Source organism: Scyliorhinus canicula, chromosome 4 (genome assembly GCF_902713615.1).
Source record: "Scyliorhinus canicula chromosome 4, sScyCan1.1, whole genome shotgun sequence".
NCBI classification, from domain to species: domain Eukaryota; kingdom Metazoa; phylum Chordata; class Chondrichthyes; order Carcharhiniformes; family Scyliorhinidae; genus Scyliorhinus; species Scyliorhinus canicula.
Window position 1 is genome coordinate 182,969,683 of NC_052149.1, and position 144,179 is coordinate 183,113,861.

The following is a 144,179-nucleotide window of genomic DNA, read 5'->3' on the forward strand; positions in this document are numbered from 1 at the left end:
TGACCTGGCTACCCCCTCTCTCCCCCACCTACCACCTAACCATCTGTCATTCTGCCACCTGTCCCTGCCACCCTACCCACCTTACCCACCGGCCATCCTACCCACCTGCAACCACATCACCCTACTCAACTGCTACTCTGCCATCCAACCTACATACCACCTTATCCACCAACCACCGCACCCACCCACCACTTTACCTCCTTACACATTTACCAAACCCATCATACCCCTTTATCCCCTTACCTCACCCAGCCTTCCCTCTTACCCACTTACCTTCTCTCCATCGCTTTTCAAAGAAGCCTTGTAATACTTTAACTATTCACTTACCAGAATATAGCAGCTAATGCCATATAAAGGAGTCATGACCCCTGCACAGATTCCCTTTGCTGATGTCTCAGATGTTCCTTGCGCTGAATGAATTTGGATCGATCCTCCATAGCAGGATTTCCCAAAATATTAGAGGAAAAAGCGGGTATTGTTTGATCATGGTCAGAAATGCAGTTCCCACCCTGAACTGAAGATTTGGGCTGTAATAGAAAAATCGAATCTGGAGTTTGAGTCAAATGCCAATATAAATTTTAGATCTATTTGAGAAGTCTGATTTATGTCATTTATTCTAATTTATAATGAAGATCAACTGGGGAAAGTTTATTTCCTGACCCGTAGATCAAACAGCAAAGAATTGCTTCCAAGCATGAAAAGCGCGCTTGAGATACAGAGGTAAAATGCCTCAAGGCAGGAGCCACTTGATCGATACTGACCTAGAAAGATGACCTTTCAGACCTGATGTAGGCAAGAAAAGTTGCAGAGGAATAAAAAAAATCACAGTACTCCGAAGTTATAGGGCTAAAACATCGTCTGCTGCCTTCCATTACCTGACTTACAGCTATTTTTGGAATGTTACTTGTGTCATCCATACTGAAGACCCTTGCAAAATATCTGTTTAATTCATCCGCCTTCTCCTACTTTCCAAAATCCATTCTCCAGACACACATTCAATTGGACCAACAGTCATTTTGTTAACCCTTTCTTATTTAAGTGTGTATAGAAACTCTCTTACTATCCATCCTTGTATTTCTAACTATCTGTCTTGTGCTCCAATTGTTTTGCTCCATATCATTGTTTGCTGTTAGATTATCGATCATTAATTAACATATCTACTCCTCCACCTTTTGTTAACTTTCTGTCCTTCCTAATTGTCACATATCCTTCAATTGCAGGTCCCAATTTCTGTCATCCTCGAGCAATGTCTCTGAAATGGCTACCCAATCGTACTCTTAGTTTTCATTCGTGCTTTCAGTTAATCTCTTTTGTTTTGAATGCTATGTGCATTTAGATATGGAGTCTTTAGTTTATTCATCTTATTATTTTTGTAACATCTTGTCTTATCAATTCAATTACTCTGAGATTTATGCTCTCTGTCCCTTGTCTCTACTTATTGGTTTACTATATCTTCCCAAATTTGATCCCTTGCCCCCACTATTTAGGTTAAAACCCTCTCTACTTTCCGAGCTATGCTGTTCACTATCCCCAGCATGGTTCAGATGTAGACATTCCCAACAGTAGAGATCCCACTTACCCCAGTACTAGTGCAGGTGGTCCCACAACTTGGGTGTCAATTCTCTAATACCTGTCTTTAAGTCACATATTAATTTCTCTAATCTTATTGGTCATATGCCAATTTGCACATGGCTCAGGTAATAATTATTACCTTTGAGGTTCTGCTTCTTAATTTCTGACTGTGCAGAACCACTTGTCGCTGGTACTTCCATGGACTGCGACCACTGAATATCCAAACACCCCCCCTCACCAGTCCGGAGCAGCTGTCGCGAACCCTGGCACCAGACAGTTAGCATAGCCTTCTGGACTCTTGCTCATGCTGCAGAGGACGGTGTCAATTCCTCTGAATATGCTGTGGCTACTATCATTACAGTCCTTTGCGCTTCCTCCAGTTGAATGCCTTCCTGTGTCACAGTGCCATGATCAGCAAGCTCGTTCACCCTGAAGCCCCCGCTTTTACCCAAACAAGCTGAAAGAACCTTAAACCTATTGGACAATTGCAGAGGCTGTCACTCCTGCTCTCTGGGCATTCTACCTGATTTAGCTGCAGTGACACCCTCCTGTCCCTGTTCAACTTTCAGATCAGGAGATCTGATCCTAAGGGCTATGACCACCTTCTGGTATTGCATGTCCAGGGAATTCTCACCCTCCTTGATGTGGAGCATTGTCCGCAGCTCAGCCTCCAGCTCAAGCGAGATAGTGTCATGAATCTTTCAACTTTAATTCCTTGTGAGCGGGTACTAACAGGAGTCAGGCCTGAAGAAAGAATTCAGAGGCAGCCACCAGGGCTGCCAGGCGTCGAGCTGGCTGTTTAAAAGTCCTGCCTCAGTGCTCTAGGACATTGTCCCACTTAGAATTAAAGCAACAAAACAAAAAACAGACCGTTAGCCCTTAGCCCTCACACTGCCCAATCCACCAGGTACTCTCCTCCATTCATGCCAACTCATGTGCCTCACCCACCCCGATCATCTTTCATACTCTCCATGCCCACATATGCCCCTCTATAACATTGGTTCTCATATCCTTTAGTTCAACCCATGCCCCATTCATTCCTTTATAGCTCTTATGTCATGGTATTACTAATTCATACCAACCCATGCCTCCACTCACCACATTTAACCTTATATTCCTCATGCCAACTCACCCAGTATCCACTTTGGGGAGCCATGGTGAAATGAAATAAGATGAAGTTTTAAGTGTCTATTGCAAACTTCAGTATATTTAAAAAGAAACACTCTCATTTAATATTTAAATCCGTTTAGATAATTAATCCATTATAAAATAAACACTTCCACCAAGTATTTATCCCTTTAAAAACTTACATTTGTGTTCATAGCCCCACATCAAATCTCTTAATAACCATTTGAAGCTATCAATAAAACTCTGAACCTACTTTCCCCCACTGTGATAATGATAGGTTGTAGATAGAGTTAAGCAGTATGAATCCTTATGTCAACAAACAGTGAAATAGCAAACACTGTTTCTTTCAATTGCAGGTGAGAAAAGGCCTGGGGGTTTACGTGATTTTACTGCATATCAGTTCCTTGGAGTTCATCAATTTGTTATGCACATTCATGTCTAATCTTAATAATTCCAAAATGATACTTCACCTTACCCTGAGGGTGCCATACCTCTCCAAAAGAGTGTGTAACCTTTCCAAATAACTTCAGCAGCTTTAGACATTTTCCTCAGATGTCTGGAACCCATGAGTGATGTGTTGGAAATCCCAATAATGAAAGTTGGACCAGTTTGGATGTAGCTGCACTTTTACATATGCAGCCGTCACCGTGAACCCCCCCTGTCCCTACATGAAATAGTTTGTTCCACAGTCAGGGGCGGAATTTCCGGAATTGGGGCTATGCCGCTATTTTGTCTGAGGTGTTCTGGCTTTATGAAAATTCAGGCCACGTGTTCCCAAGTCAAAGACAGGGGAAGGATCAAGTGAGTTGGTGGTGAGGTAGACCTTAGTGATAATTGCACACCCAAAAATGTGCACAAGAAAATGACTGAGATTTTCCGGCCCCGTTCTCTGCAAGCATCAGACAGGAGCGTAAAATATCGGGAGATCGCAAAAATCGGTTTGATGTCTTTGTAAAGCTAGCTTGTGATCCTCTGCTCCATCCATCAGTGACAGGCCATGTTTCCCTTCACCACACACAGGAAGCTTATTTTAATTGTTTAAAATCTCATTATAAGCACTGTTTGCCGAAATCATCCTGGTACGCTGGATCATGATCTCATAGCGGTACATAAGTGACGTCTACCGAGCGGCTTGCACTTTGCTCGGGACTTCAAGGTTTGTTTGTTTACTTCACTTTGGCCTGCACTCGAAGTCTTCGGGCTGTGCAGGCCGTACCACATCACTTTTAGGGGTCTTGTGGTAGTCACCACTGTTGTATTATATACTGCATACGAGGGTATTACGAGGGTAAGGCCCCTATACTACAGGTACGGGGGTAGATCTCTACCTGCTGGTTCCACCCGGTAGGCGGATTATAAATGTGTGGGCTCTCTGAGCTGCAGCCATTTCAGCAGCAGCTGCGGGAGGCTCTACATCTCTGCGTAATAAAGCCTCGATTACTCTCTACTCTCGTCATAATTGATAGTGCATCAGGCCTCAGGGACAGGTCTCTACCTGCCAGACCAATGGTAAGGTGGGAGTTGCTTTTCAACAGCTGCAGGGCTCGGGCTTGCTTGAGAAAAGGGGGTTTCCCAGGGTATGTGGGTGGGGGAACATGTTGATCTCTGCAAGTGGGCTCAAGATGGTAAGGGCTGAGGAGGCAATCTCTGCAGGAGATGAGGTCAGATGGAGGTGTAAGGGTGTGCCTGAGAGAGTAAGTGGTGATGTCCCTTGAGCTGCCAGTGAGTGCGATGCCAGTAAACATGCAATGGCATTGTGAGTGTCCTACCCTGGTGGCACGGATGAAATCATTCATCCTCTTTCTGGATTGTTGACCTTTTTTGCAAAGCATTGGCATTTACCACCGCTGACATTGTCTTCCAAGCTGGAATGGTAAGATTGTTGGAACTCCTGTGGCCAGAGCGTTGGGCCTCCAAAAGGCATTCCCGAGTCAGATCACTAAACCCTTCTTGCCTTTTGGGATCACGTCTTCACTGGAGCTGTCCTAGGCTACAAACATTGGGAACTGTGTACATGGCTACAGTTTAGATATGGCACCTGGAATAAGAAAACAGTGAGATAACAGCGTGATGGGTGATTCAGAGGCCATCCGCCAGTGATATAGTGAGTTTCCCGAACCTGCATAATTAATTAGGCAGGAAGCGGACAATACAGCACAAAAATTCATCCTTTAAGTCAATGGGGAAAATGCACAAAATGCAATTCAGGGAATATTCAATTCAACGTGGGTAAACATTAATATGTTCTGTCGTACACTGATATTGCTGTCAATGTTTCTAATTTTGGTTTGTGATGTTTATTGTTGGTGAAGTTATGGCCTTGATGGGGCTGAGCACCTAAATGAGGCAGCTGCTTCTTTTATATTTTGTCAAATTGCAGTTGAACTGTTTGAGGTACTTGAAAATGATTTATTGCACTTCCTTATGGTGTTGCCACACTATTCCCTGGCCATTACAATCAGAATCAATACTAAAGAATATATTAGATAATAAACAGTTATGACAGCATAGTCTTTCTTTTATCTTATATCTATAATATGCTCGCATTGTTACTTTTTAAAATCTCTACTTTTAAAAACTTAGGAATCAGAATTGCTCGGCATTAGAGCTGCAGTTATGATTATATTACACACTGTCTGCACAAGTACATTTAAAATATATTTTTACTTCGCTCTATCAATTCATAAGACACTATCCAACTGAAATTTGAATGTGAGACTCTATTTTAAAAAAAAATAATTTTTGGATTGTGGATAATCCTTGAACCTTACAGAACTGTAGCTTTCTCAAAATCATTTTAATACTCCAGAGTGTCATGATAATTTTGAGTGTTTAATAGCCAATTGGATACATAAGCAGTCATAATTGCAGCAATTAAATAATCATTTTAATTTACTTTAATTTCTTCAGCCTCCTTCTTTCTTTCACTGATTTCTACAATGGTAAAGCTATAAAGCATTATGTTGTGGTAATGATCTTTCAGCAAACCAACTTCTCCTCAGAGAGCAAGTGTGATATTTCCCATGGGATTCAATTTGTTGCAATACTTAATTCCGTCAAGATACAAGGCCATGTAGTATAAGACATTTCTGAACACACAGGGCACAATGTGTATCAGATGAAGATAGCCTCTGTCTTTATTCATATTTTCATTTGGATTTGTTTCAAAAACTGTTAATGAAATATTAAGCACAAAATCCAGGGCAATTTGTAGTGTCTAATGATAGTTGATCAAGTTGTCAACTGCACTATGATCCTAATAATATGATATAATTTACAAAGATAGCTCAGGCGGACTAACCATATCCAAACGCCATCACTCTTTCCTGAGGTTCTACCCAAGACTATACACGAGAATAATTCAGCATTGGTGTACCTATTTTACTATAGTAAGGTTAGTGCACCAGTGATGGATACAGCATTGTGTGCCCAATCAACAACAGCTTTTGAAGCATTGCTAAATTCCTCGGGCGGGATTCTCCGGTCCGCCAGCCGTGTTTTCCTGAGCAGTGTGCCCCCACCGGCAGCAGAATTCTCTGTTCCCGCAGCCGAGTATTGGGGTTTCCCATTGTGGCCACCCAAAAGTGTCGGCAATCCCGCAGGCGTGGGTGCTCTGCTGGGGAACTGGAGGGTCCTGCCATTATTGTGGCCACCTGAAATAAGTACCAGCATCATTTCATTATTGAAGTGATGGGACGGGATTCTCCGCAGCCCCGCGCCGAAATCGCGTTTGGCGCGGGAGCAGAGAATCCAATTTCACGCTGAAATTGGACTTGGCGCCGGTCCGGCGATTCTCCAGGACCTGAGAACCAGCGTGTTCGCAGGAGTACTCTGAGAGGCTGGGGGTCCATTGCCAGAGGCCCGCCCAGCGATCCTCCGCTCCAGACCGGCCGTGTTCCCGACGGAGTGGTTCTAACCATTTAACGCCATTCGGGAACCTTGCTTGGCGGCTGCGGACTCAGTTGGGGTGGGGGATCAGACACCGGGGGAGGTGGGAGGCATTATTGGCAGCCGGGGGACAGATCGAGGTGGTCTGATCTTCGGACGCACAGCCTATCTGGGGGGGCCTACATTCTTCATCTGCCTCCACAGTCCGTGTCCGCCACTGGAGGCCGCCGCAGTGCTCATGCGTGGACTCAAAACCGGAAGTGCGGGGGCTTGTATCCGCAGCTAAAGCTGCGTGAATCACTCTGGGTCCCTGCTATCCCCCGGAAGGTCATTGAATCAGCTCATCTTTTCTGCAGGAATCTTCAGAGTGAAATGCCAGCGTTTTTACGCCAGCGTGGGGACATAGTCCCATTTTGGGAGAATCCAGCCCATGGTCTTGCACACATTTCAGAGCCAAATTGCTACATTTGTCAAGACTGGTTGGAACTTGTGCTGGCAAGAACTGACTTATTTACTGAAAAATAAAGTAACTTGGGCCACCTGAGAGACTGCCTAGGCCGTCTCGGCCCGGTCATGCCAATGTGGAACCAGGTTACAGGGCGGGAATCGCAATAGGCCACCTGCACTCCTGATGTACCCCATGGGGAACCACCTAGACGGAGAGTTAAGTTGGCATGGGTGCAGCATACAGCATAGCATTAGGGGTTAGAGTCCAGACCTGTAGAACATATCCGTCTTTATACAATAAACACCTGATCACAAATGTTTCGAACGGCCTCAGTGTTCTGCCAGAAGGGGTGAGTGATTGACTGGGCTGGCTGCAGAGGGGGTGCTGTGGGAGCAGATGCACACACACTCACCCCCACACCACTGTCACCCCAGGAATTCAATGGCACTGTGTGATGGAATTGCCAACTCGCATGCAAGGATCACCCAGTTAGATGGCCAAATTTGCTACCATGGGCAGGAGCCAGACATTGTCGAATGATACAGAGCACCAGAGCTCATTGCAGAGCGGGTTGTCATCATCCTCCATCCCATGGACCAGACTCGCTGATGTTGCCAAATGGGAAGGTAGGTGGTGCAGGTAGGGTGGACATGGGAAAGGGTGGTCAGTCCGAGGGCGGGGGGTGGGACTGGTGTTCGTACTGCCATCAGCGAGACCCTCTAGTTGGTGAACCTGGAGGTGATTAGAGCACCCGTGCACGCCAGCCCTGGCACACACGCTGTGTGACTTCCTGTGTCTGCCCAGGCTCCTAGCCCTCCTCCACATCTGCCTCGTTGGAAGAAGCCTCTCCTCCAACACATTACCTCTCTACTGTGAGATGCTGTGGTGGACACAGCAGGCCACCACGATGTAGAAGACTCTCCTAGCACCTGAACAGTATCTGCAGGATGCCGATGCACCCCTCGATCATGCCCCTGGTCATAGCATGGGCGTTGTTGAAACGGGTCTCCGCATTGGTCTGTGGCCTCCGGATTGACGTCATCAGTCATGACCACAACGGATAAACCCTGTTGTTAAGAGCCAGCCTCTTACCTGGGAGTGTGCCTCAAATGTGTTGGGAACCACCGAGGTTGCTAGGATCAAGGCAGGATCACGGTGCCTGGGTATCAGGCGCAAAAGTGCATTTTGTGCTCACACACCAGCTGCACATTCATGGAGTGGGACCCCTTTTAACATAGAACATACAGTGCAGAAAGAGGCCATTTGGCCCATTGAGCCTGCACAGACCCACTTAAGCCCTCACTTTCACCCTATCCCCGTAACCCAATAACCCCATCTAACCTTTTGGTCACTATGGGCAATTTATCATGGCCAAGCCACCTAACCTGCACGCCTTTGGACTTTGGGAGGAAACCGGAGTACCCAGAGGAAACCCATGCAGGAATCGGGCGAACATGCAAACTCCACACAATCAGTCACCCAAGGACAGAATTGAGTCCTGGTCCCTGGAGCTGTGAGGCAGCAGTGCTAACCACTGTGCAGCCCGATAATTGAAGGGATGAAGGGAATTAGCTCTGATGAGATATTGGGAAAACTGCGATGCATTCCATGAATATAAGGTGAAAGGGTGATCTGATTTAGGTATTTAAAAAATGAAAGAATTTCACAAAGTAGATCGGGAAAGGCACACCCATGTATAAAGAGAATTGAGAGCAAAAAAAATAAATGGGTACAATTTACATTTATGTGATATCTTATCCTTTCCTCAGGACATCCAAAAATGCTTCATATACAATAAATTATTTAAAAATCATATTTGCCAAATTTGGCAGAAAGTAGTAAGATTTGCTTTTGTTGATGCTGATAAAGGATGTAATTCTGGCTAGGCTCTCAACAAAATTTGCTGGTCTTCAAATAATTTCACGGGAACCTTTACATCCATCTAAACAGACAAACATAATTATAGTTGAATGTTTCACCCAAAAGACAATGAAGCTGCAGTATGATGGCACAGATCATCCATCTCATGATTTTAAAGGAATAGGTGAGAATGTCACAAAGGTCCTAACTATAATCTTCCAAATTCCCCTTGTGTCAGGAATAATTCCTTTAGATTGGAAATGTTACATATAACGCTTCTACTTAAGAAAAGTTAGAGAGAAATGTGGGAATTATAAAACAGTTAGCCTAACATCTGTTGTCAGGAAATTGCTAGAGCTAGTGTCTATAATTAAGGAAAGTGACTGATCACTTTGAAAATTGCAGCTGATCAGAGAGACACAGCGTGAATATGTGAAGCATATGTCAAGCCTGATGAAAATGGTTGAAGTGACTAAAATAATGGACAAGGGATGTCTGTGGATGTTATTTATATTGTCAAGAAACAGCTAGTTTTAAATAATCCATATTTGTATTTGTGGGGATGCGAGAGGGAATGACTTTAACCAGGTTTAATTTTCTGTTTCTGTATAAGAGTTAAATCATAGAATTTTTTTTTCATAGATAATAGAATTTACAGTGCAGAAGGAGGCCATTCGGCCCATCGAGTCTGCACCGGCTCCTGGAAAGAGCACCCTACCCAAGGTTAACACCTCCATCTTATTCCCATAACCCAGTAACCCCACCCAACACTAAGGGCAATTTTGGACACTAAGGGCAATTTATCATGTCCAATCCACCTAACTTGCACATCTTTGGACTGTGGGAGGAAACCGGAGCACCCGGAGGAAACCCATGCACACTCGGGGAGGATGTGCAGACTCCGTCCAGACAGTGACCCAAGCCGGAATCGAACCTGGGACCCTGGAGCTGTGAAGCGATTTTGCTATCCACAATGCTACCATGCTTTCCAAAGCATCTTTAAGCATCTTTAGTAAGCTTCATGTTCAACAAAGAATCCTGCATGTCTGTGGGTTTTGATCACTTTAAACTGTACCTGCATTATAATTAAAGGGTTAATGACATGCAAGTAAACAGGGTTTAAATGGAAATTGTGTTATTGCTTAGCATCCAGGGGCCAGCTGGACCGAGCAGAAGTTGGGCAGGACAGGACAAGGGAGCTGCAGGGAGCTGCAGGGAGCAGACTTCCAAAAAGAACAAAAGAATGTTCAGAAGCTAGAGGTAAAAAAAAGTATGTCCAGGATGACATTTAATTTAAAGGAGCAAAGAACAAGAAATTGAATAAGGGCCTGTTGGGTAAAGTTAAGGCGAAAAGCAGAGAATGTGGTTGCTCTGAGTTAAAGTTACAGCTTTACAGAACCATGGGCCAAGACAACTGGCGTCAGAAGGCCTCAGGTTCACCATCTTGCAGAGGGCTAGCAGGCACCTGTCTTTGGGTCGCAGCTCTAGCCGATACGGCCCCCGCACTTAGAACATAGAACAGTACAGCACAGAACAGGCCCTTCGGCCCTCGATGTTGTGCCGAGCAATGATCACCCTACTCAACCCCACGAATCCACCCTACACCCGTAACCCAACAACACCCCCCCCAACCTTACTTTTAAGGACACTACGGGCAATTTAGCATGGCCAATCCATCTAACCCGCACATCTTTGGACTGTGGGAGGAAACTGGAGCACCCGGAGGAAACCCACGCACACACGGGGAGGACGTGCAGACTCCGCACAGACAGGACGTGCAGCACACGGGGAGGACTTCTGGGTCAAAGATAGTGCATGCAAGGGCAGCACGGTGGCCTAACGGTTAGCACAGCTGCCTCACGGCACTAAGGTCCCAGGTTCGATCCCAGCTCTGGGTCACCGTCCGTGTGGAGTTTACACATTCTCCTCGTGTCTGCATGGGTTTCGCCCCCACAACCCAAAAATGTGCAGAGTAGGTGGATTGGCCACACTAAATTGCCCCCTAATTGGAAAAAATAATTGGGTAATCTAAATTTTAAAAAGATAGTGCATGCGTACGGCGGCGGCCTCCTGCGGCCGTGCTGTTCTCCATGGCAAACTTAACCCGCGGACTTCGACCCCAGAAATAGTGCTCCGCATTGGCCGCTCACCTGCCCCGGACCGCCCGTACACATAGTCCCCAGTTGCGAATTAAGTTCCCCCAGCCCTCCAATTGGCCCTCCCGGACTGTGGCTGGCCCCGGACTGAGTCTGCAACCACCATGCAAGGTTCCCAAATGGTAGGTTCATTTTAGAACCACGTCATCGGGAATTCGGCCGGTCGGGTCGGAGATGAGCAGGGCGGGCCTCAGGCCATTATACTCGGCAGGTGTACTCCATTGGTACGGCACTTTTCAAGGGCAGAGAATTGAGGAATCGCCGCCGCTCCCGATTTCGTGTGCGAACACGGGTTCTCCGCCCCGTTGCCGAATGTGATTTTACCGTTGGGGTGCGGAGAATCCAGCCCCAGATTTATGAGAAGCCAGACATATGAGGTGAATCAACAGTTTGATTAGAAGTTAATCGGCAGTCCTGTGCCCTGTTCATGCACATCTCTAAACAAAAACAAAGTCACAATCTATTGAGCCAGGATTCCACATGGAGATCTGTCTCTCCAGTAATACCATCAGCTGTGATTGTTACAATATGAATTTTGCAGAAAACAGTTGATAAAGTTCCTCAGAAGAGACTTGTATTTAAACTGAAGCACATATGGAAATGAAGAAACCTGCTAGGAAGTAGACTGAGTGGCAGGAGGGAGAAACTAAGGATAAGGCTGGTACTCTACCTGGCAGAATGTAACCAGTGATGACCCACAAGAATCTATGTTAGATCCTCATCTAATAATGACATAGATGATGGGTCACAAATCTGTCACGGACAGGAGGGGAGTCAATTTAAATTGCCCCGATTTTCCCAGCCTCTACCCATCCATAAACAGAAAGGTGTTTTCTTAATTCAGATTTCTCCCTTTACAAATGGGGGCATATTTTCTCCAATCCTTTATGAATAACTTGCACAGTAACCCTGTGTGAGCCAAAAATAAAAGGGTTGGTTTATTTTTACACACACACAAACACGAGGGGTTTCGCAAGATCCTCCTCTTTTTACACTCACAATAAATGGGGGAGAAGGAAAAGGAAGAGAATGCAGGACACGACCACAGTAAAATTAAAGGCATCGATTTTACACGTGTCCAGAATCCAGAATCATGAGTCATCGGAATGTTCCTTCTGACGGGAGGTTGGCTGATTGTAGAAGGCTTCATCTTTCAGGAGTGAGACTAGCATGACAGGAGAAGGTACGGACAATCAGTCAGTCAGGAGACATGAGTTCAGAAGTTTTGGCAGTTGGCAGTTTTGATTAAATTCAAAGTTTTATCTGCTGCCGCCTTCTTGAGGGCCGACAGCGCAGGCTCTTGCTTGGAGTTCCATTCCCTTTGTTTGTCGAAGAAGAACTGTTGTAGTTTCAACAGACATTATCACAATGCAGCTTGGGGGGAGGAAGGTCATGTGACACCTCCCTGGTATTGGACCTAGGATATATATTTCCACAGCTATAATCTAGAGGCCAGATTCTCTTGCTTCCCCACAGTGCGTTTCTCGACGGTGGGGGTGGCAGCCTGCTGGTGGCCGGCGGCGGAATTGTCTGGTTCCACCACTGTCAATTTTCACACCGATGGGATTTCCAGATTAATCCACCTCACGCCACCGGGAAACCCGAGGCGGAGTGTGTCATCGGCAGGATAGGAAGATCCCGTCGGTGTGGACAGCCAAATGATCTCATTTAATTGGAGTCGGGATTCCTTTTTGTTTTGGAGACACTGGTGTCAGGTTAACTAACCATCTCTCCTTTCGTTGAACCCATGATCTTAGGTCTGATAATGTGTTTGCCAATAGCACCATTGTAGAGAGATTATGTCTTGCAAAGGTTTTCCTTTGTGCAGAGGTAGCTGGTCTACACTCATCCCCCTGGCCATTGTTATATTCAAATTGCTGCAAAAGCAGAAGGTGACTGACTGAATCATGTATTAGTTCAGCAAGTCTCAATTTCTAACAGCACAGAAAAGAAAAATTACTTTATAAAATATTCCAGTCATGCCTCGATCGTGACAACTGTGGGACACAAATTTGTTCTCAACCTGCGAATTTGAGGTCAGGAAAACTCTCAACTCCTCAAACCTGCTTCCGGTGAAAAAGCCCCAGATATTCTGGTTGGGGAGGGGTGTTAATGGGAGTCAGGCCTCCTGCCACCAAAAACAGTGCCGAGGCAGCCAAAGGGGCTGTTGAGTATGGAGGTTACCTGTTTAAAAGGCACACCTGAGTGATGTGGGACATTATCCTACCTGTTTAAAAAAACAATAAAACCTAAAAACAGCCCTCGGCTTCAGCCCTCATACCCCCCTCACTCCCCCACTTCGTTATGCCCCGCACATTCCCCATGCCCTACCTATGCTCCTCGGCTGAGGCCGAGGGCTGTTTTTAGGTTTTATTGCTTTTTTAAACAGGTAGGATAATGTCCCACATCACTCAGGTGTGCCTTTTAAACAGGCAACCTCCATCCAATCCCTATGGCAGTCTGGGTTGGCTGGTTGAGAGATGGTAGCAAGAGCATTTGATAGTAATCAACTATTTCCTGATAGATCGGATAGGTAAAAAGGCTATTTTAATATAAATATTAAAGCCCAGTTTTAATACCCATTTTAAAATGAGGATTTCAGCACTCATAACCTCAGGTCATGACAAAACACATAACTTCAGCAGAAGCACAAAAGCCTGACACATACATAAACTAATTGGAGTGCATAAACTAATTGGAATGCAGAAACAACATTTTCACTAAGCAAGATGAAAAAGCTATTGTCCTGATGAACATATTTTCAAAGTCAGTTTGATATTAAGAAATAAGCTGTACCTGTAATCTAGATCAAGGTCGAAGCAAGCACCATAGCAACATGAAGGCACAATTGTTCATAATGTGGATAAAGCAAAGTCAACAGAAAACCAGTAGAAACCAGTCTTGATAAAAGCACAGAATACATTCCATAACATACACAAATATTCAAACATGAAATATTAAGGATCACCATCGAATCACATGTATTTGATTCTCACCCAAACCAATTAGGACAACATTAAGGTGTAGACAGATGGCTTCAGACTGATAAAATTCTCTTTAAACATGATGGTCCGCACAGCCATCTTTATCCAGGATCATCCTATACTTTGATCTAACTACTCGCTATCCGTATTTTCATATTTTCACTTTTCCACTCGAACTCTTGAAGTAAATGCAAGCTGTTTTGCCGGAAGCAAGAAACCATTTCTGTATGATTTTGAAAGTTAAATTGTTTATAAGTTACTTCTTTTTAAGTCCTTTGCTCGCTGGACTTTATTTAAGTTTCTCCTAATTGTGATCAAATAGAGGCAATAAAAGATTCTTGTTTGCATCCGAGAAGTTTAACTCAAATTTCTACTGAGTTTTAGTGTCGCAAGACTTCACTAATTCCGCATGGTAGATCTCATTAGCACTGGTTTTGTTAAAATATGAAGTGACATCTCACAGGCTCGGGTTATATTCCTTGGGATTTAGGAAATTAAGGGGTGATTTGATTGACATTTTCAAAACGTGAAGAGGAACAGAGAGGGTAGATGGAGTAAAACATATTTCTACTGAATGGAGAATCTAGGATTGAGGGGTGGGGGGTGGGGGGGGGCATAGTCTATATAAATTCGAACCATTCAGGAGTGAAATTAGGAAAAATATCTACCTACAGAGGGTGGTCGAAATTTGGAACACTTTCTCCAGCAACAAATCGTGCCAGCTCATTTGTTATTTTTAAATCTGAGATTGGTGGATTTTTGTTTAGCAAAGGAATATGAGGCAAGTGTGGGGATGTTGAGTTAGGATGGAGATGTGTGCAGTTTGCAGGCCTGTAAGTTTGGAGAATTTAGTTTGGAGTTCCATTTCCCTCTTCACAGCTGGCCTAATTTCTAAACCTCAGACACTTTCTCACATCTTTTCATCTCGGAGTAGTACAGTTGATACATGTTTCCATGAAGAGATGTCAGTGCGATTGGAGCCAGGGGAAAGACTGGGCGATATGGTGGCACTGTGGTTAACATTGCTGCCTCACAGCGCCAGGGTCCTGGGGTCGATTGCAGCTTTGGGTGACTGTATGTGTGGAGTTTGCGCATTCTCCCCGTGTCTGCGTGGGTTTCCTCCAGGTGCTCCAGTTTCCTACCACAGTACAAAGATGTGTAGGCTAAATGAATTGGCCATGCTAAAGTTGCCCCTCAGTGACCAATGTTTGGTAGGGTTTTGTGGATAGGGCAGGGGAGTGGGTCTGGATGGGGTGCTCTTTCGGTGCAGACTCCATGGTCCAACTGGCCTGCTACTGCACTGTAGGGATTCTATGTAATCAACACATAGATTCAGCAAGGGCTCACCAAGAGCCCTCCCATGTGTAGTCTCCGATCAGTGTGAACAGCTGATGCTAACACCAGACAACAGGGGGAAGCCAAGCCAGAAACAAGCAGCAAGCGAGAACCTTTCTGAATGGTTAACAGTATTGGTTTGGTCAGAGGAATTGTTCCCTATGCCAAAAAAGGCTCTAATAAGGTCGGCCAGGATGGGTATGGCCTTAGCATGACCAATCTTGGGCCAGTGTGCTACAGGGTGCTCGAGAATGCAGGAGGAAATTGAATATGGCTACTCGTCAAAGTCAGCTTACATCAACAAGGATATAGTTATCTTTTACATTGTCATTGTGGATTCCAAGCAATGGTCTAGTTATAGGGCTGGAGATTTGCAGGAAGAGCATTTGATGCACAAGGATGGCATCCAGGCTGGATGAGCTGAGGCATAACATAAACTTAGTCAAAATTGTTAAAGAACATGCTCTGATGGCAAAACGCTCAACCAGACGGAAAAGAGGACAGAGTTAGCGGAAGCTTAATGCAGGTTAGGCATTTATCAAATAGGCTGGTGAATACTGTTCCTGCATTGGTAAGCTTCATCATATGGAGCTTCAGGTGATTGTTCAAGTATATTTTGTGTCTGGACAGTCATCAGTCATGTTGCACAGCAGAAAGGCTGATGAGAGTCCTGTAATAACATTAATCTGATAAGGTCTGGGATGCATACTAATCCCTGATTCCTGTCTCTCTGTTACAAGAGAAGCCTCATCCACTGCCTTCCTGCCAGAAGCCATGCCACAATTCCTCTCTGAGGAAGAGGAAGTAGACATGGAGGATGCACGGTCACATCACGTCTCAACATCCACCTGAAAAGGGCCAAGTGCGTCTTCCAGGTGAAAGTGGTCACATATTTAGGATACTGCATCGATAAGGACAGGCTGCACCCGGTTGAGGAAAAAGTCTGGGCCATCAAGGAAGACCTGACACCTGAAAGCGTAACAGAGCGTAACAGAGCTAAGGTCATTCTTAGGGCTCGTCAACTATTCCAGAAAGTTCATTCCAAACCTGGCTACCTTGTTGGTGCTTCCATTTGCTTCTAAAAAAGAAACAGAACCTCCCTAAGCCAGGAGAAATTTCTATTATTTATGGGTGGTATGATGGCGCAGTGGTTAGCATTGCTGCCTCACGGCGCTGCTGATCTGGTTTGATCCCGGCCCTAGGTCACTGTCCATGTGGAGTTTGCACATTCTACCTGTGTTGGCATGGGTCTCACCCCCAGTACCCAAAGATGTTAGGTAGATTGGACATGCTAAATTGCCCTTTAATCGAGGTAAAAAGAATCGGGTACTAGAAAAGTATTTTAAAAAAGCACTTCTGTTTCAAAGTGCCAGGGACCAGGGTTTGATTCCCAGCTTGGGTCACCGTCTGTGCGGAGTCTGCACGTTGTCTGCGTGAGTTTCCTCCAGGTGCTCCAATTTCCTCCCGCATGTCCCAGAAGACGTGCTTATTTGGTGAACTGCATGTTCTGAATTTTCCCTCGGTGTACCCGAACAGACGCCGGAGTGTGGCAACTAGAGGGTTTTCTGCAGTGGTAATGTAAGTCTATTTGTGGCACTAAAAGGATTGTTATTATTCTTTTGAATACCGCGTGGACTGCCACAGCCTGCACTCTGTTGAGGACAAGATACATGCCATCTGACGGGCACCCATGCCAGAAGGGCCGATGAAGCTTCATTCCTTCCTGGGGCTGGTAAACTACTACGGGAAGTTCTTCCCCAATCTTGCAACATTGCTGGCCCTCCTCCATCGATTATTTAAAAAGGGCCAGGTGTTGGAATGGGCTCAGCCACAGCAAGCGGCTTTTCTCCAAAGTAGAAAGGCAGCTCTCATCATCTCTACTGTTGACCCATTTCAACCCAGCCAAGCCAAGCGCAATGTATTTCCTTACAGGGTAGAGGCCGTCCTCGCCCACTGCATAGACGATGGGTCGGAGAATCGCATTGCATTCATAGATTTAATCGAAGTTACAGTTCAAAAGGAGGCCATTCGGCCCATCGAGTCTGCACCGGCTCTTGGAAAGAGCACCCTACCCAAGCCCACACCTCCACCCTATCCTCATACCCCACAACTCAGTAACCCCACCCAACACTAAGGGCAATTTTGGACACAAAGGGCAATTTAGCATGGGCAATCCACCTAACCTGCACATCATTGGACTGTGGGAGGAAACCGAAGCACCTGAAAGAAACCCACGCACACATGGGGAGAACGTGCAGACTCCGCACAGACAGTGACCCAAGCCGGGAATCGAAGCTGGGACCCTGGAGCTGTGAAGCAATCGTGCTAACCACTATGCTACCCTCCAGGTCACTTGCTGATGCAGAATGGAACTATGCACAGTTCAAGAATGAGGGGCTGGCCGTCGTTTTCGGGTGTCACAATTTCACCAGTATGTTTATGGACAAGCATTCATGATGTTCACAGACCAAAAGCCTTTGTTGGGTATGTTTAAGGAGGACCAGGAGATTCCCCTCATAGCATTGCTGGCCGCATATGAGTAAGTACTGGAGTACCGTTCAGGAAGGAAGTTTCCCCACGCAGATGCATTAAGTCCCCACCACACTGCTGACACCTGTTTCTGCCGGCGAAGTCATCACCACCTTGCATTTTATGGACTCCTTGCCCATAACAGCATCTCGCATTCAGGTTTGGACCCAGGTGGACGCAAAGCTGTCCCGTGTCAGGCACATTATCTGATATAGGGCCCAACATCGCGCCAGATGACCTGAGGGCTTTTATGGACTAAAGTCCCAGAGATAAGCGTCGAGGATGGTATTATCTGCATGGGAACACGAATTGTGGTTCCAGAACATGGGTGCGGCCTACTCTTACAGGACCTCCTCAACGGGCACCTGGGAGTTTCCAAAATGAAGGTTTTGGCCCGCAGTTACGTCTTGTGCCCGGAATAGACGCCAACATTGAGAAATTTGCACAGCGTTGTGTACCCTTCATGAGCACCAGATGTTGTCACCAGCGGCGTCCTTCGATCCATGAAGATGGCCAGGTGGATCTGGATCTGCCTCCACAGAGACTTTGTGGGACCGTTCCAAGGCTCAATGTTCCTCGCCATAGTTGATGTCCACTCCAAGTGAATGGAAGTCCACAGAATGCAAGAAGCTACCGTGAAAGCCATGGTTGAATGGTTGCGCCAGACATTCAGAACTCATGGCATACCCGGGGTGTTCGTTTTGTTTAATGGGACGGCTTTCACCGGTGCGGAGTTTGGCTCATTTATGCGCGCAAACTGGATTTGTTATGTGCATACCGCTCCGTACCACACGGCCTCAAATGGGTTAGCCAAGCCGATGGTCCAAACATTCAAACAAGGAATGAGGAAGCAGACCTCGGGATCTTTGGGGACACAGTTGACCCGTTTCCATTTCTGATATCAGGGGTCGTGCCATCCAAATTGCTAATGGGACGCCACCTCAGCATTCGGCTGAGTCTGTTACTCCGGGTCATTGGCGGGAAGGTCCGCCGCGGCCAGGATAGGGCTAAAGCAGACGTAATGCATTTGCCCGTGTGAAGTTTCTCCCCAGGGCGACTCGGTGCATGTCTGGAATTCCGGCCGTTGTATTGTCACAGACCGGACCAGTCCTATACGAGGTACATGAACAATGTCGCAAATCTAACAGGCGCGTGGACCATCTCCGCAGCCACATCCATGATCTGGCAGACCTGCTCCCAGATAACCTGGTTCCATATATTCCACCTTCCCCGCTGCTGCCACTGCCCCGGCCCCATCAATGTAGAGCCCACAGAGTATAAAAACCCCAGCCTGAGTTTAGGTCAGCATAGCAGACTCTTCGGGGAGTGGAGTAGTTAATATACATATCAACAAACCTTTTTTTTGCATGCCACCTTTCATTCCATGTTGTCAGTCTATACGGGTTCTACAATTTACTTCATGAGTCCATGTGTTCAATTGTGGTAGTGCTTTGGATGCTTCCCAGTTTAACTGTTGAAAGAAAACTGTTGATAGATCTCTTGGATGATGCCAAGCTGATGATAGAACTGATCTCAAAAAGCAGGCCTACAAAGAGCAGAAAGCAGGTGTTGCTATAGAGTTCATTCTATAAACATTCACAGATACCTAACAGAATTTATTTGAGGTCTTAGTACATTAAAGATCATCTCACTGACATCTGTACACTCTAAATTACATTCTTACCCCTTATATAAATCCATCACAAATAATTACCCATCCCTCATTGCCCTTCTGAAGGGCAACTAGGGATGGGCAATAAATTCTGGCCTAACCAGTGATGCCCCTATCCCATAAATTAATTTTTAAAATATCTTTTGAACCTCAACATCATCATAATACCTGCTCCCTATTGTCGTTTGAGATAAGTAATCAGTAATTTCATCTGCAAATCCGGTGATTTACCAGAGACCCCTATGTACTGTGTACACCCCTGGTGATCATGCAATATTTTTCTCAATCCTGTTTTAACACTTGTTCTAAGTTCCACTAGAGATGCAACCATCTGCTTTACATCATGGGAGAGGCTGCATTGAGCATCAATAATTTTTCTTTTCTTAGTTATTATTCTTAATTTTATGGCAGAACTCTTGAAATCATTATCTGTGTTCATACATCAGATACACCAGACTTCACTTCTACAGCACCTTAACTATCTGTAACCCTTTGAATGCTGGGGGAAAAGATGAATGACAGAGTTGGTACCCGATTGCCAAATAAATATTGTGAGAGAGTGAAAATGCAGATGGTTTTGAATCTTTAAGCTACAGTTTGCATGATACATATAGGTTTTGTAATATAGTGTTTATATAATGTATCTGTCATTAAATTTCTTGAAATAAAGTCAGCTGAGATCATATTTCTAGGAACATGAGTCGGCCATTTGTCTATCAACCTCATTTTGCCATCTTGTTAGCATTGGAAGTGCTTCACCTTTTTAATCTCCTTTACCAAATTACTGTCTACCCTCCTGTTTAATTTCTCAATTGATTCTGCACATTCTGGAGCCACTTTTAGGTTTATTTGTAATTTTAAGATGAGGGGCCATCAAATTCCTGACTCCTGCATACACTGGCAGAATAGTGATGGGGCAAGATTTCTGTCCAATCATGTCCAAGTAAGCTGACTAGCAGACATTCTGGGGTCTGCTACTTTGCATTATGCTACCCAAGGCCTCCCTGTAGCAGCTCAGCCATGCTAAAGGTAGCGAGGAGAGTGTGATAACATTAGTAATGGTTGAAAACAACTCTGACCTGGTGGCTCGGGTGGAAGCCGGGTGGAGCTTCTTTATTTAAAGAGTTTTATCCCTTACAGGGCTGAGTAGGTTGTGGTAAGAGGGAATGCAATGGCAGCCGAGGAAGGAAGTACAACAGTGGGCATCACATTTTTGTAAAACTGCTGTCAGAAATAAAAGAGAAAAAGATGTTCTTGTTGGATAGTAGGGCAGCGGAAGAAAGCGACTGTGACAGTGAATAGCATTTCCCGAACTTCAATTACCACTCTATCACGTCTCTAACAGTAAAATAAACTCACAAAGTCAACAAAGATAAATGAGTTGTCAGCTGAATAGGAAGAGATTTTACTGAAAGACAGAAAGGCAAGTGTGATTTCGCTGCATCAAAATTCAAGCTGCGCCACTTGAGGCATCAAATGGTACCTGGTTCCTTGCAGCAGATGAACTATAATCTGACATCATCCTACAACCATTGTTTCACATCCTGTAATGCCAGCACATTACAGCCTAACAAGTTATATTCTTGTGCACTTCCACCTATAGTTTCTGCCATCCTGAAACTTGACAGTTTGCGAATGAAGACTGCTGTATCCACTTAATCTTCTACAGCAGACCGAATATTCAACAGCAATGAGTGCCAGGCCACCAGATCAGAAATTGTACATCTCTACATATTAACCCAGCATAGCAAGAAGCAATGGAAATTGCAGTAACCATTTTGGCATGGGTTTTGGGGTTGAAGATATGGGACTCAGCATACCTTCAGTGTGTTTGTGTGTAATTATACATCGTTTTTATGCATTGCTTCTTTATTTTCTTCAATTCCCTTTCTAGTTATCAGCTATAAGAAATCCATAAAATTGTTGTTTAAACTAGGATGCTGTTCATGCAGATTGGTTTTAACAGAACCAATTTATTTCTAGAGGTTGCAAGCCAGAAAACAAAAAGGATAGTACTGACCAAGGTGGACATGCTTTGTGGAAATCCCAGCCTCTGATAAGTTCCTGTAGCCACGCATTTATGTGGCTCATTCAGTTAAATTGCTGTACCATAGTGATCCCACCTGCTCCATCAGCATTTAAAGATGAGGGTGTTATGACAATTCCTTTAATGTCAAGGAAAGGAGTCTAGGTTCTGTCTTGTTGGGCATGATCTTTGCCAGGCACTAGCATGGCACAAATTTTCCTTCCCAATTACTAGCTAAGCCTGAATGTGACCCAGATCTTGCTGCATGTAGGTGTGTACTCTTCATTACCTAAAAAGTTGCAAATGGCTGTGGAATCATCAAGAAAAATACCCACTTTTGGCCTTATAATCTAGAGAAACAGAAGTAAACGACATGATGTTTTAAACTAGACTTTTATGCCTTTATTTTGGAACAATTCTGTGCAATTTGTCGCATGTGATTTTATTTATTTAATACTGTCCACAGTATGGGGTAGAGAATCAAGCATGGCACGTTAGGGTGGTGTGCATCCCTGTGCCTTAATAGTGAGGCACTTCAATATCAGTCCTTGGGCCTCCTTTCATGTGAATAATCTGTCAGAGAAAGTTAAGACTGAGCTGCTAAACTGCGAGCAGCGGCCTTCAGGTTCACAAAGGCAGAGGGTCAGGAGGTGAAGGGCTGAATAATATGTTTTGGAAAACAGGACCGTTGCACTCCCACAGCGACATAATATCCGGTGCAATGACAATGGGTCACGTTCCCAATGTCATCATCAGACCCAAAAGCAATAGAACGGTGGTCGAGTGGCCTTAGGAATCGGGAGCCCATCCACCATATTTGAATTCTCAAGTAATGGGGAGTTGAGCTCATTAGCAGTCCAATCAATGGCAATAATGTGTGCTGAATCTCACAATATGTTCTGAATGTGGGAAAAACAGCAGATGAGAAACCTGTTTTTTTTCCATGGTTGCTTGGCAGGGTGGGTTTAAAAGCTGCAGTTGAGTTCAGTGTTTGACTTCAGCAGTCTAACCTGTTGTGAGCTGCGTTTAGAGTTGTTGGAAGGTGTGTATTCAGTATCATCCATTGGTGTTTCAATCCAGAAGAGTGCAGAGCTTTGTTCTCAGTGCCTCACCTGCACTGCAGCCTTTGTGCTGTGAACAACATTGGGATAATGGCTTCTGTGGGAGACACATCCTCCAGTGAGAGGGAAGAGAAGAAGAGGACATAGAGAAAGAGAGGAAGAAAGCAGATGGTCAGGCACTGGGGGCATTGGAGATGAATGAGGGTGCCCAACCTGCTCAAAGGACTGCTGAAGGCTGCAACTACAGAGGCAGATAACAAGACCTTATGCTCCCATTCGCGTACAGAGGGTCAAAATGAGTTACCCTCAAATATCTGAGATAAAGTGCTGGTGGAGACTCAGGCTGTCAAGAACCATAGTAACCTCTCTGTGTGGGATATTGGCCAGGGACATCACTTCCAGCTGTGTGGAAGGGGCAAGGTGGATCATCTAATGCCAATTGATGTGAATGTCAGTGTGACAGTAAATGTTTTTGCAACTGCATCCTTTTGAACTGAATGTGGAGACCTTAATGGAATAATGCAGCCTGTTGTTCAGCACTGCATACAAGTCCTCACTGATGTAATGTTTCAAAGGGCAGGTCAATATACAGTATTCACCATGGACCACCACAGTCAATTTGAACTAGCCAGAGGGTTCAGTGATGGTGGCTTTCCCCAGAACTCAGGGAGTGATATATTGCACACATGTCACCACGGGCGGCATGGGTGCACAGTGGTTAGCACTGTTGCTTTACAGTACTAGGGTCCCAGGTTCAATTCTCGGTTTGGGTCACAGCACGTGCGGAGTCTGCACATTCTCGCTGTGTCTGCGTGGGTTTCCTCCGAGAGCTCCAGTTTTCTCCCACAAGTCCCGAAAGACGTGCTTGTCAGGTGAATTGGACATTTTGAATTCTCCCTCAGTGTACCCGAACATGCGCCAAAATGTGGTGACGAGGGGCTTTTCACAGTAACTTCATTGCAGTGTTAATGTAATCCTACTTGTGACAATAAAGATTATTTAAAAAAATAAAGGCTCCAGCAGGCCGGCCCTTCACTCTTATAAACAAGAAGGGCTATCATTCTCTAAATGTACCATTCGTAAGTGACCACCATCAGAGAACTACGTAGGTCTAAAATACCCAGACAGCAGCTATGACTCCTATATTCTCAGGAACTCATGGGTGTCAGACATGTAGATTGAACCTGATGCCCTGGTGGATGGTTGCTGAGTGATGAGGGCTATCTTTTGACGAAATGGCTCTTGATGCCAGTGAGAGTTCCCAGGACAGACTCAGAGAGGACGTGCAATGACAGCCGCAGCACAACTATCGCCATTGTAAAGCGAACACTAGAGCTGCTAAAGATGGGGGACCAGATTCTCCAGCCTCCCAGCTGCGTATTTCTCAGCGGCGGGAGTGGGCATGTCATTTGCCAATGGCGGGATTCTTTGTTCCCGCCACTGTCATTGGGAATTCCCATCGATCCAGTCCATGGGCAGCGGTGCACTGCAGATGGGACCAGAGGATCCTGCCACCAGCGGACGGATGGAGATTCTGATGCTTGGATTGATCAGGAGGAGCATTGGTGCCACTGATGGTCATGATTTGTTGAGCTCTGAACAACCTAGCACTTCAGGGAGAGGATGTCATGGAGGAAGAGGAGTAACGAGAAACCAGCCAATCCTCTGATGATGAAATTGATAAGGATGTGGGAAAACTACAAGACAGGGAAGTGCAATGTCCTGCATGGGAACGCATAGATGGCCATGATACATGTGTGGCCTTAATAATGTAGATGTTCCAATGGTCACACAGTCAAGGCCTCTGAAATACCTGTACTGTGGGAAGATTTCATTCACCCCCACCTCCACAGAAAACTAATTCCAAACGTTGCCTCAGCTCATTTACCATTGCCATCCATTAATCATTGTTTAAACTTAACACACCTTCACAAAATATTCTGCATGGACTCCTGTCATTTTCTCAAGCCAAAATAACCCATTGTATCTCTGCACGATGGATATCAAACACAGTGATTTTTTTACATATGGCTGTTGTGCTCTTGTCAAGGTAACAAAATCTAAACACGCCCATGTGAACCGATATGTGCCCACTATGTGGAGTCTTTCTCAATTTCTTCTGTGTACTGCTGTGTAACTCTGCCCCCTCACATTCTAACCCACGACCACTGCCATTTAGAAAGACAAGGGCAGCACATACCACCATCTGGTAATTCCTCCCCCAAGCCAACCACCATCCTGACTTGGAAATATATCGCCGTTCCTTCACTGTTGTTGGGTCAAAATCCTGGACCTTTCTCCTTCACGGCACAGTGTACTTACACCACGTGGACTGCAGTGATTCAAGAAGACAACTCACCACCACTTTTCTAAGGGCAATTAGGAATAAGTAATAAATACTGGTCTAACCAGCAATGATAATATTTTATTTAAAAAAGCATTGACTGTCTTGTTTCCTGCATTACAATAGCGACACTTCAAAAATGCTTACTTAGCTCGTTCAAAAGTCTATGAATAATTTCAAGATTTTTTCCCCCCTTCATATTTCCACCCTTCTATTATTTCTTGCACTTCTAAACAAGCATCTGTCTATCTGCTAGCCTGCTACTCATTTCAGAAACAGTACCATTTCACTGAAAATGTTATCTCTAATAAACCTGAACATTTTATTTAGCCATTTGGGTGAGAGATCACTGAAGTTTGACCTGATTGCATCAAAAGTATAACAGGTTGCACATTAATTCAGTTTTGACTGGCACTGGGAAGTGGAAAGTTTGAGACACAATTGCTTGTTGGCTTCCACATTATGGCAAAACAAGTATTTTTTTTCCAGCCTTTGATGGCAGTGGAGTTCAAAAGCTTTTTTTTCAATGTTATCTTGGATATTCAAAGCTGCCATTGAACAGCAGTGGCAAATGGAACTATGCTATGTTTTTGTTCCGATATTGTGATAATTTCCAAATGTTGGAAGTTATTTCAAACAATTTTAGTTTTTCTGCTTGCAAAAACTGTTAAGGTTGTTGTATCAGTGGAACATGTTTGGTATTTATCATTCTGAAGTGTTTAAATCCCACCAATTTCCCTTTCAGCTCCACACTTACGAAACAACCACCTTCTTTATTCCTGAAATTGGTTGCCATGCCAAGGACCTTTCCACTTGCTGTCTCAGAATTGTCTTTGAACTGTGACAGTAGCCAGAATGCTTTCATGCTTTCAACTGGATGTATTGACTGGAAAAAAATATATTTTTAATTATTATCTTTTGTTATAAATTGGACAGCCTAAACTAAAAAAAAGACCCAATAGATTATTTTCAGGCTGTCTCGGAGTTTTATGTCAATTTCTAACTTGCCATGAGGTTACTTTAGGCCATAATAGTTCTAAACAACATACTCTGAAACAATAATAAACAGTATTTGCAATGGGAAAACACCAGTTAAGCTGTTTATATACAGATGTGGATGCTGGAGGACAGCTTGGCCGAAGAGGAGAGATATCCTACATACAGAGCGTCTAAACCAAGGTTTTTCAAAGCGCAGATTTGTGACCCGCGGGTGGGTTGAGGGCTGGTGTCGGGACGGTCGAGGTGCGATTGGCCGCCCTCAGAGCCAAATGGCCATTACTGGCCTTTACACTGAAAATAGCGGTTGCTGTCACCTTTTAAATGAAAATAAATGAGACTCAGTGGAATTTTCTGGCCAGAAGCAGCAGCAGAGAGTAGGTCACAAGCCCTGCATGTATAGGCGCCCTCTGTGTACATGTGTTTAGCTCCCAATCATGGAGCACAGCTGCTCCCATTTTCAAGCTGCTGGCAAGAGGATTGTGCAGATGAATAATTTTTTTCAAGATAAGAGATGGCCAGAGACTCAAATAGGCAGTGTACCTACTGGACAGGATCTCACAACAGAATCTGCTGGAGAGAGCTGGACAGGAGAGTCCATGGCAGGCCAGAGCAGTGCTAGTGTTAGCTCTGTGCAGAGATCCAGGGCCTCTGTTTAACAGTCTACAATGAAGAATATTAACTCGGAACAAAGCAGTATAAAGATGATTTCTTGAGGTCTGTGCCAATGCAAATAAGGATGTAAAGCCCATGTCTTATGATTAGGGAAGTGCTGATAAATGGGAGGAGAAATTATGAAAGAGAAGTTGTGGGTGAAAAATTCCTTCTGAGGTTGAGACCCAAGAGTCAGTTATTAACTTACAGCTGACTCCAAATTAAAGGACTATGCTTCAGTAGCTGACCTCAGCTACCACATTAAAAACACGCCAAAAGCTCATGAGGCTGTCAGCATTCTAACATCTTCCAGGAGTATCCCGTCCTGAGTAAAATAAACATTTTGTTGCTATTGCCTTTCACAACGATCTACATGTGTGTGGTTGGATTTTCTATTCTTATAAAGATGAAGACCGCACAAAGGAACTGGCTGAAGTCTGCACCTGAGATGCACATTGTCCTTTTACTCCTTTGAACCTGATCAAAGTGAAATTGTGAGAACCAAGCATTAAAGGTCAGCGAACATGGGGTGTGTCATGAAGGTCGGCCGGTGTGTGTCCTGAATGTTGCCTAGTTGGCAAAAGTGGGTCCCGGGAAAAGAAGTTTGAAAAACACTGTTCTAAACAAGTACTTTAAATGTATTAGGAGTAACTAGGCACAAAAGTCAAAGTGAACAGTGTTGTCCTGAGAACTTAGATGCAGTGTCACAAGAATTTAATGGAATCACTCAAGTGGTCAAGCTCAGTAAATTCACCTTCCAATTAAAATCGTACAACCAAACAACTAGACACAATGCAGCATGTACATACCAACAATCTCTAAAGAATTACTCATACCTCACATTGATAGCTTCACGTCACTCATCACAATAAGGAATTCTGCAAGCATAATACCGATATATCTCAGCTTGTACACATTGGGTGGTATTCTCCCCCCCCCCATGCCGGGTGGGAGAATCGCAGGGGCGCCGAGCGAGTCCCGCCATGGCGCCATCCACACCTGGTCGCTGCCGGCGGGAACAGCGCAGGAATGCTGGGGGTCGGCCTGTGGGGATCACTGGGGGGGCCTCAAAAGGGGTCTGGCCCGCGATCGGTGCCCACTGATCAGCGGGCCGGCGTCTCTGAAGGAGGACCTCCTTTCCTCCGCTGCCCCGCAAGATCCATCCGACATTTCTTGCGGAGAGGCCGCGGGGAGGACGGCAACCGGGCATGCGCGGGTTGGCGCCGGCCAACCTGCGCATGCGCAGGTGACATCATTTAATTTACGTAATTTATGGCTTTTACACGGTGCCAAGGCCCGGCGCACGTAAATGCTGTGGCGCCGCTCCTAGCCCCCCAGGGGTGGGAGAATAGGGGGCGGGGAGTGGCCTCCGACGTCGGAGTGAAACACTCCGGTTTTCATTCTGGTGTCGGGACTTAGGGTGCAATTCTCCGCAAATGCGGAGAGTCGTAAAGGCTGCCGTGAAACTGGCCGTGTTTCATGGCAGCCTCCGCGCCCCCTCCTGGGGCCCGATTCTCCCCCCCGATCGGGGCTAGCAGCGCGGCCCCGTGAAGAACGGCTTAGCGACGGTCGCTAAGCCCGCGCGCCAAGCGTCATGGCGGCTGACGCGTACGATGACGTCAGCCACGCATGCGCGGGCTGTCATGCCCCTCAGCCGCCCCGCGACTGATCCTGCAGGATGGCGGAGGAACAAAGAGTGCGCGGGTATCGGACCCGCTGCCATCGGACCCGATGAACAAACCATGCCACCCTTGGTACGGCCGTGGTGCGGCCAGGCCAATCGGTGCCATGGTTGTCCGGGACGGCACTTTGCGGCCGTTTTCATGAACGGTGAGAGCAGGTGTGTTTGCGTTCGTGAAAACGGCCGTAAAGGCCTGGGAACTGGGAGAATCGCTGTTCGGCGTAAGAAACGGCGAGCAGCGATTTGTGTCGTGGGGCGGCCGTGGGGAGGGGGGAGAATAGCGGGAGGTCGGGAAAAATGTCGGGAAGGCCCTCCCGCTATTCTCCGACCCGTCGTGGGCAGCGGAGAATCGCGCCCTTAGTCTCCCAATGGGAGAATTTCGCCCATTGTCTGCTATTTAACCATTCCGGCCACATCACCCAAAACAATTACGCCAAACTCACTAACATACTTTACTCTCTTTTGTAGGACAAGGTAACACATAACTGCAGTTAGAATAATCGCAAGCAACAGGCAAAGCTTCAGGTCCTCATTTACACAGAGATGGTGATGTTCTGTATTATTGGTGTGACCATCTCTGAGGTCATAAGGTAATGGTAAAGTCGCCATTGTCCCAGATGACCATAAGCTTTTTTCTTTCCCTTTTGAAGAAGAGAGCTGACTGGTGGTGATTTAACCTGAGGATCATGACACCTCAGGCGAGGGACAAGTTTGAGAAGGCGGGATCATAGCCAGATCATAGAAAACCATCCTTATACCTAATCTTCCTTCCTCACATTCACCTACCCATCATCCCACAATATCTTCTGATTTACAATCGGCGGACAGTGTAAAGATGCACCACTTGTTTTACTTCCATATCTGCATCAAGCCCTAACCTTGTGTCCTTCTCCTATCAGATAGCCAAGAGCTCCAAGCTGAACAGGCAGTACTGAACAGGAAACTAATGATGAACAAACACTGTCACTCAATCTCACACTTGTGGCCACCAGCTCAGATCCTGGCACTATGTGTACTTTAGAGGCAGGATCTGGGTATGAGAGTCACTGGCATTAGTGACCTGCAGTTAGGACTGAGGAAAGGGTCGTGTGGATGCCTGTTCACCAGAGGGCGGTATAGCATACATGTTCCGATGCTGAGGACTCCAGAAAACCTTTAGGTGGCAACATACAGACAAAGATTGATGGACATGCAGACATAAATGCTCAATCCATTGACAGGTGCATCAGAAGGTTTGCTGACACTGTCAATAGCACCCTGCCCCCTCCATCATTGTATTATTCAACCCAACCTCTGAATGCTGAAGTCTTGAAATATGAGCTTGTTGCCATGCAAGCCTGTCATGAAGGCTCAAACAGATGCCAGCATGGTTTTGAAAGTAGTGCTGAAAGAGGTTTTCGAGCAGATTACTAGGACTGTTGAGGTATCCTCAGGATCATAGCCCAGGAGAGATGGGGTGCAGATAGTGCCAAACACTTGGACCTAGGGTCTGGAGGAGCCTAGGCCTGGGCTCTATGTTTCAAATAATTTCTCACCATTTGCGCTGAGCTGCAGACCTGAAAGGCCGAATTTAAAATAAAATGGATCTTCAGGCTGAGAGTTTTGATATTTTTTTAATCCGGTCTATCAGCTTCCAATCAATTTCAATAGTTGCTGCTACTGCTTCCAAACTTCGGGCAGCTTCATAATTTTTTTAAAAAGCCCGCCAGAAAACCATGAACCTCCCCAAAAGTAAGAAGCAGCAGTAACTGAAAGTGTTCCTGCTTGAAAAATGGTTAGTCAAATCCCTGTCATTGTACAACCAATTTGCTGCAGTGTGGGGGGAATAGGAAGGGAGGGGGTACAGGGAGGTGGGGGAAAGTTAGAAGTGGAGATTGGAGGTTTTTTTTTTAATGGAGATTACAGGGGGAAATGGGGAAGGTGGGAATGGAAGGCTGAAATTGGTTGGGACGAGACGGGATTGGAGGGAGGTTTGAGGGAAGGTGGGGGATTGAAGGGGGAGACTCGAAGGAGTGTTTTTGGGGGTTTGGGAGGAAGGTTGGAACAGTATTTGGGGAAGATTGGAGGGGGATCAGTGGGGGGTGCTGAGGACAATGGGGAAAGATCAGTGGTGAGGTTAGAAAGGGAAATTGGGGGAGGCAAGCTGCAGATTTGTTTATGTTGTGATTTCATTGTAGCCATTTTTCTAACATCATTAGTTGCTCTGTGATTATTAATCCTGAGAGAATCAGCATTGGATTCCAATTTCATGATTGCTAGTCATTACTACATGCAGGTGCACTGAAAAAAAGACAAAACCTACATTTATATAATACTTTTTACAATGTTCCAAATCACTTTACAGCCAATTAAATACTTTTGAGTTGTCGTCACTGGTATAATGTAGACAATGTTGTACACTTTGCGAATATTCAAGACTTAGTAGCTGCATTTTGTCTGGAATTGGCTGCAAGGTAAGAAGAAGTAGAATGGTCCCCCTCTCTTTGTACAACACAGTTGACCCCAACAGGTATTGTTTGAAACAATTACTTGTCAATTTAATGAGTATATAACTTCAGTACTGGAACTGTAAAAGAGACACACAGACATTCTTGTAAGTTTCAAAAGAAAAGGAAACAGTATTTACTATTCTTAATATTTTTGGGTGCGTGATTTGCCGGGACCGTGATTGACACTCGGGAAGCTGACAAGCTGCAGCTGCATATACACACTTCATTCCCCAAACGCACCATCCCAGTCAACACGATGGCACTGGTTGTGCTGGAGCGTGCCCATACAGCTAAAAGGGGGTTGCCTGGGAGGACAACCATATGATCTGTGGCCCTCGGTTTGTGGATTCCTGGTTAATTTGCTGTCAGTCTAGATTCAATAAAATCTGAGATGGATTTGCAGGTATCATATCATTTAATAATAACTAACTTGCAAGGCTGACTTAATCCATAGGACCTCAGGACACACACACTGTCTTCTGAGAGCCCAGAATAAAGAGAGACAGAATACAAAGAAGCTTCTGCTGATATATTCAAAATCACAGTAAGATTCACATATAAGCTTCCCATTGGTCATTCTATACACCTCCTGACCTGGCCCTATATCCTAATTGGTCACTTTGCATTGTAACCCCAGCATCTTTGATTCCTTCTGACCACGAGGTTACTATCCCCCGCGAGCCATGAAACTTCTGCTTTCCTTTGTTCTGTCTGTGACCACAGTGCCCTCAGGGTCCTAGTGCCTAATTTTATCACATTCATTTATTCATTTCCTCATTCCCTCCTTTTATCATTTCATGATAAACTATCGGTCCAAGCCGCAGTCACGGCCCCTCATCTAGGAAAACTTGTTGCTGCATTTCTAAATCCTACTGCAGCACCTCATCGGCCGCTGCATGCTCGTGGATCCTAACAGTCAAGACTCTGGCGGCGGCTATTTGTTCCACGGCATCCTGCATTTTACCCATCACGCATTTAAGGATGATCGTGCCCACAAAGATGCAGGCAAGATAGTCAAGAGCATAACGGTTCTGCATGGCAAACAACCTGAGTTGAGATAATTCCCTGGTTAGTGCCCCAAGGGCCCCTAAGGTCTCGTTTCCCAGGATGGTAAGGCCGCAAATAAAATACTTCCTATCGTTGACCGCCAAGGAACCCCCCATACCCCCCCAGTGTCTAGGCGCTCAGAATTCCCCATCCGGCTGAGTGGCCCCGGTTGGGTGCTGGAACCTGAGGTTTCTTCCAACCTTCGAAAAATTCGTCTGAGACTGACCGACGCGCCTGTTTATGGTGCAGTATCCACTCAGTGGGGCAGGGGACTGTGGTGGGGACTAGAGTCCCGATAGCAATTTGGCGGGGAAATGGGAGTGACTAAACATTGGCCGCTGTACCATTAAAGAAAAAGTAGTATCCTTGCTCCGTGTACCGGCTGGCATCACAATCAGTATATTGATTGAGCAGGGAACCCCCAGTAGCCCATTTCATCCAGCTTTGGAACGCCCATTCGGGCCTCATAGCAATGCGGAACGCCCTAGACTCAACAGTGATATGAGAGACATTCGCCCAGCTACAAAGGAGCTGGATGCCTAGCGTCAACGGGACACAAGTGGCATTGTAACAGGCACATTGACCTGATGTCAGGGTTATGCAACACTTTGGATCAGTACAAGTGGAGGACAGACATGTTATATTCATTTTCATCTCTACCAGCAAACAGCCGTACCTCTCACTGCTGAAACAATTCTCATATGACCGGGAATCTCTATTGGGAGTGAAGGGGCTAGATATATATGCCCTCCACCGTTGAAGCTTATCCTAGTGAGAGTGGGAATTATCCCCAGGAAGGGGAAGGCGAATAGCCGGTGGGCCGAACCTGGATCGTAAGGAAGAGTAACTTGCGCGGGCGGTGGCTCGGAACTCTGACAATGAACCACAGTTGGGGGAGTGCCCCAAAGCGGTGAAACAGAACATAACCTAGACACCGATGTGGGGTTTGGGTAGCAGACAACCCTCCCCTGGCCATACAAGCGGTGGTAAATCTAGAAGAGATTCATACCGTCCAGGTTTCCCTCATTCCGGATCCTAAATAAATTAAGTACATCTCCTGATAATCTACGTCTGGTTGTACCTCCCCTCTTACACAGCCCTTCCTCTGTCTAGTCCCTCTTTCTCTCTCACAACCTCTTCCTACCCCCTCCTCATAGTCTGATTTTACCTGTAAGGCATCAAGGTTAACACATCCAAAATCAAATTTACATATGCTCCAAAAACAAGGCAATGTCCATGCAGTCTTCCCTTCCCATCGTTGGGACCGGTGCAATTGCGTCATAAGTCCTGCATGGTCCGTTAACCAGATGACCTTCCATGAGTCGACACCACGTCCTCGTATATGGGGGCAGCGAAGAACGTCATCTTTGCAGAGGTGGAATGTCCGGGTACTTCGGTTGGGGTTACAGATGTAGATGATATTCCCCTGTTCCATTACCGCCGCCGATGTCACTCTAAGCGAGGCGATGCCGAAGATCACACAGGCGGCGTGTAGCCACCCCATCATGCTTCACACCTGTAAAATAGCGCTGGGGAAGGGAGGCAGGTTAGTGACCGACCTTTTACAGTTGTGGAGGTAGACCCAAACACTCCACCCCTCCACTTTAACTGCAGTGGGGGTGGTAAGGAGAACTTGGAAAGGCCCCTCCCATCGTGGCTCTGACCCTTTCCGAGTCCAATGTTTTTGACCATGACATAACGACCAGGCTGCACTGAGAGCGAGCTATGTGATAGGGACGGTGACGAGTGAGCTGCACGGTACTGGCCATGGAGCTCCTTGAGGGCGTTAGTGAGGGCTAGAACATAGTTAGTCCTTTCTTTAGTCAGATGGTGAAACTGGACCAATCTGGGAACAGGCAGGTTCCCGGGAGTTCTAATGGGCCTGCCGGAAAAGACTCGGCAGGAGAGAGCCAGGCCGATCCTGCAGGTGTGACCTACAGCTGAAAGAGGACACCGGAGAGCAACTTAAGCCATGTCGGCCCCGTGTCCGCTCTTAATTTAGCCAATTTAGTTTTGAGGGTCTGATTATGTCTCTCAACCAACCCGGCTGACTGCGGTCTGTCCACACAGTCTAACTGCTAACATATCCCCAACTGGGAGCAGAACTCCTTGTTAATCTGTCCAATCAAATGAGGCCCGTTAACAGAACTTAACTGAGCCGGTATTCCGTACATAAACACCTCATCACATTTTTACAGCCTTTGGCTCTCCGTCCTCTTCCGTCTGGTGTCATGGTCACCAGTGACGAGATGTCATCTTTGGTGAATAATGATGGGCCAAACCTATCGGCAGCATCCGAGCCCTAGCCAGCGCACAACACATATTAAAGCATCCAATGATTGTGCAGTCTACAATTATAATAACAAGTATTATCAATCCATGCAGCAGGTAAATCCCCATGACCAAGCTATGAGAGATAACCCCGAACTGAATCTGACTAGATAGATAGCCATCCTCAATACTACTGTGTTTCCCTTAGGATTTATATCCTTCTTATAGTTATACTGACTAGCAACTATCCCTCAGCCTTGTCATTCGTGTTTACATGTCAGGATTTGTAAACTGTGCAGGAAAATCAATGGTAAATGCATCCATCTCGCAGACCAGTGTCAATAGACCCTTTGTGAGGTGCTTTCCTCAAGTCCAATCACCGTGAACCATAGCTGGCGCCACTCAGGAAGGTAACACAATAGCCATTCCGGTTGTTCCACTACCTCCAAGGCATCTGACTACCTCGGGGCAGTAGCACCATAAAAGCGTCCTCATGTCCCTTAGAAGCAGCCCACAACTCAGTCCATCAGCGACCAAAAGGTCCGTATCCCTCACTGGGATTTTTTGTAGGAAGTGCTTTCCGTTTCCCATAGGAATGGTAATTGCTGATATTTTGTATCATGCACTGATTATCTTGCTTTATTAATTGCAGGAGCGTCAACCAATCCTGTTTCTATTTCTGACTTCCTGACTCTGACGTCGAACATTGTACTGAATCATGTAGCCTGCCCGCCCTGGCTTACTTGAGACAATAGCTCCGTTTTCTTCAACCACCTGTTGTCTGTTATCATTTTCCTTACCGCATGGATTGTATACTTGCCATTATTTGGTTTTTCTTAAACACCACGCACGCACTTAGTACAGGTAACTTCTTGTGGTTACAACCCAATTGAATTTATACATAACAGCCCCTAACAACTTACAGGACATTTAGTCTGTAACAACTGTTATACTCTCCAATGCTATATTGGTTACAAATTTCCCCTCGCGGCAGCAAGCTGCTAATATTCTAGACCAGTGCCTCTCAAAGTGTGGTACGTGTACGCACCGGTACGTGGAGTGTTTCCAGAAAAGAAAGAGACAGTAATCCTGGATTGGCTTGTTTCGCTCACCGGTCCCTGGCACATTGGGAAAAAACTGCCGGTACGCCACATCAGATAGTTTGAGATGCACTGTTCCAGACTACTGTCATTTAAAATATGGGGGTTCCTCGTCAGTCACTGCTGTCTGCCGAGACCCTTAATAACTCCTCCGCGTAATACGTCCCTCCTGGAGACCACAGATCACCCATCAGCTAACGTCCCGTTAGAGATGTCTGACCGGAGGTTTCAGTATTCAGTAATAATTTGATATTTTGATTTGTTGCTAACCCGTAAGGTTTTTCTTCCGGGCTCTATCATTCAATTCCCTCAAACATGTAGCCAATTGTATCATTAGTTTTTTCCCATACTGTCTGAAACATTCTTCTGCAGAGTGTTGTTCAGGTTCTTCATCGGTATGATCGTTGCTTCATCTGAAACTAAAACGAACAGGTCAAAGGCGGAGAGGGTCCTATTTCTTAATTTGTATCTTCCTATCCGTGCTTGGATATTCCAGAAGTACCATCTAGCATAGCCCACGTACTGCCTCACAAATCGATACCATAAGTCTGTCACTTGTCTACAAGATTGCACAGCCTTTTAAAGTCACATTGTTGTCGGCCAAATTATCCTTGCAGTAATTGCACATTGTCATTAATCTATCCCACTTACACTGACACTTATGTAGCATGGTGGTTAGCACAAATGCTTCACAGCTCCAGGATCCCAGGCTCGACTCCCGGCTGGGTCACTGTCTGTGCGGAGTCCGCACGTCCCCCCCCCGGTGTGCGTGGGTTTCCTCCCACAGTCCAAAGATGTGCGGGGTTACGTGGATTGGCCATGCTAAATTGCCCGTAGTGTCCCAACAGCAAGGCCAAGGGGGAGGGGAAGCCGTTGGGCCACGGGTATAGGGTGGATACGTGGGTCCGAGCGGGGCGATCATTGCTCGGCACAACATCGAGGGCCGAAGGGCCTGCCCTGTGCTGCACTGCTCCATGCTCTTGGATTCAAAATCCCCTCTGTGGTCACAAACCTCAATCATTAAAGTTGCCTGATATTCCACAAAACAATCAGGACAAACCTGAATGCCCCAAATCTCCCTGGGGGCTGCAGCATCCCATCGCTGTCTTTGCAAATGCATTATCCATTCTCCTGAATACTCAGTATCTGACCGTCTCCTGGGTTTCATATGACTACTACCAGTCCAAACAATCGGGCTACAGAATGCCCCACAATCCAGACTTGTGGTTTCCTGATACTCACTGTGAACCATTTTAAACTGAGGGCCATTAATCACCGCCCTTGTGGCCTGTTAAGCCTCCTCCTTCTGTTATTGCACCCCTGAGTGAGATGCGAAGAATCTCAAACTCCTCCCCTTTTGCTCACCCAGTGATCCAATCTGGTCAAAACCTTCCCTTGATACATTCCTGATAGTGCTACTGCATTTACTTTAATTACTTTATTTTGATGACGACCGGATTTGTATGAAAGTAAGATCCAAACATGACATTTGAACTTTATCAGCTGTCCAATCAATGCTGCTAACAGGTTTTAATTCACTGTCTCCTCCCCCATTGGGTCATTTGTTTTAAATGTGATACAATTTCATTTGCTCCAGACACCATGCTGCCCTAATTCAACTGTATGTGTACCCAGAATCTGAACAATCTTGTCTTTACATTTTACAGCTTCACGGATGATGTTCCCCGCAGTCTTAGTTGGTAGCTTCACCCAAACTTCCTCTAAATTAGCAATTGGTTTTAATATCTTAATTTTTCTGCATCAATTTTTTCATTAAATATTTCCCTGCAATCAGATTCTCATTTCCTGATACTGCAATTCATTCTCTGAATCTAACTTCTGGTCCAATATCTTTATTCTCCAAATCTCCTTCTTCAATGTCTATAACATGGTAAACATCATTATTTCTGCAAGTGACTTTTCGTGCTCGTCGGGCACTAGGACCCTGCGGAGCCATGCAGTACAGCTTACACAAAGCTGTCTGCTTGAACATCTCTTTGTGTGAATTTCGTGCAGAGCACATTGCTCTGCCGGCCATTTATAACTTCGAATTGATTTGAAACTATTGTATTTATTTCCCCCATTTATTTATTTATTTTTCAGCCAAGACTATGCCGAGTTGCAACTAATCATTTACGAATCCCAATTTATACAGTTTGATTTCAATTTTTGTTTTCTTCCTGAGAATTATGTTTAATTAACATCATTATTACTAAGGTTCTGAAGAACTTTCAAATACTTACTCCGTTTTAACTCTCACTTTAATACCTCCTAAAACACAACATTTCACAAAACTAGGAACAGAGGTTATCACATTCTTATCAAACAGACTCATTCATTCATTGGAGATCTCCATTCAGACAAAGGAATTCACATCCGTATACGTGCATTCATCAACACACAAGTCATTTATAACCCAATTCTGTTTCATTCAAACAACCCATATCTTCGCGAAGCTATAGTTGAACGGCATTGAACTGTCCGCAAACATTCCATCAGCGATCCTTCCTTCACTGAACTGTTTCGCGACATCACATCAACCCGGTACGGACCTTAACCAATTTTTCATCAAATTTAAAATTGAACGGAATTGAAGTGTGCGCCAACATTCCATCAGCGGTCTTTTACTGAACTGTTGCGCGATATCACATCAATCCGTTAAAGACCTTAACCGAATTAAAGTATAATTTAATAGAGCCAATTTTTAATTTGCTACTCACATGCAACCGAGTAACCAGGCAACATCCCATCAGACACCAACTGAACTGTTCGCCTCATGCAACTGAGTAACCAGGCAACATCCCATCAGACACCAACTGAACTGTTCGCCTCATTCCAAAACTTAACCAAACCTGCAATGACTGAAATAAAATCTTTGAATCCATCAGACTGACCTTTGATTTCGTCGAGGCAATCGGGCCTAATCAAATGCGAGTGATTAGACTGTTAGCAGAATACGAGACAGAGGAAAATCGATATAAAAATACCGTAGGGCCCATAATTCCCCTCTCCCCGTCTGCAAGCATTCCAATTCTGATTTCGCAGATGAAAGGCAAAATTGTCGAGAAATCCGGATTTCGGCACCAAATGTGGATTCCTGGTTAATTTGCTGTCAGTCTAGATTCAATAAAATCTGAGATGGATTTGCAGGTATCATATCATTTAATAATAACTAACTTGCAAGGCTGACTTAATCCATAGGACCTCAGGACACACACACTGTCTTCTGAGAGCCCAGAATAAAGAGAGACAGAATACAAAGAAGCTTCTGCTGATATATTCAAAATCACAGTAAGATTCACATATAAGCTTCCCATTGGTCATTCTATACACCTCCTGACCTGGCCCTATATCCTAATTGGTCACTTTGCATTGTAACCCCAGCATCTTTGATTCCTTCTGACCACGAGGTTACTATCCCCCGCGAGCCATGAAACTTCTGCTTTCCTTTGTTCTGTCTGTGACCACAGTGCCCTCAGGGTCCTAGTGCCTAATTTTATCACATTCATTTATTCATTTCCTCAGGTTCACAGTCGGTTGTTAGCGGTGTGCACAGCAGCACGACTGCCTTTCCGGCTGCGGCAATGGTGTTCTGTGCCCGTCCATCATGACCCCACAGCCCGCCTCCTGGCCACTCCCGCTACTCCCACCAGCCCTGGCAGAAGCTCATCAGCCAGCAGCACAACTGTCGGAAAACCTTAGCGACGTTGGACACCTTCCGTACCCCCTCTCTCTCCTTCAGCAGCCATTTTTAAAAGCACAAGTGAACCGCACCGCCAGGAACTCGGACCATCGGAGGCAGAGAATCATGGAGGCCCCGGAGAATATGGAGTCAGGCCCGCTAATGATATGCAAATGTTATTTACTGTATGTGTTACGGACCGCATTGACATCGCTGTCGAAGTGACGGAGAATTGCGATTTGGCGTCAAATCGGCGCCTGCCACGATTTTGGCATCGGAACCAACTCTCCACCAACTTGCGTTTCCCAATTGTGGCTTTAGCCAATGGAGAATCCCACCCCAGAAGTTGTTCACTTTGACAGAGAGAATAAAAAGCAGAGTATTACTTAAATAGAGAATTTGAGCCGGAGAGGGAACGAGATGTTCTTGTTCATGAGCCACAAAAAGTTAGTATGCAGGAACAGAACATAATCAAGAAAGCTAATGACATGCTATCCTTTATAATGAGAGGACGTCATGCTTCAGCTAGACTGAGTGTTGTTGAGTCCACGACGGAATTCTCCGACCCCCTGCAGGATTGGAGAATCGCTTAGTGCCGCCGTAAATCCCGCCCCCGCCATGGTCGGAATGCTCCACCACCCAGGAATTGGCGGGGGTGGGAATCACGCTCCGCCGATCGGCGTGGCCCCCGCGGCGATTCTCCGGCCCGCGATGGCAGGCCAATCCCGCCGACGTGGTTTCAACCACCTCTGGTGGCGGCGGGATTGGCGGCGCGAGTGGGCCCCCGGGGTCCTGTGGGGGGGGGGGGGGGGCGGGGCGATCGGACCCCGGGGGGGTGCCCCCACGGTGGCCTGGCCCGCGATCGAGGCCCACCGATCGGCGGGTGGGCCAGTGCCGTGGGGGCACTCTTTTCCTTCCGCCGCCACCACGGCCTCCACCATGGCGGAGGCGGAAGAGAACCCCCCTACCGCGCATGCGCCGGTGGTGACGTCAAAATTCACAAAATTCAAGAAAATACAAGAAAATACATAATAGGGCAACACAAGATATACAATAAGCATTGGCATCGGATGAAGCATACAGGGTGTAGTGTTAATGAGGTCAGCCAATAAGAGGGTCATTTAGGAATCTGGTGACACTGGGGAAGAAGCTGTTTTTGAGTCTGCTCGTGCGTGTTCTCAGACTTCTGTATCTCCTGCCCGATGGAAGAAGTTGGAAAAGTGAGTAAGCCGGGTGGGAGGGATCCTTGATTATGCTGCCCTCTTTCCCCCGGCAGCGGGAGGTGTAGGTGGAGTCCATGGATGGGAGGCAGGTTTGTGTGATGGACTGGGCGGTATTCACGACTCTCTGCAGTTCCTTGCGGTCCTGGGCCGAGCAGTTGCCGTACTAGGCTGTGATGCAGCCCGATAGGATGTTTTCTATGGTGCATCTGTAAAAGTTGGTAAGGGTTAATGTGGACATGCCGAATTTCCTTAGTTTCCTGAGGAAGTATAGGCGCTGTTGTGCTTTCTTGGTGATAGCGTCGACGTGGGTGGACCAGGACAGACTTTTGGTGACGTACACCCCTAGGAATTTGAAACTGCTAACCATCTCCACTTCGGCCCCGTTGATGCTGACAGGGGTGTGTACAGTACTTTGCTTCCTGAAGTCAATGACCAGCTCTTTAGTTTTGCTGGCATTGAGGGAGAGATTGTTGTTGTTACACCACTCCACCAGGTTCTCTATCTCCCTCCTGTATTCTGACTCGTCGTTATACGAGATCCGGCCCACTATGGTCGTATCGTCAGCAAACCTGTAGATAGAGTTGGAACCAAGTTTTGCCACGCAGTAGTGTGTGTACAGGGAGTAGAGTAGGGGGCTAAGTACGCAGCCTTGCGGGGAACCGGTATTGAGGACTATTGTGGAGGAGGTGTTGGTGTTCATTCTTACTGATTGTGGTCTGTTGGTCAAAAAATCGAGGATCCAGTTGCAGAGTGAAATGAAAATGAAAATGAAAATCGCTTCTTGTAACGAGTAGGCTTCAATGAAGTTACTGTGAAAAGCCCCTAGTCGCCACATTCCGGCGCCTGTCCGGGGAGGCTGGTATGGGAATCGAACCGTGCTGCTGGCCTGCTTGGTCTGCTTTAAAAGCCAGCGATTTAGCCAAGTGAGCTAAACCAGCCCCTCTAGGACTAGGAGAACCAAGTCCTAGGTTTTGGAGCTTTGATATGAGCTTGGCTGGGATTATGGTGTTGAAGGCGGAGCTGTAGTCAATAAATAGGAGTCTGATGTAGGAGTCCTTGTTTAACAGATGCTCTAGGGATGAGTGTAGGGCCAGGGAAATGGCGTCTGATGTGGACCGGTTGCGACGGTATGCGAATTGAAGTGGGTCAAGGCGTTCCGGGAGTATGGAGGTGATGCGCTTCATGATCAGCCTCTCAAAGCACTTCATTACAACTGACGTCAGGGCCACCGGGCAGTAGTCATTCAGGCACGTTGTCTGGTTCTTCTTTAGTACCTGTATGATGGTGGTCTTCTTGAAGCAGGTGGGGACCTCGGAGTGGAGTAGGGACAGGTTAAAGATGTCTGTGAATACCTCTGTCAGCTGGTCTGCGCAGGCTCCGAGTGCACGACCAGGGATCCTGTCCAGGCCCGTCGCCTTCCATGGGTTCACTTTCAGGAAGGCCGATCTGACTTCGGAAGCTGTGATGGTGGGTATGGGTGAATTATGGGCTGCTGGGGCACTCAACAGCGGATTGTTGGTTACCTGCTCGAACCGAGCATAGAATGCATTAAGTTCATCAGGGAGGGGGGTGCTGCTGCCAGAGATACTGCTCGGCTTCGCTTTGTAGCCCGTTATGTTGTTTAGTCCTTGCCACAAGCGCCGAGAGTCTATCTGTGACTCTAGCTTAGTTTGATATTCTCTCTTGGCATCTCGGATGGCTTTGCGGAGGTTGTACCTGGATTTCTTGTATAGGTCAGAGTCGTCTGCCTTGGATGCCTCAGATCTGTCCTTCAGTAGGGAGTCAATCTCGCGGTTGAGCCATGGTTTCTGGTTGGGGAACGTACGCACTGCTTTCTTTGGCAGTCGTCCACACATTTGCTGATGACGTCTGTGATGGTGGTGGCATACTCATTTAAGTTAGTCGCTGAGTTCTTAAATATGGACCAGTCCACTGTCTCTAAGCAGTCACGTAAGAGCTCTTCTGTCTCCTCGGACCAGCACTGCACAACCTTCTTAGCTGGATTCTCCCGCTTGAGTTTCTGCTTGTAAGCCGGGAGAAGGAGCACAGTCTTATGGGCAGGATGTTTCCTCTTGTGGGTGAGTCCAAAACAAGGGGACACTGTTTTACACTTAGGAGTCGCCCTTTTAGTACAGAGATGAGGAGAATTATTTTCCCTTAGATCATTGTGAAGGGCTTCACAAGGCATTGGAAGACGGCTCATTGAACATTTTTAAGGAAGAGGGAGTTAGATTCTAGTTATGCAATGGAATCAAAGCTTTTAGGGAGTAGATGGGAATGTGGAGCTACCACAAACAGGTCAGTGTGGTAGTCACCACAGTTGTATTATATTGTATACGTGGGTACTACGGTAAGGCCCCTGCACTACAGGTACGGAGGTAGATCCCTGCCTGCTGGCTCCGCCCAGTAGGCGGAGTATAAATGGGTGTGCTCTCCGAACATAAGACCATAAGACCATAAGACATAGGAGTGGAAGTAAGGCCATTCGGCCCATCGAGTCCACTCCGCCATTCAATCATGGCTGATGGGCATTTCAACTCCACCTCCCAGCATTCTCCCCATAGCCCTTAATTCCTCGCGACATCAAGAATTTATCTATCTCTGCCTTGAAGCCATTTAGCGTCCCGGCCTCCACTGCACTCTGCGGCAATGAATTCCACAGGCCCACCACTCTCTGGCTGAAGAAATGTCTCCGCATTTCTGTTTTGAATTTACCCCCTCTAATTCTAAGGCTGTGCCCACGGGTCCTCGACACCTCGCCTAACGGAAACAGTTTCTTTGCGTCCATCCTTTCTAAGCCATGTATTATCTTGTAAGTTTCTATTAGATCTCCCCTTAACCTTCTGAACTCCAATGAATACAATCCCAGGAACGCCAGCCGTTCCTCATATGCTAGACCCGCCATTCCAGGGATCATCCGTGTGAATCTCCGCTGGACACGCTCCAGTGCCAGTATGTCCTTCCTGAGATGTGGGGCCCAAAACTGGACACAGTACTCCAAATGGGGCCTAACCAGAGCCTTATAAAGGCTCAGTAGCACATCGCTGCTTTTATATTCCAACCCTCTTGAGATAAATGACAACATAGCATTCGCTTTCTTAATCACGGATTCAACCTGCATGTTTACCTTTAGGGAATCCTCGACTAGCACTCCCAGATCCCTTTGTACTTTGGCATTATGAATTTTCTCACCGTTTAGAAAGTAGTCTATGCTTGGATTCTTTTTTCCAAAGTGCAAGACCTCACATTTTCTCACGTTGAAATGCATCAGCCATTTCCTGCACCACTCTCCCAAACTGTCTAGATCCTTCTGCAGCCTCCCCACTTCCTCAGCACTACCTGCCTGACCACCTAACTTCGTATCATCAGCAAACTTCGCTAGAATGCCCCCAGTCCCTTCATCCAGATCATTAATATATATGGTGAACAGCTGCGGCCCCAACACTGAACCCTGTGGGACACCGCTGGTCACCGGCTGCCATTCCGAAAAAGAACCTTTTATCCCAACTCTCTGCCTTCTGTCAGACAGCCAATCCTCAACCCATGCCAGTAGCTCACCTCGAACACCATGGGCCCTCACCTTACTCAGCAGCCTCCTGTGTGGCACCTTATCAAAGGCCTTTTGGAAATCCAGATAGACCACATCCACTGGGTTTCCCTGGTCTAACCTACTTGTCACCTCCTCAAAGAATTCTAACAGGTTCGTCAGGCACGACCTCCCCTTACTAAATCCATGTTGACTTGTTCTAATCCGACCCTGCTCTTCCAAGAAATTAGAAATCTCATCCTTAACGATCGATTCTAGAATTTTACCAACAACCGAGGTTAGGCTAATTGGCCTATAATTTTCCATCTTTTGTCTTGATCCTTTCTTGAACAAGGGGGTTACAACAGCGATCTTCCAATCGTCCGGGACTTTCCCTGACTCCAGTGATTTTTGAAAGATCTCAACCAACGCTTCCGCTATTTCTTCAGCCACCTCCCTCAGAACTCTAGGATGGCCATCGGGGCCAGGAGATTTGTCAATTTTAAGACCTTTTAGCTTTTTTAGCACCATCTCTTTTGTAATGGCAACCATACTCAACTCAGCCCCCTGACCCTTTATAATTTTTGGGATATTACTAACGTCTTCCACTGTGAAGACAGACGCAAAGTACTTATTAAGTTCTCCAGCCATTTCCTCATCTCCCATCACTAGCCTTCCAGAATCAGTTTGAATTGGCCCAATGTCTACTTTGGCCTGACGTTTGTTTCTTATGTATTGAAAGAAACTTTTACTATCATTTCTTATATTACTGGCTAGCCTGCCTTCATATTTGATCCTCTCCTTCCTTATTTGTCTCTTTGTTAACCTCTGTTTGTTTTTGTAGCCTTCCCAATCTTCTGATTTCCCAGTGCTTTTGGCCACTTTATAGGATCTCTCTTTTTCTTTGATACATTTCCTGACCTCCTTTGTCAGCCATGGCTGTCTAATCCCTCCCTGGATAATCTTTCTTTTCTTGGGGATGAACCTCTGTACAGTGTCCTCAATTATGCATACAAACTCCTGCCATTTTTGCTCTACTGTCTTCCCTGCTAGGGTCTGCTTCCAGTTGATTTTCACCAGTTCCTCTCTCATGCCCTCGTAATTACCTTTATTTAACTGTAACACCATTACATCCGATTTTGCCTTCTCTCTTTCAAACTGCAGACTGAACTCAACCATATTATGATCGCTGCTTCCTAAGTGTTCCCTTACTTTAAGATCTTTAATAAAGTCTGGTTCATTACATAGCACTAGGTCCAGAATAGCCTGCTCCCTTGTGGGCTCCATGACAAGCTGTTCCAAAAAGCCATCTTGTAAGCATTCCATGAATTCCTTTTCTTTGGATCCACTGGCTACATTATTTACCCAATCCACCTGCATATTGAAGTCCCCCAAGATCACTGTGACCTTGCCTTTCTGACATGCCTTTTCTATTTCCCGGTACATGTTGCGCCCCTGGTCCTGACCACTGTTAGGCGGTCTGTACATAACTCCCATTATGGTTTTTTTTGCCTTTGTGGTTCCTCAATTCTACCCACACAGACTCCACATCATCCGACCCTATGTCGTTTAGTGCCATAGATTTAATTTTGTTCTTAACTAACAAGGCAACCCCACCCCCTCGGCCCACCTCCCTGTCTTTTCGATAGGTTGTATATCCTTGGATGTTTAACTGCCAGTCCTGAACCCCCTGCAGCCATGTCTCTGTGATGCCTACCACATCATAATCATTCACGATGATCTGTGCCATTAGTTCATCTACTTTGTTACAAATGCTACGAGCATTCAGGTAAAGTGCCTTAATGTTAACTTTCTTATCAGTACAGATATTGGAAGTCCTAAGATGTCCAAAGTTATCCTTCCTTTTTGTTGCATTCCTAGTCTGCCTCAAGCTTAAATCCACCTGCCTACATGTTATCCTCCTGCGTATCTTGCCATTTAACTCCCTGCTCCCTGTCGCTTTCACTTTCCCTTCCCCCCAACTCAGAAGTTTAAAGTCCTACTGACCACCCTATTTATCCTCTTCGCTAGAACACTGGTTCCAGATCGGTTCAGGTGGAGACCGTCCCAACGGTACAGATCCCCCCGGTTCCAAAACTGATGCCAATGTCCCATGAAGTGGAATCCCTCTTTCCCACACCAATCCCTTAGCCACGTGTTTACTTCCCTAATTTTCCTATCCCTATGCCAATTGGCACGTGGCTCGGGCAGTAATCCAGAGATTATGACCCTTGAGGACCTGTACTTCAATTTTCTTCCTAGTGCTTGATAGTCCCCGAACAGGTCCTCCACCCTAGCTTTACCTATGTTGTTAGTCCCAACGTGGACCACAACAACTGGATCCTCCCCCTCCCGCTCCAGTATCCTTTCAAGCCGGTCAGAGATGTCCCGCACCCTGGCACCGGGCAGGCAACACACCATGCGAGACTCCCGATCCGGCTTGCATAGGATACTATCTGTCCCCCTAATTATAGAATCCCCTATAACAACTACTTGTCTTTTTACTCCCCCCTCTTGAATGGCCTTCTGCACCATGGTACCGTGGTCAGTTGGCTCATCCTGTCCAGAGCCCCTTTCCTCATCCATACAGGGAGCAAGAGTCTCATACCTGTTGGACAAGGTCAAGGGCTGAGGCTCCTGCACTCCTGAACTCAGGTTCCCTCTGCCTGCCTCACTTACAGTCACACTCTGATGTCCCTGATCAGTTACTGAATGTGAATTACTTAATCTCCCAGGTGTGACTGCCTCCTGAAACAAAGTGTCCAGGTAACTCTCCCCCTCCCGGATGTGCCGCAGTGTTTGAAGCTCAGACTCCAGATCATCAATTCTGAGCCGGAGATCTTCCAGCAACCAACACTTGCTGCAGATGTGGTCATTGCCATTCACAAGGGGAACAGCCAGCTCCCACATCATACAGCTACAGCACATCACCTGCCCAGCCATCTCTGATTAGTTAATTAATTTATTACTTTGTATAAATTTCAGTTAAAAAAACTTGGAGACCTCTGCTATAGTCTTTTCCAACCTAGTTCTGGTTAACAAATAAGAAAAAGAGAAATAATAATGTAATAAGGCACTCACCTGCTCACCCCAATGGGTCTTATTATTAGGTTAGAGGAGGAGGGCGGGTGGGAGACACTACACGTGTAGTGTCTCGGGTTTCCTCTCCACCAGAATTTATTAACTAGGGAGGGGTAAACCTTCCCAGAAGTCCACGGGACAAACTTCCTGTTCCCTGCAAAGGTAAGTAATTTAAACCTACCACTCACCTCCCGATAGGCTCAGCCCCTGCCGGTATCCAATGGCTGGCTGCTGCAATTGAAATTGACAAATCTACTCACCAGCTGAAGTATCCCAGCTCCCGCCGAAATCCAACTGACTGCAACCCCTGCAAAGGTAAGTAATTTAAACTTACCACTCACCTCCCGATAGGCTCAGCCCCTGCCGGTATCCAATGGCTGGCTGCTGCAATTGAAATTGACAAATCTACTCACCAGCTGAAGTATCCCAGCTCCCGCCGAAATCCAACTGACTGCAACCCCTGCAAAGGTAAGTAATTTAAACTTACCACTCACCTCCCGATAGGCTCAGCCCCTGCCGGTATCCAATGGCTGGCTGCTGCAATTGAAATTGACAAATCTACTCACCAGCTGAAGTATCCCAGCTCCCGCCGAAATCCAACTGACTGCAACCCCTGCAAAGGTAAGTAATTTAAACTTACCACTCACCTCCCGATAGGCTCAGCCCCTGCCGGTATCCAATGGCTGGCTGCTGCAATTGAAATTGACAAATCTACTCACCAGCTGAAGTATCCCAGCTCCCGCCGAAATCCAACTGACTGCAACCCCTGCAAAGGTAAGTAATTTAAACTTACCACTCACCTCCCGATAGGCTCAGCCCCTGCCGGTATCCAATGGCTGGCTGCTGCAATTGAAATTGACAAATCTACTCACCAGCTGAAGTATCCCAGCTCCCGCCGAAATCCAACTCAATGGAACAGCAGCCATTTCATCAGCTGCTGCAGGAGGCCACACATCTCTGTGTCAGAAAGCCTCGATTGCATTCTACTCTCATCTCGTCGTAACTGATAGTGCATCAATTTATTATACAGAGATTTTTCAGAGATTGACGTCCGCATCAAGCCGGATCGCCTGCAGCTGCATCCTCAAGCAGACAACACCAAAAAGGACTTTGAACATTGGTTAGCTTGCTTTGAAGCTTACATCGGGTCTGCGCCAGACCCAATCTCAGAAGCACAGAAGCTCCAGATTCTGTACACATGGCTGAGCTCCAACGTTTTTCCCCTTGTCCAGGACGCGCCTACCTATGCAGAGGCCATGGAGCTACTGAAGGAGAATTACTCTCAGCAGATCAACAAGATCTAAACCAGGCAGATTTCTGGCTCGCCTGTGCGCCCTGGTGAGAGACTGTGACTGCCAGGCTGTTTCGGCCACTAAACATTCAAACCTGCTAATGAGAGACGCATTCGTTATGGGCATAGGGTCTGACTACATCCATCAGCGTCTCTTAGAACGGGCCACACTTGACCTCGCGGCGACCAAGAAACAAGCGCTCTCGCTCAAGGTCGCCTCACGCAACATACAGGCTTATGCCCCCGACTGCACGGCCCACCCCCCCCTGTGCATCGTGGACCTCGCCAGTGGCCACCCCATCGTGAACCACATCAGCGACCGCCCTCAGCCAACCCCACGCCTGTGCCGCGTGGCAGCCAACCAACCCTGGGGGACCCAAGTGCTACTTTTGCGGACAGACAAAACACCCCCGGCAGCGCTGCCCGGTGCGGAGCGCCTTCTGCAAAGCCTGTGGCACGAAGGGACATTTCGCTGCAGTGTGACAGGGCTGCTCAATCGCCGCTATTACCCGGCACCCCCATGTGTGGTCAGTGGGTGCCGCCATCTTCCTCTCCTCAGACCACGTGCGGCCCGTCGGCGCCGCCATCTTGCTCCACTCACAACATGTGTGGCCCGTGTCCGCTGCCATCTTGCTCGCCTCAGAACCAATGGGCGCCACCGGCGCCGCCATCTTACCTGCCTCAGGACCCCTGCCCATTGGGCACCTCATCGGGCCCCTTATCGCCTGCAACCGCCGATGACCAGCCGCGTCTCGCCTCGGTCATGATCGACCAGTCTCGACCGCACAACCTCGCGACTGCTTCGACAAAGGTGAAGGTCGACGGTCACGAGATATCCTGCTTTCTGGACTCCGGGAGCACTGAGAGCTTCATCTACCCCGATACGGTAAGGCACTGCTCCCTCGCGGCACACCCCACTAACCAAAGAATCTCCCTGGCCTCCGGATCCCACTCCGTGGTGATCCGCGGGTACTGCATCACCACCCTCACCATCCAGGGAGTAGAGTTCAGCGGCTTCCAGCTCTACATCCTCCCCAACCTCTGTGCTGCTTTGCTACTCGGCCTAGACTTCCAGCACAACCTCCAGAGCCTAACAATGAAATTTAGCAGGCCCCTACCACCCCTCACTGTTTGCGGCCTCGCGACCCTTAAGGTCGACCCGCCTTCCCTTTCTGCAAACTTCACCCCGGATTGCAAACCCGTCGCCACCAGGAGCAGATGGTACAGCGCCCAGGACAGGACCTTCATCAGGTCTGAGGTCCAGCGGCTGCTGCGGGAAGGTATCATTGAGGCCAGCAACAGCCCCTGGAAAGCCCAAGTAGTAGTGGTGAAAACCGGGGAGAAATACAGGATGGTCGTTGATACAGTCAGACCATCAATCGGTACACGCAGCTCAATGCATACCACCTCCCACACATATCTGATATGGTCAATCAGATTGCACAGGACCAGGTCTTCTCGACAGTGGACGTGGAATCTGCCTAACACCAGCTCCCCATCCGTAAGGCGGACCACCAATACACTGCGTTTGAAGCAGACGGCTGCCTTTACCATTTCCTTGGGGGTCCCTTCGGCGTCACCAACAGGGTCTCGGTCTTCCAACGGAAGATGGACTGAATGGTTGGCCTGTACGGGCTGCGGGCACTTTCCTGAACCTGGGCAACGTCACCACCTGCGGCCATGACCAGCAGGATCACAACGCTAACCTTTCCAAATTTCTCCACACCGCCACACTCCTCAACCTAACTTACAACAAGGAGATGTGTGTGTTCAGCCATCCTTGGCTATGTGGTTCAGAACAGAGTTCTCGGGCCCGACCCCGACTGCATGCACCCCCTCATGGAACTTCCCCAAGGCCCTCAAACGATGCCTGGGGTTCTTTTCATATTACGCCCAGTGGGTCCCAAACTATGCGGACAAGGCCCGTCCACTCATTCAATCCACCGCTTTCCCTGATGGCCGAGGCTCACCAGACCTTCAACCGTACCAAGGCTGACATCGCCTAGGCTGCTGCACGCGGTCAACGAGACGCTCCCCTTCCAAGTCGAGAGCGATGCATCAGACGTCGCTCTGGCCACCACCCTCAACCAGGCAGGCAGGCCCGTGGCATTCTTTTCCCGCACCCTCCACGCCTCCGAAATTCGGCACTCCTCCGTTGAAAAGGAGGCCCAAACAAACATTGAAGCTGTGCGACCTTGGAGGCATTACCTGGCTGGCAGGGCATTCACTCTCCTCACTGACCAATGGTCAGTTGCCTTCACGTTCAACAACACACAGCAGGGTAAGATAAAAATGATAAAATCTTGAGGTGGAGGATCGACTCTCCACCTACAATTACGAGATTTTGGATCGCCCCGGTAAGCTCAACGAGCCCCCCAATGCCCTGTCCCGAGGTACATGTGCCAGCGCACAAGTGGACCGACTGCAGACCCTGCACGACGATCTCTGTCACCCAGGAGTCACCCGCTTTTACCACTTCATTAAGGCCCGCAATCTGCCCTACTCCATCGAGGAAGTCAGGGCTATCACCAGAGACTGCCAGGTCTGCGCGGAGTATAAACCACACTTCAACCGGCCAGACCGTGCGTGCCTGTTAAAGGCATCCTGCCCCTTTGAACGCCTCAGCGTGGACTTCAAAGTGCCCCTCCCCTCCACCGACCAGAACACTTACTTTCTTAATGTGGTCGACGAGTATTCCCGATTCTCCTTCGCTGTCCCATGCCCGATATGACGTCTGCCACCGTCATCAAAGCCCTCAACACCATCTTCGCTCTGTTCAGTTTCCCCGCCTACGTCCACAGCAACCGGGGATCCTCATTTATGAGCGATGAGCTGCGTCAGTACCTGCTCAACAGGGGCATTGCCTTGAGCAGGACGACCAGCTACAACCCCCGGGGAAACGGGCAGGTGGAGCAGAAGAATGGGACGGTCTGGAGGGCCATCCAGCTGGCCCTACGGTCTAGAAATCTCCTGGCCTTCCGCTGGCAGGAGGCCCTCCCTGACACACTTCACACCATTCGGTCGCACCTGTGCACCATGACTAACGAAAGCCCCCCCGTGAACGTCTCTTTGCCTTCCCCAGGACGTCCACATCCGGGGACTCGCTCCCAACGTGGCTGGCAGCTCCAGGATCCATTCTCCTCCGCAAACACGTGTGGCTCCACAAGGCGGACCCGTTGGTTGAGAGGTACAGCTACTTCACGCAAACCCACAGTACGCCTACATAGCGTACTCTGATGGCCGCCAAGACACAGTCTCCCTCAGGGATCTGGCACCAGCTGAGTCCCCACACACCCACCCCCTTCTCTGCCCCAGCGCCACCCTCCATCCCCCCCGGCATACCCCACCACAGCCCCCGCTCCAGGACAATCCATCCTCCCCTTGCTCCCACCTGGGGATGAAGAGGATTTCGACACACTCCTGGAGTCACCAAAGACCAAGCCGATGCCTGAGTCACCGCCAGCACTGTGACGCTCTCAACGACAGATCAAGGAGCCCGATCGTCTAAATTTGTAACCTTCTCTGTAATTTTAAAACCAATCTGTATGGATATAGTTTTCCACCACCTCCACTGGACTCATTTTTAACAGGGGGTGAATGTGGTAGTCACCACTGTTGTATTATATTGTACATATGGGTTTTACGGTAAGGCCCCTGCACTACAGGTACAGGGGTAGGTTCCTGCCTGCTGGCTCCGCCCAGTAGGTGGAGTATAAATATGTGTGCTCCCCGAACAGCAGCCATTTCGTCAGCTGCTGTAGGAGGCCACACATCTCTGTGTAATAAAGTCTCGATTACATTCTACTCTCATCGCATTGTAATTGACAGTGCATCAGTCAGCCATGATTTTATTGATTGGCAGAGCAGATTTGAGGGGCTGAATGACCTCCTTCTACTCCTATTTCATATGTGTGGATGTTCTCCTCCTCCTGTTCATCACCCTCCACTTCCTCCTCCTCTCCTTCTGAAGTATCACTATATCTCTGGTGGCAAGGGCCTTGCCCTCATGCTGAGCTGGCTTTGAAGGATACAGCAGACAAGCATGAATTGAGACACTCTCTGTGTGTATTGAGTGGTCTTCCAGAATAGTAGGAGCAATGGCAGTGTTTCATCAGTACCCTCATGGTGTATTAGTGGTGAATTCCACTCACTGGCATTCTTCCAAATGTTCTGATGAGTGCAAGATGTAAACCTTGACAAGATGTCTTTTCTCAGCAATACTCAAGTTCTATACTACCAGACTATTTATTACACTTTAACGTGCAGACTCCGCACAGTGAGCCAAGCCGGGAATCGAACCTGGGACGATCTCAGTTTAGGAGTGGGACCAGTGAGAGCATTGCTTACCAAGGAGCAATGTGTTACGAGTTCAGCTCAGCTGTAGATATTGTGTTGAGGTGGCAACATGCAATAATAATCTTTATTATTGTCACAAGTATGCTTACATTAATACTGCAATGAAGTCACCATATTCGGGCGCCTGTTCGGATACACTGAAGGAAAACTCAGAATGTCCAAATTACCTAACAGCACGTCTTTCGGGGCGTGTGGGAGGATGCCGCAGCACCCGGAGGAAACCCACGCAGACAGGGGGAGAACGTGCAGACTCCGCACAGTGAGCCAAGCCGGGAATCGAACCTGGGACCATCTCAGTTTAGGAGTGGGACCAGTGAGAGTAACCAATGAACCTCGTAGGGAGTGATTCTCTGGAAAGATTTCTATGTGTTGTAACAAGCGGGAACTGCTGCGACCTTCCCGGTACCGGCTTGGCCCAGCGAGGCTAGCCACGCTATTCAACGTTAATTGGTCCACTTAATGAGGTCCCGCGGTCTTCTTTCGCAAATTAAGACTCGCCAGCTGATTCGCTGACACTGCGCTCGTCAACATCCCGCTAACAACGTCAAACAGCACTTAAGCAGCATTTTCTCAACCAACTCCAGTCAGCTAGCAACAATGGCTCCGAGGAGACTTGCCCCAAGATTCGGAGAGGCTCATGGATGCAGTGGAGGCCAGGAGAGATATCCTGATCACCTGAGTGTTCCGGAAGATCAGCTGCAGGGCAGCCCATGCTGGGGGGTGGGACGAGGTGGCTGTGGCTGTAAACTCCGGCTGCGTGAGCAGGAGGCCGGTCTCTAGTGCTGGGAAAAGGTGAACGACCTACAGCATGCAGTTTGAGAGAGTTGTCACCAATGCCTCCCCGACACTCCCCGAAGATCTTTCCGACCCCACACGACCATCTCCACCCCGCCTCCAACACCCTATGTGATTCCCAATGTTCCCTTCACCCCCTTATCCCTTCAGCTCTTCCTTCATATTCCCTGCCACCACTTGGAACCATGCATTGGGCTAATGATGCTCTCTCTCCTTCTCCTCAGAAAAAGCTCTCCAACAATCGTCAGGAGAGGGCCAAGACTGGCGGAGGTGTGCCACACATGAGAATCCTTACCTCCTTTGAGGAACGGGCTCTGGAGGTGATGGGGGCGGTTGAGGACAGAGCAGTCACCTTACGTTTGTGGAAACCATGTGGAGGTTCGTGGAAGCCACGGAGGTGAGGAACCACCTGGCCCCACTTGGAGGACCTGTCAAACGTGAGTTGTTATTTCCATACTAACTGACCCATCCGTCCCACTGACCACATGTCCATTTTCCAGCTGACGCTGCTGGCCCATTCCAGGTGGTCCCCTCTCCAGCCTTCCAGGAGAACACCTTGGAGGAGAGTTCCGAGGAAGACACGATCAAGGCATCACAGCTGCCATCACAACCTCCACCACCGCAAAGACACGCACCTCCATGGGAAACATTAGTGGTCAGGCTTCCAGGGCACAACCTAGTGAGCACCACACTGCTGATGAAGTGCATCAGATGGAGGGAGGAACCCCAGGCAAGACATCAGTCGGAGGTCTGCTGGATCCCAGGATCCAGCTGTGTCCCAACCTGATGCTGAGCCTACAGAAGTAATATTTCTGGATCTGATGGAGACATTAGGGGCCGGTCATGACCTTCAGAGGGAGATGTCAGTGACACTCCAGCAGATCCATAGCGATTGGAGGAGTCCTAGATGCAGGAAATGTCGCCGGCAATACGTGGCACCGAGGCCAACACTGCTAGGGTGGCAACTGCAATGGAGAGCCTGGTGCACGGCATCAGCATCATTGGTGAAGGTGTCCATGGCATCACGCAGTCGGTCGGCCATGGCTGAGGTTCTCGGCAGAATGTCCGACTTGCGGGGGGATGTGACCCAGGACCAGGCTGACCTTGATGAGGTTCTGTGGGACATGCTCCGCTCTCAGATGGGAATGACAGAGGCACTGTGGAGTCTCGGTCACGGGGAGCATTGCGGAGGCGTTGCAGAGCAAGGCCCAATTACTGAGGAGATTCACTGAGTGCGACGAGGCCGGAGAATCGCACCATGTACTTTTCAATCTCTCCTGTGGTGAACTGACTTAACGCCAGGATTTTTATGATAATGGTGGCACGTTTTTTTGAAGTATTAAATCAGTCACTGGCCTCTGGAGGGAGGCGGCAGAAGTTCCTTTGGTTCGTTCATTTGTATGTATTGGTGGAAGCAGCCCAGCATTCAGGAAATCATTGTGCCGCCTTTTAAATGTGCTGTTAAATCTGTACACTCTTGAGCGTCTGAACACTTTCATTTGGCTCTTAAATTACTTAGATGTAATTCTTGCCATTTAATTGTATTTTGGCAGCATTATGTATGATCAGTCAAATACCATCTGTGCTCTGAATTAAATAGGGTAGTGCTATTGCCAGTAAAGGATCCTGAAATCCTGGAACTTCCATCATGTATATTTCCAAGCCTCTTGGATTAGATTGAAGCATGAAAGCACAAACTCCTGGATTTGCCACCCAGCAAGCCAGCAGGAATGTTAGTCATGCCGTTTCATACAGACAATTACTGCCAAATTCCCCATTCCCAGGATTAGAGAACCGTTGCAAAATAGTTTCAACGGCCCGCAGGGTCTGAGAATCGCCGGGGGCCGGCGTACATCCCGCCCCCGCCATGGCCGGAACTCTCCGTGGAATCGGCGGGGGCGGGAATTGCGCCGAACCGGTCGGCGGGCCCCCCGCGCCGATTCTCCGGACCGCAATGGGCCGAAGTCCCGCCGCTGTCAGGCCTCTCCCGCCGACATGGTTGAAACCACCTCTGGTGCCGGCGGGAGCAGGCGGTGCGAGCGGGCCCCGGGGTCCTGGGGGGGGGGGGGGGGGGCGGGGCGATTTGACCCCGGGGGGTTCCGCCACGGTGGCCTGGCCCGCGATCGGGGCCCACCGATCGGCGGGCGGGCATGTGCCATGGGGGCACACTTTTTCTTCCGCCGCCGCCACGGCCTCCACAATGACGGAGGCAGAAGAGACCCCCTCCACTGAGCATGCACCGGAGTGACGTCAGCGGCCGCTGACGCTCCGGCGCATGCGCGGACTCACGCCGTGCTGGCGGGGCACCAAAGGCTGTTCGCGCCGGTCGGAGGAGCGGGAGCCACTCCGGCGTGGGTCTAGCCCCTAAAGGTGTCCCACCAGGTAGGGGAGAAACCCAGCCCACATTCCCACCCATTTAGAGCAACACTTATATAACTAACGATTCACAATACACTTTGGGTGTAATTCAGCTGTAAAGCTTTGGGCAGGTTTGGTGGGATGTTTTGCGCCGGCCACATTGACGAGATCGTGGCCTGTCTTCAACCCACTTAGTTCCAAAGGTGAGCCCACATGTGAATCTCAACATTCCTGGCTTTCTCGCCATCTGATTCCCCTGACTCACACCTCAGCTGCTCGCCACTAACAAGAGGAAGCTGCTTTTAAACGCTCTCACACCACTCGCTCCCAAGTCAACACACAAGCATGGCAGCGTGTAGACCTGCTCCTCACTTTGGCAATGCCAGCCTGACCAGGCTTGTCAACGCCGTGGATGAGAGACGTGGTACCATGTTCCTCCGAGGGATCAGAGAACCAGCAGCAGGGTAAGCAATGCTGCCTGGGAGGCAGTGGCAGCCGCAGTGAGTGCAAGCGGCATCACAAGGAGGACCGCCACCCAATGTTGGAAGAGACGCACAACCCTCAAATTCCCAAACCTCCCTCTTCCCCTCCCAATCCACTGGCGGACACCTCACACCCTCCCAAAATTTGATCTTCAAGCTTATTCCTCAGAACCCCCTAGCACCCACCAGTGCAACCCGTTCATGTTTAGGTATGGTGCACACAGATGCCACCTGTTATAGACCTCCCCACCCCCCGACCCATCACGTTTGAGGCTTACAGCGTCCTTTCTTTGTCCCACAGGAGAAGTTAGCCTATAATACGAGGGAAAGGGACAAGATGCAGGGAGGAGTCCTCACACCCTTTGAGGAAAGAGCCCTGGAGATTGTGGGGTCGCTCGAGGAGAGAGCAGTCACTGAGAGTGAGGTTGGCCTATACCAGAGAGGTGAGGATCCACTGTCCATTCACGCAGATGACCTGTCTCAAGTTCATGACAGACAAAATTATCCCTCCCTCCAACTGACCACATGTCCATTGTCTCGCACGATCACCACCTGATGAGGCCGGGCCATCCGGAGTCGGGTCCCCAGCCACCTACGAGAACCCATTTGAGGATTCACCAGACCCGAGCCTCAGCAGTTTGCTGCTAACAACGGGAGTTGCTTTTAAACGCTCCCTCACCACACACTCCCAGTCAACACACAAGCATCGCAGCGCGCAGACATGCTACTCACTTTGGGGGGCCGACCTGTCCAGGCTTCTGGACGCAGTGGATGTGAGTTGCAACATCCTGTCCCCCCAGGGGGTCGGAGGACAAGCAACAGGGCCATATATACCGCCTAGGAGGCAGTGGTAGTTGCAATGGGTTTATGCCATCAGTGCGGGTGTCCAGGACGCACCCACCAGCACAATCATGTCCATTTGAGGTGCCCACATATGCTACCGGCCATGAACCCCCCTGATCCATCAAGCCTGCGGCTCACAATGCATCTCTCTGTCCCCGCAGGATAAACTGGCCCATAATAGGTGTGAACGGTCAAGATGGGTCATGGAGTACTAGAGATCAGAGCCCTCACCCCCTATGAGGAAAGGGACATGGAGGTCACAGAGTTGACCGAGGAGCAAACAGTCACCGAGAGCGAGGTTGGCCTACGCAGCAGAGTTGAGGATCTATTGGCCCTCCACCCAGATGACCTGTCTCAAGTGAATTTTCATGTCAGACAAAATGAGCTTTCCCTCTCACTGACCACGCGCTCATTGTCTCGCAGGATGTCCATCTGATGAGGACGGGCCGTCCGGAGTCATTCCGCGCATCCCAACCTCTGACACCCAAGAGAATGCCTCAGAGGAGAACTCTGAGGAGGACACTGGTGAGGCATGACAGCTGTCACCCCCTTCCATCAGCACAGAGACACACACCTCAGTGAGCGACAGGAGTGGACAGGTTTCTGCGACACAATCTGGTGAGCACCACACAGTTACTGATGCACATTAGGTATCAGTAGGAATATCCAAGGGAGACAGCAGTCAGAGGATTGCTGGATCCCAGGACTCTGCTGAATCTTAGTCAGATGCCAAGCCTCTGGACAACGTTATCCCAGAGCTGATTCTAGGGCACGTCCGTGAGATTTTGGAGGAGATGTCAGCAACACTCCGTTGGGTGCCTAGCCGATTGGAGGAGTCCCAAAGGCTATGGATGCAGGAGATTATGGCGACAATTCATGGCACCGAGGCCAACATTGCTAGGTCGGCGACCGCAGTGGTAAGCCTGGAGCACAATGTCCATTTCTTGGGTGGTGGTGCCTGAGACATGTCTCAGTCTGTGACGACCAAGGCTGAGGGCCTCGACATCATGTCCCAGTTGATGAGGGACATGACCCAGATGCAGGTGGACATTTCCGAGGCACTGAGTACATGCCCCTGTCGCTGAGGGACATGTCCCAAATGCAGATGGACATTGCTGAGGCACTCCAGAGTATGGCCAAGTCACAGAGGAGCATCGGTAAGGGCATCAACACCGTGGTGCAGATAATGGGGAAGTATCAGGACCTGTGGAGCCTGATAATGAGAGGACCCGGAGTGAGCTACCTGGCAAACTGTAACTAGCGGGGTGCCGCAGGGTCAGTCCTCAGACATCAACTGTTTCCAATCTATATAAATGATCCGCAGGCAGGGACAGAGTGCAGCATTGCGCAATTCGCAGAAGATACTAAAATAGGTGGGAAATCAGGCAGTGAAGAGTAGATAAAGATTTTACAGACGGCTTTGGAGAGGCTAAGAGATTAGGCCAAAATTTGGCAGATGGAGTTTAATGTGGATAAGTGTGAGGCTATCCATTTTGGCCGAAAAAATAGAAAGGCAAATTAATATCAAAATGGAAAGAAGATTCAAAATGGATCTGGAAAGAGGAAATGGGTGCTTTTGTTCACGAATCGCAGAAAGTCAGAATGCAGTTACAGCATGCAATTAAAAATTGCAAATTAAATGTTAGTGTTTATTGCAAAAGGATTGATATATAAAAGTAGAGAAGTGTTGTTGAAATTGTCTCGTGTTTTGGTGAGACCACATATGGAGTATCGTGTCCAGTTTTGGTCTCCTTATTTGAGAAAGGATGTGGTGGCATTGGAAACAGTTCAGAGGAGATTCACCAGATTGATTCCGAGGCTGAAAGGTTAACATTTGAGGAGTGATTAAATAGTTTGGGATTATACTCGCTGGAGTTTAGAAGGATGAGAGGGGAATCTAGAACAAGAGGTCACAGATATAGGTTGAAAGATGGTAGAGATGAGCAGGAACTATTTCTCGCAGAGGGAAGTGAATTTGTGGAAGTCGCTGCCCCATAGTTTGATGGAGTCTGAATCATTAAATGATTTCAAGAAGGAGATAGACATATTTCTGATTTTTTAAAATGGGTGAAAGGAATATGGGGAACATCTAGGGAGGTGGATTTGAGACCAGGAAGAGATCAGCCATGATCAGAGTGAATAGCGGAGCAGGCTCAAGGGGCTGAATTGCGTACTTTTGCTCCTCGTTCCTATGTCCTATGTTTCTATGTTCCTGTGACCCTGATGCAGAGTCCATTCAGAAGATCAGTGTGAGCACGCTGCCAGCAGGAAGACGAGTCAGACTTTGGCATAAATTGAGGAGATCCAGAATTTATCTCACAGCGAGTTATGATCGCTCTTCTGCCTTGTATGTTGACCCTCTGACAGTGCTGAAGCAGGCCTATCACCCTCGTGTGATGCTACAGATACCAGCCAGCAGGAGCAAGCAGCAAACTCAACCTGCAGTTGTAAAGTGCTCTTACAACTAACAAGGCCAATTCCTCATCAGCAAAAGCCTTCAGCTGTGAAGCTGGAGGCTGCTCACAGTCAGAGGGAGTTAAAGTTACCTTCATCATATAACTAAGAAAAGGGATTTGTCCTGGAAGTGCTTGGTAAGATAGACAGGCAGCAGCTGTCGTTGCCCCTTCTATGGATATCCACAATATTTAAAGTTGGCTTGACCTCACAGGCTGAGAGACTCTCAACCCCTCCCCGACCCGGGGGCAACCCCCTACCTGAAATGCTTCAGCCTCTTGGCCAAGCCCAAACCTCCCTGTGGGGTTTTCCACCCCCCAAAGCACTGGCACGGCAGCTACAGTGTCCTTGAGCTGCATGCCTGAAAATGGAAATGGTTACTCATCTCCTCAGCAGCCATTGCGTCAGCTTCACGTTTTTAAAAAGGAGTACTGAACGACATCCGAGTGATTTCTCACTGGGGAGCCAATTAATTCCCAGGAGGCCTTGCTATTCAACGTCAATCTCGCTGATAAAGATAGAAGTTGATACGCTTGCTGTATTTGGGCGAGATCAGGAACTCGCCATCGGGAGCAGGCCAGTTTGATGGCAAACTGATTTGTGCCTGGTGCGGATCTCGATTTTGGCCTTTCCCGCTATTTAACCAGCACCCATATCCATGCCGGGTGCAACGGGATGGCTAAAGGACGTCATCTAAATCCTCTATAGTAGATCGTGTCAGTGACATTGTCACCTGGTGTGCTGACGAAGTTACCATTCCTTACCCCTGGCTGAAGTCAGCGAGCCCCGAGATGACTCACCATGTGTTGATCCTAACTTGCCTCTAAGGCACATGCAGAGCCATTAACTGAGCTGGTGGCTGTGAATGCCAGATCGAGTTACAAGGCTTTTTCATCAGCGCTGTGTAGTTGATTTCTCTTTTTCTCCTTTGGCTTCTGTGAATGGGCACATGTCAGTTCTTATGTATCTGAAAGGAAGAACTCAGGAGGGGAAGGTATGGTGTAGGAACTGATTTTTAAATTGTGGTCAGGCTGCTGTGACAAGGTATTAAGCAGAAGGCAGGCACCTCCGTGCAATAGAAAATCATAAGGGCTTGGATATTAACTGTGGCCCGTTATGCAGATATGGTGGGTATGGGGTTTTGTGTGGGAAATTCAGAAATCCCCAGCTTTGGGGAGCGGGTGTCCAGTTATAAGGGGTAGTCCACTCTGTGATACCTGATGGGTGTGTTCAATTCCAAAACAGAGGCTGAGGTCTGATCATAATCCTTAGGGGAGGGTATCCGATCCTGAGGTAACAGGTGGACCGTCCAATCCCTCACCTTAGGGGTTTTGAGGTTTTGGAGAGGGTCAGGAAACACTCCTCGCTCTCTTGGCCCACAAACCTCATAAGCAAGCATTTGCCTTTCCCCTGAAACTTCAGTTGTCAGGTTTGTTGAGGCCTGGTAAATCTGGTCACCACAGGAAAACCTGAAAAGCATTTTAAATCAGAATTATTAAAATACTTAAATTATCATGCCAACTCCTGGCAGCTGGTTGACTGCTGGCTTCTTGACCCGCCTCCATAAACTGACCTGAACACAACTCATATTTTTCTGTACTAAAATTCAACTTAAAAACTCCAGTGGTGGTTTCAAGAAAAGAATTTGTGCAGATAGAGAGATTGGCATGATCAAGGACTACCTGGAGCAAAACAAGAAGATTCACACCAAAGCAAAAACAAAACTCCTTCTTGTTTCATATTTTTCCAAGAAACCTGTTGCGATAAAGTATTGAGGAAATGTGTTTGTACATTTAATTGTAAATAATCGACATCAAAGTAGAACAGTTTGTATCATGAGAACCTAATCCTGGTTACCAGTTTTACACACAGAGACATGTTGAAAAATTATCCCGATTTCATTTAATTTTTTAAGATTAAAATATCGCTGAATAATGTAGAGCAAAAAGGAGAAAGCAAAATACTACTGGTAATACAAATCTGAAACAAAAACAGAAAGTACTGGAAATATTCATGCATATCTATGGAGAGAGAAATGTGTGATTAACATTTCCGTATGATTACCTGTCATCAACATTAATCCAGGTAATTGATGCAGGGGTAATTCATTTGGAACAATTCTATCTTTTTCCCAAAGTATACTTTATTCATAAAATTTGCAAAGATGCATTGCATAACAGTCCAAATTTAACATTACATAAAGTGCAATATGAATCATTCAAGACAGTATGTGGCATTCTGAAATGCCCCAGTACACTTAAAGCTACAAGTTACATTTACAATATTCATTTCATGTCAACTATACAGCCCATGTGCTCTCACAGTTTCCAGCTGCTTGGTACGATATGAGGGAAGAGCCTTGTCCCAAAACTTTGAGTGTCGCTCGATATAGACTCCTGGTCTGGAGACGAATTTACAATGAAATATACCATGCCTAGACATAAAGCCCTGACCAATGGGGGAGCCCCTTGCTAGCCGGTGTCGGTCGGCAGTTTTCCTTGACCTTGACCCAGGGCTCAGGAGGGTAGGCCACAACCAAGCAGCCATCAGTCATGCAAAGTCATCAAGGGAGATGCGAGGTGCAGGTCTTTGAGGGGATTAGTGGGATGACTCTCCCCCCCCCCCCCCCCCCTCCCCTCTCCCCTCAACACTACCACCATCACCAGCATCACAAGTCAGGGGTAAACAGGGCTTGGCTGGAGAGGCCACAGCCAGGCAGCCTGAGCCAGCAGCAAGGTAAGGCCATCGAGGGGAGAAATGAGGTGACTCGACCCACAGGACAGGCCAGGGCTGAGGATTGCTGGGCAAGGCCATATTCAGGCAGCCTGAGCCAACAGTGAGGCTAGGTCATCGAGAGGAGCATGGGCAATTCAACCCCCTGGGCAAAGGCGGGCAAAAGAAGCCTGTTCTTCAGTGGGCAGCACAGTGGCGCAGTGGTTAGCATTATTGCCTCACGGCGCCGAGGTCCCAGGTTCGATCCCGGTTGTGGATCACTGTCCGTGTTGTGTTTGCACATTCTCCCCGTGTTTGCGTGGGTTTCGTCCCCACAACCCAAAGCTGTGCAGAGTAGGTGGATTGGTGACGCTAAATTGCCCCCTTAATTGAAAAAAAATGAATTGATTACTCTAAAAAAAATTTTAAAAGAAGCCTGTTCTTTTAGAAAATTCATATTAATTAAAATAAAAAAAGATCAGTTAATAGGAAGCCACACTGACAATATGGCAGTCAAAGATGCAAAAAAGTGAAGGTCGGGCAAAAGCATGAAGCTAGGCCAAATGACAGTTTGTCATTTTACTTTAGAAAGTTTAAAGTTTTGAACAGTGCAAAAGCTACACATTCATCCTCAAACACCAAAATATGGGTTAATTATCTGATGAATAAGTAGTAATTTTAAATTTAGGGCTAATTTCAAGATAAATGAGATCTTTAATCTGGCAACTAAAAGCTGCTCTTTTGATTTGGTGTAAAAAGAAACAAAGAACAATGAAAAGTACAGCAGAGGAACAAGCCCTTCGGCCCTCCAAGCCTGTGTCAATCATGGTTCCCTGACAAAGAAGTACCTTATGGTCTTACTCGGTCCATATCCCTCTAATTCCTCCCTATTGATGTATCCATCCACATGCCTCTTAAATGTTGCTGATGTGCCTGCTTCCACCACATCCCCTGGCAGCAAGGTCCATGCATCCACCACTCTCTGAGTGTTGTTACCTTGCACATCTCCCTTAAACTTTCCCCCTCTCACCTTGAACCTGTGTCCCTTGTAATTGACTCTTCCACCCTTGGAAAAAGCCTCTGACTATCCACCCTGTCTATGCCTCTCATAATTTTGTAGACCTCTATCAGGTCTCCCCTCAGCCTCAGTCTTTCCAGTGAAAACAACCTACTTTATTCAACCTCTGCTTAGAGGCAGCACCCTCGAGACCAGCCAACATCCTGGTGAACCTTCTTTGCATTCTTTCCCAAGCTTCCACTTGCTTCTGATAATGTGGTGACCAGAACTGCATGCAGTACTCCAAATGTAGTCTAACCAAGGTTTTATATAGCTGCAACATGATTTCCCAACTCTTGTACTCAATGCCCCAGCTGATGAATGCAAACTTGTGTAGTTTAGTACATTTATGAAACAGGATTCAGCTGAGTAACTCTCAGCTGAAGCTGGTTAACTGAGCAACTGGCTTAATCCTGTTTCAAAAGTATTGTTGTTGGGGAGCATAAAATGGAGGCACCCTCAGTGCTGCTTGGCTAAACAGAAGTACTTTTGGAGTTGGTTGAAAACAGGGAGATGGTGAAGCTAAACCGACTAAGTGCAGAGCTCATTTTCAGCCCGGGCAGGAGCGGAGGGCTGCTGACTTCATAAGCACTGAGAGGAAGTGAGAAACGGGGTGGGATTCTCCCGCAATCAATGGGATGGCCCGACGCCGGTGCCAAGAACGGCGTGGACCACTCCGGCGTCAGTCCGCCTGGAAGTTGTGGAATCCTCCATACTCCAGGGGGGAGGGGGGGCTGGCGCCGTGCCAACCAGCGCTGAAGGGCCCTGGCGTATGCACATAGGGGTTATTCTCCGCGCTGGCCATGGCGGAGCCCTACTGAGGCCAGCGCAGAGGGAAAGAGTTCACTCATGGCACAGGCCCGCCTGCAGATCGGTGGGTGCAGATCGCGGGCCAGGCCACTGTCGCCCCCTCCCCCCCCCCCCAGGGCTGGATCCCCCTCCGCCGCCCCCGAGGACCCTGCTAGACAGTCGACAAGCCAGGTCCTGCCGTGATGGACCACGACCATTTCACACTGGCGGGACTGGCCGAAAACTGGCGGCCGCCCAGCCCATGGGGCCCGGAGAATTGCTGGTGAGGGGTGCTGCCAACAGGACCCGACCGACGCAGTGGGAATCCAGCCCCTGCCCACAAACCGGCACCGGAGAATACAGCAGCTGGTGTCGGAGCGGCGGAGCAGCAGCACCTCCCGGGGTTTCTCCGACCTGGCGGGGGGTGGTCGGAGAATCCTGCCCTTCATTTGGTGAGTAGTGAGTAATTGTTACTAGGTGCTTGCTTGTAGTTGCTAAGGTCACAATTGGGACCTGACTTGTGAGGAAGCAGTGGGATGGAACAGAGCAAAAACAACAGAAGCAGCGAGGAGAGCTGGCGGCAGAGCTCGCAGTGGCATCACTATTAGAAGGTGATGTGCAGCAGCAGAGGCAGCTGTTTGGTGAGTATCCCTTTAACCCTTTCTGGGACGTTAGTTTTGGAGTAACGACTGTTCAAAGTAGAGGAAGGCCCCTTGCATAACCAGTACTCTAAATTTAAGGGAGAATTGACAAGAGACTCAGTCGAGTGGAATGCTCCTCCTGCAATATCCAGTGTATCTGGTGACCATGTGTGCTGGAAGTGTGTCCAGATGCCGCTCTCGAATGACCACATTGGGCAACTGGAGCTACGGATGGACTCACTGTGGAACATCTGTGATGCTGTGGACATTGCTGGCATGCTTAATGAGCTGGTCATACTGTAAGCAATGGCTGAACAGACGGAAAATGTTGGGTGACTACCAAAACGAGTAGTAGGCATAGGCAGGTAGTGCAGGAGACACCTGTGGTCAAACCTTCTCAAACAGATACTGCATTGGATGCTGGGGGAGGGTGGCGGAAATTTAGAGGAAAGTAGCAGCATAACGCATATGGCACCACACCACAATTTGCCCTGCTGCACAGCAGGAAGCAAAAAGACAAGAAGAGCTTTAGTGATGGGGATTCAATTGTGAGAGTAGCCGACAGACATTTCTGTGGCTGCGAACAATACTCTTGAATGCTATGTTGCCTTCCTGGTGTCAGGGCCAGGAGTATTTCAGAGTGGCTGCAGGGCATTCTGAAGGGGAAGGGTGAGCAGCCACTAGGTGTGGTGCATATGACTTGGGTAGATAAAGGGAAGAGGTCATGCAACAGGAATTTAGGGATGGTGTAGCAGGGAGGGCTTTAGATTTTTGGATCATTGGCACAGTTTCTGGGGTAGGTGGGATTTGTACAAGCTGGATGGGTTGAACCTTATCTGGAAAGGGTCTAATATCCTTGTTGGGAGGTTTGTTCATACTGGTGGGGAGGTTCTGAACGAATTTGGCAGGGTGATGGGACACAGCGTAGATGAATACTTGGGAGTGAGGTGCAGTTAAATAAAGAAGCAAAACTAGGTGAGTCCAGCAGGCAGTGACGTCATGGGCATGTTGGAGTACATGGGAGGATTGGAAGGCTAAATTGTATTTATTTTAATACAAGTAGCCTGTGTGGTAAGGCAGATGAAGTTGCAGCACTGATCAACATGTGGAAATATGAGCCGGAAAGGGCGAAGAGAGGAGGGGGCATTGCATTATTGCATCTGCTCCTCTATCTCCCTCTAACAGCACCGAGGTCCTGGGTTCGATCCCTACCCAGGTCACTGTCCGTGTGGAGTTTGTACATTCTCCCCCCTATCTGCATGGGTCTCAACCCCACAACCCAAAGATGTGCAAGGTAGGTGGATTGGCCATGCTAAATTGCCCCTTGATTGGAAAAAAATAATTGGGTACTCTAATTTTTTTTAATTTCATTGATAATGATGAGTTCTGTGTTTCAAGATCACCAGATGATTTGTACAGATTTGCACGTTATGCTGTGCAGGCAACCTTTCCAAATGTGGAAACCATTCTGAAAATATTTTTATCAATTCCTGTAATAAATATTTCTGGTGAATGTTCATTTTCTGTATTGGAGAAGAGTTAAAAATTATTTGAGAAGTACAATGAGTCAGGAACATTTGACAAGTTCAGCACTATTGACAATTCAAAGTGAGACTTTACAAGCTTACCTATGATGTAATTGATGATTTGTGAAGAAAAAGTGAAGAAAAAAATCTATCTAAATTGCCACACCAACAAGAAATAAAGGAAGGAAATCTTATAAATCGGTTTGTCTTCCATGTTCTCCTGTTTAAATTCTGTTTCTCAAAATGAACCATTGCTAGTCTGATATAATGGCTGCATCTGGTCTGATGCTGATCGTTCTAACCACTATCACTCTCAAGACTGGCCTTCGGAAAGTCCCTTCTGGGACATCCTGCTGACAGAGCCACTGATATTGGCCTTGAGCTCACTGGGCACTCCATTTACATGAATTTATGGAAATAACTTATTTGGTTTTGTGAGAGGAAGTAAGGAAGTTAACTTTTGAAACTGAGTGAGACTTTGAAACATACTGGTTGACAGCATATCCATCTTGTTTATTGAAGTATTTGCTCCTGCACTGGACCTTGGCAGCAGTGATGTCATCAGCTGATTTTACCATCTTGTTGCTCATTAGCAAGTTTCACGTTTGCTCAATTCAAGACGCATCGCAATATGGGCCATCTTTACCGTCATTTTAACAAGATTGATTTCAATTATTCACACAGATGTGATTTTGCAAGTTAAAAAGCACCTACCTCAGCAGTGATTAATTTGTTTATTTTTGTGACTTGCGCCTTTGCATTCTGTGGGGAGAGAGTGGATCGGGTACGGGGAGGTGTCACATGTTTGGCGTAGGAATGTGACATCATTTGGGGGGGGGGGGGGTGCGATATCACTGGGGGAGGCCAGAAATGAAGGTGAGTGTGGGGCCCCACAAAGTGTAAGTCTGCCTGTCTTGGAATGCAACTGCCAGTCCACAACACTCCGACTTTAACAGCTCTTTGCATTGCATGTTTTGGCCAGACCAATGAGCACTTTTCACTGAGTTGATGGTGCTCCAGCAGCAATTGATGTTTATCACATTGTGGTGCTTGTTTGGAAGATCTGATAATGAGGCCATGTGACTTTGACAGTCTATTCAGAACCAGCTGACTAGAACCACCATCCTATTTTCCTGCAGGAGTTCAAGGATGTTACACGGGGATGACTGCCTGATGGGCTTGTGTTCAAAGGATTTGCTGCGCAAACTTTTCAAAGAGTTGTAGGAAAGGCCATGTTTGATAGTTTGTAGCTTAGGTATGTATAATTATCAAGGAATTAAAATGAGTTATCAATTAACTCAATATGATATTCTCATTAATTGTCGTCAATGTAAGACACTAAAATCACATCATGTAGATCTTTGTCCTTCACAAGTGAGATGTGCCACATTGTCTTAGACCAGAGTAAGGTCAAGCTTTTATGGTTTTACAATGGGACAAATGTTGGAGGAGAGCCACTGTTGCATTTTATGATTTGATTGTGGACAAATTTTAGGTCACTTTGCAGTTTAATTGTGATGGCAAATGCAAAAGCTGTCAAGGTTGGTTAAATGAGTCTCTGGGAAATGGTTTAACACTTATCATGCTGCATTCCCCTCAAAAGCCTATTGTGGAATGGAAAAACAGCTTTAGGTCTCAAGACACAGTTCTGTCTTAAATAATCTTAAAATGCCTGAAGGAATCATAGAATAGAATCATAGAATTTACAGTGCAGAAGGAGGCCAATCGGCCCATCGAGTCTGCACCAGCCCTTGATAGAACACCCTACTTAAGCCCATGGCTCCACCCTATCCCAGTAACTCCACCTAACATTTTTGCACTAAAGGGCATTTTAGCATGACCAATCAACCTAACCTGCATATCTTTGGACTGTGGGAGGAAAATGGAGTACCCGGAGGAAACCCATGCAGACACGGGGAGAAAGTGCAAACTCCACACAGACAGTCACCCGAGGCCGGAATTGAACCCCGTCCTTGGAGTTGTGAGGCAGCAGTGGTAACCACTGTGCCACCATGCTGCCCTGTCACTTTGTTTTAAAGGGTGTAACAGGTCTATATATCATATTTTGTGGTTTTAAAGTTTCCAATCCCTCAGTATACTCGGGGAGAGCCTTACACGGTAGCCTACCATGTTAGAAATGCAGGTCCCTTTAAGAGTAAACCAGGATTTTCTTCATAGTGATTAGAGAGCAGCTGCTGCTGACAGAGGCAGAGCTGGGATTTTTCCAGACATGGCTTCTGGACAGTGAGACTGAACTGAACAATTAGTTTCACAATAAAACAGTTGTGGATCATCAGAATGTATTCTGCTGTTTAATTTGATAAGTGGATATTCATTAACGGAATATACCGTACCCACAAACCCAATTACAAAGTGATATTTAGATATGTACAGGCTGTGGATAAAGTTCTAAACTAAGATGGTGTTTGAGAGAATTTATGGAAATGCCTGTAACATTACAACTGTTTCTATTAGTTGATTTCATAAAGGCCAGCTCAACAATGGAAAACTTTTTTGAGGATGATTTATTCTTGTGTTTAATGCTAGAGGCTGTCTAAAGTAAATGGGTTGTGTAAAGGAAATGGAACATGCAAGTAAATGGAAAGTGCTAAATTATACTATTAAAGTTTGCAAATGTTGAAAACATGTCGTGATTCACAAAAGCAGAAGACCAACTTGGTTTGCAACTTGCAAATATCATCTTCTGCTACTCTTCCAGCAGTTGGTAGCAGCCATGCCACTGGGTCAGATGATGGCAAATCAAATGCTATTCTTGTATTTGAAGGCATAATTTAGGCTGAAACTTCAATACTCTGTTGAGGGTGTGCCATGGTGTTCGCTTTTTACATTGGATGGACTGCTTGATTTTTGGTATCAGTTATCACTTCCAGAAGCAGTTCTTGCATTTTCTGATTACTGGAGAGGGGTTGAACAGAAAACACTCTTCATGCTTTTCAACACATTGGATCATATGCAGCCTTGGGGGCAATTCAGCAACTGCGTTGTGCCTGGCGTGGATTGGGGCATATCGCGCGAATAGTGGGAGAGGGTAAAATTGAGATTCATGCCAGACCCAAACAATTTTGTGAACCCGCTCCCAATGACGAGTTCAAGATGCCACCCAAAATTTGAGAGAATATCATTAAACCTCATTTGCATTCATTTCAATCTCATTAACGAGATTGAAGTCGAATGTAGTGGCCTGGATTGGATTGGATTGGATTTTTTTATTGTCACGTATATTGTGATGCAGTGAAAAGTATTTTTCTGCGGGAAGCTCAAGCAGATCATTTAGTATATGAAAATTTAGAACATGGCCTGTCGGGAATTGCCCTACTCCTCAGTGGGAAGTCACACGGGCATCATTTAGCACTCCTTTTCGGAAACGTGAACCTGGCGCAATGGCTACTGAGGGGAAGTGAGGAGATGAGTAGCCATTTCCAGTTTCTGGCATGCAGCTCAAGGGCACTGGAGCTGCTTCCCCAGTGCTCAGGGGGAGTGGGAGATCCTTCAAGGGTGTTTGGCTTGGTCGGGGGGGCTGGAGTGTTCCAGGTTTAGGCCGGGGTGTTAGGGGCTTTGCATCTGTGAGGCCTTCAAGCATCTTTAAAATATCATAAAGACTCTTAACAGGGGCAACCACAGCTTCTGCCTCTCTGTCCTACCGAACTCTTCCAGGACAGAGCCCTTCTGTGGCTTCTATCCTGAAACTCAATTTCACTCTCTTTGACTGTGAGCAGCCTCTAGCTTACAAATGAGGAATTAACCTCGTTAGGTGTGAGAGCACTCGTGTTCCTCAACTCCTCAATTACTTCCTTGAAGCCACATTTGCCATGCCTCAGAATGATTAGCGCACTGCATGTCCAGCAAACTTCTATGCCTGAACAGCGTGCCTTGGATCTAGGAGCATCAGCACATAGAGACAGCTGCCAACAATCAAACATTAAAGAGCTAGTATTCACCACTGAGGATCCTCTTGCGACAAAAGGGTAAGTATGTGTATGAGCAGTGTGGATGCTGCGCACATCCTCCCTAATGTTCCCGGCAGAGGTCTGGGATCCGGAGTCTCGGGGCTCCTGATGTGGCCAAGGGTGAGTGAACAGGGCAAGTTTTGCCAGCACAACTAGCTCACTGGATGGCACTCTTGAGATAAGGCAGGACAGTCATGGTAAGGATGGGGATGCTTGGGGGATTTGAGGGTTCTGGGGTGGAAGCCTTACATGATTGTCGGTCTCTTCTTCTCCAATTCCTTCCAGATGTAACTGTTGACTGCTGCAAATCCTGCGGAGGCTGCCCTCGCTTTCCTTTTAGCAGCTGAGCCAGGTAGACGCCGTAGATGGCAGCAACTTGGGCTAAAGGTGGAACTCAATGTGCAGGGAGTCACTGCATACCCTGAAGACCTGGCTGAGGAGGGACCGAGAAGGAGAGGCCAGCGATGGCCCAAGGTGTACAGGCATTGTTGGTCAGTAATGGAAACCACGTACCGCAGAACACTGCATCTCAGCAGGGAGACAGTGCAGCATCTGTGTCCTGTCCTCATCCGCATGGACATTGCTCCCTGTGGAGGAGGACACCCACTCTTGGTGGCCATGAAGGTTACCACAGCCCTCAACTTTTATGCCACCGGGTCATTCCAGAACTTGAACGGGGAGCTGTGTGATATATCCCAAATTCCACCCACAGGTTATCCGGTAGGTGACTGATATTCTATATGCTGGGAATCAAGTTATATCACCTTCGAGCTGGACCAGGCCTACCAAGACGCCTGGTCTGCAGGATTTAATAATAATATAATAATAATAACACTTATTGTCACAAGTAGGCATCAATGAAGTTACTGTTAAAAGTCCCTAGTCGCCACATTACGGAGCCTGTTCGGGGAGGCTGGTACGGGAATTGAACCCGCGCTGCTGGCGTTGTTCTGCATTACAAGCCAGCTGAATAGCCCACTGTGCTAAACCAGCCCCTATTTGCCACCATTGCCAGGATGCTGCAGGACCAAGGGCAATGGAGGCACCCATGTCAGCCTGCAAGCATTGGGACATCAGGGAGTGCCTGATATTAACAAGAAGGGGTTCCATTCCATGAATGTTCAGATCATGTATGACCAGCACCTCAGAATCATGCATGTGTGTGTCCACTACCCAGGGAATGTGCATGACCGCTATATCCTTGGTACTCGATGATCCCCAGTGTCTTTGAGGACCATCCCAGGATGACTGGTTGGCTCATGTGGGATAAGAATACACGCTGAGGTCACAGCCGATGATGTTGTTGCAGCGTGTAGCCACCTGGGTTGGCCACTTCCTCACACAAAATGGAAGAACGCAAAGGTTACAGGGAAAAATGGACATTGGCAAAGAAACAAGCAGTTTGCAGAATCCCCTGTATTCTAGCTGCTACAGAAACCAGCCAGAATTGTAACTAACGAGCTGCGCATATTAAGTGAGCGATTCACAGTGATTCCCAGGCACAATGGACACAACAGTTAACTGCAATTGAAACATTCTATGGAAAATCAGACATTTCGGCGCCAGTGGAGTCTGAGACAAAGGACACCAATAAGGTGGAAGGAACCGCCCGGTGATCGAGGAACAGCCCCGTTATTGGGGAAATTCAAATCAATCGATTGGGATGAGACCCAATTGATTGCAGGTTTAGAGAGGGTCCGCCCTGAAGGATGCGAAGCCCCTGGGACCTATAAAAGTCAGGTCCCAGGACTGATTCTTTCTTCTTGACCAGCCGGCCCTCCCAGCAGAACACCTTTGCAGTAGAAGAACCTTGAGAAGGAGAGGCCTGGTCAGCAGCCGCCATCAAGTAAGTGTCACACAATGCACGCTACGAGAGTAGACACTCCTGACCCCTTTAGTCCACACCAACTGGAAGCCTGCGGATCCAGGACAAAACAAGAGGCCATTGTTCCCTGATCCGGCAGTTCCCTTATTCCAGATAAGTATTGGCCTGTTAGTGGTAGGAATAGCCCAGTCTTTTAGTTTTACATGCATAATTAGTAGATAACTGTATTATAATAAACGTGTCTTGTTTGAAATTACTAACTGGTGTATTGAGTTATTGGTCTGAACTTGAACTTGAATCTTGTGGCGGTATCGTAACGATACCTGGCGACTCTAGAGCTAAGGAATAAAACAGAGCCAAATTGAGTGTAAAGCACACTCACCCAGAACGAGCAACAAGCGGCCTCGGAACAAGGCGGAGATCCGATACAATGAGGCTCATGTTGCACCCGTGGTGTCGTTGAGTGGTGCATCAGATTGCTGAAAATGAAGTTCCGACGCCTTGAGCGCTCTGGCGGTACCTTTCAGTACACACCCCAGAAGGTCTTTGTGGTGGTCTGCTGGTGCCCTCCAAAATCTGACACAGCGGGGGGGGGGGGGGGGGGGGGGGCGAAATGCTGGAGGAGAAGTGGAAGCAAGAGGTGGAGGAGGGACATGCAGCCATGTCTGAGCATGAGGCAGTCCAGGAGGGGCTGGAGGAGGAGCCAGAGCATGGAGGGCAGGACGATCTACTATATTGTAATTATAGGTGGAGAGTTCGATCCTCCACCTCAATATCTTATCATTCTTGATCTTGCCCCGCTGCGTATTATCAAACATGAAGGCAACCGATCGTTGGTCGGTGACGAGGGTAAACCTCCTACCAGTGAGGTAGTGCCTCCAGTGCCGCACGGCTTCCACAATGGCGTGGGCTTCTTTTTCGACCGAGGTGTGTCGAAGTTCAGAGGTGGTGAGGGTGCGTGAAAAGAACGCTACCGGCCTGCCTGCTTGGTTAAGGGTGGCGGCGAGAGCGACCTCTGATGTGTCGCTCGCCACCTGGAAGGGGACAGACTTGTCCACCGCACGGGCGCCTTTGCCGATGTCCGTCTTGATGCAGTTAAAGGCCTGGTGAGCCCTGGCTGCCAGTGGGAAAAGGGTGGCCTTAAATAGTGGGCGGGCTTTGTCCGCATACTGGGGGACCCACTAGGCATGATAGGAAAAAAATCCAAGGCACCTCTTGAGGGCCTTGGGGCAGTGAGGGAGAGGGAGTTGTAGGAGGGGGTGCATACGTTCAGGGTCGGGCCCTAGGACTCCGTTTTCCACGACGTAGCCGAGGATGGCTAGCCTGGTTGTGCGGAAAATGCATTTATCCTTGTTATAAGTGAGGTTAAGCTTTTTGGCGGTTTGGAGAAATCGGTGAAGGTTGGCGTCGTGGTCCTGCTGATCCTGGCCGCAGATGTTGACGTTGTCCAAGTAAGGAAACGTGGCCTGCAGCCCGTATTGGTCCACCATTCGGTCCATTGCTCGTTGGAACACTGAAACCCCGTTCGTGACGCCAAAGGGGACCCGGAGGAAATGAAAAAGGCGGCAGAGTGCCTCCAACGTCGTGTAGTGGCGGTCCTCCGGGCGGATTGGGAGCTGGTGGTATGCAGACTTCAGATCCACCGTGGAGAACATGCGGAAGTGCGCGATCTGATTCACCATGTCTGCAATCCGGGGAAGGGGGTACGCATCAAGGTGCGTGAACCGGTTAATGGTCTGGCTGTAATCAACCACCATCCGGAACTTTTCCCCGGTCTTGACGACCACCACCTGAGCTCTCCAGGAGCTATTGCTGGCCTCTATGACTCCTTCCCGCAAGAGACGCTGTACCTCGGACCTAATAAACGTCCTGTCCTGCATACTATAACGCCTGCTTCGAGTGGCTACTGGCTTGCAATCAGCGGTGAGGTTAGTGAAGAGAGGAGGTGGGTCGCCTTTTAGGGTTGCGAGGCTGCATATGGTGCGCTGGGGCAGGGGTCCACCAAAACTAAGAGTTAGGCTCCTGTGATTGCTCTGAAAGTCGAATCCTAAAAGGAGAGGGGCGCAGAGGTCTGGGAGCACATACAATTGAAAATTAGTATACTCGGCACCCTGTATCACTAAGGTTGCAGTAGTGCACCCTTGGATTTGTACTGAGTGCGACCCAGAGGCGAGGGAGATTGTTTGTTGTGTCGGGAATATCGGGAGCGAGCAACGATTTACCAGATCTGGGTGAATAAAACTCTCGGTGCTCCCGGAGTTGAACAGGCTGGGTGTCTCGTACCCGTTAACCCGGACAGCCATCATGGAGCTCCTGAGGTGCTTGGGTCGCGACTGGTTCCAAGGTGACTGCACTGAGTTGAGGGTAATCGACGGCGTGATCGGCGGTGCTGCGCGGCCCCGCGATGACTGTCCGTGCAGGTCGTACGCGTCGAGTGGCATAGCAGATGGTGGCCAAGATGGCGGCCCCCGTTGATCGAGCTTGGCCAGGCAGACCTTGGCGAAGTGTCCTTTTCGCCTGCAGATGCTGCAGTTCGCGTGGCGGGCCGGGCAGTGTTGCCGGGGGTGTTGAGGCTGGCCGCAAAAATAGCAAGGTAGCCCCCCATTTTGAACTGGCGGCTGCGCGGCACAGGCCTGGGGTAGTCTCTGGTCGGGGGCCCACAAGGGAGTCGCATGGTCGGCCGGTAACGCAGTGAGACTCTGATAAGCGACCTCCAGTGAGGTCGCCAGTTTTACCGTGTCATCCAGGTCCTGGGCCCCTTTTTCGAGCAGGCGCTGCCTCACATAGTTCGATCTGACCTCTGCAACATAAACGTCTCGGACGGCGAGCTCCATGTGCTGAGTGGCCGTAACGGCCTGATAGTTACAGATGCGCGTGAGGGCTTTGAGATCGCGCAGATAGTCATCCAGCGACTCCCCGGGGCGCTGGCGGTGAGTGGTGAAGAAATGTCGCGCATAGACCTCGTTCACAGGCTGCACGTAGATGCATTCGAGTATTGCGAGGGCCTTTGTATTGGAGGTGGCTTCGTCGAGCTGGGCAGAAATGCGATGGCTCACCCGTGCGTGGAGGAGACTCAATTTCTGTTTATCCGTGACGGATGAAGTCGACGACGCGGCAAGGTAGACCTTGAAACACCGAAGCCAATGTGAAAAAATGTAATTTGCCTCCACGGCCTGTGGATCGAGCTCCAGTCTGTCAGGTTTGAGGGCTGACTCCATAGTAGTTCTTTAAGTTGATTAAATTGATGTGACCATCAATTCACTCGAAGACTTGTGTCGAAGTAAACAGTGGTTTTAATCAACTTACAACTTTGCCTGCCTGCGACCGGTACAATACTGAAGGCGGTCCTGCAGGTCAGCTGCTCTTATACTTCCTCTAAAGGACGGAGACATGGGCGGAGCCCGTACATGCTCCAACATCTCCCCCTGTGGGTGAAGCCACACAATGGCCCATAGATGGAGCGCACAGGGTTAATAACATAGTATAACGTAATACAGTATACTGGTGATTTAACAGTATTTATACATTCACCACACCCAGGCAGGTTCCCACTCGGCACCTGGAAAGACCCCGTGGCATCGAGGTTCAGGGCGACCGTCACCTTGACGGCAACCGGGAGCGGGTGTCCTCCTCCATACCCCCACGGAGCAAGTGTGTCATGTCTCCCTGCTCAGCCAGAGTCTTTGACATACCCAGTTCGGCAAATGATGGGAACTGCCGGTACACACGTGGCTTGATGCGATGCCTCCTTGGCACCTCCTCATCCTCGGCCTGTTGGGCAGTTGGCTCTCCATCCTGGGTGGCTGCCTCCTGTATCTCTGTATCATGCTCCACTGCTTCATGCTCCGCTGCATCAGCTTGGACAACCACAGGGCATCCCCCAGTCCTGCAGCAACTAGCAGGAAGGCCACCATTGCTGGTTGAATTCCAGTATCGATTGTCTGCAGGGGGTGAATGGCCGACATGGACATGGTGCATACCCGCATGCCCGACCAGGTCCACCAGGCTACATGGTGGCCCCGTTAGGCACTGTGGGATCCGCCCTTGCACTCATGGCTCCATTGAAACCGGTGACCCTGGTGGGTGTCCCTGATACCAGGGGTACTGGTGGCTGGTGCTGCTCTTGCCAGCAGTACATTTCGCGGCCCCCACCTGGCACCCTGAAGAGGGAGGGGGGGCCTGATGCTCCGCCGGCGGGTGGCAGCTGGGTGGGGGCACCCATAATTATAGAATTTACAGTGCAGAAGGAGACCATTCGGCCCATCGAGTCTGCACTGGCTCTTGGAAAGAGCACCCTACCCAAGGTTAACACCTCCACCCTATCCCCGTAACCCCACCCAACACTAAGGGCAATTTTGGACACTAAGGGCAATTTAGCATAGCAAATTCACCTAACCTGCACATCTTTGGATTGTGGGAGGAAACCGGAGCACCCGGCGGAAACCCACGCACACACTGGGAGAACGTGCAGAGTCCATACAGACAGTGACCCAAGCCAGAATCGAACCTGGGACCCTGGAGTAGTGAAGCAAATATGCTATCCACAATGCTACCGTGCATTGTCACTCTTCAGAACCAGGTGCTAAGGTGGGTGATCAGTGGAGGCGCAGCAAGGTGATTGCCTTGCAGGCCACTGCAATGGTGGTCCGTGATTGGACACTGCCCCAGTCCCATGGGGGATTACCCTGGCCACTTGGGCCATTTTCCACCCTATACATAGTCTGTCCGGCCCGGAAATCCATGGTCGCATCTCTGTGATCTACCTCCTGTCTCTCCCTCCTCAGCCATGACGTCGGTTTCACTATTTTTAAACCACAAGTGAACAGCTACATCAGGAACTCGGCTCATCGGAGGCCGAGAATCGCGGAGGCTGTGGAGAATACTGGGTCAGGCCCGCTTATGATATGCAAACAGTGTTTATTGTAAGTGTGTTCCAGATCGCATTGATGCAGCTGTCGAGGTGATGGAGAATTGAGATTTGCGTCAAATGGGCGCCCACCGCGATTTTGGAACCGGAACCTAAACTCCACCCAACCGCGTTTCCCAATTTCTGCGTCAGCCAATGAAGAATCCCCACCCTTTTTTGTTTTTGCAACGATCACCCTATTTTGTTTTTGAAACAAATGGGGCCAATCAGGGTCAAGTGCCAAGACATCGCACCCATTGTTCCTATTGTGATGTGAGGGGTACTTTAAGGAAAGTGTGTTTATTAAATAGCTGCAATGATGTCATTATGTGGGTGGAGCTGAGTTGTGTTTCCAGCTTTTTACTTTTGGTTTGAGCTGGAAGCTGTTTTTTGGCTCTAAGTTTTAGTTTCATTTTTCAGTTGGGGAGCTGCATTCAAAAAAGTTGTTCTCTCTCTCTCTCTGCATACTAAAGAATGTCTCCAGATCACTTGATGATTTAAAAGTAATGCCTGTTTCTGTAAAGAGTGCCAGCCTACTGTCCTTGTTAAAAAGGGTTTTTGACTTATGGATGTTGTTATGGAGTATTGTATCTTGGGGGGGGGGGGGGGGGGGGGGGAGGCGTTATCAGTGTTGGCAGTTGATAAGGCGTTTACTGTGTGTTTCTAAAATGTTATCTGGATTCCTAGAATAACATTGTGTTTGTTTAAACATACTTTAGATCTCTGTTGCATCATGTCTGTAATGTGGGCCCTTGTGCTTCCCATCACCAAAATCTATTAAAAGTTGTGGGTCAGGTGAACTCCATGATATACTATGGTGTTCTCTAAAGCCTGGCCCATAATACTATAGAATACATTAGTGTAATTGTTTAAATTGTTGCATTCTTGTGTTTGAAATGCAAAACAAAAAGCTTCAGCAACATATTTATCTTTTCAGCAATATTCAAGTTGTGTACCAGTAACTGTAACCATAATGAAACATGAGAAGGATAGCGATAGACTAAGAGGACATAGACAGGCTGATGGAATGGGTGGACACTTGCCAGCTGAAATTTAGTGCTGACAAGTGTAAAGTGATACATTTTGGAGGCAGGACAAGAGGCAATATAAAATAAAAGTAGCAATTCTGAAGGAGCAGAGACCTGTGGGTGTATGTGTAGAAAGTATTGAAGGCGGCCAAGCAGGTTGAGAAAATATTTTATAGGTCGGCAATTCTGGATGTTATAAACAGAAGCAGAGAATACGACAGCAAGGAAGTGATGATCAACCTTTATGAAACATTTATTCAACTGGAGTTTTGTGTACAATTCTTGGCATCACACATTAAGAAGGATGTAAAGGCTTTAGAAAAGGTGCAAAAACAAAATTGGTTCCAGGGGATGAGGGACTTCAGTTTGTGTGGGGAAGCTGCGATTTGTTCTCCATAAAAGACGAACAAATCAGCGGAGATTTGATATTGATGTTCAGAATCCTTTGGGGTCCAGACAGGGTCAACAGAAAGAAATGATTATCATTGGTGGAAGGATCAAGAACCAGAGGACATAAATTGAATAAAATTGGCAAAAGAACCAATGGCGTGTAATATTTTACTCACCATGAACATTTAAGAAATGGAAAATATTGCCTGGGAGGTTGGTGGTGGCAGATTCATAGAACATAGAACATACAGTGCAGAAGGAGTCGATTCGGCCCATCAAGTCTGCATTGACCCACTTAAGCCCTCACTTCCACCCTATCCCCGTAACCCTTCCTAACCTTTTTTGGTCATTAAGGGCAATTTATCATGGCCATTCCACCTAACCTGCACACCTTTGGACTGTGGGAGGAAACCGGAGCACCAGGAGGAAACCCACGCAGACACGGGAAGAACGTGTAGACTCCGCATAAACAGTGACCCAGCAGGGAATTGAACCCGGGACCCTGGCGCTGTGAAGCCACAGTGCTATTCACTTGTGCTACCGTGCTGCCCCACAAATTCAATCTTGACTTTCTATAGGAAATGGGATAAGTGTAGTAAGTCGGGTCTGGCATGTGCAGGGTTAATATAGGACTGAGTATTACCCACACCGTAAGAAAGCATATGAGCCAGGGCCATTAAGAGATGAACAAAGATGTGTAAAGACCTCGAAATGGAGTAATGTCCGTACTGAAATAAGCTACTACTGTATATACACTGTTATGAGTTGTTAATAAAACTTGCTGTTAATATATTCTAAACTAAAGCAGGATTCTTTATGGTGGCAGTATCTGGACCAAAAACCTTGTGCTCACAAGAGTGCAGAAAAACTAAGAAAAAGAACACTAAGCTCCCAACTGGGGTTCTGGACGTGGAGACCATTCACCAGAAATAAAAAGCTCCTGAGCGAGGAGACTGGAAGCACTCAAGTCTCCACTGAATCGCACTTGTAAGTCCACCTTCAGTAAGCAGAGCCCACAGCCTTTAAATTCCAGGCCATCCAGTCCTGAGAAACCCCTTTTTAATGCATTCAGTCAGAAACACTGAAAGAAACCTATTATTAATTCCCATCTTGACTCAGCATCTCAACACATGGCTGTCGTTTGGCAAAGAAAACAAATGAATAATTAATTTTGTCTACTTTGTATACATCGATTGTCTGTCTGTCTCCTTAAAAAAAAACAAGCCTGCAATTCTTTCCTACCTGACCTGACTTGCAACACTGCTGTTTAAATTAAGTTGGCAGCCAGCAGACCCATGCAACCATTGTGGCCCCTTCTTCAGGCAGAAGTGTATCACTGCCATTTTGGAAAGGCAGCCAAAAGCTGGCAAATGCGGGAAGGTTCCATACTCTAGAGAGTGGGAATGCCATCTTGCAAGCCTGCCATCTCTTAAAGCTGTACCATACTTCTAAAAATCTTCAAAATGAAGACAATTCCCCATTTCCAACTCCACTGTCGTTCATCCATACCCCAGATCATTCAGAGAATTGGAGACTTCGGGGGAGAGGATATTTAAGAAACAGCATTACAGGTCCAAATACAATCAGAAGACAAACAATTCAATGCACTTCTTTACTCCATTTGACAACATCATTGCAGGACAAGCTATCGATGAGTCATCTGCCAAACTTGACTGTTTTTAAAATCCTTCGATGTTTAGTTCAACCTGAGAACCAATAAACTATTGAAGAGAACAAAATTTAATAAGACAGTCCAACTGACCAGTTAGAACATAGAACATACAGTGCAGAAGGAGGCCATTCGGCCCATCGAGTATGCACTGACCCACTTAAGCCCTCACTTCCACCCCATCCCCGTAACCCAATAACCCCTCCTAACCTTTTTGGTCACTATGGGCAATTTATTATGGCCAATCCACCTAACCTGCACGTCTTTGGGCTGTGGGAGAAAACCGGAGCACCTGGAGGAAACCCACGCAGACGTGAGGAGAATGTGCAGACTCCGCACAGACAGTGACCCAGCGGGGAATCGATCTGGGACCTTGGCGCTGTGAAGCCACAGTGCTAGCCACTTGTGCTACCGTGCTGTCCTCAGTTGTGAGGGCCACGAAGAGTCCAACATGAGTTTTTGAGTCAAATGAAACTTAAACCTACACTAATATTTACATAGCACCAGTAGTTTGCTACTGGTCCTCTCTCTAGCCAGTACCTAACTGGCCTGTTCTTTTTATAGAACAGAAAAGGTTAACAATTGCCCACTCTCTTATTGGGGGAATATGAGATCCATGGGGTAATCAATTGTCTCTACCCAATAGGATCTGTGCAGGTTACAACAGTACCCCATTGATTCCTTCATAAACAATCTCTACAGGGTGTAAAGGAAGATGAATATGGTGATTTAATATCTGAAATCGTGGTGGATGTCACAGATGATTCACTCTATGATCTTATCCTAGATGAGGCAATCCAGCTAGTTAGATTGTCTGAGCTACATGAAGAACACAAGACTATGCTAAGGGGAGAGAAGACTCCTTGGCAGCAATTCCTGAACCACCCAACAGAGTGACCTTGCCAGCGCTGTGATGCGAAGGAAGGAACAGCATCCTGCCAACACTGCTCAATGCTTCCAATGCAACCGTCAGGTACACTTCAGGAAACTGAGCAAGTCAAAACCCCAGTATTGAAATGAAATGAAAATCGCTTATATCACAAGTAGGCTTCAAATGAAGTTACTGTGAAAAGCCCCTAGTCACCACATTCCAGCACCTGTACCGGGAGGCTGGTACAGGAATTGAACCCGTGCTACTGGCCTTAGTCTGCTTTACAAGCCAGCTATGTAGCCCAGTGTGCAAAACCAGCCCCTTTGCATAAACATCTCAAAGTTAACCCACAAGGTTCAGACCGAAATCCCAGAAGATACAACCATGTTTCTTGGCAACATCAGGTAATCCAGTTCTTCATTTTTGGAATGCTGACAAATTGGTCACCTAACAAGTTTCAAATTACTTTTATTGCCTGCTTGGCCATCCTGTCAGACGAGGAACCATGGCTCCAAGGCCATGTGATTAGAACAACAGATGGTTCACTTTATGCAGCCGCCTCCTAATCATTAGCATGACCGTTGAACCACTGAAGTATGGCATCAAACAGTTCTTCGAGCTGATCTACGTTGTCTGGAATCAGCCTTTTCCTCTTCTGAGCAGCAATACCTGGATAGCCCTCTATCTTCCCCAGACAGTCAAAGATGTCAAGACTACCACTGTCATTAGGCAGCCAGAATAACACAGTCCTGAGTGATCAAACACCTAAATGGCATTCTCACTCTGATTCCACCTGCAAACTCCTCTCTTTTTGCAGAGCAGGTTTGCCCAACATTTCAGGTCCTGGTCAGATCAACATACTCTACCACACAAGAGATTACCTTGATTTTCTTCTTCCTCAGTTGTCTTCTTGCCTTAGGAATAATTTTCCTCAGCCTCAGAGAGAGCTTCCTGACAGCCCAAATGGAAAAAAGAAGAAAAGGCACTGCCAAGCAGGTGAATGCCATTTTCATCCACACTGTAGGAAACGGTCAAGAGTAGAAGCAACCACTCTTGCCAAGTGAGCTAAACCAGCCAGGCGTGGTTTAACATCAAGCAATGGAGGAAACAGATCAAACCATACCCAAGAACTAGCCCAACATCCAAGCCAACAACACAAACCAGATCCACCAGAGCGCATAACTCTCTTGACAGAAAGGCCAATGAGATGTGGAAGGGTTATAAGGCCTGCAGACCGCCTGAACCTCTGAAGTGGCAATATAGGGTAGTGAGAATGTTGTTAATGTTAATATTGTAATAGCAATAATGTTTTTGTAATAGCATTGTGGTTGTGTATTTATTATATTGATACAGGATTAGGTAAGACTTGGGGAGGTGTGCTCGTAGTCTGGTGCATACAGGGTTCATGTGGGACTGTGTACAACACCACCCACACTGATGTAGGAAGGTACATGAGCCAGGGTCAGTCTAGAGATGGTCAGAAATGTGTAAATACTTAGGATGGAGCCTGTACTCTCCACTGTGTATATGTACATAGTTGAGTAATTAATAAAATTTGCTGTTACCCTAAAAATCTGGGGACAGTGGAGACGGCATAGGGGGGAAACAGGGGGCTCGATGGAGGCTCCATTGGGTGGCAATCATCGGTTCATCCCAGGGAACAGGGATGGGGGATTTAGGGGGTGGCAAAGGGTGGGCATCAGTAAATTGAGGGACCTCTTTATTGGCGGGAGGTTTGTGGGCCTGGGGGAACTGGAAGATAAATTTGGCCTTCCCCAAGGGAACATGTTCAGATACTTGCAGGTAAAGGCGTTTGCTAGGCGACAGGTAGAGGGATTCCCTTTGCTGCCCTCGTGGGAGACGATGGACAGAGTGCTTTTGGGGGTGTGGGTCGGAGAGGGGAAGGTGTCTGACATCTATAAGGTAATGCAGGAGGTGGAGGAGTCGTCAGTGGAGGAGCTGAAGGCTAAATGGGAGGAGGAACTCGGGGAGCAGATAGAGGACGGGACTTGGGCGGATGCCTTGGAGAGAGTCAACTTCCTCCTCATGTGCGAGGCTTAGTCTCATCCAATTTAAGGTGCTGCACCGGGCCCACATGTCCAGGACTAGGATGAGTAGGTTCTTTGGGGGTGAGGACAGGTGCACCAGATGTTCGGGGAGTCCAGCGAACCACGCCCATATGTTCTGGGAATTCTGGAAGGGGGTGGCAGGGACGGTGTCGAGGGTGGTTGGATCCAGGGTCAAACCAGGGTGTGGACTTGCGATTTTTGGAGTTGCGGTAGAGCCGGGAGTGCAGGAGGCGAAAGAGGCCGGTGTCCTGGCCTTTGCGTCCCTAGTAGCCCGACGAAGGATCTTGCTGCAGTGGAAGGATGCGAGGCCCCCAAGTGTGGAGACCTGGATCAGTAACATGGCAGGATTTATAAAATTGGAAAGGGTCAAATTTGCCCTGAGAGGATCAATACAAGGGTTCTATAAATGATGGCAGCCTTTTCTGGACTTCCTGGCTCAAAGATAGGTATCTTGGTCAATAGCAGCAGCAACCCGGGGAGGGGGTGGGGGGGGGGGGGGGTGTTCCTTATTGTAGTTTCTATTATGTAACTTAATATTGTGTTAATATGTGTTGTTATTAATATGCTGTGTTGTTCATGGAGGTGGGGAGAATGTTTATGATTGCTAATATTATTGTTATTTTTGGTATTTTATTATGGTTCGTTGTTGTTGTATAAATTCAAATTTTTCAATAAAAATTATTTTTAAAAAAAATAAAATTTGCTGTTAATATACTCAAGATTATGAAGCCTACTTCATGGTGTCCAAACTGGATCTTTAAGTACCCGAAGAGAACAACAATTGAAGAACAACTAGTGAGAGAGTACAATGAACTGAATGCCGACAGCACAAAAGGAGGCCATTCTATATCATTGCAGCATTTCAAAGACTCACTATCTCTGGTGTTGTCAGTGGGTCAAAGCTGTGTGGCATGATACAGAACAAAGTATAAGCCCACAATTCTCTGAGCCATTGTGCAAAGAAACAGTGAAAAAAATAGTTAATGTGACATCAGTTAGTACCAACCTCTTAAGTGGCTTTGGAAACCTGAAATGTTAGTTGACAACTAGGCCCAAGCATCTTCAGTGGCTTCACCAATGTTCTTCCTTCATGAGGCCAGAAGTGGGGATGCCCAATGAGGATTGCAGTGTTGTGTTCCAGTCATACATCACTCGGAATTGAAGCAGTCTCCACCCTCATGCAGCAAGACTTGGGCTGATAAATGGCAAGAAACATTCATGCCACACAAGTTCCAGGCAATGGTCATCTCCAACAAGAGATCATCTAACCATCTCTCCTTGACAGCAATAGGTTTAATATCACTGAATTCCAACTGTGAATATCCTGGGGGTTACCATTGACCAGAAACATCCTGGGGGTTACCATTGACCAGAAACTGAACTGGAACAGCTACATAAATACTATGGCTACAAGTACAAATCAGACATTGGGAATTTTGTGGAGAGAAACTCTTGCATATTCTCCAAAGCCAGTCCACCATTTACACTGTACAAATCTGGGGCGGGATTCTCCACTACCCTGCGGGGCGGGGGGTCCCAGCATAGGGGAGTGGTGCCAACCACTCCGGCGTCGGGCCTCCCCAAAGGTGCAGAATTCTTTGGGGGCTAGGCCCGCGCCGGAGTGGTTGGCACCACGCCGACTGGCGCCAAAACCGGCACCAGCGGCCTTTAACGCCCGGCGCCGGTCGAAAGGCCTTCGCCGGTTCGCGCATGCGCCGGTGGTGACTTCAGCGGCAGTCACCACCGGCGCATGCGCTCTGGGGGATTCTCTTCCGCCTCCGCCATGGTGGAGGCAGTGGCGACGGCGGAAGAAAAAGAGTGCCCCCGTGGCACTGACCCGCCGCCGATCGGTGGGCCCCGATCGCGGGCCTGGCCACCGTGGGGGCACCCCCCGGGGTCCGATCGGCCCGCGCCCCCCCCCAGGACCCCAGGGGCCCGCTCGTGCCACCGATCCCGCCGCCACCAGAGGTGGTTCAAACCTCGGCGGCGAGAGAGGCCTCCCAGCGGCGGGACTTTGGCCCATTCCCAGGGGGCTCGCCGATCTGCGTGGGGTGATTCCCGCCCCCGCCAATTCCCGGGTCGCGGAGAATTTCTGCCACGGTGGGGACGGAATTTTCAGCGGCCCCGGGCGATTCTCCGACCCTGTGTGGGGTCGGAGAATTTCGCCCCTGGAGTGCGATGGAATACTCTCCGCTTACCTGGATGAGTGCCGTTCCAACAACACTCAAAAAACTTGACTATGCATCTTTTATTAGTACCCTTACCACCACCATCACCTGAAACATCACTCCCTTGATCACCAAAGTATAGTGGCAGCAGTGTATACTATCTGCTGTAACTTATGAAGGCTCCTTTGACAGCACCTTCCAAAGCTGGTGGGCAGCACGGTAGCATTGTGGATAGCACAATCGCTTCACAGCTCCAGGGTCCCAAGTTCAATTCCTGCTTGGGTCATTGTCTGTGCGGAGTCTGCACATCCTCCCTGTGTGTGTGTGGATTTCCTCCGGGTGCTCCGGTTTCCTCCCACAGTCCAAAATGTGCAGGTTAGGTGGATTGGCCATGATAAATTGCCCTTAGTGTCCAAAATTGCCATTAGTGTTGGGTGGGGTTACTGGGTTATGGGGATAGGTGGAAGTGTTAACCTTGGGTAGGGTGCTCTTTCCAAGAGCTGGTGCAGACTCGATGGGCTGAATGGCCTCCTTCTGTACTGTAAATTCTATGATCTATGACTAGAAACAACAGAAGCACATGAAGAAGCAAGTTACCCTCCAGTCACACTCCATCCAGTCTTGTAACTGTATTGTCATTCCCTCACAGTTGCTGGGTCAAAATTTTAGAACATCCTTATGAACAGCACTGTGGGTATACGTACATCATGAGGACTGCAGAAGTTCAAAAGGTTTGAGAATCATCACTTTCTCAAAAGGCAATTAAGGACGGGTATTAATGCTGACTTAGCCAATAATGTCCAGATCCCATTAAAGATTTGAAATCTCCGATATTGCTTATTTCAACCACAAAATGCAGTTCTAAATAGAAAACGGTTTCTTTGCCACAATATTTCTGCTAACTGTTCTAACATTTAGAAAAATTATTTCATGTGGTGTGCGCAGGCAAGACCCTGGGTGATTCATTCGGTTTGTTAATTGTGAGTCTTTGTAGTCTGTCAACTGATTGGCACATATGCCTAAATAACAGTAGCAACTGTTCTTGAGTAATAATCCTTATGAAGTGCTTAAGTGCTACTCAGGATATGATGCGTTCTACCTGAATGCTATTTCTTCATTTCATTCAATTTGTTCTCCAGCTTTTGTGGCACAAACCAAAGTAACAGTTACCTGTCAGACCATAGTTCATTGATCAAAACATTTGAACATTCAATATGTTTGCTTCCACCTGGGATAATATTGAGAATTGTTGGATGTCAAGTAAGTATCTTAATTAATATATTTGTGTCTCGGCTAACTGATTCTCATTCCCTTTCCAGTAAGTAACTCTTAAAAGGATTCTTTGCAATATAATTATATTGTATTAGTCTAATGAAGCATTCGCATGAAAAAGAATAATGTTATACTAAAAGCAGGATGAGAAATGTTAAGTAAGTTCTTGAATCTTGCTCACCATCTTTTGCTGGCTCCAAACTCTCTTGGGGCCTGACAGGGCAGTATGGTAGCACAGTGGTTAGCACTGTTGCTTCACAGCGTCAGGATCCCGAGGTTTGATTGCTGGCTTAGGTCACTATACGGAGTCTGCACTTTCTCCCCATGTCTGTGTGGGTTTCCTCCAGGTGCTCCTACAAATCCCGAAAGATGTGGGGTGGGATTCTCCAATCCCGCACTGGGTCCGAGAATCATCCGGGGGGGGGGGCACGAATCCCGCCATGCCATTCCAGCGCCGGGCCGCTGATTCTCCTTGGCACCGGTCCCTGAAAGTGCCCCCTCTCCACCCCCAGCGATCCTTCGCCCTCGATGGGCCGAGTGCCCGCCGAATTCCGCCGGCGTCATTCATATGTGGTCCTACCCGGCAGGACCACGCCATTCTGGATGCGGGGGCTGTCCCGGTGGGGGGGAGGGGGGATCCAACTCCAGGTGGGGGGGGGGGGGGGGTGGTAAGCTGAGTGAAGCGCTCCAGTGCCGTGCTGGCCCCCTGTGGGTTGGAGGGTCGTTGCTCCTAGTGGCCAGATGATGCCATCGTAAAACAACGCCGTCAACATTCTGCCGCTAAAATGGAGAATCCCGCCCATGCTTGTTAGATGAATTGGGCATTCTGACTTTTCCCTCAATGTACACAACAGGCGCTGGAGTGTGGCGACTACAGGATTTTCACAGTAACAGATTGTGGACCTGAGAACTGGAGGTGGGTGCAGGTGAACGTAGTGATTAGTCTGATCTGGCACCCTGAATTATCTGAGATGGTCTGGAGCTGAGTCATCCAGAGGAGGCTGTCCTTCATTGTTACTAACTGGTTCCATGACTGGAGAGCAGAGAGATTGACTAGGCAGGTTCCTATATTATAGATCCCTCATAGTCATTGCCCACATGTTGGTGATGAATACTGGATGCACCTAACTGGCTTTTTGTGGTAGGCCACTCAGTTAGCAAACAGGAACAATCCCTATCCTCTCCAGTTTGCTGCTCCTATCAGGGGAATGTCCTCCACTCTGGGGCTCCCCTAAGGACTTGGCTCTCTTCCTTCTTGTTGTGGGAGATCTTGGGCGGCATTTTCCGTCCCGCCGCACTAGTTTTCTGGTGCGGCCCGCCCCCGCCGGCAACGGGATTCACTGTCCAGCCGGCCAATGGGATTTCCCATTGTGGGCAATCCCACACCGTTGGGAAATCCCTGGGCATGGGTGCGCTGCCGGCGTAATGGAGAATCCAGCCCATAATCTTGCATAAAGACAGATGGATTGACTGAGTATTTCAGAAGCATGCATACCTGCTGTATGTGCTGAGTCCTGTCCAGTAAGGAATTAAAAAGCCGTTTGTGCAAGATCTTACATAAATTGGTGAGCTTATAATGACTGGCATACATTCAGTACTGATGTCCCATCTGTTGCTGGTGTATAACATCCCTGCGGACTCTATCCGACAGACTATGTTAATGCCCTTGTGAGGGTGTGCATTTGAACTAAGAAGATGTTTCACCTATCCTGGTGGGGCAGAACAGATCATTCATCTTCTTTGGCATTGCAGGTGGTCCTTTTTTTGTTTCCCACTAGCCTCCCTGACAACCTCCTTCCAGACCAGGATCAGATAGGTGGATCTCCTGGTACCATTCCAAGGATAGTGGGCATTCTAACTTTTCTGGATTGCCTCGCAGAGAATCCCCAGAGAGTGGCACTGATGATTTTGATGTTCTCAGCACCTTGTATTTTGTGTGCTGCAGAGCACCTAGTCTGCAGTGAGTGAATGTCCGTCCAGGTGGTGTTCAAATACGGTACCAGGACCTTCAACACCATGAAATGACGATGAGGTGGATGAATCTTTGCCCATCCCAATGAGGTTTCCTGACCTCCTCACTGTTGCACAATTAATGAGCTGATAAGCGGAAGATTGTGCTTGTTCAAGCAACCAGCTGCCAGCAGGAATCCCGCCCACTTTCCCATCCGCCACCACGTTCTCCAGAAAGGAAAATTCCACCCAGACTTGTACATATTTGATTCAGAAAACCTATTCCTGTCCAGATGCTGAATGGAATTTTTTAGAGAGGGATATATATAGATACAAGGTTCACTTGCAATGACTTCCAATATGGCCTACATCGAATCCTATGTTTGGAAGGAAAATAAGTGGACATCGTGTGCTAAGTGGTCAGAGAAATTGTGGGTGAAAGTAACCTTTGGCTATTTGTATTATTGTCCATGGCCTGCTCGGTGGCTGCAGGTCTGACAGCACTGTGCTCGCCCTGCTCGACAGCACTGACCACCCACCACCTTGCTAAAACTAGCTACCACAGACGCTCCTCTAAAGCTGAGTGTGGTAGTCACCACTAACTGTATATTAGATGTAGTACGGTAAGGCTCTGGGGTAAATCCCCGCCTGCTGGCTCCACCCAGTAGGTGGCGTTTAAGTGTGTGCGCGCACCAGAGCTGCTCCCATTCTGGTAGCAGCTACAGGAGGCAACACATCTTTGCTCAATAAAGCCTCGATTATTCACTACTCTCGTCATTGTAGTAATTGATAGTGCATCAATTTATTGAGCAAATATTTTAAAACGATGGAACTTCGCATCAAGCCTGATCACCTACAGCTGTACCCTCAAGCAGCCAACGCCACGTCTGCCTTTGACCACTGACTAGCCTGCTTCGAAAGCTACCTCCGAACATCGGCTGAAAACCCTCAGACGTACAGAAGCTCCAGGTCCTTTATTCACGGATGAGCCCTGACATTTTTCCTCTCATCCGGGATGTGCCCACTTACTCTGAAGCAATGGAGCTCCTGAAAGGACATTACGTTCGGCCAGTTAACAAACTCTACGCCAGGCACCTCCGGTCCACGAGACAGCAACACCCCGGTGAGTCCCGAGACGGTTTCTGGCATGCCCTGCACATCCTGGCGAGGAACTGTGACTGCCAGGCAGTTTCAGCAGTCCAGCATACAGTACTTTTAATCAGAGATGCTTTTGTTACGGACATGGGGTCGGCGAACATCCGCCAGCGCCTATTGGAAGGGAGTACGCTTGACCTTGCGGCAACCAGACAGCTCGTGAATTTGCTAGCAGTGACCTCCTGTAACATCCAGCCGTACGCCCCTGACCGCATGGCACCCTCGTGGGCCCCAACAGATTCCGATCCCAGCCCACCGCAGGCCTGCGCCGCACGGCAGCCAGCCAACTCCGGGGGGCCCAAATGCTACTTCTGGGACCAAACACCCGCGGCAGCGCTGCCCTGCGTGGACCGCAACCTGCAAGGCCTGTGGAAAGAAGGGACATTTTGCTGCTGTGTACCAGGCCCGGTCAATCGCTGCTGTCTCTAGGCCCAGCGTTCCTGCACCTCCCACGTGCGACCCGTGGGCACAGCCATCTTCTTCTCTACAGACCACGTGCGGCCCGTGGGCACCGCCATCTTCTTTCCCGCTGGCCACATGCGGCCCGTGGGCACCGCCATCTTTAATGCCACCCGCCATTTGCGCCCCTTGTGCGCCGCCATCTTCGGTTTTGGACGGCGCCTCAGGACCCCTGCTCATCGGGAACTTCATCTGGCCGCTCATCACCTGCCACCACCGCTGACCAGCCCAGGGCCTACCAGCATCAGCCGCAGCTCGCCTCGATCACCCTCGACCAGTCCTGGCCTCACAACCTTGCAACCGCGACGACTATGGTGAAAATCGATGGGCACAAGACTTCCTGCCTTCTTGACTCTGGGAGCACAAAAAGCTTCATCGACCCCACTACGGTGCTGCTCCCTCGCGGTACACCCCATTACCCAGAGAATCTCCCTGGCCTCTGGATCCCATTCTGTGGAAATCCAGGGGTACTGCATCGCGACTCTCACCGTCCAGGGCGTAGAGTTTAACAACTTCTGGCTCTACATCCTCACCAACTTCTGCGCTGCCCTGTTATTAGGTCTGGACATCCAATGCAATCTCCAAAGCTTAACCTTAAAATTTGGCGGATCCCTACACCCCCACACCGTATGCGGCCTCACGACCCTTAAAGTCGATCCACCTTCCGTGTTAGCAAACCTCATCCCGATTGCAAGCCCGTCGCCACCAGGAGCAGACAGTGCAGTGCCCAGGACAGGACCTTCATCAGGTTGGAGGTCCAGCAGCTTCTGCGGGAAGTCATCATTGAGGCCAGCAACAGCCCCTTGAGAGCTCAAGTGGTAGTAGTAAAGAATGGGGAGAAACACAGGATGGTCATTGACTACAGTCAGACCATCAATTGGTACACGCAGCTCGACGCGTACCCCCCCCATGCATATCTGGTATGGTCAATCAGATTGCACAGTACCGGGTCTTTTCCACAGTGGACCTGAAATCTGCCTACCACCATTTCCCCATCCGCAAGGCGGACCGCCAATACACTGCGTTCGAAGCAGATGGACGCCTCTATCACTTCCTTAGGGTTCCCTTCGGCGTCACTAGCGGGGTCTCAGTCTTCCAGCGTGAGATGGACCGAATGGTTGACCGGTACGGACTGCTGGCCACCTTCCCGTACCTAGATAACACCACCATCTGCGGCCACGATCAGCAGGACCACAACGCTAACCTTTGCAAATTTCTCCACACCCCCAAACTCCTTAATCTCACATATAATAAGGAGAAGTGCATGTTCCGCACCAACCGCTTAGCTATCCTTGGCTGTGTTGTGGAAAACTGAGTTCTAGGGCCCAACCCCGACCGCATGTGCGCCCTCATGGAACTCCACCTCCCCCACTACCCTAAGGCCCTGAAACCAAGCGTGGGTTTTTTCTCCCATGATGCCTAACTATGCGGACAAGGCCCGCCCAATCCTTCACTCCACAGATTTTCCCCTGACGGCTGAGGCCCACCAGACCTTCAACCACATCAAGGCAGACATCGCCAAGGCCACAATGCATGCAGTCGATGAGTCCTGCCCTTTCCAGGTCGAGAGCAATGCGTCGGACGTAGCTCTGGCTGCCACCCTCAATCAGGCAGGCAGGCCCGTGGCATTCTTTTCCCGCACCCTCCATGGCTCTGAAATTTGGTACTCCTCTGTCGAAAAGGAGGCCCAAGCAATCGTGGAAGTTGTGCGGCACTGGAGGCAATACCTGGCTGGCAGGAGATTCACTCTCCTCACTGACCAACGGTCGGTTTCCTTCATGTTCAACAATACGCAGCGAGGCTAGATCAAAAACGATAAAATCTTGAGGTGGAGGATCGAGCTCTCCACCTATAATTACAAGATTTTGCATCGGCCCGGGAAGCTCAACGACCACCCCCCCCCCCCCCCACCTCCCCCAATGCCCTATCTCGAGGTACATGTGCCAGCGCACAAGTGGACCGACTCCGGGCCCCACACGATGGTCTCTGTCACTCGGGGGTCACCCGGTTCTTCCACTTCATGAAGGCCCGCAACCTGCCCTACTCCATTGCGGAGGTCAGGGCTGTCACCAGAGACTGCCAGGTCTGCGCGGAGTGCAAACCGCACTTCTACCGGCCAGATCGAGCATACCTGGTGAAGACCTCCCGCCCCTTTGAGCGCCTCAGCGTTGACGTCAGAGGGCCCTCCCCTCCACCGAATGAAACACGTACTTCCAGAACATGTTCGATGAGTACTCCCGATTTCCCTTCGCCATCCCATGCCCTGATATGACTTCTGCCACAGTTATTAAAGCGCTCAACAGCATCTTCGCCCTATTCGGTTTCCCCGTTTACGTTCACAGCAACCGGGGATCCTCCTTTATGAGTGATAAGCTGCGTGAGTTCCTGCTCAGCAAGGGCATTGCCTCAAGCAGGACGACCAGTTACAACCCCCGGGGAAACGGGCAGGTGGAGAGGGAGAATGGGACAGTCTGGAAGGCCGTCCTGCTGGCCCTAAGGCCTAAACATCTCCTGGTCTCCCTCTGGCAGGATGTCCTCCCCGACGCGCTCCACTCCATCCGGTCACTACTCTGCACTGCACCTAAAAAACCCCCCATAAACGTCTCCTTGCCTTCCCCAGGAGATCCACCTCCAGGGTTTCGCTTCCAACATGGCTGGCAGCTCCTGGATCGATCCTCCTCCGCAAACACGTGCGGACCCACAAAAAGAACAAAGAAAGGTATAGCACAGGAACACGCCCTTTGGCCCTCCAAGCCTGTGCCGACCATGCTGCCCGTCTGAACTAAAATCTTCTGCACTTCCTGGGTCCGTATCCCTCTATTCCCATCCTATTCATGTATTTGTCAAGTTGCCCTTAAATGTCACTATCGTCCTTGCTTCCACCACCTCCTCCGGCAGCGAGTTCCAGGCACCTACTACCCTCTGTGTAAAAAAAACTTGCCTCGTACATCACCTCTAAACCTTGCCCCTCGCACCTTAAATCTATGCCCCCTAGTAATTGACCCCTCTACCCTGGGAAAAAGCCTCTGACTATCCACTCTGTCTATGCCCCTCATAATTTTGTAGACCTTTATCAGGCCGCCCCTCAACTACCGTCGTTCCAGTGAGAACAAACCAAGTTTATTCAACTGCTCCTCATAGCTAATGCCCACCATACCAGGCAACATCCTGGTAAATCTCTTCTGCACCCTCTTTAAATCCTCCACATCCTTCTGGTAGTGTGGCGACCAGAATTGAACATTATACTCCAAGTGTGGCCGAATTAAGGTTCTATACAGCTGCAACATAACTTGCTAATTCTTATACACAATGCCCCGGTCAATGAAGGCAAGCATGCCGTCTGCCTTCTCCACCTGTGTTGCCCCATTCAGTGACCTGTGGACCTGTACACCTAAATCTCTCTGACTTTCAATATTCTTGAGGGTTCTATCATTCACTGTATATTCCCTACCTGCATTAGACCTTCCAAAATGCATTACCTCGCATTTGTCTGGATTAAACTCCCTCTACCATCTTTCTGCCCAAGCCTCCAGGCGATCTAAATCCTGCTGTTTCCTCTGACAGTTCTCATCGCTATCCGCAATTCCACCAACCTTTGTGTCGTCTGCAAACTTACTAATCAAACCAGTTACATTTTCCTCCAAATTTTTTATATATACTACGAACAGCAAAGGTCCCAGCACTGATCCCTGCGGAACACCACTGGTCACAGCCCTCCAATTAGAAAAGCACCCTTCCATTGCTACTCTTTGCCTTCTATGACCAAGCCAGTTCTGTATCTATCTTGCCCGCCCACCCATGATCCCGTGTGACTTTACCTTCTGTGCCAGTCTACCATGAGGGATCTTGTCAAAGGCCTTACTGAAGTCCATATAGACAACATCCACTGCCCTACCTGTATCAATCATCTTTGTGACCTCTTCGAAAAACTCTATCAAGTTAGTGACACACGACCTCCACTTCACAAAACCATGCTGCCTCTCGCTAATACATCCATTTGCTTCCAAATAGGAGTAGATCCTGTCTCGAAGAATTCTCTCCAGTAATTTCCCTACCACTGACGTAAGGCTCACCGGCCTGTAGTTCCCTGGGTTATCCTTGCTACCCTTCTTAAACAAAGGAACAACGTTGGCTATTCTCCAGTCCTCCGGGACATCACCTGAAGACAGTGAGGATCCAAAGATTTCCATCAAGGCCTCAGCATTTTCCTCTGTCGCCTCCTTCAGTATTCTGGGGTAGATCCCATCAGGCCCTGGGGACTTAACTACCTTATTATTTTTCAAGACGCACAGCACCTCATCTTTTTGGATCTCAATGTGACCCAGGCTATCTACACATGCTTCTCTCTACTCAACATCTACCAATTCCTTCTTTTTGGTGAATACAGATGCAAAGTATTCATTTAGTACCTCGCTCATTTCCTCTGGCTCCACGCATAGATTTCCTTGCCTATCCTTCAGTGGGCTGACCCTTTCCCTGGTTACTCTCTTGCTTTTTATGTACAAGGCGGACCCGTTGGCCGAAAGAGTACAACTACTGCATGCAAACCCGTAGCACGCCTACGTGGCACACCCCGACGGGCGCCAGGACTCCCTCCGGGACCTGGCACCAGCTGGATCCCAGCCACGGCCCACCACCCGACACCACCCCCCACCCCCGGTTGCCCCGGCTCCACTCACCCTCCCCCCAGCGCACCTCACCACAGCCCCTGCCCAGGAGGATCCGTGTGGCCACTGGTTCCACTCGGGGGCGATGAAGACGAGGGCAACAAACTCCTGGAGTCATAGGTGACCAAGCCGGCGCCTGCATCACCACCGGAACCAAGGCGATCACAGAGGAGGATCAAGGCACCTGACCGACTGAACTTGTAAATTTTGCCTGAACGTGTAAATTTTGCCTGAACTGTAAATTTTTCCACCACCCCCACCGGACTCTTTTTTAACAGGGGGTGAATGTGGTAGTCACCACTATCTGTATATTAGATGTAGTACCGTAAGGCTCCTGTACTAGAGGTACATGGGTAAATCCCCGCCTGCTGGCTCCGCCCAGTAGGCGGCGTATAAATGTGTGCGCACACCGTAGCTGGTCCCATTCTGGTAGCAGCTACAGGAGGCCACACATCTTTGCTGAATAAAGCCTCGATTATTCACTACTCTCGTCTTTGTAATAATTGACAATGCATCACTGAACTGGTGACCCACTGGCCACTTTGGAGCACACTGATCTTACTAATGCCTTCTCTTGAACATGCAAAGGCAAGCTGCACAAGGGACTCCCACTAACATATAAAGGGATTAAGGGATACCTTCAGGTCAGGTTCTCTTGACTTGCTCTTGTTGCTACAGATTTAATGGAAGCATTGTGTACTTTGGAAGAGTTTGCACAAGTTCTGAGTCAGGAGGGAGTGGTCCCGGCTCTTTGTAAGGGTGGAGCATATTTTGAAAGCCCCTGAGCAGGAATTTACTTGGGCTGCAGTGTTGCAGGGAAATGCAGCAGAGGGGAAAGACGCTGTGCACAGATGGAGGAGGAACCTTCATGGAACACATGTCCTACCTCTACCTCAGTCAGGAGCAATATTTGTAATGGCTGTGCTTCAGCAAGGAGGTGGTTACTGAACTGAACCATTTCCTCCAACTGTGTCTGCCGTCGCAGAAGGTGGAGGTGGTATTGCCAGTGGCGACTCAGATTAGCACCATCCTCAATTTCTATGGCTCAGGATCTCTAGGCTGGAATCATCTACATCATCCACATTTCTTTTTTTTTAAACTTAGAGTACCCAATTACTTTTGTTCCAATTAAGGGGCAATTTAATGTGGCCAATCCACCAACTCTGCACATCTTTGCGTAGTAGGGGAGAAACCCACGCAGACACGGGGAGAAAGTGCAAACTCCACACAGACAGTGACCCGGGGCCGGGATTGAACCCGGGTCCTCAGCACCGTAGGAAGCAGTGCTAACCACTGGGCCACCGTGCTGCCCTATCATCCCCATTTCTCAAGTGAACTGCATCGCAGAAAGAGGGATGGCAACAAAGCTCTTTTTGAAAGGAGTGTGGAATTCCGAGTCCTCTCTCTAAGCCGAGACAAGTAGGAAGAGCTGGCACATGGCTTTACCAGGAAAGCAGAATTCTGAATGATATGGGAGCCATCAACTGCATATATGTGAATCTGTGGGTTCCACATCTCAACAAGAACACAAAGGACTTTATTCCAGGAACAGCCACTTAGTGTGCAACCATACCCAGACCATATTTTGGTCAGTAGCCTGTCCAAATCAGCCATTCCTCCCACCTGCAAGCCACCATATTACACCACAGGGTGGTGTTACTTACATGTTGCTCATGGTCCCCCTCACCCATCTCCCCACATGAGGACAGCATTCCTTCAATGAAAGCAATCTGAAACCACAAATATCATGACATCCTGTGCCCTGAAACAACGTTTCCACTGCCTGGCCTGCTCAGGGGGCACCGTCCAGGGCTCGCTGGAGCATGTCTCTCAATTTATGGTGGTTGGCCGCATCTTCGACAACTTCAACCTTTTTATGAGGGCTCTGCTGAAGAAGTGCAAGCTTAATTGGTGCTAGTGTGACATGATCTTGGGGCCCATGCTGAGTTCACTGTGTTTAGCAGAGGTTTGAATGGAGATGAGCATTAAACACAAATGCTGCTTGCATCATCTCCATTCATCATGCATCACAATCCCCACGCCTGCTAATAAATGGAATCCAAGTTTTAGCTCCACAGGGTTTTTTCATTGTTATTCATTTTCATTTGATCTACGAACTTGACTATAACGTCAACTGTTACATTGGTTAAGGCATATCTCCTCTGCTATTGTGAAAGCGATTGAAAATAGCATTCCCTTATGGTTTCTGTTTCATTTTTCCTTTCATCTTTGAAGAGACTCACTTATTCAATAGTTCAGTGCCAATATAGATGATTCTTTTGAACCTCTATTGCTATTAGCACCTTTGCAGACTTTAACTCATTGTCACCTTATTGCAGTACAGGTTCTCAGATGTTCCACCACCTTAGGCACATTCCTAAATATTCAATTGTAAGGATAGTGTTAATTATTTTTTATTAATTTCTAGCTCTTACCTGTTAATAAGGTTTTGGCAAAAGACTGAAAATGATTGTCCCAGTTTAATTTCCAGTCCAATAAAACAGAAAAGAGGGGGACGTGAAACTGATAAAGGATGTTCAGCAGAGGACACACACAGTCTTTGTTCATTCAACCTTGAGAGCTACCATAGATTTCTCTGCAGTGAGGTATCTGTGAGCAGATATTGACTGTCAAATCAGGAAGCTATAGCTTCAGACAGGAATCTTCAGAGGACAGCTGTATAACATCACTGAATAGTGCTCTGTTCTCTCACTGTTTCTAGTCGGATGACTTAGTTGACAGCTCAGGGATGGTGAAGGCTTAGGAAGTGATCCTTGTTAAAACTGAAGTTATTGCAGCTAATTGATAGAGACAATGCTGTGGGAGCATGCAACATGTAGCAGAGTGGGGAAAAAGCTTTTACAGGTGAATGATTAAACTAGATACTTCAGAATTCAACAAAATCAGCCAGAAACCCTTCAATCTATTATAACTTTTATAACTTGTGAATTCTTGTACTGTAAGGGTGTTAAGAGTGTGTAATTATTAATAGTAATTGCTACATTATGCTAATTTTCCACGTAAGACATAATTGCTTTTGTATGCTCATTTACTGTGTAAGCCAATAAATACCTATGTAACCTAATTATCTTGTGAAATCGCCAATGCATTTATAAGTAAGAGCATCCATTCCTTAATAAATCTTGGCTCCGTGAAACATTTTTAAAGACTCTCTTTTCTGATTCAAATTTAAGTTACAGTAATTAAAAAATATCGTTCACTCTCTGTAAATGTTGCACTCCTTAGTTGTAAAAGTTGAATAAATATCACCCCAGAAACCGACAATATCTGCTGTTGGGTGGGAAAAGCAGTGTTGAACCCGTCGACGCCAATGGCTGGTTTTTCGGCCATATTGCACAGCACTTGGTGCAAAAAATGAACAAACAAGCATTTTGTGCGGTATTGCTGGCGGGGTAGCCTCTGGTCTTCAAAAGCGGACAGCCACTCACCCAATGTCCTCCATTCCACCAGTGTAAGTTACTCTTCTCAACACTAAACTCGCTCTCCCACACACAACCTAATCTACCTGCAGGTCATGTCCTCATCCCATCCATGGTCTCACTCATGCATGCCAGGCATTCTTATAACCTGGCCTGTCAGGCATTCTGCTTATGCTGTCTCCATCTGTATTCAACCAGGACAAGCTGGCATGTCAGAGGAGGGAGAGGTCCCAGACTGGTGAAGGGATGCTGGAATTCCAGGTCCTCACGGACTTGAGGAGACAGCCTTTCAGCTGGATGGCAAGAATGTATGTTATCTGGTTCAAATGCTGAGGTCGGTGGCGCTCAACTAACTGAAGATCCAGCGCTACAATGTCTATCAGACAACCTTTCTGTGAGTGCTATCTCCTGTTCCACAGGTCCCTGCCATGCACTGATGATCTCTCATTTTCTTTAAGCAGGTACATAAGGGACACAGTCAAAGGGGTCCATGAGCCAGGAACTGGACTCCAGCCCGAGAACAGCACTGACAACCAATTTATAGAAACCAGAATTGTTGACGTGTCACAGCATTCACCCACACCCTCCATCAGTGCACACACCCACCCTGGTTGTACCTAGTTGTGGAGTAACCTCTGGGTCACAATGTGGTGAGCACATTACACTGTCTGATCCACAGCAGGTGGACACAGGGCCACCCCTGCATGCTGGAACTCAGACGTCCTGCCAGAGGTCAAGAATCTGCTGATTTCGAGTCAGATGATGAGCCTCTGGAGTTGCAAAGGCAAGCTCGGGAACTGATGTCTTCCTGTGACCCCTTTTCTTCCAGCTCCATTACTTGAAGAGGATGGCACTGCTCCACAGCAGGACCCCGAAAAGCAGGCTGGGGTCCCCAAGTCTGAGCCCTCCGGAGGATGCCTGCCAAGGTCATCACAGACAACCAGACATAGCAGTCAGCAGGCTGCCTCCACCTGTGCTGTGAATGTTGGTAATACACCCAAGGTTAAAAAAAAGTCAAGACGTTGCACTGTGTGGGACCAGATGTTAATCATTTGTACATAATGTTAACTCATGTGAGTAAGCTCCCACCAATCTCACCCTTGTTTTGATGAGCAGTGTTCTTGTCAGTCTGAAGTAAAAGCTTGTTTCTTGCACAATTAACAGGAGTTTCATTCCAGGGCCTCCTCCCCTGTGCTGTGCGTACCTGTCCCAGCAGACTGGTGCACCTTCACAGTTATTGGACACACCAATCATGCCTGCATCTTGATGGGAATTACCATTCCTGCCAGAATGTCCAGGGCTGATGTCACACAGTTCAGTCATCTTCCTGCACCTGAGATGTGATTGCCCCCCCCTCCCCCCCAGCCCATTAGTATCTGTATTGGGTGACACTGTGGCTCTCAAGGGTTCAGCTCACTTGGGATGCCATAGGATCAGGTGAAGTATTAGTTTCCCTTCAGCGTCCCCCATGATATGGTCCTGATCATTGTGAACGAGCGAATTGCTATCAGGCAGTCAGGAGTCAGACATTCACTGGAATGTGCACTTTGGTGGAGCAGCTCTGTGAGGATCGATGCAAGGTCGCCCCACGTGTCGTCATCATGCTCTAGGAGTTTGGGGTGATGGGCATCTCCATGATAGGAACCTTTTCACAGGCACTATCCGTGCTGTGACCAGTCAGACACGGTTCTAAGGCTCACAGATGAATTGTGAGGATTTATGGAGTGTCTCTCATGTCATCATTATCCTCCACAAATACATAATGGCTATGAGTGTGTCCAGGATGTGTCTGCCTTGTCTGGACATCACAATGACCTACCTCCTTACCCTCATTCCCTTTGATGTCCTCCTTATTGGAGGAAATGTGCAGCTCCTCCCTCCATCGCAGCACCAGGTTGTGTAGGGTGCAGCAAACCATCATGATGTGTGACACCTTCTGTACATTCTATTGCAGGGCTCCACCAGATTGGTCCAGGCACCAGTCATTTTCAACATGCCTATGGCCTACTTCACCAACGTGCAAGTTGCAGAAATAGTCTCATTGCACCTTCTTGCTGCTGTCGTCTGAGGCCTCCACACAGGCATCATCAGCCATGTCCTCAGTAGATAGCCCATGCCCCCAAGGAACCAACTCTGCAGTGTCTGTGCACCCTGGAAGATGTCAGGGATCTGAGAGTGGCTGAGAATGGAGGATCCTGGACACTTCCTGGGAACCATGCAGATCTGCAAGATATATTTGCGACGGTCGCAGACCAGATGAATATTCAGCAAGTGCAAGCCCTTCCAGTTGATGCAGTTGACTGCTTGTTGACATAGAGATCGGAGTGCCACAGAGCACTCATAACACTCATTCGATTTGAATGTCTGTGCACAAGGGGTTAACTGTACAGTTACAATCATTGGCACTCTCAGATGTTAGTGCTACTTGAGTGAGAAGAATTGCTTGACTAGCCGTACTCCAAGCATGTCAATTGAGCACAAGTTACATGACCTCAAATGCATTAGAGTGCTTATCTTTTTTTGCATTTGCCTTGCTGTTTTCTACACTGCCACCCCTTCCCTCCTTACACCCCTTCCCTCCTTACACCCCTTCCATATGCTTGTGTACAACATTCGGTATGAGCTGCCTTGACCCACTTCCCTCACTGTTCCCAATGCCCTGGAAGAGTTCTCTGTGCACTGGGGATCCATCACCTCCCTTCTCCCCTGCATAAGCTGCTGTGGAGGCTTGCTTGTGAACGCCCCCTGATCACGGAACATGTGGAGCTGCTTCCTTGTTCCTCGTATTGGGATCCGCCACCCTGCACTAGGTTTTGTGCACGCTCCTCAAGAGTTGAGCTCGCCAGGTGCACGCCTTTTGAAACCAGTCATATGATGCATCGTTCTGAGATCATGCCAACGAGGGATATAAATTCGATGCGAGGGAATGATTCTGTCTTGTGGTAGAAATATAGGATCCCACACGCAGTCACCTCCCGTGTCATTGACCAGAAACAGGGAAAGGCTATTCAAATCACCTTGTCGAAGGTGGCCAGTGACAAAAGGTTGTGCCAAAGGGAGGGGCAATAAGTGGTAATTGGATAGCCAGGGATTATCCCCAGGAAAAGAAAGACATTGAGCTGGATTCTCCGCTGTCGGGATGTTCCACGTTGCCGGTTAACAAACAGAAGTAAGTGTCAGAGTGATATAGACAGGTTAAAGTCTCTATTCTCAATCCAAACGGTATGGTGTGTGTATCTGGGTCCAAGAGACAGAAAAAGATGACAGAGACATAGAACATACAGTACAGAAGGAGACCATTCGACCTATCGAGTCTGCACCAACCCCCTTAAGCCCTCACTTCCATCCTATCCCTGTAACCCAATAACCCCTCCTCACCTTTTTGGTCACTTAGGGCAATTTATCATGGCCAATCCACCTAACCTGCATGTCTTTGGACTGTGGGAGGAAACCAGAGCACTCAGATGAAACCCACGCAGAGAAGTGGAGAACATGCAGACTCCGAACAGACAGTGACCCAAGCCGGGAATTAAACCTGGGACCCTGGCGCTGTAAAGCCACAGTGCTACCGTGCTGCCCAAATAGATTGGGGAAATATGGCAGATGAGTTTCGAAAAGCTAAGAGTTTGAATCACTGCATTCTGAATGCACAGTTGAAACAAAGTGTCTGATTTGGTGAAACGATTGGTTTTATTGGAGGTTTATGAGGGCAGCACGGTAGAACAGTGGTTAGCACAGTTGCTTCACCGCTCCAGAGCCCCAGGTTCGATTCCCGGCATGGGTTAACTGTCTGTGTGGAGTCTGCACGTTCTCCCCATGTCTGCGTGGGTTTCCTCCGGGTGCTCCGGTTTCCTCCCACAATCCAAAGATGTGCGGGTAAGGTGGATTGGCCATGCTAAATTGCCCTTAGTGTCCAAAAAAGGTTAAGTGGGGTTACTGGGTTACGGGGATAGAGTGGCATGGGCTTGAGTAGGGTGCTCTTTCCAAGGGCTGGTGTGGACTTGATGGGCCGAATGGTCTCCTTCTGCACTATAAATTCGATGAAACATCTATGAAAGGTATTTTTCAGGCTCATTCAAAACTGCTGGCAGCTGTGTTGAATTTGAGCTTTTGTTTTTTCCTATTTGTGCTCGTGCCTGTTGGGTGGTCAGGTTCAGTTAGTTGTTTCAAAGTTTCTTGTTTAATGTTGAGCGAGGGGAAGCTGTGATAACATGATAGAGGAGATGGTTGTTAAAGCAATTGCTTTGTTCTGGTAGTGGGTGTGGTGATTCTGGGGCAATGGAAAACTTCAAAGCTCCCCCCCCCCACCACCTGTGAAAATATGTACTATTCTCCTACCTTTTTCTTTGAATTTTAATTACAGTTTTCAAAGAAAGAAGAATGAAGAATGAAGTCCTTTGTTTTCTTTGAATGTTCTATTTTTATTTCAGTTTTAAGTTGATTGAATGAAAGCAACATTTTGTGGAGACGTATGAATGTGGAAGCTTCCATGAATTAATGTGTGTGCGTCTAATAAATTGCATGGATTTTCTTTCTCTTCTGTTGCTAGATTTCATGCTTTATTTCCCCTAAATTATGATTTTGCAATGGTAGTTTCAATACGGAGTTTAAAATCAAATGGGAGCCAGGAGTGGGATTAAAAGTACAATTTGAAACAAGAAAATGTTTGAATTTCCTTAATCTTTGGTATGATTGCTGGCTACAATCACTGCTCAAGATATATATAATAGAGTGTAATAATGATCAACATATTGGAAGTCATTTGAATACAATTCTCAGAAAGAAAACGGACAATTAAAAAAAAAACAATAAAAGTACATCAATTGGAATTTGTAAATAACCAGTTTAAGTTTGGAATAATCCTGAGTGCTCGTAATTCAAATCTGTTATAAAAAGAGGATTTAACATTTGGAATTTGAATTTGGAGATAGCGCTCTTTGGTTTTTTTAAGGGGCGGTAATTATGTCATTAAATTTGAAAACCTTTGTTCTGTTTTCCCCCACAGGCGGAGATTGAGTATTTTGCACAGGCATGTAATAATAATAATAGTAATCTGTATTTGTGTCACAAGTAGGCTTACATTAACACTGCAATGGTATTAGAGTGAAAATCCCCTAGTCGCCACACTCCAACGCCAGTTCGGGTACACAGAGGGAGAATTCAGAAAGTCCAATTCACCTAACAAGCACGTCTTTCGGGACCTGTGGGAGGAAACCGGAGCCCCCAGAGGAAACCCGTGCAGACACGGGGAGAAAATGTAGACTCTGCACAGACCGTGATCCAAGCGAGAACAGAACCCATGACCCTGGCACGGTGAAGCATCAGTGCTAACCACTATGCTAGCAGGCCGAAGGGCCTGTTCCTGTGCTGTAATGTTCTCTCTTCTTTGTTCTTGTTCTTAATTACATATTCAATTTGCTAATCGAGAGATTGACAAGATACATCTTAACCAAATTAACTCATTTGGCTCCAAGCTGAATGTATTTTGTGCTTTTATTCTAAAATAGGTGGATCATGAATCACAAAATAAGCAAGTCTGGCAGCTTCAAGATTTCAAGATTGTTTATTACAACATAGTGATAAGCAAGGACTAAGAGGCTTTGCCTTTTGTTGAACAAAAGTTAACTCATTCAGACTTTTCAGTTACCTTTTGAGCTAAATTGTTTGTGTAATTAGTTTGCCTTAATTTCCATACCAATTTGGCTGTTCTTTCATGCCTGGATATAATTGCTTTTGATATTTAGATGATTGAATAAATTGAATGCATGCAATAATAACTCCTATAAAAGGAAAAAGTTACCTAAAGTTTAAGGGGATAAACATATTACAATATTTGACAAATAACGGTAATGGGAAGATAAAGGGCGTGATTCTCCGTTCCTGAGACTAAGGGCGCGATTCTCCACAAAGGCGGAGAGTCGTGAAGGCTGCCACGAAACCGGCCGTGTTTCACGGCAGCCTCCGCGCCCCCTCCCGGGACCCGATTCTGCTTCCCGGTCGGGGCTAGCATCGCGGCCATAACGAATTTCGCTAAGCCCACGCACCAAAGTTAGCGACGGCTGACGCATATGATGACGTCAGCCGCGCATGCGCCGATTGGACGACTCCAACCCGCGCATGCGCGGATGACGTCATCCGCGCATATGCGTCAGACCCGCGCATGCACGGTCCGTAATGCACCTCAGCCGCCCCGCGGACTTATCCTGCGGGGCGGCGGAGGGAGAAAGAGTGCGCGGGAATTGGACCCACTGCCCACGATCGGTGCCCACTGATCGCGGGCCCATGCCACCCTTGGCACGGCTTTGCCAATCGGTGGCATGGTTGTGCAGAACGGCACTTTGCGGCCGTTTTCACGAACTGGTATAGCATCGTGAAAACGGCCGTAAAGGCCTTGGAAATCGGCCCATCGGCTAGGGGAGAATCGCTGCTCACTGTAAAAAAACGGCGAGCAGCGATTCGTGTCGGGAGGCAGGCGGAGAATAGCGGGAGGGCGTCGGACCAGCGTCGCCGTAAAAATTTGCACCGCCCGCTATTCTCCGCCCCGTCGTGAGTGCGAAGAATCACGCCCTAAGTGTTGACGCCAGCGCAGGATTCGTGGACTTTCATGACAGCAAAACTGGCACTGAACCTGGACCAATTCAGAGACTGTGGAGGGGCTAGCACTGGCACCATGTGGAACACAATCAATTCCAATGAAAAATGGTGCAGAATTCACTGGGTTCGTGATTTGCATTTGAGAGGTTTGTAATTTACGCTGGGGAGGTTGACTAGCTGCAGCCGCAGATACACATTACAATCCCCACACACTCTTATCCCAGCCAAAACATTGGCACTGGTTGTGCTGGAGCGCATCTATATAGCTGATGGGTCAGCTGGAGCCAGAGAGCACCTAGGAGGGTGGCCTGGGGGGCCTGGGGGGGGACACCTATATGGCCCATGGCCCTAAGTGGGCTGTCAGCAGAGTGCGCAGCTGCATGACTGCCTTTCTGCCTGCAGCAATGGTGCTCCATGCCTGTCCATCCCGACCCCACAGCCCACCTCCTGGCCACCCCCGACTCTGCCAGAAGCCCCCTGGCCAGCGGTATAACTTGCGGCAAATTATGGCGATGTTGGACACTTTCCATACCCCTTCTCTCTCCGTCAGCAGCCACAACGCTGGTTTCACAATTTTTAAAAGCTCAAGGGAACTGCGCTGTTGGGAACGTGAAGAATACTGGCTCAGGCCCGCTAATGATGTGCAAATAGTGCTTACTGTACATGCCTTCCAGACCATATTGATGCCGTTGTTGTGGTGCCGGAGAATTGCAATTTGGCGTCTAATCGGCGCCTACAGCGATTTCCGCGTCGGAATCTATTCACCGCCCAATCACGTTTCACGATTTTGGCGTTAGCCAATGGAGAATCCCACCCAAAGGTCATTGATATTCGAATAGAGATAATGAAACATAGTCACAGGTTATGATGTCACTATTTGAATCTGGGATAATTTTATAAGAGCAATATTTGTTCCATTTTTAGTGTTACCTATAATGAGTAAATTTTTTCTAAGATGATGCATATGTGAATATGTAAGATTTGTTGCTTTAATTCCATGTACTAAAATGCTGATATAGAATTGGAATTACCGACTTTCTGTGAAATGATAAGGAATCTTTCATGAATAATATGGGGCTGGATTCTCCGTTTTTGGGACCATGTCCCCACGCTGGCGTCAAAACGGTGGAGTTTTACTCCTGAAAATCCTGGATTAAAGGGACACGAATTCACAGCTCTGCAGGGGGCTTGCAGGGACCCAGGGTAAATCTCGCAGCTTTTGCTGCAGATCTGGGCTCCTGCACTTCCAAAGATGTGCAGGTTAGGTGGAATAGCCATGGTAAATTGCCCTTAACAAGATAATACATGGCTTAGAAAGGGTGGACGCAAAGAAACTGTTTCCGTTAGGCGAGGAGACGAGGACCCGTGGGCACAGCCTTAGAATTAGAGGGGGTAAATTCAGAACAGAAATGCGGAGACATTTCTTCAGCCAGAGAGTGGTGGGCCTGTGGAATTCATTGCCGCGGAGTGCAGTGGAGGCCGGGACGCTAAATGGCTTCAAGGCAGAGATAGATAAATTCTTGATGTCGCGAGGAATTAAGGGCTACGGGGAGAATGCTGGTAGGTGGAGTTGAAATGCCCATCAGCCATGATTGAATGGCGGAGTGGACTCGATGGGCCGAATGGCCTTACTTCCACTCCTATGTCTTATGGTCTTATGGTCTTAATGTCTCAAAAGGTTAGGTGGGGTTACAGGGTTACGGGAATAGGGTGGAGGCATGGGCTTAAATGGGGTGCTCTTTCCAAGGGCCGGTGCAGACTCGATGGGCTGAATGGCCTCTGTCTGCGCTGTAAATTCTATGATCTATGATTACTTCCGGGTCAGAGGCCGCGCATGCGCATGGTGGCGGACTCCAGTGGCCATGCCGTGCTCCATGGCCGACTCGGACCACGGAGGTAGACCCACAAAGGAGACCCCCCGATCGGCCATGCGCCTAACCCTCAAACCCGCACAATCATTCACCGGCAGCCTATAAGGCCCCCCCACCCCCAGCCTCCGATCCGCCCGCCCCCGACCAGGCGGCTGCGGACTGTGTCCACAGCCATCATCTGAGTATCCTGACTGCCTGGACCAGGTTAGTTTCACGCCATCGGGTACTTCGACCGGTCTGGGGCGGGGAATGTCGAAGCGGGCTTCTGGCAATGGCCCCCAGCAACACGATGTACTCCGTGATGCTGCTTCTCGGTGCCCGGAGACTCGGCGAACTGGTGTCGGTCCCAATTTTCACATCAAACTGGATTCTCCGCCCCAGCACCGGCAGCGATTTCAGCGTTGGGGTGTGCAAAATCCAGCCCCATATGTAGATGGGGAGATAATTTAACCACTGCGTTCCACCAGGCACTGATCTGGGCATGCCTTCAATAACGAGAAAAACCAAAATCGAAATTTGTGCTGGGCACAATTCAGTTTGCCATCTAATTGGCCCACTCTCGATGGTGAGTTCCAGAACTCGCCCTAATATAGCGAGCATATCATTAACCCAATTTGCAATAATTTTAATCTCGTTAACGAATGTAATGGTCCACAGCAAGAAATCATGCTGGTGTCGTTTAATAATCCTTTTTTAAAATGTGAAACTGGCGCAATGTTTGCTGAGAGGAACTGAGGAGGTGAGTAACCATTTCCATTTTCGGGCTTGCGGATCCAAGGACATAGGAGCTGCTGTCCCAGTGCTCTGGGAGCATTGTGGTGGGAAACACCCCAGGGGTTAGGCTTGGCCCGGAGCTAAGTTTTCCAGGTCAGGGGTTACCCCTGGGCTGGGGGAGGGGGTGTGAGGAGCATTTGCTCCGTGAGGTCTTCAAGATATCTTGCAATGTGATTCCCATAAGAGTGGCAACTATAGCTGCTGCCTGTCTGTCCTGCCAAACACTTCTAGGATAGAGTCTTGTTCCTGTTATATGCTGAAGGTCACTAACTCCCCATTACTGTGAGCAGCCTCTAGTTTTGCAGCTGCAGGCTACTGCTTATAAGGATGTGGCTTTTGAGAGCACTTCATAGCTGCAGGTTGCGTTTGCTGCTTGCTCCTGCTGGTGGCTGTAAATGCCTGGAGGCTGCTGTTGTTGTTTCCTTCTGTTTCGGTAGCCGGAAGTAATGACAGTTTCTTCTAAGATTCCTGGGTCCTGGAACACCAGTGTCAGGGGGATGCATGGGTCCAGAAGGCAATCCCATTTGAAGCAAGAAGACACTGTGGGATAGACATAGACATAGAACAGTACAGCACAGAACAGGCCCTTCGGCCCTCAATGTTGTGCCGAGCCATGATCACCCTACTCAAACCCACGTATCCACCCTATACCCGTAACCCAACAACCCCCCCCCCCCCTTAAACCTTACTTTTATTAGGACACTACGGGCAATTTAGCATGGCCAATCCACCTAACCCGCACATCTTTGGACTGTGGGAGGAAACCGGAGCACCCGGAGGAAACCCACGCACACAGGGGGAGGACGTGCAGACTCCACACAGACAGTGACTCAGCCGGGAATCGAACCTGGGACCCTGGAGCTGTGAAGCATTTATGCTAACCACCATGCTACCCTGCTGCCCCTGATCTGGTGTGTGACATTATTCCAAATGGACCACCTGATGATGCCGTTGAAAAAATACTTTTGCAGATTGTTAATGCTTTTGTTGCTAGTGTGGTGAGTGCTGCATGTAATTGGCACATCATTGTGGGTTAAACACGCTGGAAGTCAAGGATGTTCAACTGCACCATGGAATATGTGGAAGTCAGGATTTGGTTCCGTTGAGATTGGCCGTGTGGGAGGGCCTGCACAGCTGTGGCTTCTGGATGGAGAATGGCATTGATATATGGAACAAGTCACACATTGATGGACACATCATTTCTACATGATGGCACATTCTCATGCCTATCCTCTGTTTTTGTTGAGGAACTATGAAGGGGTGATACTGTGTGTGTTTAGGTTCCTAAAAAATAGCTAATATCACAAGCTACAACCCACAGTGCATCCGTGCGGTCACGTATGCCCGGGCAGCAGCCTATGTGAGCTGGGCCAAGCACACAAAAGTGCCTAGGCTACAAGATTCTTCACCATTGCAGAGATAGCCCAGGTCCAGGGGCAATTGGCATGCTCTCTTCCACACCTCTTTCCCCTCCTACCCTACCTCCCCCCCCCCCCCCCCCCCCCCCCCCCCAGCCACCCTGACTGCCCTGTTCCACCCTTCTAGGGTCTGTGTAGCATCATCCCAGGGTGATGGGCCTGTGCCTGCATTTTCAGCAGGTCAATGTACAAGGCAGGCAAGTAATGATAACTTGCTGTGAGGTTAGCTCAGGTGCACCTCAGTTTATTTCAAAGACTAACTCTTGTCTTTCTGCTGGCAGTGTGCTCACACACATCCTCTGAACGATGTCTACACCGGAGGCATTTGATCTTCGACCGCTGTGCCTGGGAGTGGAGGTTATTAGTTGTTGTTTTCATCCACTGGTGGTCCCCTGGAAATTTTGTTATCACAGGTATCACTTTCATTCAAGATATGTTTGCACTTCTAATAAATCTCATAGCCTTCTTTTAAAACAGTAGAATTGCATCACCAATACATACTGTAGACAGGAACGAGCCATTTTGAACCTTGCCCGTCAAGAGGACAAACCATTCTCTAATTGTAACTAAGGACAGGGTTTGCGATCATGACCATTGCCAGGATCGCCTGGTCCCACCAAAAGACAATGGACTTTTGGCTGGCCCGCCACATCCCCTGGGGCAGATCCCCAGGGCGGGGCTGGGAAATCACAACCTGGTGTGGAATATTACTGCCTAGTCACAGCCTTATTACTCCACCAGAGATCCATGTTAAGACAATAGGGCAGGCCATTCAGCCCATTGAGACTATTTTGATATGTAATTAGACCATAGTTTATCGGTATCTTATGATTTAGTTCTGTAATTCTTAATTCTCTCTGAACAATAATCCATTGATCTCCATTTTAGAATTTTCAATTCAAATAACCTCAACAACCTTGAAGGGGGAGAACTTCAAATTTCGACCAACCTTTCTGTAAAGCAGTGTTTCTTGACATCGTCTGAATGGTGTAGCTCTAATTCTAAGATTATGTCCCTATTTTGCAGTCCACAAAATTCTAAGGACACGTTTAAGTGGACTTCAGCGACAATTCAATGGCACTTTGTCATTTTCTTTGCCTCTGAGTGATTTCTCTGCCTAAGGCTGCACTTAGAGGGACAACCTGCTGATAAGCTGTAGCTCGCCAGCAGGAAAGGCTCCTCCTAGATCGGGGCGTCATTTCGGAAGGCTGCCCCGATATCTCCCCCCCCCCTCCCCGGTGAACATCTCCCTCATCCCTCCAGCTGGTAAGGCCCATCTGGGCTTGCCCCTTACTGTGCAAACCTGGCACATGAGCTCCCTGACCGCCAACCGAGCTCCCTGGCAGTGCCAGGTTGCCATTGCCAGGTGCATGTGTTGCACCGCTTGGGTACCAGGGTGCCAGCTTGCCCTGTCCCCAACCACCTGAGAGTCTCCAATAGTCTGGGAGGCCCCCCAGGTGCCACTATGACTGGTCCACGTTTGTGTGGACCAGTACTAAATGGCGCCTTGGTGAGGTCTCCCAGGACAGCTGTGGAGTCCCAGGTGCAGGGTGTTATATTCCTTACCTTTTCCTCCAAGATAGCCAGATATGTAGTGTTGACAATGAATATAAAAATAAGAATTTAAATCAAAACAAATTTATTTTACACTCCTAAACTTGATTACGTTCACACACTTTTCTAAGTAACAGATAATAAACGAATGGTACTGAATCTGTAGTGCAGTAATCAATATTCTCTCCAACTATTAAACTACACTAGAACTTGACCTTGTGCTAGATTTTAACAATGAAATCTCACTCTGGTCTCATCAGCTTCTCATCATCTTCTCCCAGAATTCCTAAGGATGCGGCCTTATATAAAATAACGTAGTGACACCATCTAGTGTTGAGTTACACATAGTTTGATGTTAACCCTTTACTACATTTGTACTATACATATCATTAGACAGGGTGAATCTGGTGAAGGTATATTTACACCGAATTTAAAATGCCGATCTGAATCACGGCCAGTGAAAACACGCCTGTGTGTATTGCACAGTTCTGTTGAATCTTGAGATGTTTCGAGCGTCACAATTCTCATAAGAGGCCTGTTGCGAGATTCAATGGACTCGTCCCGGCACATCGAGCCGTGGTGAGGGCGAGATAATCTCCAGTACCCAGTATTCCACAGGTCAGTGCCAAATACTTCACTTCATTGGTATTAAAATAATCTGCACCACTTACCATTTCTCAATTTCTATCTTTATTTCCGTGCAAATAGTTGAAACTCCCAACATTATTGTGTGTCAATGCCCAAGTTGTCAGGGACAATTTGTGTGGACAATGGAACACGGATACCAAGGTCACCTGACGGAAAGCAGGTTGTGATGAGGAACATTTTTTGACATATTTTTGTGTGTAGCCACAGTGTGTTAGACAAGGTGATTCTGAAGGAACAGATTAGGGTTAGGGCAAATTAGGGTTAGAGCAAAGGAAGTTAGATGAGCAAAGGGTGGGCCCTGTCTAAAATCCACCTGTAGAGAATGAAGTGGAGCTAGCCTTAACATATCAATTTCAAGAATTGAACCAGACCTTCAGAACAGGAGTTTGACTTCAGCTTGACTGAAGGAAAGCTATAAACTTTCTGCCGCAAGCATGTGCAAGTGAGAGTGGCTGTGTTGGCAATATATTTGGGTGTTGAGAAATTAACATTTTACCCTCGTTTTCTTAAAGCTAGGTTTTCTTATCGTTTATCACTTTTTGTGTGTTACAACATTTCAAGAGTTTACAAATTCTTACCCTTTAAAACACGCATCACTGATTTATTGAGAGTTGGAAAAGGGGAACCATCTAACTATCTCTTCCTTGCCCATAACAACAAGAACCACTGTTTTCATCATTAAAGTTAAGAGCAAGAATTCCGCACTCGCGGAAAATCGCGAAGTCGGCCGTGAAAACGGCCGACTTTTGCGATGGCCCGACATGGCCCATTTCCCGACGCATTCACGTCCGGGAAATGGGCTAGGAACGGGGCCGCGTCAATCACGTGTGCGATGACGCCGCAACGTGGCGACGATATGAACACGCCCACGTGACGCCGCCCGACGCCGTAAAAAGGCGCGGGCGAGCACAGAAACTAGGCCAGGATGTCGGAGCTCAGGAGAGCAGCCCCGCGATTCGTTGAGGCTGACGTGGAGATGCTGCTCGAATCAATCGAGCAGAGGGGGGGGATCATCTGCCCGCATAGAGGGCATCGCCACCATGCCAGCGCGGTGCGCCAGACCTGGCGTGAGGTGGCTGCTGCCGTCAGTGCTATGGGGCAGACCCCTCGCTCTGCAGAGCAATGTCGGAAGAAGATGCACAACCTCACCAGGGCTGCCAGGGTAAGTGCCAAGAGGGTGCCCCCGGGTCACAACCATCCCTCCCCCCTTTACTTAATCACCCACCTTCCCCCCCCCCCCCCCCCCCGGCACGGGGGGTGGAGGGGGATTGGGGCAGAGTGAGTTGAGGGTGGTTTACAAAGTAGTCACAGACCCAGCGCTCTGGCCCCCGTGGAGAGATGCAATGGTCTTATTACAACTTGACCCCCAAACTATGCCAGTATCTGAACGGACTGCTGATACCTGCCATATTGTAATGATCTACCTATGCCCCCTCCCCCAACAGGACAAGACCGCTCACAACACTCATGAGCGGAACAAGACTGTTCCCCCTGCACCCCCTCACCACGTTTGAGCAGAGGGCACTGGGCCTTGTTGGGGGATCTGCCACCCGGGAGATCGCGCAATGTGAGGTTGGCGGACCTGCAACAAGTAAGACACCCTGCATGACAGACACCCCCCCTCCCCCATCCTCTGTCCCTTCACACTCTGCCCACTGGAACACCTCCCCCATCCTCTGTCCCTTACACATCCTGCCCACTTGGACACCTCCCCCATCCTCTGTCCCTTCACACCCTGCCCACTTGGACACCTCCCCCATCCTCTGTCCCTTCACACCCTGCCCACTTGGACACCTTCCCCATCCTCTGTCCCTTCACACACCCTGCCCACTTGGACACCTCCCCCATCCTCTGTCCCTTCACACACCCTGCCCACTTGGACACCTCCCCCATCCTCTGTCCCTTCACACCCTGCCCACTGGGACCGTCCAGCGCCCGGCCGAGCGAATCCGTTTCATTCTCTTCCCTAGGACGTGATGCCGAACGACCAGGGCCGTCTGGCTACAGACGGACACAGGCATCTGCCCCCAGCTCACCCAGGGCCGCACAACAGAGGGTGCCCGATCAGCGGGGAGTCCCACCCTCCGCAACCGAATCTGTGGAACAGGACGCCCAGAGGGCGGCGAGAGAGCAAGAGAGAGAAATGGCCCGCGAACGCCCTGCGGCCTCTCAGCGGGCCGATGACATAGAGGAGGCATCAACCCAAGATGACCTCAAGCTTGCGGCACAGCTATCTCCCACACCATCCACCATCCCAGAGACACTCACCCCGGCTGGCCTATTTAGTGATGAGGCTCCTGGGTCACAGTCTGGGTCGCACATCACAGCTGAGCAGGTACAGCAGGTGGAGGTCGGAGCAGCCAAGGGCCCGGACTGGCGGAGGCCAGGCCACGCCCAGCATGCAGCTGGCTCCCAGACGTTTTCCGAGTTCCTGGAGTTTCTCAACCCACCCGAACAGCCGATGCATCAAGAAACCCAAGGACACAATGACGGGATGAGGGCTGTCTTCCAGACTCTGCAGACGCTGTTAGAGGAGTCGAACCGCGTCCACGAGCAGGGAGTGGTGCCGCTCATGGCAGCAACCCAGGCCGACACTGCACGGGTGGCATCCGCGGTGGATGCAATTGGTCAGGTTATGCAAGGCGTTGGGCTTAATGTGCACGCATCATCCTCGGCTCTGGACAGGGTTGCCCTCTCACAGGCAGCAATGCGCCAGAGCCAACACGACATTGCCGGTGCGCTGCGGGCCTTGGCCGAGTCTCAGCAGGTCATGGCCCAGTCGCAGCACGCCATGGCACAGTCACAGCAGTCGATGGCACAGTCCCTGAAGTCAATGGCACAGTCCCAGCAGTCAGTCGCGGAGAGCATCAACCGCCTGACACATGTGCTGGATGGCGTTGTGCATTCACAGGTTGAGATCGCACAGTCCCTGGCAGGAATGTCTAACTCCCTGGACTCCGTCTCTGCAAACCTTCGGATCCTGGTGGATACCGTTGCAGGCCTCCAGGACTGGCAGTGCCAGGTGTCGGTGGCGCGATGGGGCACCTCCCCGCTCGCACCTCTGTCCCAAAGTGAGGCCCGGGGGCCACCGGGCTCCCTGAGGGAGGAGGAGCTTTCGGGGCCCGTCCCATTAACTCCATCACGGGACGTCCCGGAATTCTCGGCCTCCCCCAGTCCCATTCCTGGTGCATCGGGTGGGCAGCAGGCAGAGCAGGGTGGCACAACATCACCAGAGACGCCCGCAGAGCAGCCTGGCCCATCAAGGCCGGGTCGCCCCAGGAAACGTTTGCCGAAGGAGAAACAAGTCGAAGGAGGCGATTCGTAGCAGTCCTCCTCCACTCCTGCTGTATCATCTGGGGAATCACTTAGACGTAGTGGTAGGGCCCTTAAGGCAACAAAGAGAGACACTGAGTAAGTTGGCACGGGTGAAGGGCACAGTTTAGTTGTAGGGGCTAGGGCACCTGTAAATTATTGTTCACATTAAACGCACTGTTCCACCGTACTTGTAATACCGTGTGATTGTTCCACAGCCACAGGAATCGTGATGGTGACCGAGTGTCGCTGGGGTTGACGAGCGGTGAAACTTCGGTGCCGGGTGTGCAGTCCCTTCCCCCCCACCCCCTCCCACAGCTAGCCCACGCGGGCACGTGAAGGAGTGTCCGTGACGATCTCAGCGGCCACCAAGGTGGATGGTTCAGCTATTGCCATGGGTCAGACTCTCTCTAACGATTCTGAGCTCACAGCTCTTCGCAGAGCGGGCTGTCATCATTCCACATGGCACTGATCACACCCGCTGACACAGCCATCAATGTTGTGCCATACCGTCTGGACCCAGTGGTAAGGGTGATGTCAAAGTGGAGCAATGTACACTGAGGGGGTGGGGGGGGGGGGGGGGGGGGGCTGTGGTGGTGGCAGTTGTGTGTTGACCCTCTGCATGACTAGCGATGCAGGTGGTGGTTTGGTGTTCAGCAGGGATGTCGCTTACGACGCGTGAACCAAGCTGCCACCAAGGCGTCGCATGCCCGCCGTCCATGCCGGGTCCGTCGTACCGCCTCCTGGACATCACTAGCACCTGGGTCGTGTCTACGTGCTGCGCCCGCCACTCAGCCAGCCTCCTCCTCCCTCTCCTCCTCCTCTGTGCTGGCACCACTGCCACTGGCATCTCCCTCCGCCTCCTGCAGCAGGTCATCTCCCCTCTGCATCGCGATGTTGTGCAGAGCACAGCAGACAACAACAATGCGAGCGACCCTGTTGGGCTGGTACTGCAGGGCCCCTCCGGAGCGTTCCAGGCACCTGAATCTCATCTTCAGGAGGCCAAGGCAGCGCTCCACCACACCCCTGGTTGCTGCATGGGCCTCATTGTATCGGGTTTCCGCATTGGTCTGAGGCCTCCGTATAGGCGTCATCAGCCAAGACCTCAGCGGATAACCCCTGTCGCCTAGCAACCAGCCCCTCAGCCGGGGGGGGACGTCCCTCAAACATCGCAGGGATGTACGACTGCGCCAGTATGTAGGAGTCATGCACACTCCCTGGTAACCTTGCACAGACGTTCATGAACATCATGTGGGGGTCGCATACCACCTGGATATTCATGGAGTATGTCCCCCTCCTGTTTGTGAACACCTCCCTGTCCCCTGCAGGCAGTCGCATGGGGACATGAGCACAATCGATTGCCCCCTGCACCATCGGTATCCCGGCCACCCAGCAAATCCACAAGCTCGTGAGTCTCGAGTTGGTCGGTCCTCGGGAAAGGTGATGTAGCGGTCCGCGATGGCATAGAGGGCGTCGGTCACATCCCGGATGCACCTGTGGACCGATGACTGGGTGATCCCGGAGAGGTCCCCGCTCGGAGACTGGAAGGAGCCGGTCGCATAGAATTTAAGAGCGACCGTCACCTTGATGGCAACCGGGATCGCGTGTCCTCCCCCTGTTCCACGTGGGGCGAGGTGCGCCACGAGGTGACAGATATGTATCACCGTCCGCCTACGCAGCCGGAGTCTCCTCCTGCAGGTGATGTCCGTCATTGTTAGGAAAGAGATCCGGGCACGGTACACCCTCGGCCTTGGTCGTCGCCTCTGGCGCTGTGGCTGCACCCTCACTCTCTCCTCCTCCTCCTCCCCCTCATGCTGCTCGGCGACTGGCAACTCCTCGGCCCTTCCCTCTGCTGCTGCAGCTGGCCCTGCATCCACTGCGGGTTGTGGCTGTGGATGCTGCTCCATCTCCAAATGCAGTGCAGCGGCCCCAACAACTGCGCAGAACATAGCCGTTCTGTTCGCAGACATTGTGCTAACCTACAGAAGGGTGGTGGGGGCAGAGAAACGGGACATGTTAAACGGAGGTTAGTCGACACCTCGGCAGCCGCCTGCTGTGGGATACCTGTGTGTCCCGGTGGCCTGGTCGCGCTGCTGACATGTGGGAAGCCTAACCCCTGGTCACTTTCTGCATCCAACGGGCAGTTAACTACGTCCTCCTCACCGGTGCGTCAGTGGCCTGTGGCCGTAAGCAACAGGGCAAACAGCCGCCTTGTCCTCGTGACCGGCACGCCATGGCATGGTGGCAGACATTTTGTAACGGGGTTGGACGGGTCACTCGCTCACTCTCTCCCTACCACACCCCCCCCCCACTCCCACTCCCCCACTCCATCTCCCCCACTCCGTCTCCCCCACTCCGTCTCCCCCCTCCCGTTCTCGGGGATGCCTTCCCCGTTGTGGCCAGACTCCAGCAGTGCGCTGAGCGGTGCGCTGAGCGGTGCACTCACCTACTCAAAGCTCTCGTCAGCCAGCATGACTGGTTGACGAACTTGAAAGCAGGTGTGTTGGCGGCATGAAAACATTGCATGATGACGTCGGGACTTCGGCCCATCCGGGCCGGAGAATAGCGGGGGGGCAATATGTTGCGATTCTGGTCGTGTCGGGGGGGCTTTCGAGGTCTTTGCTGGGAATGCCGACGTGTAGTTTGTGCGGGGTTCGGAGAATAGCGGGAGGGCGTCGGACCGGCGTCGCCGTGAAAATATGCGCGGCCCGCTATTCTCCGAACCGGCGTGAGTGCAGAGAATCGCGCCCAGGAGGTCTGAACTTGGTGGATTCTTTTGGACAGCTAGAGTAGCCATTTGGTGAAATAAGGAATCCCTTTGGATAGGGTCCCCAGACATCCTTGGGATATGTAAGGCACCCTTTAGGAATAGTAATACTAAACATGATTAGAGACTTTTTGCCCACAAAACTCATTTGAACTGTCCAACCGACAAGGAAATGTCCATGAAGTGTCAGTAGGAGAATTGGCACGGAGGGGTAAGGGCAAAAGGGTATGTGAATGGTGGGGGGAGATGGGGGTTTGTGTGTACAGGGGCCTAGGTTAGAATGGATGGGCATAGGGTGTGTGTGGAGGGTGGTGAGGGCTGAAGAGCCCTTCTTTGTTTTAATTTTTTCTTCTATTATTTAAACTCCATTCTGGTATACAGAGTCAGGCCTTCTGCCTGATCCACCACCTCACTTAGATCATAGAATTTACAGTGCAGAAGGAGGCCATTCAGCCCACCGAGTCTGCACCGGCTCCTGGAACGAGCACCCTACCCAAGTTCAACACCTCCACCCTATCCCCATAACCCAGTAACCGCACCCAACACTAAGGGCAATTTTGGACACTAAGGGCAATTTATCATGTCCAATCCACCTAACCTGCACATCTTTGGACTGTGGGAGGAAACCGGAGTACCCGGAGGAAACCGACGCACACATGGGGAGGATGTGCAGACTCCGCACAGACAGTGACCCGAGCCGGAATCGAACCTGGGACCATGGAGCTGTGAAGCCATTGTGCTATCCACAATGCTACCGTGTTCTAGGTTCGCCCATCCTGACTCCTATTCCAGCCTACCCCCTATCACCCCAGAACCATAAATCTGAACTGTGGGCTGATATTTCAAAAGTTCGGGTTCACAGAGTAAGGAAATCTTCCAACTCTATGCACCAGACCCAGGGACCAAAATCTGTGTTGTTGTCTTTCAGTGTGACATTATGCCTTTGCCCATTCTGTGCCCTCAAATGGACGTAACACATCGTAAGCCACTATTTTGAAAAAGAGAAGAGGTGTTATTAATGCCCCTCTCCTGGTATCCTAGCCAATATTTATCTACATCAAAATCACCAAAACAGATGATCTCATCCTTATTGCATTGCTGTCTGTGAGAACTTTCTGTGCACAAATTGAGGCTTCCTGCTTTACAACCTTGAAGTTTACAAAGTGCATCGAGATGTGTGGTGGTTGTGAAAAGTGCCATAAAAATGGGACTTTAAGTTTTAAATCTCATTCAACCCTAACTCGCCCATTTTTGGTGGTTAGAATTCAGCCCATAGCTTGACAGAAACTGGGCTTATTCAATGGAAGCAAACCAGAAAAATAATAGCAGCTCAGTTGGCACAAACCACAGAAACAATGGAACATTAGCAAGTATGGAGGATACTGAATGCTAAGTTTAATGACTGGGAAGCCAGCAGTAGGAATCAGAAAATATCGATCTAATAGAACATAAAGTCTGCCTTTTACCCACGGCAGTAACTATTTAATAATAATACTCGCTTATTGTCACAAGTAGGCTTCAATGAAGTTACTGTGAAAAGCCCCTCATCACCACGTTCCGGAGCCTGTTCGGGGAGGCCGGTACGGGAATTGAACCCTCGCTGCTGCCTTGTTCTGCGTTACAAGCCAGCTGTTTTAGCCCACGGTGCTAAACCAATTCACAGTCCCCGCTGGGACAACCAACAAGCCGGTCCCTGCTCCGGATGGTATTTGTGCTCTATATTTAAGCCCCAGCTGGGTGGGCCTCCGCCCACTATCAGGGAAGCTCATATTCCACGAGCCCGATGGGGAGATTAGTTATGGTTTGCCCTTGGGCCTCATGGGGTTGATGCCATTAAATTACTACAATCCCAGACTTACCCCAACAGTGGCTGGGATACTGACCGAAACACCAATATTTTAGTTAATTTTTGTAACACCTTTCAGAAAGAATACTTTCCGCCGGGAGTGATTGCACGAAGAAACAGGGATTTGGTATTTTAAACCAAAACTTTCTGATTAACACAATATTAAACACGTTAACAACACACCCGAAAATAGCTTACAATTACCCCTTAAATAATACTGCTCAATATAATAAATACCACCCACTTAATTACTAGCTCTATTCCCAATTAAACAACAAGACAGGAAAAAAAACATATACCTCGCAATCCATCCCAATGGCACAGCTTCATACTTGCTTTTCAGAACAGATTTTTCTCATGTTAGAAGCCCTGCAGACTCTGGATGATATCTTCTAAAAGCTGTTTCAACTGGTTTGTTTCTGCTTTCCCCTTGTCCTCAGACAAGTCTGGTCTGCTTTAAATACTATTACTCTTTTTCTAAATTATCCTACTGTGAGCAAATTACCTTAATTGTGGTCTAAAAGGTTTGTCAGATCAGAATTCAACTCAAAAAGCTTTCTCAAAAGGTCTGAATGCCTTAGCTGCAATCAGTAATGACATCATCTCCCCAAGCTGAAAACAAATCAACTCCTCAGGGACTCCTCCTAGTCAAAGAACATTTGCCAGGCCATTCACTCTGGTCAATTTCACCTCTGGCTCCTAAAAGCTTTTGGTCATGCAAAATAATTCTTCTAAAAACCTGACTACTGCAGTCAACCACACAATAAACCTTAAATTGCCAAATGTTTATAATCCAATATATTTAAAATCCTGCATTCGTCACAAAACAGATAAAGTATGGAATTTTCCAGTCGTTCCCAGGCAGCAGAGGGAGCGAACAACTAGAAATCCAATATTTAGCGGAAGGACTGGAAGATCCTGTCACCAGCCAATGGCGGGCCACCTCCACCACCACAAAACATGCCAAGGGGAGCGTGAAAATCCTGCCCAAAGTGTTTCATTTTATTATTGACTGATTTGAATTATTGAAGCCGATTTATATTTAGCCTATGGTATTTTGGGTCTTTCAGATGAATATTAGATTTACAACAGGTGCCTGGTGAGTAGAGTATGTCTTATACATAACCCCTGTTACAGCTCTCGGGTCAGAAACGTTATTGCTACCAAGGCTTTATTTGCATGGAGTCAGTGAACTCCTGGTACTAACCTGATGTTCCAAAGCATCTCACCAGCTGGGAGAGCAGGAAGGCAGGTGGCTCGGCAGGGCTGGCACACCTGAGGTTGGAAGAGAAAGTTGAACATGCCAGTAGCAGGCTAGTGTTTTACTGTGACTTTCGGGGGACAGATTTGTAACATGAGAGGGAGGTTAAGAAAGGGTCTAAGACCAACTCAAATACAGAGTTCTGCAAGAGGAAGACATGCCCTTGCAGATTTCTTTCCAACCTTTGTCAGGTCTGCTAAAGACCCAATATGCCACAGGCTGAATTCTCCTCCAATTGGTGGATTAGTCACATATCCCTACGTGACACTGTTGCTAACAAGCAGACACTTTCTTCCTGCAGAGTTAAACATGCCAGGTGGGCCTGGTGAGATAATACTGCCCTTGATAAGATACCTATTCCTGAGATGGAGGACATTCAGTTCTGGTGCAAACTGGGTACAGTATGTTAGCATTTCTGAAGGAGTCAGTAAGAGCAGCAGCGTTGGGAGTAATAGGATAAAAATAGCTTACAGGTTGACTGCTTTCTCCATGGAGATGTGACAGGATGAAGCTCGAGTCAGGAGAGCAGAAGTGGACGGTACTGAAGGGTAGTGAATGTCCCATTAATAGACTGTATGAAGAAAAGTGACAAGAGCATCCAGTGCAAACCTCACCAAAGCAAAGTAGCTAAGCTATTCAGTCTAGGTGCTGATACAAATACGCATATTTTATTCCTTATACAATCTTGGCTCACCTCTTCCTCACCTATCAATGTTTTTTAGTCAGACCTAGATGATAAGAACTCAAAAGAAATTGGCATTGTTTAAAAATTCTCAAGCACCATCGTAACTATCAATCTTTCATTTTACAGGGGCTTAGAATCCTAGAATCTCTACAGTGCCGAAGGAGGCCATTCGGTCCATCGAGTCAGCACTGGTCCTTCGAAAGAGCACCCAATCCCCGATAAAAGGTGTTGGCAGGCCCAAGGGCTGCTCTGGGCCCTCCAAAAGAGTGTCACTCAAAGGGATGCTCAGCTGCGGAGATGGTCCAGGTGCCTGTTTGACTCTAGTTCTCTAATGCGAACCCATAACGATGCCAGCCCTATCTTTCAGACACCGGTGCCTGGGAACCGAGTCGCCAAAGTTCCGTACATGGACTGTATTCACTGGTGAGAATCGCCAAGGTGGCGCATGTCTACCAGGACTATTCTCTACCTCGTCTGGTCAGCGGTGGATCTTCCCACCTATATTGGGTAGCGCGAGGCTGAGACGAGTCCGGAGTCGGCACACGTGAGCAGCTCTGCCGGCGCCATGTCTGTGGTAGCATTAAGTGAAGTGTGATAACTGAAGACAGAGTGCGCCAAACCCGTGTCAAAGCACCCTATTGTCTGCTTGCACATCAAATGCTTAAATGTTTGGACCGATCGTTTGGTCAAACCGTTGGACGTAGGGTGATACCCAATTCGTCCGCATGAATGTCTCGAACTCCGTGCTGGTGAAAGGTGTCCCATTATCGGAAACCAAGACTTCCTGGATACCATGGACACTGAACAACAGCCGGAGTTTCTTGACCAAAGGTTCTTGACCATCGCCTTAGAAGTCGTTGCAGCATGTGGTGGACGTCCATCCATTTCAACTGTGCATCAATGAGGAGAAGAAACATCTACCCCTGCAAAATCAGTGTGGAGTCATAACCATGGGCGACCCGTCCACTCCCACGGGTGGTGGAAACTTCTGCTGCCCCTGACATATCCCACAGTGCTGGGCGAGCCGCTCGATCTCTGCATCCATGCCTGGCCATCACCCGTAATTTTGGGCAAGTATCTTCATTTTCGACAACCTGAGGTGTCCGTTGTGAAGGTCCTCCAGGATGGAGTCTTGCCCTTTTGTGGAACAATCACATGCGCCCTGCACAGGAGGACCCTGTCTGCAATGCTGAATTCTGCATTCGCAGACGTAAAGGCCTTCAGCTCACAGGGAAGCATGTAATGCTGGTCCCCATTCAAAATGATGTGACAAACCTCGGGGATCGATCTGGGGTCCAGGGACTCATCTGGGCTGCTGTGACAGGCAACGTGTCCATAAAATGCATGGTGGCGATAACTTAATTGGTGAGAGAGGACATTGGCGGCCTATTCAGGAATGGGAGCCTACTCAAGGTGTCGCGTGTGCAGAGGCTTGCAGCACCTCTGCCTCAGGGGATCCGCACACTGTACTGACAAAGTGTGGTGTTCAAAGTCGGACTGGGCACTATCCGCTGGGCCTCAGCAAAGATTTACATGGACCCTGCATTGCAGCCAAGGTACTTCCGTGCTCACCTGGTTCCATACGTGCTGCGGCCTAAAGTAGACGCAGAGCTCGACCTCCTCAAAGGCTTGGCATTGTTCACTCTGTGAAGTTGTGTGTCCTGGGGCGATGCTCCAGTACGTATTCATATGCCGCCAGACTGAGAGCCCATTGCTGGATCCTAACCGATGCCATGGGGAGGATGGGCCTGTCCTCTTTAAATAATCCCAACACCGGTTTGAGATGGGTGAGCACCGGTAATCCAACCTCATACGTGTACTGATGGAATTTCTTTACTGCAAACACCGTGGTCAAACCTTCCTCCTTGATTTGGGCATAGTTACGTTCCACTGCGATGAGCTTCTGTGAGGCAAACGCGATCGGGCGCTCCTTCCCATCATCCATTCGGTGGGACAAAACCACACCGATGCCGTAAGGCGAGGCTTCACAAGTGACCACGAGCAGCCTCGTGGGGTCGAAATGGGTGAGCAGCCGGGAAGAAGAGAGGTGCTTCTTCACTTCCGTGAATGCTGTCTCCTGTGGTGGACACCATGTCCATGCCTGGCCCTTTTTGAGGAGCTTGTGCAGAGGAGCCAACATTGTCGCCAAGCCAGGGATGAACTAATAATGTAATTATTAATTAGTCCAAGGAACGAACAAAGTTCTATTGCCCTTTCAGAATTGGGGCCTGCCAAATGGCCTGAACCTTATCTTTAACTAGGTGAAGGCCATCCCGGTCTATGTGGTAGCCCAAGTAAGTCCTCTCATGGAGGGGAATGACGGTGCACCTCATTGAGGTTATCCAGGTGTTCCTGGTCCGATGTCCCGCTGACCAACACGTTGTCCAAATAAACCACCACGTGCGGCACGTCTCACAATTTGTTTTCCTTTATGTGCTGGAAAACAGCACAGGGTGACGAGACCCCAAAGAGGAACCTGGTGTATTCGTACAACCCTCGATGAGTGTTCACCATCACTTACTTCCGTGATTCCGGATCTATTACCAACTGGAGGTACGCATGGCTCATGTCGAGCTTGGTGAACAAGTCTCCAACTGGGTTTTCCAAAAAAGTTCTCGAACCTCAGCATAGGGTACCAGTCTAGCTTGGAGGCCCAGTTCACAGTTATTTTATAGTTGCCACAAAGACACACGGTGGTGTCGGACCTCAAGATGGGGATGACCTGCGCTGTTCAATCCGCAAACTTCACAGAGGAAACAATGCCCAAGCCTTCAAGTTGGCAGAGCTCTGTGTCCACTTTAGGCCGCAGCATTTATGGAACCGGACGAGCATGGAAGTACCGCAGATCCATTGCAGGGTCCATGTAAATCCTTGCTGAGACCCGCTTTCCCATGACAGGGCTATCTCTATGTCTCTTTTAGGTCCAATAGAGGCTCAACAAACAGCTTCCGCTGGGATGCTTTGTTACGGATACCACTGACCCACAACATCTCTAAAAGGGTTGTCTCACATTCACAAATCTCTGCAAACTTCTGGAAGTGCGGCAGTAATTCCCAGGCATTCGCTCAACCATATTAAATGAAATGAAAATGAAAATTGCTTATTGTCATGAGTAGGCTTCAATGAAGTTACTGTGAAAAGCCCCTAGTCGCCACATTCCGGCGCCTGTCTGGGGAGGCTGGTACGGGAATCGAACCATGCTGCTGGCCTGCTTTAAAAGCCAGTGATTTAGCCCAGTGAGCTAAACCAGCCCCTACTGAAATGGTAGATCTGGACAATTATGGACAATCTAGGATTGAAGTGCTCCCCTACTAGGATGACCAAGTCCGCAAATGACCTCGAGTCCAGGGTGGCGGGGAAGGAAGGCTTTTATTTATGCTGAATTGGGCTGCACCACAGGACGTTAACAGGATATCAGTCTGGCGTTCTTCTCAATGATGGCATTCACTCAAAAAAAGGAGCACATGCATTCAACATATTGTGACCATTTGTTGGTACCTGTCTCCGGTTCGCCAATATGTGGCATATCGGCGGCCGTTGCCTCCCGAGAGGTAGCTGAATACTGTGGAAATGCCGTCATCTACAACTCCATCCCACCCTTGTTGCCAGTGTTAGATCCAAGGAAGCAACCACATGGGAGCATAAAGGAAACAAGGATATATTGGATGACGAACAAAACTCTATTCACCACCACTTCCCAAAGGGTCTCCGGTGACTGGGGTAGCTCATATTCCTCGAGAGTCATAGGGTGACTAATTGGCCTGGTCTCATGGCTCTTGTGTAGGTTATAACAGTGACAGAAATTGAGCTTTGTCATTCTTCGAGGTCTGGCAGCAATGAATTGCTCTATATGATCTGTCCTAGTAGTACATCCTGACACCTTGTTCAGGATTCTCCGAGCCTCCGCATTGTAATCACGCTCAGTGCGGGGGCGGAGAATGGGGCATCAGACCCGTGATCGGGTCCCCGGAGAATCGCCGGCAATCGTGCGTGCGCGGTCAACGTGGTGCTGGTCGGGGGCTATTGAAAGAGGCCTTCGCGCCGATTTTCCACCGACAACTGGCCGGGTTTCCACCGCTGTGGTTCACTTAGTTCCACCCGGCAGGAGCTCGGAGTAGCGGCTGCGGACTCTTCTGTGGCTGCCCTGGCGGAGGCCTCCAGGATGGCCAGGCTCGCGATGGGGGGGCCACCGATCAGCGGGTGTGCACGATCTGGGGGTGCTACATTGTAGGTGGATTCCGCTGTGTGGATCCGCCATGTTGCGCTGACCAGCGTCTGGAAGTATAGGGCCCCGTATCGGCAGCCGGAGCTGCGAGGGTTACGCCAGGATTCTGCTATCCTCCAGGAAAGGCCAGAGTGATTCTCGCCCGTTTTCATGTGAGTGTGGGGACATAGCCCCATTAACAGAACATTCTGCCCCTTATTCTCTTTCACAATAGGTCAGGGTCAATCGCCAGCTCAACAGCCAGGAGCAGTTTATTTTTAATTTATTCTTTCACGGGTGTCGTTGGCAAGGTCAGCATTTATTGCCCACCCCGAATTGCCTATGAACTGAGTAACTTCGCAGACTTGGGCTGAATTCTCCATTTCGTAACATTGGAAACGCGAATCTCGATTGGGCGGCGAATCGTGCAAAATTGAGAAATTGAGACTTGTACCCGGCGCTGATTCTGATGCCATGCTCTGGTCCCTCACTGCTGGCGATTTCGCTATTTGGAAAATGAAATTAAATGAAATTTGCTTATTATCACAAGTAGGCGTCAAATGAAGTTACTGTGAAAAGCCCCTCGTCGCCACATTCCGGCGCCTGTTCCGCGAGGCTGGTTCGGGAATTGAACTGTGCTGCTGGCCTGCCTTGGTCTGCTTTAAAAGCCAGCGATTTAGCCCTGTGGTAACCAGCCCCTTGACATGTATTTGCACCCTGTGATGGCAAATCCGTACAAACTGTCATTAATATGGCTTAAAACTTATTTGGGGCTTAGACACAGTGGCTGGATTCTCCGATTCTCAGGCTATGTCCAGACGCCGGCGTGGTAACGGCAGCCTTTTACGACCGAAAATTTGGTGCAAAATAGCCACCAATCCTCTGTTTGGCTGTGGGCTAGCAGCATATAGAACGCGGCTCTAGCTGCTGATGCGGTCTGGAGAATTGCAGGGTTTGTGGCCGCGCATGTGAATGGTGTTGGCCTGCAGCTGTGCAACATGGTGCTGGCCGCACGCGGACCCAGCCTGCAAAATAGTGCCCCCTCTTTGGCCAGCTTGCGATCCCCAGACCACCCCCCGAACAGTAGCCCCAGCCCCTGCCAAAGTCCCCCCTTCCCGTGGATCGGCCCTTCCCCAACGGTGGTGTTGCTGGACTGAGTCCGCAGCCACCACGCCGAGATCCCAATAGGTAAGACCATGTGAGACCCAAGCCGTCTGGAACTCGGCTGATTGGGGACGGAGCATCGGGGGATGGGCCTCGGGTAATGTACTGAGGCTGTCGATACGGCGTGTGGCGTACTCCGAGAGTACGACGCTTCGGAGGTGGCGGAGCATTGCGAAAGCGGGCCACCCCCGATTTGTCGGAAATGTGGATTCTCCGGCTGATCTCTGAACGCGATTTTGGCATTGGCAACCGGAGAATCCCGCCCAGTATGAAAATGAAATGAAAATCGCTTATTGTCACGAGTAGGCTTCAATGAAGTTACTGTGAAAAGCCCCTAGTCGCCACATTCCGGCGCCTGTCCGGGAAGATATATAGATAGAACGGTACAGCACAGGACAGGCCCTTCAGCCCTCGATGTTGTGCCGAGCAATGATCACCCTACTCAAACCCACAACCCAACCCTTCCCTTAACATTACTTTTTAGGACACTACGGGCAATTTAGCATGGCCAATCCACCTAACCCGCACATCTTTGGACTGTGGGAGGAAACCGGAGCACCCGGAGGAAACCCACGCACACACGGGGAGGACATGCAGACTCCGCACAGACAGTGACCCAGCCGGGAACTGAACCTGGGGCCCTGGAGCTGTGAAGCATTTATGCTAACCACCATGCTACCGTGCTATGGGAAGGCTGGAACAGGAATTGAACCGTGCTGCTGGCCTGCTTGGTCTGCTTTAAAAGCCAGCGATTTAGCCTGGTGAGCTAAACCAGCCCCTATGTTCCACCCCTCTACGTTGCTCCACATCTCTTAGGCGGAATTCCTATGGTAATTAGGGCACGTATTGAGGAGCAGGACTTGGGCACCACGGCTGCGAAGGGCAAGTGGGAGGTGAAATAACTGGGAATACCCTCGAGAATTATCGGACTTGTTGGAGGATGGCTGCCCAGACTGGGGGCAGTAGTGTGAAGTGACTTTGTGTCAATGGACCCACAATGTCCACCTCGGGATCAAGGTGGCTTGGCTCAGACCGTCATTTTGCTGCAGTCTTGTCTTTCAAACGCACACCTTTGGTACTCCTCACAGGCCCTTGGCAGTTCACTCTGTTGAGTGCTGCCTGTTTCCTGTGAATATTCGGACAGCCTCTGGTCATCTGGAAGCCCAACCAGGCTTCCCCCTAGACATCCTCATACCACAGTTGTTTCATCAAGGGGATGGGTGGGGCCAAATTCAATCAGGGCCCACCAGGGTTCGGCACTCCTCAGAAGCACTGCTCCACTGCAGAGGAAGCAGGGGTGAGGGCGAGATCCAGATCACAATGTCTCGTGAGGTTCGGTTGAATCTCACAAGTCGTTGCTGGTATTGCTAATCTCATGAGAGGCGTCTCACAAGATTCAACGAGCTCGTCTCGACACCAAGTCGGGTACGATGTGGGTGGTAAATCATGCCCTTAGTCTCCCAAACATAGCAACCTGCCCTATATCTAGCTCACTCGGCTAAATCGCTGGCTTTTAAAGCAGACCAAGCAGGCCAGCAGCACGGTTCGATTCCCGTACCAGCCTCCCTGGACAGGTGCCGGAATGTGGCGACTAGGGGCTTTTCACAGCAACTTCATTGAAGCCTACTCGTGACAATAAGCGATTTTCATTTAATTTCATTTATCTACTGAACTATATAGAAATGAATAAAAATGCAATTAATAATAATCTTTATTAGTGTACAAGTAGGCTTACATCAACACTGCAATGAAGTTACTGTGAAAATCCCCTAGTCGCCACATTCCGGCGCCTTTTCGGGTACAAAGAGGGAAAATTCAGAATGTCCAATTTGCCTCACAAGCACGGTTTTTTGCGGCTTGTGGGAGGAAGCCGGAGCACCCGGAGGAAACCACGCAGACACGGAGAGAACGTGCAGACTCCGCACAGACAGTGAACCAAGCCAGGACCCAAGTCTTATTGACCTAGCTTCCAGATACTAACTGTTTCAGCAAATCACTGAATCACAGCCTTTTAATAATAATTAAGCCCTGAATTCAAAATGGAATAAGACTGCATCTCCACACAGGCCAGTTTTTGCGGTACGTATTTCTCCCATACCTTCATCCACATCACTAATACGAATAATGAAAACACAACACATGGGGTGGCACGGTAGCCCCGGCGGATAACACTATGGCTTCACAGCGCCAGGGTCCCAAGTTCGATTCCCTGCTGGATCACTGTCTGTGCAGAGTCTGCACGTTTTCCCAGTGTCTGCGTGAGTTTCCTCTGGGTGCTCTGGTTTCCTCCCACAGTCTAAAGACGTGCAGGATAGGTGATTGGCCATGCTAAATTGCCCTTAGTGACCCAAAACAAAGGTTAGGAGGGGTTATTGGGTTACCGGGATAGGGTGGAAGTGAGGGCTTGAGTGGGTCGGTGCAGACTCGATGGGCTGAATGGCCTCCTTCTGCACTGTATGTACTATGTTCTATGTACAACACCCAAAACATCAATCAGGGAAATGATTCCCAAGAGAGGTCTTTATTCAGAGTCATTGAATCTCTACAGTGTAGAAGGAGGCCATTTGGCCCATCAAGTCTACATCAACTCTCTGAAAGAGCCTCTACCCCACCCCCTTAGCCCCAGCGAACCTTTAGAACTAAGGGGCAATTTAGTATGACCAATCCACCTAAACGGCTCATCTATTGACTGTAGTTGGAAACCAGAGCACCCAAACGAAACCTACGTAGACATGCAAAGAATGTACAAACTCCACACAGTCACCCAAGATTGGAATTGGCGCTGTGAGGCAGCAATGCTAGCCACTATGCTGCCATGCCACCCTTTGAGCTATCATTTGAGCTACAATCCACAAATCTGTCCACCAATATTGAGAAGATTGAATCCTAATTAGCAGCCTTCTGAGAGTTATTTTATTGAGGTATTTAAAAATCTAGATACAGTGGATGGAATCATCCTAGAAGTCGGCAGAGTCAGATTTTAGGCAGGGAAAGTAGCACCTAACCTGCCGATGGCAATGGCAGCCTTTCTTTTGTAATGCGCAGCACTTAATGAATGAAATGAGTGGTCACAGTTTCCATGCCATATTGCTGACAGGCGACCTCTGATCCGCCCACCCCATCTTCATCTCAGCACTTCAGTGATCCCCATGTCATATTTAAAGGCCAGCCCTGCACACAACTGGCACACTTCGGAAGCCACTGCGACATTATAGCCGCAAGAAACATTCGGCACTCAAGTTTACAGATGCCTCCTTTGAGCGCTTGCTGGATGCAGTGGAGGTCTGTCGCGATATATTCTACCCTCACTCTGGGTGAAGAGATGCAAGCAAGGTCACTAATCTAACATGGGAGGCGGTGGCAGAGGTCGTCAGTGCCAATGACGTGCAGAAGACGACAGCCAAAAAGTGCCGCAAGGTGATGAATGATCACCTCAGTTCTTCCTCTCATTTACAACTCACAAACTCACAGATCCATCACACATCTTTAGGGATCTCACTCAATGCCAGCTCAATAGAGACCACCACTTACACTCCCACAGACACCTTCAGCTCCCTGCAAGTCGTGTCCCCATCCCATCCAGACATGCCAACCATCCTGATATTCTGGCATGATAGGTGCACGCTTCCATTCTCTCCATCTGTCTTCATGCCCTACAAGCTGGTTTGCAACAAGAGGGTGAGATCCCGCCAGGTGGAAGGATGCCAGAACTCCAGGTCCTCATGGATTTTGAGGAGAAATCCATTCAGCTGGTTGGGAAGGATGTGGTCTTATCCTGTGCTCATGGTGAGGTTGGTGGTGCTGAACCAAGGTAAGGATCCAGCACTACAACATCCACCAGCCAACCACGCTGTGAGTGATGTCTCCTCTTTCTCAGGCCCCTTCCATGCACTAATGAACTATCCTTTCTTTCCCAGGCACATCATGAAAACAGCTGGAGGGGTCCACGAGCCAGGTCCTTGACTCCAGCCCCGACAGCGGCACAGAAGATGGATTCGTGGAACCTGAAATAGAAGAACCATCACAGCAGCCATCCATACCCTCCAACAGCATGGAAACACACACCTCGGTGGAGCCTAGTTGATAGTATAGCCTCGGGTCACAATCTGGTGGCAATCTGATCCACAGCAGGCGGAGTCAGAGAAATCCAAGGGTGCTGGCACTTGGAGGATGGCTGGAGGCCAAGAATCTATTGAGATTGAGTCAGACGAGGAGCCTCTGGACTCACTCATACCTCAGTTGCTGGAGCTGCAATGACAAACTCGGGAACATTGGGAAGGGATATTTGCTCCACTCCTCAGATTGGGAGGGTCAATGGAGGAGACCATCCACCTTCAAACCAAGGCAATAGCTCTGGCATGCCAATGCACCAACGTCAATCCTGGTAGAGTGCAGTCACCGTGGATATCTTGGTCCAGGACTTTGGTCCTGCCATGCTGCACCCAATGGTTGAGGCATTCGCTGGCATCCATCAGTGTCATTGCCAGAGGGGGGTGGAGTATCTTGAGCTCATACCAGCTGCACCTCCCTCTCATGGAGGCACTTCTGGACCTTCGGACACCCATAGGGAGGAGGATCAGCTGGTACATATCATGAGTGGAACCAAGTCCAAAAAAGTTCAGCCATGATCTCATTGAATGGTGGAGCAAGCTCGAGGGGCCAGATGGCCTACTCCTGCTCCTAGTTCTTATGTTCTTATGAGGCCACCCACTCAAGTGACTCAGGGAATTTCTGGCCTATTTGAATCTCCTTTTCCTGTGATCACTCCTGCTACACCTCCACAGGCCAAGGAGGATGGCACTACCACACATCAGCACCCTGAAAGCAGGCCAGGCCTCCCCAGGTTTTGACCTTCCAGAGGATGTCCACCAAGGTCATCACAGACAAAAGAGCATAGCAGTCAGTGGGCTGCCTCCACCTCTGCTGTGGATGTTGGGGATGAACTAAGACATAGCAGCAGGATAAGAAGGGTTAAGAAGTTAGAGTTGCACAATATGGGCACAGGTGTTAATCACATTCACTACTGTGACTAAACTCTCATTAATTTCATCCTTTCTACAGCCCCTTGTTAGATGAGCTGTGTCCCTGTCAATCTGATGCAGAATCGTTGATTCCTGTACAAGATAAAGGCAGGGTTCACAATCCAGGTCTTCCTAGTGCTTTGTTCAATCTTCCCGGCATATAGATGGCATTCCTTCAAAGTGACTGAACACATCAGCCATCCTTGTATCTCAATGGGAATTATAATGCCTACCAGAATGTACTGCACTGGTGTCACAGAGCTCAGCCATTCCCCCTGTCTGCTCTCTGCACCTTTGATGTGGGTCTGGCTCCCCATCCCATCTGCTTCTGCCTATGGTCACACTGTGGTCCTCAAAAGGTTCAGCTTACGAAGGATGCCGCAAGATCAGGAGTGGTTAAACTTCCCCGCGGCATCACCATGATATAATCATTGGCAGCCAATGAGATGCCCTCAGCCAGACAGGAGTCAGACATTCACATAAGCTCTGTGATGACCAATGGACTGTTCCCACTCCAAATCAGCATCCTGCTGGAATGTAGGGACTATGGCCATCCATTACGTCTCCATGTCAGGAACCATATCACAGAAAGCATGTGCACTGCCATCAGTCAATGTGAGTGCAAAGCTCACAAATTGCATGTAAAGATAATGGGTTACCCTCACTGTGTGCCCTGTTCACTTTTCATTAATCAACTGGCAATGAGCATATCCCAGGCTCGTCTGCCTCGTTTGGGCATCACCATGTCCTCCTGGCTGACATCCTTGCCCCCGGGGACCTCCTCAGCTTCACCCCCCTTCGAAATCCTCCATTTTGGAGATGTGCTGCTCCTCCATTTCCCCATCAGGCCAGGTTATGTCACGTGCATCAGTCAGAAATGGTGCAGGAGACCGCCTGTGGTCTGTACTGCAATGCTCCACCAGGCACCAGAACAGCATCCGACTGGCTTTGTCCATTGAAATGCCAGTTGCAGCATGAGCTTCTTTGTATGTTGTCTAGTTGCTTCCACACAAGTGTCATCAGGCACATCCTCAGTGGGTGACTCTTGTTCCCCAAGAGCCAATCCTACAGCCTCGGTGGACCCTGAAAGATATCAGGAATCTGAGAGCGACTGAGAATGTAGGAGTTGTGCACCCTCCCTAGGAATCGGGCAAACACCTGCAGGATGTGTTTGGTATAGTCGCAGATCAGCTGAACATTTAGCAAGTGGAAGCTATTGCAGTTCACAGCTTTATGTGTGTGCAGTCAATAGCACCCTGCACTTGTGGAAAACCAGAGATCTGCACAAATCCCATTGCTCTTGCTTCCTGGCTTGCCTGATCTTGGTCAAAATGTACAAAGTTTTGTGCAATCATGATGATTGTGTCTGCGACCTCCTAGCTGCATTTCAGTGCGGAGGCTTATGAAATCCCATGGAGGTCATCTGTGGATCCTTGGAAAGAGCCACTGACATAACAATTGAGCGCCACAGTCACTTTCAAAGACATTGGCAGTGGATGCCCTCCAAGTCCCCGAAGTCCTGTAGCAGATGGCAGATGTGAACAACCAGTTCCCTGGACATGCCTAGTATTTGGCGACCCTGGTTCTTGGACATCTGCCAGTATGCCAAGTACCCATCTGTAGACCCTGGGTCCAGCGAGGTGCCCACAAATGAAGGCTCTCTGTAGTTCATTCTCTGGAGGTGGAGCAGGCCTTCCACTTGATGGTTCTGCTCCTGCCTTTGGTGAGCTAAACACTGCCATTGACATCTTCCTCTTCTTCCCTGCCTAATGAGGTGAAGAATGTCAGTGAGATCACCAGACTCCATGTTTCTGATGGTCTCCTGACTGCAGTATCAAAAGGAGACACAGGACGGCATGGTAGCACAGGTGACAGGGGGCTGATTTAGCACAGTGGGCTAAAAGCTGGTTTGTAATGCAGAACAAGACCAGCAGCATGGGTTCAATTCCCGTACCGGCCTCCCCGAACAGGCGCCGGAATGTGGTGACTAGGGGCTTTTCATAATAACTTCATTGAAGCCTACTTGTGACAATAAGCGATTATTATGGTAGCACAGGTGACTAGCACTATAGCTTCACAGCTCCAGAGTCCCAGGTTCGATTCCCGGCTCGGGTCACTGTCTGTGCAGAGTCTGCATGTTCTCCCCGTGTCTGCGTGGGTTTCCTCCGGGTGCTCCGGCTTCCTCCCACAGTCCAAAGATGTACAGGTTAGGTAGATTGGCTATGCTAAATTGCCCTTAGTGAGCAAACAGGTGAGGTGGGGTTACGGGGATAGGGTGGAGGTGTGGCCTTGGGTAGGGTGCTCTTTCCAAGGGCTGGTGCAGACTCGATGGGCCAAATGGCCTCCTTCGGCAGTGTAAATTTTATGATTCTCTATCCATTCATCATCTGTCGTTGCCTCGTAAAGCCCATTGATTCATGTTCCGGTCGCAACATTGGCACCAAGTCCGTGATTCGCATTCTGGTTGAGGAAAATCCCACCCCACCCACACCTCAACACCACATGACTGAGTAGCAACAGCTTTAACCACTTTACTGAACATTGAGTTTTTATCTCAGGTTTAGGTATTGTCCAAACCTTTGCTCTAAGGCCTTGCGCTCAGCCTGGCCCATGAGCACTACTTGTCAATAGGCACCCCAGCATCGATTTAAGGATTTGGATTATCATCCTGAGTTTTTGTGCCAAGGCCACCTTTCTAAGGGGATATGTTAGCTTATCCAGTCTGACAATGGTACAGCCACACCAAAACAGTCATTGAATTTGGAAGTCTGTGCAACAAGGGTTGAATGCAGAGCAGCAATCATTGGCATTCTCACACATAGATGCAGCTTGAGTGGGCACAATTTCGTGACTAGCCTGACTCCCAAATATGTCAATTAAGTTGAAGCTAAACGGTTTTAGCTGAAACAGGGTGTTCACCTGTGACATGTTTTTCCATTTGCCTTGTCCTTGTCTTCATCCCACATCTCTACATAACTGCACCCCACCCTTATTGCGTGGCATCTTCAATCCGTGCTGATTCCCCCCCCCCACTCCCCTCCCTCCCCCCCCCCCCCCCCCCCCCCCCCGCCACACACACACACATATACCCCACTGACCAATTGCACTGAAACCCATCCCTCAGGCTTCCCTTCACCCCTGCAATTAAATTGGTGTCCCGGGCTTCCCTTCTCGCCTTTCTCCTCTGCACTGAAGCCTGTGCTCCAACACCACAATGCAGCCAAGAAGAAGCTGCTGCTGTGCAGACCTGCATGTAAACACCCCCCTCTCCCGAAGACACGGAGCCAGCTTGAGTACACTCTCCTCCAAACTCTCCTCAGAATTCTGCTCAGCAGGTGCAGGGCTTTTTAAAACCAGTCGTCCATCACACCATTCTGACATCAAGCAGCCATGTGAAGTTATCCACTTGGAGAAACAGAATGGCAGAGTTTTTTTTTAAAATGGTGATAGATTAAGAAACGTTAGCGTACAAAGGGACCTGGGTGTCCTAGTACATCAGTCACTGAAAGCAATCATGCAGGTACAACAAGCAGTTAGGGAGACAAATGGTTTGATGGCTTTCACTGCAACAGGACTTACTTGAGTGCAGGAACAAGGATGTCTTACAGCAGAGTGGGGGTCTGGAAGAAGGGATCAGAGGCTCAGGATATGGGGTGGCCATTTTGACTGAAATGAAGAGAATTTCTTTCACCCAGACGGTGGTGAACCTGTGGAACTCTCGACCACAGAAGGCTGTGGAGGCCAAAACTGAATATATTTAAGAAGGAAAAGTTGAATCTTTAGACTCTAAATGTGCCAAGGTGCATGGGAAGTGTGTGGGAGTATGGTGTTGACATAGAGGATCAACGATAATCATGTTGATTGGTGGAGCAGACTCGAAGGGCCAAACGGCCAACTCTAGTTCATATTATTTGTTTTTGTTTCCCGCCATTGGACGGTGGGGAACTCGACCCACATCCGACATTTACGTCAACGGGGGGAGGGGGGGGGGGGGGGGGGAGTACATCTAGTGCCTTCTTGCAATATTTTCCAGTCACACCCAACGACACGAGCGAGAGCAGAAAATCCTCGCCACAATATCAACTTGGCTTCCTGATTCAAATTTGTGAGTTCCCAAAAACTTTATTAAAGCTGGTGAGACAGGACCTTTTCTTTTCCCCAGATGCTATGATGGAAATCACTAATAATCTTTTGTCTTTTGACGTGATCAATCCTTGTATCCTTAATGATCCCTTCTAGCAACAATAACTGAAATGGAAATAATCAGTGAATAGTATTTAGTCTTGACATGCTGTCCTTGTTTGCTCCAGCTCTTAGGATTATTTCAATGACTTGTTGAACATATGAGTAACTGATTGCATAAATGCAACTTTCAAATATCCAAGAATCAATGACATTCGGGCCAGTTGTTATGGACAGAAATGTGCTGTGAGATTAATGGAGCCTCTCATTTCGCAGACTCGGGATCTGTACTTCCTGCGGCATCTCCGTCAGCCACCCCTCTGTACTGCGTCTGGGGTTGGGGAGTATAGAGGTCTTCTGCTCCCAGTGCTAGGCACCATTGTCTGGCTGGACAGCACTGCACTGCATTGCAGGACTCGTACACCTTCTACTCCAATGGACTGAAGTTTATCCGGTGTGGGGTGTGAGATGGGCAGGGGGAGGGATGGCTGACAGAGATGTCGCAGGAAGGCAGTGCAATGGCAGGACAAAGTGCAAACAGAAAAGGGCAGGTAAAAAGGGAATATATGACAAACAATGGAAGGCAGAGGGTAGATCATAGTATTTACAGTGCATAAGGAGGCTATTCGGCCCATCGAGTCTGTACCGGTTCTTGGAAAGAGCACCCCACTTAAGTTCACACCTCCACCCTATCCCCGTAATCTAGTGACCCCGGAAGGGCAATTTAGCATGGCCAATCCATCTAACCCTGCAAATCTTTGGACTGTGGGAGGAAACCGAAGCACCCAGAGGAAACCCATGGAGACACGGGGAGAACGTGCAGACTCCGCACAGTGACCCAAGCCAGGAATCGAACCCGAGACCTTGAAGCTGTGAAGCAACTGTGTTAACCACCATGATCGAAGGGAGGGAAGCTAGATCCCAACATGGCTGCGTGAAAAGCCGACAAATAAGGGGATCAAAGGAATACCACATCGTTTACTGGAAGAGGATGCAGACAGACTCCAGAATATGGGATCAGAGGTTGTTAACGTGGCACATTAACGATGGTTCATGCCAGAACTTAAAGTCAGGGCTGAAATGCTATGAGAGGGTCATCGTTGACCTTAACCCTTCTTTGAAATGGGAAGTATGTCAAGATTCAAGGTTTTTAGTGGATGGGTTTGCAGACAGGAGTCAGAGTGCAGACAATCCTGCAGCAAAAAGGAAAGGATTCATAGATGACAGGCAGTCGCGGGATTATGTGGATCTCTCAGTCTGAAGTCAGAGATAGGAGATAGTGCAAAGGTGCAGCGGGCATGCAGCAGCAGTAATCATTGGAAGTATGGGTGAAGATTTTGTGTGTTTTCGTATTTTGCTCGGAATCCTGAAAAGACTGCGATATTACGCTGGCTGGTCAATTAAGGGTCGGCCAGTGTGAAGCGCATCTGGAAAGGGGGCAGGACAGTAACACAAGTGGTTAGCACAGTTGCTTCACAGCTCCAGGTCCCAGGTTGGATTCCTGGCTTGGGTCACTGTCTGTGCGGAGTCTGCACGTTCTCCCTGTGTTTGCGTGGGTTTCCTCCGGGTGCTCTGGTTTCCTCCCACAGTCCAAAGGTGTGCAGGTTAGGTAGATTTGCCTAAATTGTCCCAAAGTGTCCAAAAAGGTGGGGTGGGTTTACAGGGTTACGGGGATAGGGTGGAGGTGTGGGCTTGGGTAGGATGCTCTTTCCAAAGACCAGTGCAGACTCGATGGGCCGAATGGTTTCCTTTTGCACTGTAAATTCTATGAGTCAGCGAGGCCGGTGGAAGGCAGTGATGGGAGTGTGGCTGGCACCGGTTCATTTGGAACAATGCGATGATTAAAGGTGACTGCCCAAGACTGCTGAAGGAGGTAGAGGGAGGTCTCTGTCATGGCAGCAACGACCAGCAGGCTCCCCAGGTCGGGAGGCACTTCAGGTGGGTATCAAGCCTGTGTTTTTGTGAAGACTGACTTCACGCCCCTGTGGGGGTGGTGAGTGTCAGGTGGAGCATACTGATTCTGCAAATTAAAAAGAGGAGGCCATGCTACCTCACCAAGAAAAGCTGGACAGTGGTTGAAGCAGATGTGGGCCACAATGTAGTCTATCGCTTGTGGGAACAATGCCGAGAAAGGTTCAATGATTTTCAGTGCTCAGCAAGGCTGAGTACTGAATTGACCTGGTCCAGGGTGGAGAAGTGTGGACAGGTATTTGTCTTTAGTTGCAATCATAGGTGAAGGATTAAAATATCAGAACCACCTCTGGCTCTGCATGTTAAGGCTGGGAGAGAACATAGGAAGCCCTGGGTCCATCTAAGGGTTAGGTGTACAAAGATGTTGAAAACGTTCACCTGGTTCACAAGGATGAAGAGAGGTGGGCGAAAAGCGTGGTATGGTGTTGGAGGTAGAGGGTTGAGTAGTGAACAGAGCTTTGCACTTACGGAGAAACACGTCTATGTGTGTGCTTGTATCTCGGGGATATGGTTGCATCAGGTACAATGCATTAAAGGCACCTAAATCTGTGCAGCCTCACATCTCCCATTGGTCTCTCAATCACAGCTTCCCTTTCTTCATCCTTTAACCATTGTGGTCTTCGATGTTTGATGTCAGAATAAAGGCAGATGGATATATGGATCCAGAGCTCCAGGCTGCGTTTTTCAGAGTGATCATTAAATGAAGGAGGTAAAGGAGAGTGAGGCATTCGCACAGATAGCTCCAGCAGGAGTCACTGCCTGTAGCACATAGCAAAGGGGAACTGGAGCTTGAAGAGGAGGGCGAGGACGAGAGACCCAGACAGCTGAGGCGACTCATCACACCGAGTGTTTACTGTCGAAGAGTCTCCTGCTTACAGATGAGAGAGATGCAGTGCAGGGCACACTGGTGATTTTCCAGAGACCTTGTATGCTCCAAATGGCACATTTTTCTTTCAGACCTGATGCCACATTGTTTGGAGGCTTCCCCCTGCCAGTAGCCTTGAAGGTGACAGCAAAACTCAATTTTCTGCCTTGAGCTCTTTCCAGGGATTAATATGTTACCTGTGGAGCATTTTTCAGTCGGCAACACATAGCTGAATAAAGGTGGCCACAGATCCCTTTACAGGAAGGCCCATCATTATGTCAGGATAGCCAGACTCGAAGATTCATCAGTTTCACAGCTATATCAGGCTTCCCAGGAATGCAAGGTAATACACTGTACCCATGGCAACTCGGGTCACATGGTAAAGTAATATGAATAATCCAAAGTGGAACAAAGTCAATGTCAAAGAAGTAAAGTTTAAAACATTGCACGGCAGCTCAGTCAAGAGGAATGTGTGGCCTGCGGTATGTTTTTTAAATCATTTACGGGATGTGGGTGTCACTCGCTAGGCCAGAATTTATTGCCTATGACTAGTTGTACTTCAGAAGGTGGTGGTGAGCTGCCTTCTTGAGCCACTGCAGTCTGAGGTGCAGGTACACCCGCGGTACGGTTAGGGAGGGAACTCCAAGATTTTGACCAAGTGATGTAATGGCGACATATTTCTAAGTCAGGATGGTGAGTGACTTGGAGGGTAACCTCCATGTGGTGGTATTTCCATGTTTTCTCTGCCCTTATCCTTCTAAATGGTAGTGGTCATGGGTTTGGAAGGTGCTGCCGAAAGAACCTTTGTGTGTTCTGGAAATGTATCTTGTGGATAGTACACACAGCTGTTACTGTCCGTCGGTGCGGGAAGGAGTGAATGTTTGTGGAATCAAAAGCAATCAAACAGGCTGCATTGCTCTAGATGGTGTCAAGCCTCTTGTGTGCTGTTGGAGCTGCAATCATCCAGGCGAGTGGAGAGTATTCCATTAACTCCTGACTTATGCCTTGTGGATGGTGGACAGGCTTTCGGGAGTCAGGAGGTGAGTTATTCACAGCAGGATTCCTAGGCTTTGGCCTGCTCTGGTAGCGACAGCATTTATATATTGTCATAGATTCATAGGTGTCTGCAGCACAGAAAAGGCCCTTCAGCCCATCTGTTCAGATCAAAAACAGCCACCTAAGTGGTTGGCGCACACTGACTGGTCCAGTTCAGTTTCTGGTCAATGGTAAGTGCCTGTATTGTAGTTGATCATATGTGCAGGATGGTTGTGATTGTTAGAGATCAGGCATCTCAGCTCCAGGATATGAAATTAAATGAAATGAAAATCGCTTATTGTCACAAGTAGGCTTCAATTAAGTTACTGTGAAAAGCCCCTAGTCGCCACATTTCGGCGCCTGTCCGGGAAGGCTGGTACGGGAATCGAACTGTGCTGCTGGCCTGCTTGGTCTGCTTTAAAAGCCAGCAATTTAGCCTGGTGAGCTAGTAGTAATTCCTCAGGAGAGTGTTCTAGGTCCAACCGTCTTTAGCTGTTCCATCAATGACTTTCCTTTCAGCATAAGGTCAGATTTAGGGATGTTTGCTGATGTTTGGTGGACATTGTGATAGTTCTTCCTGAGCCCCATTATTTAGTTTGTAGGGCTTTAAAAAAAATATTAACTAAATAGTATGGATGGGAACACTGCAACCCTGGACCTCAATTGTATTTTCTGCCTGACACCTATCATTAGCACACTTTTTCTTCGTTATCTTAATTTCTATCTCTTTTTGAGATACCCAAGGATATTGAAGGTGACAGAGGACAGAAGGATCGCGGACATTATGGGCGAAATTCTCCCAACGGGAGACAAAATGCCGACGCCAGAGTGAAAACCGGAGTGTTTCACTCCGGCGCGGAGGCTGTTTCTCGCCTCCTATTCTCCCACCCCCAGGGGGCTAGGAGCGGCGCCGCGTCAATTCCGCGCGCCGGGCCTTGGCGCCGCATAAATGACGCAGCCGGCGGTGCTTAAATGACGTCACCCGCGCATGCGCGGTTGCCGTCCTCCCCGCGGGCGCCCCGCAAGACATGTCGGAGTGATCTTGCGGGGCGGCGGAGGAAAAAGAGTGCGTCTTTTAGAGACGCCGGCCCGCTGATCGGTGGGCACCGATCGCGGGCCAGACCCCTACTGAGCACTCCCTTGGTACTCGATCCTCCCTCCCCCCTCCCCCACAGGCCGCACACGCAGCATTCGCGCGCTGTTCATGCTGGCAGTGACGAGGTGTGGTTGTTGCCGGCGTGAACCGGTCGTATTGGCCAGGCCACTCGGCCCATCTGGGCCGGAGAATCGCCGCTCGACCGTTAGAAACGGCTAGCAGCAATTCTCCGAGCGGCCTATCGTAAAACACGGCACGCCGATTTGGGGAGGGGGGTGGGAGAATCGCGTGCGGCTGCCAGTGCGGCATGGCGGGATTCGCCCGGCACTGCCGTGATTCTCCCACCCGGCGTGGGGGTCGGAGAATTGCACCTATGCCTTTGTTCAAAAAAGGTTGTAAGGATAAGCCCAGCAATTACAGACATTTCAGTTGAAATTAAGCTGTGGGCAAGCGCCTGGAAAAAAATCTTTGGGATAGAATTAGTAGTCACATGGAAAAATGTGGTTTTCTTAGGAAGAAACAGCATCCATTTCTAAAGGGGAAATCATGTTTAACTAGCTTCCTGCAGATGTTTGAGGGTAAATCAATATCTGGCATGTGGGAGGCTTTCAAGTGTACGTTGATAGGAATTCAGGACCTGTGAGGATGAAGGTTAGTATGGCAAATTTCAGCAACGATGGATAATGAGAGATATTGCGAGAGCCTAATCAAAAATAAAAAGAAAGCATTTGTCAAGGCAAGGAGGCTGGGAACACATGAAGCAAGTGTAGAATACAAGGAAAGAAGAAAGAAACTTAAGCAACGAGTAAGGAGGGCGAAAAGGGATCATGAAAAGTCATTGGCCAGCAGGATTAAGGAAAATCCCAAGGCTCTTTATACATATATAAAGAGCAAGACGGTAATCAAGGAAAGGGTTAGTCCACTCAAGGACAGGGGAGGAAATCTATGCGTGGAGCCAAAGGAAATGGATTAGGTATTAAATGAGTACTTTGCATCAGTATTCATCAAAGAGAAGGACTTGGTGGATGATGAGTCTGGGGAAGGGTGTGTAGTTAGTTTGGGTCATGTTGCGATGAAAAAGGCGATTCCAGCCATACCGCACTGGCACCCGCACGCGATTCTCCCACCCCCTCCCCAAATCGGCGTGCCGTGTTTTAATGGGGGTCTTGAAAAACATTAAGGTAGGCAAGTCCCCAGGGCCTGATGGGATATACCCTAGAATACTGAGAGACGCAAAGGAGGAAATTGCTGGGGCCTTGAGAGAAACCTTTGTATCCTCACTGGCTACAGGGGAGGACCCCTCCGGCGTCCACCTAGCCCCTGAGACAGGTGAGAATTACTCACCTTGGGGGTCCGTTGACGCCGGAGACGTTGCTGCCAGTTATCCCACTGGCATGGGGACTTAGTCTCCGGAAGGGAGAATCCCGGCCACAGTGTTCAATTCTGACCGCCACACTACCAGAAGGATGTGGAGGCTTTGGAGAGGGTACAGAAAAGATTTACCATAATGTTGCCAGGTATGGAGGGCATTAGCCATGAGGAGAGGTTGGAGAAACTTGGTTTGTTCTCACGGAAGGATGAGGGGTGACCTGATAAAAGTCTACAACATTAATGAAATGTAATTAAAAAAAATGAAAATCACTTATTGTCACGAGTAGGCTTCAATGAAGTTACTGTGAAGGCTGAAGTTACCTTTTCGGGAAGGCTGTTACGGGAATTGAACCGTGCTGCTGGCCTGCCTTGGTCTGCTTTCAAAGCCAGCGATTTAGCCCAGTGTGCTAAACAGCCCCGCGCATTATGAGGGGCATGGGCTAAGTGGACAGTCAGAAACTTTTTCCCAGAGTGGAAGAGTCAATTACTAGGGGGTATAGGTTTAAGGTGCGAGGGGCAAGGTTTAAAGGAGATGCACGAGGCAAGTTTTTTTTACACAGGGGAAGGTGAAAGCCTGGAACTTGCTGCCGGGGGAGGTATGGAGGCAGATACGATAGTGACTTTTAAAGGTAAATACATGAATAGGATGGGAACAGAGGGATACGGTCCCTGGAAGGGTAGGGGTTTTTAGCTCAGACGGGCAGCATGGTCGGTGCAGCCTTGGAGGGCCAAAGAGCCTGTTCCTGTGCTGTAATTTTCTTTGTTCTTTGTAAAGGGTCAATGAGGGTGATGCTGTTCATGTCATGTCTATGGATTTTCAAAATGAGGGCTAAAATACTTAAGGGGTGCAAGAGCACAGATCATATGTATATGTGAAGAAGTGATTGAAGGTGGCAGGACAGGTGGAGAGAGCAGGTGATAAAACATACAGTATCCTGGGCTTCATTATTAAGGGCATAGAGTATAAGAGCAAAGAGGTTATGCTGAAATTATATAAGACACTAGTTAGATTTCAGCTGGAATACTGTTTCCAGTTCAAGGCACCAGACTGTAGGAAGGATGTGAATGCACTGGACAGTGCATTCAATAATGATTCCAGGGATTTATAACTTCAGTTATAAGGAGAGTTTGAAGGGAGGTTGGGACTGTTCTCCTTGGAGAGAAGAAGAGGTTTTCAAAATCATTAAAAAAAATTAGAGTAGACAATTATTTTTTCTTTTCCAATTAAGGGGCAATTTAGTGTGGCCAATCCACTGTAGCCACCTGGGGTGGCCACGTCCTGATTTTAAAATGGACACTCATGAGGAGTGTAGGAAAAATTGGCCAGCTACAGGGAACACAAGCAGGTGCAAGGTTTCCTGTGTATTAAGATTTGCAGAACCCAGACAGAACCAAAACCAATAGCCATTTCCATACTAATGAACGATCTCCAGAAACAATCAGAAACATTGAAACAATCGGGACCAAGACAGACTCCCCGGTGCCAGTGGGAGCTAAGACAAAGGCAGGCCAACGGACACAATGCCCAACGATCAGGGAACAACTCCAGTATTGGAGAAAATCGATGAGAACGATTGAGACCTGGTCGAATTAATTGGGACCAAGTCCGGGGTCCGCTCAAAAGGGCGTGAAACCCCTGGGACCTATAAGATAGAGTCCCCAAGTTCAGTTTGTTCTTCTTGGCCTTGGCTCTCAGCGAGGAGAGACCTGCCTAACAGCTTCTTGGCCTTGGCTCTCAACGAGGAGAGACCTGCCTAGCAGCTGCATCAACCAAGTAAGTCTCAGATCAACGCACGCTACGAGATTGGCGCTCCGAGCTACTATTCCGTACCAGCTCGAAGCCAGCAGAATCAGAACCGGACAAAGGCCATTGTTCCTCTGACCTGGTGGGCCATTCAAAGCTAAGTATAGGCTTTTAGTAGTAGTGTAGTTTAGCAAATAGAGTTTATGCATGAGTAGTGATTGACTGTGTGTATAATAAATGTGTATTGATTTCAAACTTACTAACTGGTGTATTGAGTTATTGATCAGTACTTGGCTTTGAACCTCGTGGTGGTATCATAAAGATACCTGTCGACTCTAGAGCAAAGGTTATTAAAACAGAGCAAATTAAGGGAAAGCACAATGAGCAACACCACCTAACCAGCACATCTTTGGATTGTGTGGGTGAAACCCACGCAGACATGGGGAGAATGTGCAAACCCAACACGGACAATGACCCAGGGCCGGGATTCAAACGTGGCTCCTCAGCGCCACAGTCCCAGTGCTAATCACTCCGCCACTGCCGCCCTTTAAATGATAAGTACTTATTTCATTCCCCGCTGTACTTGCGCATAAATTCTCAGTTAGAAACTGTTTCTCTTCCTCAGTTTGAAACTCACGAAGTGGCGCAAACATTTCCAACCAATTTTTTATTGCAATGTCCGGGAATCGAACCGGGTCAACTGTTTGGAAGGCAGCTATGCTCACCACTATACCACCATCGCTCACTGACAGGTGTTCAAAATCATGAGGGGCATGGACAGAATGGATAGTGAGAACCTGTTCTCACTCATAAAAGAGACCAAGAAATTAGAGCGCACAGATTTAAAAAGATTCGCAAAATAAGGCAATGTGATGCGAAATTTCACGCAATGAGTGAAATGC